Source organism: Giraffa tippelskirchi, chromosome 11, assembly GCF_054371585.1.
Source record: "Giraffa tippelskirchi isolate mGirTip1 chromosome 11, T2T-mGirTip1v1.2.pri, whole genome shotgun sequence".
NCBI lineage: Eukaryota > Metazoa > Chordata > Mammalia > Artiodactyla > Giraffidae > Giraffa > Giraffa tippelskirchi.
The window spans coordinates 9,633,932-9,770,549 of NC_137285.1; the positions used below are offsets into that span (position 1 = coordinate 9,633,932).

The 136,618-nt window shown below is 49.5% G+C and overlaps 4 protein-coding genes, 1 long non-coding RNA gene, 1 other non-coding gene and 1 pseudogene across 15 annotated transcripts; 1 reads left to right on the forward strand and 6 right to left on the reverse strand.

The window, feature by feature from the left end:
- Window positions 1-3,293: 3,293 nt before the first annotated feature.
- Window positions 3,294-20,244, reverse strand: ACADS (acyl-CoA dehydrogenase short chain). Of its 2 annotated transcripts, XM_081546182.1 has the most exons (10): window positions 20,123-20,244; window positions 18,678-18,841; window positions 6,302-6,451; window positions 5,982-6,093; window positions 5,476-5,627; window positions 5,036-5,206; window positions 4,816-4,953; window positions 4,553-4,648; window positions 4,299-4,355; window positions 3,294-4,118 (listed from the first exon to the last, which is right to left on the reverse strand). In XM_081546182.1, the coding sequence occupies exons 1-10, from the start codon at window positions 20,166-20,168 to the stop codon at window positions 3,966-3,968; spliced, it is 1,239 nt and encodes a 412-aa protein (XP_081402308.1). In that variant the 5' UTR covers window positions 20,169-20,244; the 3' UTR covers window positions 3,294-3,965. The 2 variants fall into 2 exon arrangements, with proteins under 2 accessions (XP_081402308.1, XP_081402309.1); XM_081546183.1 differs by lacking the exon at window positions 5,476-5,627.
- Window positions 8,037-8,143, reverse strand: LOC145527995 (U6 spliceosomal RNA). The gene has a single exon (XR_014070075.1). It is a non-coding gene; the product is annotated as a U6 spliceosomal RNA (small nuclear RNA).
- Window positions 20,245-22,381: 2,137 nt separating the features above from the next.
- On the reverse strand, window positions 22,382-36,407 carry UNC119B (unc-119 lipid binding chaperone B). The gene is made up of 5 exons (XM_081546184.1): window positions 36,129-36,407; window positions 31,584-31,697; window positions 28,644-28,764; window positions 28,338-28,510; window positions 22,382-26,030 (listed from the first exon to the last, which is right to left on the reverse strand). The coding sequence occupies exons 1-5, from the start codon at window positions 36,370-36,372 to the stop codon at window positions 25,918-25,920; spliced, it is 765 nt and encodes a 254-aa protein (XP_081402310.1). The 5' UTR covers window positions 36,373-36,407; the 3' UTR covers window positions 22,382-25,917.
- A 7,198-nt stretch (window positions 36,408-43,605) lies between these two features.
- Window positions 43,606-58,858, reverse strand: MLEC (malectin). Of its 2 annotated transcripts, XM_081546185.1 has the most exons (5): window positions 58,506-58,858; window positions 52,130-52,308; window positions 50,885-51,061; window positions 50,711-50,768; window positions 43,606-49,208 (listed from the first exon to the last, which is right to left on the reverse strand). In XM_081546185.1, the coding sequence occupies exons 1-5, from the start codon at window positions 58,711-58,713 to the stop codon at window positions 48,979-48,981; spliced, it is 852 nt and encodes a 283-aa protein (XP_081402311.1). In that variant the 5' UTR covers window positions 58,714-58,858; the 3' UTR covers window positions 43,606-48,978. The 2 variants fall into 2 exon arrangements, with proteins under 2 accessions (XP_081402311.1, XP_081402312.1); XM_081546186.1 differs by lacking the exons at window positions 50,711-50,768; window positions 50,885-51,061.
- Window positions 58,859-72,721: 13,863 nt separating this feature from the next.
- Window positions 72,722-97,752, reverse strand: CABP1 (calcium binding protein 1). 6 transcript variants are annotated; one of them, XM_081546190.1, is made up of 8 exons: window positions 89,192-89,240; window positions 87,113-87,120; window positions 84,449-84,616; window positions 81,255-81,285; window positions 80,872-81,015; window positions 78,868-78,977; window positions 78,490-78,637; window positions 72,722-72,937 (listed from the first exon to the last, which is right to left on the reverse strand). In XM_081546190.1, exons 1-8 carry the CDS (start codon window positions 89,238-89,240, stop codon window positions 72,912-72,914), a joined length of 684 nt encoding a protein of 227 aa, XP_081402316.1. In that variant the 3' UTR covers window positions 72,722-72,911. The 6 variants fall into 6 exon arrangements, with proteins under 6 accessions (XP_081402316.1, XP_081402318.1, XP_081402315.1 ...); XM_081546192.1 differs by lacking the exons at window positions 87,113-87,120; window positions 89,192-89,240 and adding exons at window positions 85,934-86,019; window positions 86,393-86,589 and having other exon boundaries at window positions 84,449-84,625; XM_081546189.1 differs by lacking the exon at window positions 87,113-87,120 and having other exon boundaries at window positions 84,449-84,625; window positions 89,196-89,240.
- A 196-nt stretch (window positions 97,753-97,948) lies between these two features.
- On the forward strand, window positions 97,949-112,087 carry LOC145527868 (uncharacterized). Of its 2 annotated transcripts, XR_014069963.1 has the most exons (4): window positions 97,949-98,391; window positions 104,541-105,676; window positions 107,942-108,497; window positions 111,736-112,087. It is a non-coding gene; the product is annotated as an uncharacterized LOC145527868 (long non-coding RNA). The 2 variants fall into 2 exon arrangements; XR_014069962.1 differs by lacking the exons at window positions 107,942-108,497; window positions 111,736-112,087 and adding an exon at window positions 104,137-104,261 and having other exon boundaries at window positions 104,541-105,482.
- Window positions 112,088-126,127: 14,040 nt separating this feature from the next.
- Window positions 126,128-126,945, reverse strand: LOC145527182 (phosphatidylinositol N-acetylglucosaminyltransferase subunit P pseudogene; annotated as a pseudogene). Its single transcript, XR_014069558.1, has 2 exons — window positions 126,480-126,945; window positions 126,128-126,323 (listed from the first exon to the last, which is right to left on the reverse strand). The product of XR_014069558.1 is annotated as a phosphatidylinositol N-acetylglucosaminyltransferase subunit P pseudogene (transcript).
- Between the last annotated feature and the right edge of the window lie 9,673 nt (window positions 126,946-136,618).

Sequence of the window (136,618 nt, forward strand, 5' to 3'; positions counted from 1 at the left end):
AGTTATGAGCAACCTAGACAGCATATTAAAAAGCACAGACATTACTTTGCCAACAAAGGTCCGTCTAGTCAAAGCCACGGTTTTTCCAGTAGTCATGTATGGATGTGAGAGTTGGACTATAAAGAAAGCTGAGTGCAGAAGAATTGATGCTTTTGAACTGTGGTGTTGGAGAGGACTCTTGAGAGTCCCTTGGACTGCAAGGAGATCCAACCAGTCTATCCTAAAGGAGATCAGTCCTCAGTGTTCATTGGAAGGACTGACGCTGAAGCTGAAACTCCAATATTTTGGCCACCTGATGCAAAGAACTGACTCCTTGGAAAAGACCCTGATGCTGGGAAAGATTGAAGGTGGGAAGAGAAGGGGACGACAGGATGAGGTGGTTGGATGGCATCACCGACTTGATGGACATGAGTTTGAGTAAATTCTGGGAGTTGGTGATGGACAGGGAAGCCTGGCGTGCTGCAGTCCATGGGGTTGCAAAGAGTCGGACACAACTGAGCGACTGAACTGACTTCCACCCCCTCAGCTGGAAAGGGAGACCCGAGACCTCTGAGAGCTTTCAGAAGCCCAGGAGTACATACACTGGACCTTGGCTCAGAGACCCTAGCTTTTCACCAGCGAAATGGAGGGTGGTATGGCTCTATCTGGCCGTGTTGCTGAGGTTCTTCCCAGCCCCATCTGAGAAGAACACTGTCAGCTGGGGCGGCCACTGGGCAAACCAGCATATTTCCAGGGCTGACTCCGCTGGCCCAGCCCTGTGCCCTGCAGGAGCTCTGTGGCTCTGGCTGCCTGGCCCTTCAAAGCCTGGAGACTTTTCAGCAGGTAGGCCAGGCGGGCTTGATGCCAGGCCAGGAGGGGCTGGAGTCCGGGGCAAGAGAAGCAGGTTCTCACCCTGGCATCCTCCCTGGAACCGGGGCTCAGGTTGGGGCCCCTCTGTCCTCCCGTGAACCTCAAAGCCCCCTTGCCCTCCACCACTGCCTGGAGGAAAGGCCCAGAGACAGCCTCAACCTCGTGCCTGTGCCTACACCCTGACCCGGGCCAGGAGCCAGGGCTGCCTCGTTGGAGGCGTCGTGGTGCCATCTGGACTCCTGTGGTGCCCCAGTTGGCGAGGTCACTGAGTCGGGGAGAGACCGTCCTGCCCCTGACTCCCAGGTGGGATGGCTTAACCGTGGCTGCTCCGGGGCAGGAGCCCTGAATCCCAGCCTGCTCCCCCGCACCTTCAATTTGCACCCCAGCCCAGGGCCCCGCAGAGGGTGCCCTGGCCGCTTACCTGGAGTAGGAGGAGGCGCAGCTCTGCAGACGCCGAGGCGGCAGCGAAGCGGTCCGTCCGTGCGCCTGGGCGTCTCGGGATCCCGGGATCTCGCACCTGTTACCACTCACGCCCCGCCCGCCTGCGCAGTGGGGGAAACACGCCGCCGCAGCTGCGCCTCCGGCCCCGCACGGCCAGACTCCTCCATCCAGCGCACCTGGACCAGGTGCCCCGCCCCGCCCCCAAGGAACGTGAGCCCAGAGAGCCGCTCTCTCCCGCAGAAGCCTCGGCTCCGGCGTCAAAAGCAAGGCCTGCCCTGGGCACCCAGGAGACAGCGGGCTGGAGGCTGCCTCCCAAACCTGCACGGAACCCGCGCGCGGCGACGGCCCGTGTGGTTAGGCGCCCACTGTATGGTGCCTCCAAATGGATCGTGTCCCCGTCCCCTCTTCCCTCCAGAGACCTCAAGTCCACGCGTCTCAGCCCTTCCCGCTCGGCGGCGGAAGGCCGTCCCCACCTCCTCTGAAGCTCTCTTTGCAGGCTCTTCTCACTCCCACTCCCACCCCACCCCACTTTTCCCTTTTCCGTCTTCTTCTCCAGCAGCTCCACTCTCTTCTCTGCCTTGGGCCACAGCGGTGATAGTCGCGTGCTCCCCGCCACCCCTCCAGAGGCTCGTCCGTTCCAACGCCAGCCCCGCAGTACCGGGACTGAAAACCCAACCCTCCTAAAACCCGTTTCCTTGCTGAGTTTATGATTAATCTCTCTCTCCAAAACTTTGCGCTTCCCTAGTGGCTCAAGATCCCCTGGAGAAGGAAATGGCAACCCACTCCAGTATTCTTGCCTGGAGAATCCCATGGAGAGAGGAGCCTGGTAGGCTACAGTCCACGGGGTCGCAAAGAGTCGGACACGACTGAGCCACTTCACTTCTCTAGTGGCCCAGACGGTAATGAATCTGCCTGCAATGCAGGAGTCCCTGGTTCGATTCCTGGGTCGGGAAGATCCCCTGGAGAAGGGAAAGGCAACCCACTCCAGTATTCTTGCCTGGAGAATCCCATGGACAGAGGAGCCTGGCTGGCTACAGCCCATGGGATCGCCAAGAGTGGGACAGGACCGAGAGACTAACACTTTCACTTTCCAAAACTTTATCCCCTTTCTGGTCCCTCCTGACCTCAGTCCTCTGCTAACTGAATATTAACCAGTCCAAGTCAGATGGCTACAACTGCTGTTGATATCATCGCTATTGTGCTCAAATTGCTATTAAAGATCCTATCATTATCTTACAAACTCAGGTTGCTTCTCCAGGGCAAGAGGAGCTCACAGACCCCGTCATGGACCACGGGGGCAGAGAATTGTAAATCAGAGACATCCCCAAATCTCAAAATTGCTATTAAGAAAAGTCACAGAAACCATTAATGCCGGCCTCTTTGCTCTTCCCCTTAAAAACCCCCACCTCAAGGACCATGTGGGAGGCAGTGACTTTGGGGTTTGCCTCCCACTCCTTCGCTTGGCACCTGCAATAAACCCTGTATGTCCTTTCACCACAGCCTAGTGTCAGTAGACTGGCTTTGCTGCATGTCAGCTGAGTGGACCTGAGTTTGGCTTGGCACCGGGACCCTCTCCCTACAGGTTCAGTGCGGCCCTCCGTGAACAGACAGAAAGCAAAACGATGCTACGAAAGTTTCCATTTCTTTCTTTGCTCCTTCTGCTCTCCTCTACCCCCAGACCCTCTGGCATACTCTCTCCTCCAGCCCCGAGGCCAGGTCCACCAGGCTAGGTCCACCTGCCTGCCTTTCTGCCTGGCAGTGGTCCTGACCTGGCTGGCCCTCCCTGCCCAGCGGCTAGTCTCCCAGACACCCACGGCCATGGGACTCGGCTCCTTAGTCTCCTGCCTCACACCGGAGCTCTCCCAGGGTGGAGCTGGATCCTGCTGCTGCAGCAGCCAGCCCCTCTCACACAGATACACTCTCACACAGGGTGGGGGTTTGTAGGGAGCAGACTAAAGGACCATCGTTCCTTCCCTAGCAGCACCCAGGCAAGGACACTCGGGTCAGGGGACAGGTATGCTTTATTACTTGGTTCCCACGTATGACTGTCCCAAAGCACAAGTCAGACCCCTCACCTGTACTCATTTATACTTTACAAGGGTTATCGGTGCACAGGAAGGCTTCCATAACGACCCAGCCCCAGGGCGGCGGGGCCTCAGAGAACACAACTTCTGCGTTGAGATGTGGTCGTTCGAGGCCCCACCCCACTCCTCCAGACCCTGATCTCAGAGGAAACAGCAGACGCTGGGTCTCCTGCTGAGCACCAGGACCCACAGGACAGAACAGGGGAGTCCCCGGCGGGATCATTTCCCCCTTCCCACGGCCTAGCCCCCAGATGAAGAAAATAAGGCACGGTCAGCGGTGGAGAGGGAACACAGTCAAGAAACCGAGCTGGAGATGGGCGTCCTCGGGCCAGGTGGCTGCCCCGCCTCCGCTGACACCCAGGAAGCCGGCTCTGGGGTGGAACAGAGGGCGGGCGGCAGGTCCACCCAGGAGGCTGGGCCTGGGGGGTGGGAGGGGTCCTGGCAAGAGGGGGCGTGGCCCCGCTCTTCCTTCCGCCCCGCAGACTAGGGCAGGGGAGTCAGGGAGAAGGCCACGTGACTCCCGCCCGCTCTCCCAGGGTCCTCAGGCCAGCCCCGCTCCCAGGCCCGCACGGTCGGCCCTCCAGAAAGGGCTCAGCTCCGGTAGCTCTTGAGCAGGTGCCCGGCGACCACCAGCCTCTGGATCTCACTGGTGCCTTCATAAATCTCGGTGATGCGGGCGTCGCGGTAGTGCCGCTCGGCCGGCATCTCCGTCACGTAGCCCATGCCGCCCAGGATCTGCATGGCCTGAGGGGGAATGCGGGGTCTCAGGAAGGGAAGACCACCCCCCCCTCACCCTCCCCAACTCATGGGGGAAAGACAGGGCAAGACCATCCACACAGAAGGACCAGCGGGGAGGGAGAGGCAGCCGGCACACTCCCGCTTACCCAACCCTGGGGACCTCACCCAGGCAGTGGGGACGCTCACCTGATGGGTGATGGCAGTTGCGGCCTCCGATGCAGCCAGCTTGGCCATTGCCGCCTCCTAACCACAGAGGACGGTGGTGTCAGAAATTCTTAGCACTTGGCCTGTTCAACAGGGCGGGCCTAGGGAAGCCGCCCCTTGGAGCGATAAACCCACAGGCTCAAGGAACTGGGACCCCGCCCAGACGTCTCCCTCAGTGCCTCTGCCCCCACCGAAGCTCTGGGCTGGGTCCGGGGGGACCCCTGCCCTATTGGCACCTTGGTGAAAGGCTTCTTGTTGTCCTTCAGCATGGCAGCGCGCCAGGTCAGCAGCCGGGCACTCTCCAGGGCCAGGACCATGTCTGCCAACTTGAACTGCAACAATCCAGACCCGCCCCACCGGTCAGTGCTTGCCTGCCCTCCCCTCTCCCTGAGGGGCGGGAGGGAGGAGGGCAGAGGACAGGGCAGCGACTGTCTGGGAGGCAGAGAGGAGAGGCCGAAATCACCTCCCTCTGGCGTCCAGGCAAGGCGGCACCTGTTACCTGGATGCCCTGCAGCTTGGTGAGGGGTGCCCCGAAAGCACTGCGGTTCTCGGCGTAGCTCACAGCACAGTCCAGGGCGGCCTGGGCGATGCCCAGGGCTTGGGAGGCGATGCCGATGCGGCCCATGTCCAGGGATTGCTGTGAGGACCGACCTGTCAGGGGCCGGCCGTTCTCCAGGTCCTCACCCTAGGGACCCCCCGCTCCCTGCTGCCGGGCTCACCATGGCAATCTTGAAGCCCAGCCCCGGCTCCCCCAGCAGGCTGTCCTTGGGGATGCGACATTCCTCGAAGATGAGGTTGGCCGTGGACGTAGCCCGGATGCCCAGCTTGTCTTCCTTCTTCCCCAGCGTGAGCCCGGGTGTGGGCATGGGGACCAGGAAGGCACTGATGCCCTGGAGGCCGGGACACGCCCCTGACTTGCTCGCCGGCCCGAGGCCACGCCCCTCACACGAACCACCCGAGACTCCCACTCAGGTACCCCCCAACAACTTCCACCTCCCGCAGAACCTCGCTGTGACGCCCTCTGCTGGCTCCTCCGAGGACAGAGCCGCCCCGGGGCCGGAAAGGGTCAGCCGGCAAGCGCCCCAGAGCCGGAATGGCCACAGAGACTCGGCTGGAGAAACTCTGAACGGCTCGCCGCCCCTCCCTTGAGGGCCCCCACCTTGTTACGCAAGGATCTGTCGGTGCTGGCGAAAACCACGGCGGCCGAGGCCTCCCAGGAGTTGGTGACCCAGGCCTTGGTGCCACTCAGGACCCACGAGTCACCGTCTGCCCGCGCGGTGGTGGCCGCGGCCCCTGCGTCGCTGCCGTTCCCTGCCCCACACGCAGACTCAGAGTCCACCGCCGCCAGCTCGCCGGGACCCAACCTTACACCTCCCACACCAAGCACCCCCAACCCCGCCAAGCACCCCTCCCATTCGCGCCCCCCCCCCCCGCCCCCAGCTGGTGAGACAGACCCGGGTGCAGGGAATCAGGGTCTGGCTCCTGAAAGAAGGGGCTGGAGGGCCACACCAGCTCCCTCAGCCCTCGGGGTGGGGGGACGTGGCACCTGGCTGTCTCCAAGACTAAGGGACCCTGGGGTCCAAGTCCCTCCTTCCCAGCTCAGTCAAGGTGGACCCCGGGCAGGGTGGGGGTGGGTGTAGGTGAACCACTGTCCCACAGTGGTACCTGGTTCACTGAGGGCAAAGCAGCCAATTTTGTCGCCACTAGTGAAGGGAGTGACCCACCGCTGCTTCTGCTCCTTGGTGCCGAACTTCAGGATGGGCCCCAAGTAGAGGGACTGGGGGGACAGTGGGAGGTGGTCGTCACAGGCCCCAGCACACCTGCATACCCACCCCCCAGGCCTCCTCTCTCCAGAGGCCCCATGCAAAGGATCAGGCCCAGAGGCGGTCAGGGGCGGGGAGCCAAGGGAGGGCTGTGCCCTGGATGTTGGGCCGCCTGGAGCCTCCCCTCTGCCCATGTGTCCGCGGCCCAGGTGGGAGACTCACATTGTTGACACTCATGATGACTCCCGTAGAAGCACAGCCCCGGCTGATCTCCTCCATAGCAATGGAGTAGGCCAGGTAATCGAGGCCGGCTCCGCTGAGCTCCTCCGGCACGTCCATGGCCATGAGCCCCAGCTTGCCCATCTTCTTCACCTGGCCCCAGGAAAGGATGTCATGGCAAAGGCAGCTCCTGGGAGAGGGGGGTGGGGGTGTGGCCAAGGCCCACCTCTCCAACCCCAACCCACCTGCCCCCAGGCTGGTGCCCACAAAACTCAGGTCAGGTGACCCTATCCACCCAGCCCAGAACCCCCAAGGCTGGATCTGTATGACAGCCCTGTTCTCTCAGGCAGTCCTGCCCCCATACTCTGCCCTCACTCATCTCTGTGTTTACAGCCACAATCAGTGAACACGCAGAAGGCACAAGAAGGCTTCAGGGGCCTCCAAGGTGAAGGAGCAGGGCAGCACAGTGCCACACAGACCTTCTTTCAGCCCCTCACGCTCACCACACAGCCCATCCTCCCCACCACAGTGCCTTTGCACATGCTGTTCCTGTCAGTGATGCCTGGTTGTTATCTCCTCCCGCCTGTAGGTCTCAGCTCAGGCATCACTTCTGCTGGGTGGCCATCTCGGACCTCACTGAGTCAAATCCTTTAATCACACACTCGCGCAGCACCTCTAACTTCACACCTCTTCATGTGCTTGTTCTGATTACAGTCTCTCTCCCTGACCACAAGGGCAGAGACGGCGCAGTTTTGCCCACTGCTGTATTCCAGTGCCAATGAAAGATTCGATAAAGGGGAAAAGCTTGGAATGTTTGACTTGGAATCGAGGAGTGGCTGGGGTTAATTATCGAGTGCCTTTTACATGCTCAACGCTGGAAAGTGCTTCATGTGTATTCTCGGTCGAGTCTCTCCAAAGCTCAAAGGTTCACTGAGTCAACCTCATGTCACAGGTGAGGAAGCTGGAGCACTTTGCACAGGGTGGACCTTGTAAATGGTGGGGCTGAGACTGAAACCCAGCACTGACTCCAGGACCACAACCAGCTCAGTCTGCACAAGGTGAGTGATCCCTGAACAGCATTTGAAAAAAAAGTTTTATTGAACGCTAGCTGATCTACAATGTTGTGTGAATTTCTGCTATATAGCAAAGTAACTGTTATACATATTCTTTTTCATATTGTTTTCCATTAGGGTTTATCACAGGATACTGAATATAGTTCCACGTGCTGTACGGTAAGGCCTTGTTGTTTATCCATCCTACATACAATAGTTTGCGTCTGCTAATCCCAAACTCCCAATTCGTCCCTCCCTCACCCCCTTCTCCTTGGCAACTACATGTCTGTTCTCCCTGTCTGTGAGTATGTTTCTGTTCCGTATTAATAGAAAGGTTCAATTTGTGTTGTATTTTAGATAACATATGTAAGTGATATCGTATGGTATTTGTCCTTCTCTTTGATTTACTTCACTTAGTATGATAACCTCTAGGTCCACCACGGTACTGCAAATGACATTCTTTCATTCTTGTTTATGGCTGAGTAATATTCCACTGTATATATGTACCACATGTTCTTTTTTTTTTTTTTTTTTTTTATAAATTTATTTATTTTAGTTGGGGGCCAATCACTTCACAACATTGCAATAGTTTTTGCCATACATTGACATGAATCAGCCATGGGTTTACATGTGTCCCCCTCCTGGACCCCCCACCCACCTCCCTCCCCATCCCATCCTTCTGGATCAAAAATATGGAACGCTTCACGAATTTGCGTGTCATCCTTGCGCAGGGGCCATGCTAATCTTCTCTGTATCGTTCCAATTTTAGTATATGTGCTGCCGAAGCAAGCACATATGTACCACATGTTCTGTATCCATTCATCTGTCCATGGACAGTTAGGTGGTCTCCATGTCTTGCTATTGTGGACAGTGCTGCTATGGACACAGGGGTGCATGTATCTTTTCAAATTACAGCTTTGTCTGGATATATGCCCCGTACTGGGACTGCTGGACCACATGGCAACTCTAATTTCAGTTTTCTGAGGAGCCTCCCTACTGCTATCCACTGCACCAGTTCACATTCCCACCTTTTCTCCACACCCTCTCCAGCATTTATTATTCGGACACTTTTTAATGTTGGCCAGTCTGACCGGTGTGAGGTGGTACCTCTTTGTAGTTTCCATTTGCATTTCTCCAAGAATTAGAACGGCATCATTAAGTGACTGAGAAGTCCTTGACTCGGCAGCGATGTCCGGGAAGAGGGGCCCGGGTGAATCTGCTGAACTTTCACACAGATTTGTGTCCCTCTATGAAACTGGGTGTTTGATTGCACCTTGGGTTGTTCCCATGGGAGATGATTTGCAAGACTCTACGCTTGGGGTGGGCCTGACCCACCTCAGGGTCTCCCCTGTAATACAGGGGAAGAGATGGCCCGTGCCTGGGAGGCAGAATGACAGCCTCACAGAGACAAGCACGCCCTAATCCCCAGGTTCAAAGAGACTGAGTATGTTCAAAGAGACTCTGCCGAGGAGATTAAGCAAAGGACCCTGAGGTGAGGAGGGGCTTCCCTGGATTATCCAGGGAGGCCAGTGTCCTCACAGGGTCCTTATAAGGGAAAGAGGAGAAACTGGAAAAGGCCAGGCAGTGATTCTCCTTGGGGCCCGCCCAAAGGCCTGCCCACACCTTGATCAGAGCCCAGAGAGACCAGCTTTGGATTTCTGCCCTCCAGGCACGGTCAGGTACTAAGTGTGCACTGTTCTAGCCACTGATTCCGGGGCCAGGTGTTGCAACAGCATAGGAAGCTGGTACACAGTGACAAATAGGATTCAGAGCCACCAGGGGTGTGGCATTTCGAGACTCACTAAAAAAAACAAATTCTGTGGTCACCACACACCTGGGGGCAGCAGCGGGGTGGCACTTCAGGAAAGCTGGCGGGAACCCAGGAGTGGGCGAGGGTGGGAGGGTCTGAGTCAATTTCTAAGTAAGTTGATAAGAAGTCAGGGGTCCCCAAGGAGGAAAGAGGGGTCTGAGGCTCTTGAAGAGGAGATAGGGGTCTGGAGTTCTCAAAGAGGAGAAAAGGACAAATTTTTTTCCCCTACATTCCTACATTCTTTGTCACATAAGATGTTTTTTTAAGCCCAGAGCTGATGATTACACAACAAAACAGCTCAGCTTAAACTCTGTACTGAGGATTTTATATATAAAACAACAATGTATCCTGCTTGAGGACATGTTTCTCTTGTCCATGATCTTGTTCTCTTGAACATGATGTTTCTCAGTCGGGTAGGGCTCTTTGTGACCCCATGGACTATATAGTCTATGGAATTCTCCAGGCCAGAATACTGGAGTGGATAGCCTTTCTCTTCTCCAGGGGATCTTCCCAACCCAGGGATAGAACCCAGCAGATTCTTTACCAGCTGAGCCACCAGGGAAACCCAAGAATACTGGAGTGGGTAGCCTATCCCTTCTCTAGTGGATCTTCCCAACCCAGGAATTGAACCGGGATCTCCAGCAATGCAGGTGGATTCTTTACTAACAGAGCTATGAGGGAAGCCTAAGGATATAACAACAATGTATCCTGCTTGAGGACATGTTTCTCTTTCTTGAGAACCTTCTGACTAATCCTGTTATCTTAAAATGTATATTATGGGAGGGGCTCTAGTAAAATCTTTCTATTGTTCTAATTCTGTCATCTTAAAATGTAAATTGTGGCAGTGGGTCTAGTAAGATCTTTACAACCTTGAGACATTCTTTTGATTTATTGTAATAACCAATTTAAAAAGTATATAGCTCCCTTGCTAAGACTAGCACTCCCGGCCCCTTCTGATGTCTATGTCAGAAGCTTTCTCTGTCCCTTCTCACTGTAATAAAACTTCTGCCACACTAGAGCCCTGAGTGGTCAAGCCTGGTTTCTGGTCCTGAAGCTGAATCTTCTTGGGAGATCACTGAATCCGACATGGTTCACTGTAAGCTGTCAGATCAAGGAGTGGGTAAAGGTGGGGAGTAGAGAGCAGTTGAGGCACTCTCTGTCTCTGAGCACGACCTGGGGACTCAGAGCCCGGTGCCAGCCCCGGGGTGGCCTCAGAACAGAGCCCCTTTCGAACCCACGTTTATGGCCTCCGGCAAACCTATTCCAGAGTTAGGTGGTGGTTTACTGGGGAGGCCTGTGCTGGCTCACCAGCTAGGGCTGCATTCTACCAGGAGCCAGAAATACACAGGGTCCCCAAAATTCATGCTCAAGCCCAGGCAGGAACACCACTGGAGGGCTTTCTGTGGCCAAACAGCAAAAAAAAAACTGATGTAGGAAAAAAAAAAGCCCCATTTGTCTCACCCTACATGCACCATCCAGCTTTTCTAGGCATTAAGACACACACCCCCCTCTTCAGCCTCTCTCTCTCTCTGGTCCATGACCATGGGATAAATGACACATCAGCCCATCACACCAAGAAGATTCCATTTCACCCCAGGAGACAGAAGGGGAACCAAAATTCCCAGGTGGAGTACAGGCAGGACAAGGACGACCCCGTTTTCCTGTAATGGGTAGGGGCTCTCGCGCAGATGGTGGCACTCCCGGGGCACTCGGAGTCTGATGAGAAAGCCAGGGCCCCTGGCTCTCTGCCCCTCACCCCTGCCCTCTAGTGCCCTCTGTACTAGAATAGAAAGCTGCCGGAGTCCACAATGACTGCACCCAAGTGGCGGCCTCACCAGCATGCTATTTTCCCCCCAACCTTTCTCATTCCCAAGTGTATCTGGAGATTTCTGGCAATACGCCACGGCCAGCTGCAGGAACATCCTAGGGAACATGTGGAGACAGATAGGCAGTGGAGAGAAGAGACGGCGTGATCAGGAAGAAAGTGAAGACAAGATAAAAAGCAGCGCACACACACACACACAAAGACCGTGTCTCCAGCTGTAGAAATCATTTCTGATCTCAGCATGTTTGATGGTAACTGGCTAACAGCAGCCAGCCTCCCTGATATTTTTGCCAATTTGGAGCGATCTCAAGGGGAACCCCTCAGAGACGCTACCCATGGTGTTATTCTCCATGCCTGTGTCTGTGAACCAGGAGTGTGGACCTGCAACCCTGCCCGGCCCAAGCCTAGTAGTCTCCAAACCCGCAAGAGAGGGACTTCCCTGGCAGTCTAGTGGTTAAGACTCCCCGTCCATCGTGATTATCTGGGTCGTGAAGATCTTTTTTGTACAGTTCTTCTGTGTATTCTTGCCACCTCTTCTTAATATCTTCTGCTTCTGTTAGGTCCATACCATTTCTCTCCTTTATCGAGCCTATCTTTGCATGAAATGTTCCTTTGGTATCTCTAATTTTCTTGAAGAGATCTCTAGTCTTTCCCAATCTGTTGTTTTCCTCTATTTCCTTGCACTGATTGCTGAGGAAGGCTTTCTTATCTCTCCTTGCTATTCTTTGGAACTCTGCATTCAGATGGGAATATCTTTCCTTTTCTCCTTTGCTTTTCGCTTCTCTTCTCTTCCCAGCTATCTGTAAGGCCTCCTCAGACAGCCATTTTGCTTTTTTGCATTTCTTTTCCATGGGGATTTTCTTGATCCCTGTCTCCTGTACAATGTCACGAACCTCTGTCCATAGTTCATCAGGCACTCTGTCTATCAGGTCTAGTCCCTTAAATCTATTTGTCACTTCCACTGTATACTCATAAGGGATTTGATCTAGGTCATACCTGAATGGACTAGTTGTTTTCCCTACTTTCTTCAATTTAAGTCTGAATTTGGCAATAAGCAGTTCATGATCTGAGCCACAGTCTGCTCCCGGTCTTGTTTTTGCTGACTGTATAAAGCTTCTCCATCTTTGGCTGCAAAGAATATAATCAATCTGATTTCGGTGTTGACCATCTGGTGATGTCCACGTGTAGAGTCTTCTCTTGTGTTGTTGGAATAGGGTGTTTGCTATTACCAGTGCGTTCTCGTGGCAAAACTCTATTAGCCTTTGCCCTGCTTCATTCTGTACTCCAAGGCCAAACTTGCCTGTTACGCCAGGTGTTTCTTGACTTCCTACTTTTGCATTCCAGTCCCCTATAATGAAAAGGACATCTTTTTTGGGTGTTAGTTCTAGAAGGTCTTGTAGGTCTTCATAGAACCGTTCAACTTCAGCTTCTTCGGCGTTACTGGTCGGGGCATAGACTTGGATTACTGTGATATTGAATGGTTTGCCTTGGAAACAAACAGAGATCATTCTATCATTTTTGAGATTGCATCCAAGTACTGCATTTTGGACTCTTTTGTTGACCATAATGGCTACTCCATTTCTTCTAAGGGGCTCTTGCCCACAGTAGTAGATATAATGGTCATCTGAGTTAAATTCACCCATTCCAGTCCATCTTAGTTCGCTGATTCCTAGAATGTCAACGTTCACGCTTGCCATCTCCTGTTTGACCACTTCCAATTTGCCTTGATTCATGGACCTAACATTCCAGGTTCCTATGCAATATTGCTCTTTACAGCATCGGACTTTGCATCTATCACCAGTCACATCCACACTTGGGTATCGTTTTTGCTTTGGCTCCATCCCATCATTCTTTCTGGAGTTATTTCTCCACTGATCTCCATTAGCATATTGGGCACCTACTGACCTGGGGAGTTCATCTTTCAGTGTCCTATCTTTTTGCCTTTTCATACTGTTGATGGGGTTTTCAAGGCAAGAATACTGAAGTGGTTTGCCATGCCCTTCTCCAGTGAACCACATTCTGTGAGACCTCTCCACCATGACCCATCCGTCTTGGGTGGCCCCACAAGGCATGGCTTAGTTTCATTGAGATAGACAAGGCTGTGGTCCGTGTGATCAGACTAGCTAGTTTTCTGTAATTTTAGTTTCAGTGTGTCTGCCCTCTGATGCCCTCTCGCAACACTTACCGTGGGTTGCCATTTCCTCCTCCAGGGGATCTTCCCAACCCAGGGATAGAACCCAAGTCTCCTGCATTGCAGGCGGATTCTTTACCACTGAGTCACCTGGGAAGGCCCCACTTGCATGGCCAAAAGTAATAAATAAAGAAATATTTTAAATGCATGAAGTTTGTTTAAAAAAAACCAAAACTCCCAAGAGAACATGTGAGAAAGAGAAAGACCCCTTTCCTAGCAGAGCGAGCCTTCAGCACCTGCTGCCTTCATATGTGGGACCTGTTTCAGAGGATGCTTCATATAAAAAGCAGTGCTTTTAAGTCACTTCTAAAGCTCACATTTCTAAAAAATCAAATTTGTCCTGAGTTTGCCGATGCTCATGCGAGTCCAAACTAATTCCCTTTAGAGAATCACGTCTCCTTACCTGTTGAAGATTTGTTGCTTTATTCATGGGAAAGGGCCACAGGAGCCACCTCCCCAGCTTCTACTCTGTGCCCGGTGTGTGCCGAGTGCTGGGACAGTAAGAACATTCAGGATGACTTGACCATAAAGTTCAAGCCCATAAATTCAGCAAACATCTGCTGAATGCCAAGCACTTACTTGGCAAGGAAGAGTTTTGCTGGGCCAGGAGGTAAGGGTTTGAACAAGCTTGGCCTTCAGGAAGGTAACCTCAGAAAATAACTGGGACATAGTACACACACAATTGTGTGATAAGCACACCCAGAGAACCAGGGATTATGAACACAGAGAAATGAATTCTTGGTGGGAGAGGTGAAAGGTGATGCTATTCAGGGGACACCACCAGGGTGGCATTAACAAGAGTCTGTGCATATGAATAAGAGGAAAAATGGAGTATAGTTCAAGAGGCTTCTATGTGGTGAACTATCATCTGAGATTAGGGCAAGAGGAGGAAAAGCAGATTTTGCACCCAATATATTAAACTTACTCAATAAACATTCACTGAGTGAAGGAAAAGAAACTGGGTTCAGTTTTCTAGATATAAACATGCACATACAGGGACTTCCCTGGCGGTTGCAGGGGTTAGGACGTGGTGCTTCCACTGCAGGGGACTTGGATTCAATCCCTAACTGGGGAACTAAAATCCTGCAAGCCACACAGTGCGGCCAAAAGTAAACAAACAGATAAAAACGCACATTTACATCCCCAGAGTCCAAAGCTGGTTTGGAAACACCATTCTATTTCTAATTTCCCTTTGTTATGTAGTAGCATTGCAGACTCATAACTGTTCCTTTTTTTTTCCCCTGGGAGCTGTGGGGGGTAGGTTAACACACAGACATACCAAAGTTCAACTTAGATTACAAAATCAGCCAAGTGAGCAGAACTAGCCTTCCGGGCCTGTCCACCTTGCAATTCTTCTCCCCTTGACTTCCTCAAGAACCCACTTTTCCTGGGAGAAAAAGTTCTTCAGGAAAAGAAATATTAGAAAACACTAACTAAGCATCTCCTACAGGTTGGGGGAGCACAGAATCTACATCTGGCTCCTCTGATCCCAGCCCCATGGCTTTATTGACCGAGAAATGTAATTCCTGGCTTCTGTTTCCTCACCTGAAAACTGGAGATCAATGAAGAAACTGCCTGAGTGTTTTGTTGATGATTTAAGGGTAAGTACATGAAAATCACCAACTTAATGGACACGAATTTGAGCAAACTCCAGGAGGTAGAGGAGGACACAGGAGCCTGGCAGGCTATAGTCCATGGGGTCGCAGAGTCAGACACAACTGAGCGACTGGACAACAACCTGGAATATGGTAACCCCCAAATGATAGTTACTCCTGTTGTTATTACTATCATCATTTTAAAACACGAGTGGTATTATTTTTAATTTCGCAACCCGTCCTATTACCCTTGTGTCTACTGTTTTGATCCTTCTGCTTGTTTAAGTCCTGGATTTCCTTCTGTAACTATAGCTGAGCACCACCCATAGTAACAGAGACAGTGAGAAAAGCAATGAGCCAATACACTTTGACCCTCAGCGAAGGGACACCCTGGGCAACCGCTGCATCCCATCAGCGACCAAAATGAGAGTGTCCAATTCATGCAAGGCGGTAGCAAGATCAGAGATCAGAAGATTTAGTGCTATTTCTCCCCAAGCCCTACAACCTCAGGCAATTCCTACAACTGTTCCTTTATCCTCTGTTGTTGTTCAGTCACTAAGCCTGTCACCATCTCCCAGAGCTTGCTCAAACTCATGTCCATTCAGTCGGTGATGCTGTCCAAACATATCCTCTGTTGTCCCCTTCTCATCCTGCCCTCAATCTTTCCCAGCATCAGGGTCTTTTCCAGTGAGTCAACTCTTCGCATTGGGTGGCCAAAGTATTAGAGTTTCAGCATTAGTCCTTCCAATGAATATTCGGGGTTGATTTTCTTTAGGATGGACTGGTTTCATCTCCTTGCAGTCTAAGGGACTCCAACAGTCTTCTCCAACACCACACTTCAAAAGCATCAATTCTTTGGCAATCAGTCTTCTTTATGGTATAACCCTCACATCTGTACATGACTACTGGAAAAACCATAGTTTTGACTAGGCGGACCTTTGTAGGCAGTGATGTCTCTGTTTTTTAACACGCTGTCTAGGTTTATCACAGCTTTTCTTCCAAGAAGCAAGCATCTTTTAATTTCATGGCTGCAGTCACTATCCGCAGTGATTTTGGAGCCCAAGAAAATAAAGTCTGTCACTGTTTCCATTGTTTCCCCATCTGTTTACCATGACATGATGGGACCGGATGCCACGATCTTAGTTTTTTCAATGTTGAGTTTTAAGTCAGCTTTTTCACTCTCCTCTTTCACCTTCATCAAGAGGCTCTTTAGTTCCTCTTCACTTTCTGCCATAAGGGTGGTGTCATCTGCATATCTGAGGTTATTGATATTTCTCCCAGCAATCTTGATTCCAGCTTGTGATTCATCCAGCAAGGTATTTCACATGATGTACTCTGCATATAATTTAAATTAGCAGGGTGACAATATACAGCCTTGATGTACTCCTTTCCCAATTCTGAACCAGTCTGTTGTTCCAGTTCTAATTGTTGCTTCTTGACCTCTGTACAGATTTCTCAGGAGGCAGGTCAGGTGGTCTGGTATTCCCATCTCTTGAAGAATTTTCCACAGTTTGTTGTGATCCACACAGTCAAAGGCTTTAGCATGGTTAATGAAGCAGAAGTAGATGTTTTTCTGGAACTCTCTCGCTTTTTCGATGATCCAATGGATGTTGGCAATTTGATCTCTGGTTCCTCTGCCTTTTCTAAATCCAGCTTGCACATTTGGAAGTTCTCGGTTCACGTACTGTTGAAGCCTAGCTTGAAGGGTTTTGAGCATTATCTTGCTCGCAAGTGAAATGAGCGCAATTATGTGGTAGTTTGGACATTCTTTGGCATTGCCCCTCTTTGGGATTGGAATGAAAACTGACTTTTTCCAGTCCTGTGGCCACTGCTGAGTTTGGCAAATTTGCTGGCATACTGAATGTAGCACTTTCACAGCATCACCTTTTAGGATCTGAAATGGCTCAACTAGAATTCTGTCACGTCCACTAGCTTTGTTGGTAGTAATGCTTCCTAAGGCCCACTTGACTTTGCACTCCAGGATGTCTGGTTCTAGGTGAGTGACCATACCATCGTGGTTATCTGGGTCATTAAGACCTTTTTTGTACAGTTCTTTCCTCTAGGCAAAGGAAATAATGGCAGGACTCCTGATAATCTAATAAGATTACAGATATGAAGACACTTATCCAAGATAAAACAAAATAACAAATGACATCACTACTCTAAGCTAGGTAATGCATTTGCCAATCTGGACTGGACAGCCTCTGTGTGCTAGAATGTGCCAAAAGGGAAGGAGGCTGATGCCTTTGGTCTCTTCCTTCCACATCTTTTTCTACCACTATTTAGCAGCAGGGTTAATTTGTAAATTCCCCAGCCCTATAAAGTAAGTAAGAGGTTATAAAGCCAAAGAACTGGTTAAGAGTAGGTTGGTAGAAAGCCTGCTGCTACTGTCAGCTTTCTTGCACAAAGCAAGTCTTATGTCTGTTAACATAATAAGTAATCTGAAGGAATACAGAAAAAAAAAATCTAGTGGTCTGTTGTCATTAGGCAGGAAAAGCTGCGATATATGGCCATGTCATGGACAACGGCCCTGGGGCAGCACCAGAGTGTGTGGCTATGGAGGATAATATTTCCAACCAGAATGGGGCTTCCCAGCTGGGCTTCTGGGACAACCCTGTGGCTAGTGGGTGCAGTAGGGTTTTGGAGCCTACTACACTTGGAGTGTGAATTCTAGCTCCACAGACCGGTAAGCCTTGGAAAATCACTTCCCCTCTCTGTGCTTCAGTTTTCTCAATTGCAATAAAAATAATGATAGTATTAATAGCTTGTTTTTCAGATGCACCATGAACTTGACACACGTGATCGCCTACAATCCTCACAACCGTTCCAGGAAGCCAAATGGAGATTAGATCTGTAGCTGAGGATGCCTTTAGGACTAAATGCAATGATGTGACGACCTCAAGGCTTACCACCTAAAAGTTGCCCAGCTCATTTTGGTGTTCAGAATGCCACCCACCTACCCTACTTGGAGCTCTTTAGATGTTATAGCCACAGTCCAGGCACAGTGCTCAGTACACTGTGAACGCACAACATGCACTAAGCTGGGAAAGGGGCCCCAAGGCTGAAGAAACATGTTAATAGTGACCATAAGTTTTGAATTCCCCAGAGGGGCAGACAGGGCGCGAAGGCCTGACAGAATCAGTTTAACACACAGTATCTCAACAAATATCTACTGTTTATAATCCTGTACCAGACAACTTGTTAAACCTCATGGGAGGGTACAACAGAAGCATCTCAAACTTGTCCTCACCAGGGAGGACGGTACTGACTGGGATCTCAGCGGCTGGCAGAAGACAGACTTGGGTCGGAACCTTAGCTCTGTAACTCATTAGCTCCATGACCTTGGGCACATTATTTAATCCCTTCATCAATCTGAGTTTCATCAACTACACAACAGGATAGTAATAATGGCACCTTTATCTCACTGGACAGTTTTAAGAGACAGATAAGCTAGGCACTTCCCTAGTGGTCCAGTGGTTAAGACTCCAAGCTGCCACTGAAGGGGGTGTGAGTTTGATTCCCAGTCAGGGAATTAAGATCCTGCGTAACACGTGGTGCGGCCAAAAAAAAACAAAAGAAACAGGTGTGCTGACAGTCCATCAGCACTTAGGAGAGTGCCAAGCACACGTCAGCATTTTATAAGTGTTAACTATTATTATCAACACCATGCCTGGAATATAGTAAGCATAGCAACCATCCACCATGACTGTTATCCCAGAAGTTATTATCCCAGCTACAGGCCTCATGCTGGAGAGCGGAAACCTCCAGGGCATTTTCTGGCTCCCAGGGTCACGCCCCCTGAGGGCCCCCTGACTGCAGTGTCCCCGCCTCTGACTGTCACTGTCACCAGCTATCCTGGAGCAGACGGCAGATTCCATCACTGGGTGCTGAGGTTGGAATTCTCACCTGAGCTGCTGGGAAGCGATGCTCCTTGTCCACTTGGGCTGCGATGGGAAAGAGCTCCTTCTCGGCAAAGTCACGGCACGTCTGCCGCAGCATCTGGTGAGTCTCAGGCAGTTCAACAGACTGGTAGACGGTATGTAGGCGACGCCAGCCCCAAGGCCAGGGGGCTGCCAGAGAGAAGAGGAGTCAGTGGAAGGGGAATGCAAGAGGTCTCACGTAGTAATTAAAATAATAACGGTGATCCACTTACTGGGTGGGCTTCCCTGGTGGCTCAGATGGTAAAGAAACTGCCTGCAATGTAGGAGACCCAGGTTCAATCCCTGGGTCGGGAAGATCCCCTGGAGAAGGGAATGACTATCCACTCCAGTATTCTTGCTGGGAGAATTCCACGGACAGAGGAGCCTGGCGGGCTATACAGTCCATGGGGTCACAGAGTTGGACACGACTGAGTGATGAACACTTTCATTTTCACTTTTTTACTTACTGGGTGGCTCTCCACCACAGATGACTTGTGTCCCCCAGGGGACATCTGGCAATGTCTGGAGACATTTTTGGTTGTCTCAACCGAAGAGCGGTAGGGAGTGGGTATAGGCCAGGAATACTGCTAAACATTGTACAGGACAGAACCCACGACAAAGAACTAGGGGCCCAAAATGTCACTAACGCTGCTATTGAGAATAGAATGGAATATTCACCACGCTTGCTGAATACTTTGTACAACAATCCTACTCAGTGGCCAGTATGACACCAGTAACAGTAAGAGCACAGCTCTGTGACCTCAGGCAAGGATCTTAACTTCACTGGTTTCTCTAAATGTAGATAGAGGACAACAGTACTCTGCTCCTGGGCTAGAACCATGAAAACTAACTGTAGCACTTAGCACTTAACCCTAACCCTGCTGAGAGTGGCGACAGCTCTCAAAGAGGGTCCCCTTTATTATTATTCAGGGTAAGTGGGTCTTGATCAGGCAAAGAAGCCCTGGCCACAGGTGCCACTGCTGCTACAGGGTAGAGAAATTAGAAGATGGGAAAGAGGCTACCAGTGAGCTCCTGTAATCTGCCAGGCACCTGTGTTTTAATCCTTGTAACAACTCTGTGAGAACAGCAGTATTACTGTGGTCGTTTCACACAAGGGCCCAAGGTCATAGATGCACAGTCTGGGTTCAACCCCAGGCCTGGCACTCTAGGAATGGCGCACCCTGAACCTCCTCCGAAGGTGCAATAAGTTGGGGGGAGGGGGGGGTGCAGCGTGAGAAACGGGCTGGGACTAGGGGTCGGAGCAGGGGCCGCGGCCACGCAGGCGCGAGGAGCAGCCTAACTGGGTCAAAGGCCTCGGGATCCGGAGTGGGCACCGCCCGGCCGCCCGCCCGGCCGCCCGCCCTGCCGCAGGGGTGACCCGGCTGCCGGGACCCACGCCCGCCCCACCGTACAGGGTCGGAACGCACTCACCTCCGCGGACAAGGCCACAGGTCCGGGCGAGCAGCGTGGCAGCCATGGAGGACAGACACGGTGGGTTGGACGGTACTAGGGTTCTTCCCGGCGACCTCGGGGCCGCAGCATCGGTTCCGGGCGGCGCGGGGAGGGACCCGGGCCAGTCAGGAGCCCGCCCCTCGGGGGCGGGGCCGGCTGCGGGTGCTCCCAAGCCCCGCCTCAGCCCTCCACCCCCACCGCAGAGATAATCCAGCTCTTTAGGGAAAGTCTCTGTTGTTGTTCAGCCCGCTAAATCGCTAAATCGTATCCGACTCTTTGCAACCCCATGAATTGAAGCCCGCCAGGCTTCCTTGTCCTTCACCATCTCCCGGAGTTTGCTCAAATTCATGTCCGTTGAGTCGGTGATGCGGTCCAACCATCTCATCCTGTGTCGTCCCCTTCTCTTCCTGCCTTCAATCGCCTTCAGTCTTTCCCGGCATCAGGCAGGGTCTTTTCCAATGAGTCGGCTCTTCGCATCAGGTGGCCAAAGTATTGGAGCTTCAGCTTCAGTACTTCCGATGAATATTCAGGGTTGATTTCCTGGTTCTAGGCTGATCTTAAAACTCTTCAGGGTGCGAGCCTAGCTCTCTCCTAAAATCCAGTTCCGTGATCTAAAAAACTCCACTTGGCCTTCCCCCGCCCCAAACCCACCCGCCCCCGCTGTCCCTGGTGAAGCCTCCCAGTGCAGCTTTTCTCCAGGATCTCTAGCTGCTGCCTGTCTCAGGACCTTTGCAGTCACCATTCCCTCCGCTGGAAGACTCCTTCCCATCAACACCTCTCTGAGAAGGCCGGTGCTTCCCCTCGAGAACTCTCCATCCCATTGTTTTATTTATTTCTGGTAGGTAGCATCTGAAATCTTATCAAGTCCCCTACTAGCCTGTGAGTGCCCAAGTGGGTCAAGGGTCTTACGCTGCTGCTCATTATCTTGGCCTAAGGAGTTGGGGTGCTAGGAGGTTGTGAAGGTGGGGTGGCACTGCTGCTTCCCTGTCCCTCTGTGGTCCCGCATCTCACTCCCAATTGTGGAGCAGAGCACCCCACCTACCCCTCCAACAGAAGCCTTCAACGCTATGCCCTAATGCCCTGCATTTTGTCCTTAGCTTGTCAGGACCCCTTCACCCTGCCCCCCAAAATTAGTGATTTCTCTTGACAAGCATCTTCCATGGGCCCAGGTGTGAGTCAGACTTCCACAGGCTCCAGGCACCACCCACATGCACCCAGGAACCCAGTCCCTCCAGCTGCCTTTCTTCTCCCATTAACTCAGCCAGGCATCTGTCTCCAGGACAGACGCAGCACAGGCTGAAACCAGAACTTGCTCTGCTTTCTGAAGATCTATTAAAAGATGTGGCAGTCCTTCAAATGTTTTGTTGCTTAAGTCACTAAGTCGTGTCCAATTCTTTGCAACCCCATGGACTGTAGCCCACAAGGCTCCTCTGTCCTCCACTATCTCCCAGAGTTTGCTCAAATTCATGTCCACTGAGTTGGTGCTTCTATATTACCTTGCATTTAAAAGAAATGTATTCAAAACAAAGCCTCTACACCTACAGTACATTTACTGTTGTTGGCAAATGCTCCTCTGAGGCTTCCTCACCTTTGACCACTGCACCTGGGCACCAGCCCTGGGTAGAAGAAAAGGAGGAAGAGAAGGGGAAAATAAATGAGTGTTTGTAGGCAGAAGCCAACAGACCTTCAGGTGCCACAAACTGTCTACACCAGAGTTATTTTTAACTTGCATTGTTTGTGACCTTAAACATGGATGTAAGTTTTATATTAAAAGTATGCATGTTTTTCAAAAAAGAATCAGAAGTTGGTTGCAAGGGGTTGGGTTGAGGGAGGGAACTGGCTGCAGACACCGGGAACTCAAGGAAACTTTCTGAGGTGATGGAAACGTCCTTTATCATGACTGTGATCCGGTATCCATTTATCAAACTCATCAAATCATACTCTTAAATGGGTTGAATTTACTCTTAAATGAGGTATGGTTAAAACACACCTCAATGAACCTAACTTTAAAATATATATGCATTTTAAATTCTCCAAGCATTTCATTAAAATGTAGAGCAAAAACATATGAAACCTAAAGCACAATACTGTGTCCTAATCACTCTAGAAACCAGCGCTACTCATTAAACCAATATTTACAGAAAGGCCACGTAAAGAAACTCAAGAGCCCAACCCCACTCCATTCCTACTCCCCCTGCGAAGCAAGAGGCCCAGTCAGGAGACATGAGAGGGCACATATACTGTGAAAATCTTTCTTTTATTACTGTCTTTTTGTATAAAATAACATTTTATACAAATAAGTCACGCAGTTTACTTTGGACACAAAGACAATACAAACTGGAATGAGGATCTTAGGTGAAGGGGAAAGGCAGGAAGGACAGATTTGGTCATTGACGTTTCTTATATTCTGTGAAAAACAGATTTACAGGGGGAAAAAAATAGACTTTCACAAGTTCAACGACTTTACGTGATCCTTTGTACAACAAGGGGTAAATCCACCTCCATCAGATCCTTCTTGTGCCTAAGATGTTCCGTGACATGGAATGTGAGAAACATGATCGACACTTAGGTTCCTTCACCAGGTAGAGTGGCTCCCTCTGCATCAGGGGTCCTCACCCACAGACACTGAATCTGTGCTGTAATTCTGAGAACGGTCCCCATTCCCCAACCTCACTGATGTCATAGTGACAACAGCCACCAGGAAGAAAGTGACTTTACAGCAAAAAACTAAGAGTACACTGGGAGTACTAAACTAAGAGTATCAAGGGTGGCAAGACACCCAATTGGTACACTGGACACAGCCTATTAAGGCCATTCCAGAAATGAGTCCCGCTTCCACTAAAAAAACAAGTTGAAGATCCCCCCAGCTACTGCCACGTCAAGACTCTCCAGTCTAAGGAGAGCTCCAAGACCCCCAAATCACTGCCCGTATTTGAGAATCGGGTGGCCCACAGACTGTGAGTGCCTTCAGGAAGTCCTGCAAAGCCCTGAAAACTTGCATTCCCTGCAAGACAGCTATGAGCTGACATATGAGGAGAGGATGACCTACTTTATCCCAGAACTACTTTTACTTATTCCCTGTTTACTCTTTAAAACATAGAATAAAATAAACCACGGTCTTCTCTGCAGAAGCTGAAAGGGCATCTCAGCCCAAAGGCGCCACAGGAAAAGAAAGGTGCTCTCCCAGGAGCCTCCAGGGCAGGAGGACAGGAGCAAGACAGGAGCAGGAGGGGTGCAGGCGGCAGGCCCTCTGGCCACAGCTGGGCGAGCCGGTCTGCTGGGATGTGTGCCCCCCAGGAGCTGCCTCACCGGTACCAGCTCTGAACAGAGAGAGGGTGCGTCTCCCTGGGCAGGCAGTCTCTGTCCTGCCGCCCCAGTGCCCACAGGTAACTGCTGCCCACAGTCCAGACTTCTCAACGCCATGGCCTCCTGATTCAGCTTCTGATGAGTTCAGCTACTTTCAGAGAAAGTATAATTTCCAATTCTCTCTCCAGTTCGGGTACAGAAGGGTGAATTTCAGACTTATCCTAGTTAACACCACAGATGCTTCTCAAGGTTTCCTGAGTAGCTGGACACAAGAATCTGGAGTCCCAGGTACAGACACCAGACCTTCAAGTGTGGAAGGGGACCAATCCCTACCCTGCCGAGCACAGAGTGGGCACTCGGCCTCACAGTGGTCTCCAGTGAGACTAAGGCAAGTTCCTGGGAACAGGGTGCAGCACTCCTCAAGCCAACACCGGCCTCCTCCCCGCCCCTGCTCTCCTCCCAGCAACCGCTAACACTGCAGGTGAGGGACAGCCCACGAGCCCGCAAGACGTGGTCTGCCTGGGACACGCTCTCCTGAACAGAGCTCTGGGCAGCTCCAAACCATTTCTGAGATAATAATTAATAGCAGAAACTCTCCTGACGGGGCTTCTGTCACAGAGAGAAGGGGTTACTCCGAAGCCCAATGAACTCAGATCTATTGAAGGCACCCCAGTGAGAGAGAAGGTGAAGAGGCAGTACTAATGTCTGTCCGCCAGGGACGGGACACGGAGCCACGCCTACGGCACCTGGATTTGCAGCCGACTCCAGTTCTGGGGCTCATCGGGTCTGGGGTGAACAGCCTGCCCTTCAGGGAGCCCAGTTTCTTCCTCCCTGGGGGCTGGGTCGAGGGCCGGCACCCAGCATGAACCAGGGTTCTCTCAGTGAGAAAGGTGCCAGCCTCTGGCATAGCCCAGACTCTGCCCTGGCACACAGCACTGGACCAAAGTTTGAGGCCACTCACACTCTAGAAACCAAACAGGGTGCAACACGGGGCAGCGAAACCGAACAGGGTGCAACACGGGGCAGCGAAACCAAACAGGGTGCAACACGGGGCAGCGAAACCAAACAGGGTGCAACACGGGGCAGCGAAACCAAACAGGGTGCAACACGGGGCAGCGAAACCAAACAAGGTGCAACAAGGGGCAGCGAAAGGCCAGGTCCACCTGTGGCACAGCGCTGACCCGCCTCTCCCAGCCCCGCCTGGCCTTTCTCCCCAACACCGGGGAGACAGTGCTCCTGTCAGAAGTACCATGTGCCTGGGCCCTTCCTGCTGCAACCTTCCTATGAATGCTGAGCCCTGGCCATGGCAACAATTTCATCAGAAGGGCAGGAGTTTGGCCTGAGCACCTAAATCTGCCCACACCATTGGTAGGGAGCTGAGGCGGGGAGAGTCTGTCCAATGAGGGCCTGAGGGAAGCGCCAGCAGACACGTTTTGGAGACCACATGTCTCTGCCAGGCCACCTCAGCCCATTTTCCCCTTTCCCAACACCGAGACCATTCCGACTAGCGGTCCACAGGACCAGAATCCGCCTTACTTAGGTGGGACCGGCCAGGATGGTTCCAGAGCAGCTTCAGTACAAAAGCAGAGGGGACAAGAGCCAGAGGAGCTGCGGGAGCCTGATCAGTACTTGGAGAAGTCCAGCCACACATCACGTACGCTGGGAGCACCCCTGACATTTTGTAAAACCTCCCCACAAGAAGCCTAGAAATAAAAAAAAACACAACGAGGCCTATGCTGGCCTCGAGCGACACTACAGTTCCCAGAGCGAAAACGGACACATTCGATTTCAGGAGAAACTCAAAAGGCAGGAGCTGGGAGAAGCAGAGCAAGCTCGTCTTCCACCTGTAAGGAGAACAGGAAGGCACGGCCAGGCTGAAACCTCGGGGGCGCCCCAGGAGGAGCAGCCAAGATCCCGGAAGTCAGACAGTAAGCGGCTCCCTAGGTTGGGCAGCCTTGCCCACCCCCTTGCCTCAACTCCCGCCCGATCCTCCCCTCTGCTCCGTTCCAGGTCCTCTCCGGCAGGTTAAGGCGATGCTGAGGCTGAGGCCAGAGTGTGCTGACGGCGGCCCTGCAGGTGAGGGCGGAATCTCAGCTTCGCAGAGGGCCCCTGAACCTACAGAAGAGCCTTCTCTCCCTGGTACAGCTGTGCCTGCAGGGACCCAGGCTCGTCAGGACATCCTGGAGGAGCCGGGAAAATAAACTTTCTATCTGGATTCCAGGAGTCTTATCCTAAGTTTTACTACCTCTGCGACCTAAGGGGCAGGGGGAAAAGGGAGGAAAAAATACGGGGGGAAAGAGACACATCACTGCTTGGCACCTCTCTTGGAGCACAGGAAACTGCCACCCCAGCCTCATCTTCCTGGGGCCAGGTTCCAGATAAGTGTCGACAGACAGCAGCTTCAACCACCTCCGTGCGCCAGGACCTTGGGCCACAGCAAAGCACCTCCCCGTCTGCTCTGGCCACCACTACTGGCCTCCGTTATAGGCATAGTCGGCCTTGTTGTGCATTATCAGCTTGTTGTCGACGAAGTAAAAGCTGTCAGAACGGGTCTCATAGGGATTTTCAATCATCAGACGAACTGCAAGTTAGGAGAAGGGAAAAAATGCAAAGAGTTATGTGTGAGTCTGCCCTGTGGGCCAGGTGGGAAAAAACTTAGCATACCCTCTAAATTCCCAGGTGGCTCGGTGGTAAAGAACCCGCCCGCCAATGCAGGAGATGCAAGAGACGCAGGTCCGATCCTTGGGTCAGGAAGATCCCCTGGAGGAGGAAATGGCAACCCAGTCCAGTGTTCTTGCCTGGAGAAGCCAATGGACAGAGGAGCTTGGTGGGCTGCAGTCCATGGGGCTGCAAAGAGTCAGACACAACTGAGCACCCACACACAAAAATGCATCAACCAGCCCTTCCTGAATATGTGAGCACGTGCTGTCATCAACCAGCCCTTCCTGAATATGTGAGCACGTGCTGTCAGAATAACAAGGTCAGGGGAGGGAGGTGGGAGGGGGGTTCAGGATGGGGAACACATGTAAACCCATGGCTGACTCATGTCAATGTATGGCAAAAACCACTGCAATATTGTAAAGTAATTAGCCTCCAACTAAAATAAATTAATTAAAAAATAAATTAAATAAAATTATACATAGAAAAAAAAAGAATAATGAGGTCAGAACAGAGGGAGCCAGGCCTGGAAAGCTGGGGAGACCTGGGACCACAGAGGCCCCGAAGGGCGCGTAGAATCCACTTTCACAGCAGGAAGCCACCAGCGCTGGGCCTGGCCCTCCGTGGCCATTGCCAGCCTGGTGCTCAGTCAGAACCCCAGGGAAAGGAGCTCGCCCGTCTGCCAACATGCATCAAAGCAGCTGATTGGTGCTTCTGGCCCCCACCTCCAGACATTCTGGTCCAAATTTAGAAAGCAGTGCCTCATTGGGCCCACCCACAGGCACCCTAACAACAAAGGAATGCTAGGTGTGCACGAGTGCAGGGGGCAAGGCGTCTTCTCTGGAGATGGCGCATGGTGTTAACTTGCCGACGATCCTGCAAAGGCAAGCCTGTCCTGGGACCCAGACTCGAATCCTCTGTGTGTTGAGGCAGCTGCCCCAGGTCTTTAACTATAACTGGAGGGTCAAGGGAGCTGTGAGCCACCACCCCTGGTTGATTCTGAGTCAGTGATCACGTGCTATTCTGAATCCTCTGAAGGAAACGCTGTCGCTGACTACAGTTCTCAAAAGGTGCGTTGACTGCTTCAAGTTCTTTGAACTCACCGAAGTTATTTAGCGCACATCCAGAGGACGGACCCCCATCCTCTTTTAGCTTATCTGGTTTCAAGAAAAGAAAGTTAGATGGCTGGCCTTTGATAGAGAACTTGAAATGCTGTACTTAATCTTCGCTTGCAAGTTTCAACATGTTCCAGCCCACCTTGGGGAGCGGGCTTTAAAAATAGGATCATGATGAGAGCGGATGCAGTTGACACCCTGCCCACTCCTCATCAATCCTCACTTTACCTGCCAACAGCACTGCTGCACAAGCACAGAACACTTGTCAGAAAACAACACTTTCAAGGATCTAGGACTCTGAGAAAACTGGTCAGTGTATGTAGACCCTTGCCCACAATTCAACTAAACTCCACCGCTACTCACAGGATCCCACTGTATCCTCATTGCTCCAGAACAACATCCCCTCATGACTCACAGGCAATGCTAACATGAGAGAGCCAGGCAGAAGCCACAGGACTATACAGCCGGTTCGTCCGCTGTCATCAAGTCCATCTCCTCCCTGGCCTGGCCTTCCCTGCTTGGTGCCTCCCCTAGGTCTTCCTCCCTGCATCTCTTCATAAGACCCTGTTTCCATTCTGTCACTCCTGCTCCCAGACCTTGACCAGCTCGCTATTTTCTGCCTGATCTATTCTGACAGTTTATCTCATGACCCTTCTACTGGCAGAGAATGAGAAAGAGGTGGTCCTCAGATCAAGAATCCTCAGCTCACAGTTTCACACATAGCTCTGATTAAGGAGGAAGCAAAGGGCCAGCCCAGTGCTGAGCAGGAAATGGGGTCCAGAACAGCGAAACTGTGACTGGCTGTGTATGGAATGGGCGCCCTGGGGAGGGTCCGGATCTCCTCTCATCTCCCTCCATCACACCCTTCCCCACAGCAGGCTTCTTAAAGGATGGCCTGTATTAACACCTTCAGAGTCCCACTGCCAGCAGAGCCAGAGTATGAAACATGAGACAGGAGCGAGAGGAAATGAGAAGCCTGAGGTCAAGTGACTCGAGACCCATCGGGTCCCTGTTTCTCTGCCAACGAGGTTGCCAGACCAGATGGATTTCATTTCAAGGTCCACTCCTGCTAAGCTGAAAGATCCAGAATGTTGCACAAGTCGGGGGATACATACTGACATCCTCAGAAAGTTGGGGAAACTCATAGATGTGTTCGCAAGTGTTCCTGCTGCTGGGGATGCAGAAGCCGAAATCAAAGTCAAAATTTTTCAGCAGGCGTTCCCGGAAGTAGTGCCGCTCGATCATCCGAAAGTTTGACACAGGTTTGTCTCCCACCGTGAACTCCACCCTGCGAAACACAATCTCCATGAACCCGGCTTTGTTGCCTCCTCCCTCCACTAGAGCCAACCCCAACCCAACAGAGGACATTCTTCTCTGTGAACCAGAAGAAGGTGCTCCCCTCAGGAGATGCCGGGACTCACGTGGCGCCCACGGTGCGGAGGCGGAGAAACGCTGGTGTGAACTGGTAGCGGACGAAGCGGCCTGCGCTGACGTCCACATCTCCGCCTGCCTCCGCTTCCTCCTCCTCTTCTTCCTCCTGGTCTGAAAGGGCACACGGAACACCGGCTCAGCAAAGAGCACGACCAGTAGGGGTGCCGACACCCACAGCAGGCCGGCCGTGCTCACTGAGCACCTGTGGGATTCCTGGCTCCATCCTGCACACCTCACAGGGTCCCAACAACCCTGGAGGTGTTGTCTTCATTTTATCTCCACTTTACAGGCCCAGATAGGTGAGTTCTCGGGTCCAAAGTCCCCCCCAGTCTTCAATAAAAACCCCAGGGTTCCATCCCTGGTCAGGGAACTAGATCCCACATGCCACAACTAAGACTCAGAGCAGCCAAAGAAGTAAACTGAATAAATAAATATTAAAAAAAAAAAAAAAGAATATAATGCTGCCAGAAATTCCCTGGTGGTCCAGTGGTTAGGACTCTGTGGTTCCACTGTAGGGAGCATGGGTTGGATCCCTGGTCAGGGAACTAAGATCCTGCAGCGCCACGCGACATAGCAAAAAATAAATAATGCTGCTACATACAATAATATGCTACACACATAAACCATAATGGCAAAGAAAATGAAAAAATATATATGTGTAACTATACACCAGAAACTAACACAACACTGTAAATCAACTATACTTTAATAAAAATTTTTTTAATGTTGTTGAAAAAATGGAGCCAACAGACTTACTCAATACAAGGTTGCCATGAACCTTCAATTTGTAAAAAAAAAACACACTATCTGTGAAGTTCAATAAAGCAAAGTGAGCCTATAGTAAATTGAGGGAGCAGGGATATGGATCCAGGCCCATCAGACTCGAGGCCTATTCTTAAACATGAGCTATTTGCCCTTTATATAATCTGAGGCCTTGGGCCATGTCCTAACGCTGAAACCTGAAACACCAGCGGGGTACCAGGCCCCTGAGGTAGTCTGTGCTATACAGACCAGGTCTGCTGTTGACCAAGTTAATGTGCTTGCTGCTAAGCAAAATAACGAGGCTGTAAAAGTTGAAACTATCGAGAAGCCACCTTCAAAGAATGCAGAAATTTCTGACACAGCAAAGACAAATCCCTAGAAATAATTCTGCTATTTAAATGAAAGACAGTGACCTTCAGCCTTGGGGAACTGCACCTCCTTGGACTGCTGCCTATCCCAGGCCATACCAGGCCCAACACTCTGACCATCTGGGAAAGGGTGAAGCATGAAGCAGACGGGCCATGAACCAACATAGGGGACCCAAGAAAGGAGATGTCCACACCAGTAATGATGGGCTCTGGTCTAGCCCATTCCTGAACCCACGAATGAAGGATCTGTAAAAGGAACTGGCAAACATTCTAATGTGAACCAGGAGTTGGCGCCCTCTCTAGTAGCCACCCAGTGTCCAGCAAGAGCATTTTTTCCCAGATCTAAGTTGAACAAAGGTACAATAAAAGAGAAGTCTTTTTTAGCATCAAACATCCCAAGAGCAGTGGACAACCAGACTGAATGGGAGTTCAAAGGTAAAGACTCCAGAGCCCTGGCTCCAACTATGGGATACAGAAAGAAACAGAGAGCAGATCTCGGGGATTCGGGCTCACCAGAAAAGTGCTGCAGGAGGGCTCTGGTTCAGCATGAGCCTTAGTGAATCAAGAACCTTTAAGATGGGACGGGCTGAAAATCAAGGTATTTTTACAGTGTCTGATGCTGACCTTCCTGTGACAGTTCAGTTTTGTACTGAAATGACTACTCTCAGTCCTGTCTCATCCAAATCCATACACTGGAAGTAGCCCTGGTATTCCCTGGGTCCTGGGAACATCTTAACACAACAAGGATAGGAGGCTTAGAGATGCGAATGGTACAGACCCAGGAAACTAGGTGGCCCTGAGCCTCCCAATACAAGATAAGTACCTACAAGCCCAAGCCCTTAGTGCCCTGGTCAGTCAGGGATGACAGCAGCACAAGGAATCTCAAGCGGGGTCAGGAGACGGGTGCTCTAGTCTTGGCTGAGACTTTTTCATGAAAGCCTTTGACTTACTTGGTTACTAACAGCTGTCTTACCAAACTTACAGGCTCTTTCTGAATAGCAAATAGATGTGAAAAGCTTGGCAAAAAGAGTCATTAACACAGACTGGCTGCAACTCTGGACCATCTGGGCTGGTGTTCTAAAAACAAACTCCAGGGGGCGCTCAATCTCCAGTGCATGCTCCCCAGACCTACATGCGGTCCCCCAGTCAGAAATGCAGCGCCCTGGAACTACATCACAACCACAAGCAGTGTTCATTCAAGGCTAACTGAAGGGGTCCCAAGCAAAAGAGTTCACAGGCCTAGGCCTTCTGTTCATCCAGATAATGCTGGAGATTAAAATCCAAACCGGGACTAACTGGGAAATTTGAGACACTTATCAATGGAAAGGGAGTGAGAGGAGAAAGAGACTGCCTCATGATGCAGACTGGAAGCCTCCCTATCGCCCTTCCAGAGGGTCCCCAGGACTCAAGGCTCGGGCAGGCTTTCCTCATTATACTTTCATTTCAAGGATTCCTTCCTAAGTGGAAGTGACACGGTCAGATCAAAGAGCATGGGACCTTAGGAAAGTCACTTGGAAATTCTGGGCCTCAGTTTCCTTATCTGTAAGATAAGGATAATAACCCCTAACAGAGGTGTGAGGATTCCAGAGCTGACATAAACACAATAACCAGTGCAGAGTAGAAACTCAACAAACATTGGCAGCTTCAAGCCCGAAGGCGAAGGCGAGGCTTTAGGAGGAAGCCTGGAGGCAGGCCTTGCTGGCGTCTGTGACACAGGATAGATGGCACGCAAAAACTCAAGCCTCAAAGACTGTGCTCCAACGGTCAACTGACTACTGTTGATACGATACTGAGACCTACCTGAAACACAAGGTTTGGCAATCTCAAAAAGCACTGTCCCTGTCTCCAAATCTCGAATTTTGAAGCGGGTAAAATCAATACTGTAGACGTTGTCTTCGGGTTTACATAAATAATCTGAAAATGAGAGAGAGACCAATGCTGTTAAATAATCCTCCAAAACTACCATTTCTTTCTCAAGTTGTGAAGCAAACTCGGGTTGTTTTTTTTTCTTACATAATTCACTTAAAATATACCCCAAAACTTCCTCTTATGTTATAGGCAAAAGTTGCGTGGAGAGAATTATGAGATCCAAGAAAGGAGAAAAGTGCCTGGACTTGGTTTAGGTGGAAGATTATCTTAATACTTAGAAACAGGGATGGTAGAAGGGAATTTCTTTGGAAACACTTCAAAAATGACCTACAAACCTGTCATCAGAAGTCACAACACGACAGAACTTTTTGAGAAATCCATTTAAAAACATTTATGCTGACCTAAAAGTCAGACGCAACTGAGCAAGCACACGTGCACGCACGCAGTGGTGAACACGGTGCACACTTGCTGGCTGTACCGCAAAGCAGAGAGCAGCCAACGTTCTCTGTGAAGGGTGAGAAAATGAGTAACTTAGTTTTTGAGGCCACAGAGTCACTATCACAACTACTCTGTCACTGTAGCACAAATGCAGTCACACAACTATTCACAGACAAAGAAAATACAAATTTTATATAACCGTGTGTCCCAAGAGATTTTTTTCCCCAACCATCTGAAAAGGTAAAAATCATTCTTGGATTGTGGGCTGCACAAAACCAGGTGGTGGGCCATACCCACCCAGGTGGCTGGACAGATTCGCTGGGGAAGGCGTGAGGCCAAAGGGAAATGGAGCCTCCAATAGCTTCATCTGTTAATCAAGACAGTACTGACCAAAGATGATTTCATTTCTTTCTTTCCACCATGGCTCCTGAGAGCATCTTCTCCACAGTTCACTTTGGTACTTTATCTTATACTGCCTGCTGTGTTCACTGTTTCGTGTTGTACAAGCTGACTCTCCGATAAGATGGCAAAATTAAGAGCTACTGATTATTCCCTTCCAAAGAATAGCAAGGAGAGATAAGAAAGCCTTCCTCAGCGATCAGTGCAAAGAAATAGAGGAAAACGACAGATTGGGAAAGACTAGAGACCTCTTCAAGAAAATTAGAGATACCAAAGGAACATTTCATGCAAAGATAGGCTCGATAAAGGACAGAAATGGTATGGACCTAACAGAAGCAGAAGATATTAAGAAGAGGTGGCAAGAATACACAGAAGAACTGTACAAAAAAGATCTTCACGACCCAGATAATCACGATGGTGTGATCACTCACCTAGAGCCAGACATCCTGGAATGTGAAGTCAAGTGGGCCTTAGAAAGCATCACTACGAACAAAGCTAGTGGAGGTGATGGAATTCCAGTTGAGCTATTTCAAATCCTCAAAGGTGATGCTGTGAAAGTGCTGCACTCGATATGCCAGCAAATTTGGAAAACTCAGCAGTGGCCACAGGACTGGAAGAGGTCAGTTTTCGTTCCAATCCCAAAGAAAGGCAATGCCAAAGAATGCTCAAACTACCGCACAATTGCACTCATCTCACATGCTAGTAAAGTAATGCTCAAAATTCTCCAAGCCAGGCTTCAGCAATACCTGAACCGTGAACTTCCAGATGTTCAAGCTGGTTTTAGAAAAGGCAGAGGAACCAGAGATCAAATTGCCAATATCCGCTGGATCATCGAAAAAGCAAGAGAGTTCCAGAAAAACATCTATTTCTGCTTTATTGACTATGCCAAAGCCTTTGACTGTGTGGATCACAATAAACTGTGGAAAATTCTGAAAGAGATGGGAATACCAGACCATTTGACCTGTCTCTTGAGAAACCTGTATGCAGGTCAGGAAGCAACAGTTAGAACTGGACATGGAACAACAGACTGGTTCCAAATAGGACAAAGAGTACGTCAAGGCTGTATATTGTCACCCTGCTTATTTAACTTATATGCAGAGTACATCATGAGAAACGCTGGGCTGGAAGAAACACAAGCTGGAATAAAATTGCCGGGAGAAATATCAATAACCTCAGATATGCGGATGACACCACCCTTATGGCAAAAAGTGAAGAAGAACTAAAGAGCCTCTTGATGAAGGTGAAGGAGGAGAGTGAAAAAGTTGGCTTAAAGCTCAACGTTCAGAAAACTAAGATCACGGCATCTGGTCCCATCACTCCATGGGAAATAGATGGGGAAACAGTGGAAACAGTGTCAGACTTTACTTTTTTGGGCTCCAGAATCATTGCTGATGGTGACTGCAGCCATGAAATTAAAAGACGCTTACTCCTTGGAAGGAAGGTTATGGCCAACCTAGACAGCATATTTAAAAGCAGAGACATTACTTTGCCAACAAAAGTCCGTCTAGTCAAGGCTATGGTTTTTCCAGTGGTCATGTATGGATGTGAGAGTTGGACAGTGAAGAAAGCTGAGCGCCGCAGAATTGATGCTTTTGAACTGTGGTGTTGGAGAAGACTCGAGAGTCCCTTGGACTGCAAGGAGATCCAATCAATCCATCCTAAAAGAGATCAATCCTGGGTGTTCATTGGAAGGTCTGATGTTGAAGCTGAAACTCCAATACTTTGGCCACCTCATGCGAAGGGTTGACTCATTGGAAGAGACCCTAATGCTGGGTAGGATTGGGGGCGGGAGGAGAAGGGGACGACAGAGGATGAGATGGTTGGATGGCATCACCGACTCGATGAACATGGGTTTGGGTAGACTCCGGGAGTTGGTGATGGACAGAGAGGCCTGGCGTGCTGCAGTTCATGGCGTCGCAAAGAGTCGGACACGACTGAGCGACTGAACTGAACTGATTATTCCGTAACTTCCCAAGGCACTGATATTGGTTCTGCACCTTTACAGGGGCCTCAATAAATACCCTGCTGAATGCAACAGACTTTAAGAAAAGCAACAAAATCCAGAGGTCACCAAGCTGACTTATGACTTTCTCCAAGAGGCTGCGGAGGTGTTCTGAAGCAATGGCACCAAGCTCAAGTTCCTGCACAGGGCCTGAGTGCCCTCTGAGCATGCCACTTAGCGTCAGGCACGAGCGGCTGGATTCACCCTTACTATCAGGAGAAAGCAAGAGGTGAGAAAAGGCGAGGTGGTGAGCATTTCCGTGCTTTCAGAAGCCCTGGTGACAACTGGGTCAGAACAGAAGCAGCTTTTTCACAATGTTTCTGTGGAACAGAATAGCAAGACCTTCTAAAGACACACTCAGGTGTGCAAAGGACAGTCCCAAGCCAAAGAGTGATTGAAAATGGGACACATGAAAATACTCAGAATCAAATTAAAACTGTCTTAGAAGATGGGAATTCCATTTCACACAGGTTGAACCAAGGCCCATCCCCTCAAACTGCTATCCTCACATCCCTGGGGTGGCCTCCAGCTTCCTGAGGGCCACCTGAGCTGCTGACCAAAGCAAGTCAACAGATAAAAGGAGAGCAGCTTTAATCCATCAAGCTGGTGCTGGGGCTTCAAAGTTAGAAGTCTGGAGGATGGGGCTGGTAGGTGGGCTGGGCAAGCAGGATCTAACCTATGGACTGGAAACTCAGGGGGAAACAGCAGCAAGAGAAAAGGGCATCAAGTCAAGAGGATGACCTGGAAGAGAACAGGAAGAGGGAGGAGAACCAGGACAGGGAGCGGGCTATATATTTCTTCTATCAATAAAAGGTGTAAAACCATTGCATTGTATGCAAGAAATGCATCTCTGACATATTCTTCAATCACTAGAACAAGTGTCAAAAGCAGGATTCACATTTTGGTTTTATACGTGGAACTGAAACTTTATTAATATATACACTATATACATATAAATGCGGCAGGAAACGCCGCGGCAATGAACTTAAAGAAGGAAGAGCCCACCTGCACACAACGAGGGCAACGCTTGGGACCCAAAAGGGGCAGGGGGCCGAGGCAGGAGCCCAGGCAGGCTGGAACGGGGAAGGCTGTCGGGGGAGCCGGAGTGGAGGGAAACGCGGAGAAAGCAGGTAGGGGTCTGGGCTGGCAGAGGGCAGCAGCAGCTGGCTCAGGTCGAGGGGGCCAAGCTGAGCAGGAACTTCACTGAAAGCAGGGAGCTGGGAGCTGAGGGAGTTGGGGAGAGGCAGCAGCCCACTTCCCAGGGTCAGGAGGAGCTAGTTAAGAAGCCAAGACGGGGTCCGTCCCCACCCAAAGAGATCCAGCTGAGAAGGAGAGCGGTCGGCCGGGCCTGAGGGCCCAACCGGGATGGGCCACAGGGAAGCCTGGCGTGGCCGGAGTCAGGGGAGGGCAGTCGAGCTCAAGGGGACCCATCCCAACCAGGTGTAGGTGAGGGTGGGGAGCGTCGGCAGGGTGGAGCAGTGGGCAGCGAGGCCTGGCCAGTCGGGGGCGCCTGGGTGGACCCCCCGCGCGCGCCGAGCGACCGGCTCTGCAGAAGGCGACACGGGGCCCCGGAGCCCGGCGCCGAGGGGAGGACGCGGCCGGCGCCGAGGGGAGGACGCGGCCGGCCCCGCACTCACTCTCGGTGACCCGGCTGAGGCGCAGGACGTGCTCGGGTCGGATGGTGTCCAGAGCCAGCAGCTCCTGCTCCGTGACCGCTGCCCCGATGCCGTCGTCTCCCGCGTGGTGGGGCGCCTGCCGCCGCGCCTTGAGCCTGTTCAGGACGCCGCCGCCCGCCTTCTTCTTCTCTTCCTTGCCAGTTACCAGCCCCCCGGGCCCAATCGCCGACCCCACGGCCGCAGCCTTCGAGTTCGACCCGCTCATCGCTCCGCCGCCAAGATGGCCGCCGCCTCCGCAGCGCCGTAACTATGGAGAGAGGGGGCGGGGTCGGGCCGGGACCTGGGGGCGGGGCCGAGGTGGCGGGGCCGAGGTGGCGGGGCCTGCGAGCCGCGTCGCTGGCGCCCCGACCCCCACCCCCAGCCAGGTGGGCGGTCACCTTAGTACTCCGGACTCTCCACTTGGCCCCGGAAGTCACCCCGAACATCTAACATATATATTTCGTAAGGTCAAATGACTTTCTGTCACATAAAATGTAAACAAGGCATCTTGAGAAAATGTGCTTTCATCTGCAGTCTAGAAGGTAAGTTATGACTGTGTTTGCTGTGCAAAATCAGCTTTCCGATTAGATTGCCATTCTTAAACCCTACTGCGTCAGGCTTTGGGCTAGACATTGAAATAGGCTACAAGAAATATAAGAATATGAAAGGGGGCAGGGATTGAGTCTGCTGTATTCACCACTGTATTTGGGCAGCCTATAAAGAAAGCTGAGCACCAAAGAATTGATGCTTTTGAACTGTGGTGTTGGAGAAGACTCTTGAGAGTCCCTTGGAGTGCAAGGAAATCCAACCAGTACATCCTAAAGGAAATCAGTCCTGAATATTCATTGGAAAGACTGATGTTGAAGCTGAAATTCCAATACTTTGGCCACCTGATGCGAAGAACGGACTCTGGAAAAGACCCTGATGCTGGGAAAGATTGAAGGCGGGAGAAGAGGACGACAGAGGATGAGATGGTTGGATGGCATCACCAACTCAATGGACATGTGTCTGAGTAAACTCCAGGAGTTGGTGATGGACAGGGAGGCCTGGTGGCTGAGGTCCATGGGGTCGCAAAGAGTTGAACACGACTGAGCGACTGAACTGAATGCCTGTTGTTCAGTGGCTAAGTCATGTCTCTCTGAGACCCCATGGACTGCAGCACTCCAGGCTTTCCTGTCCTTCACTGCCTCCTGGAGTTTGCTCAAACTCATATCCGTTGAGTTGGTGATGCTATCCAACCATCTCATCCTCTGTCGCCTCCTTTCCCAGCCCTCAATCTTTCCCAGCATCTTTCCCAGGGTCTTTTCCAATGAGTCGACTCTTCGCATCAGGTGGCCAAAGTATTTGAGCTTCAGATTCAGTCTTTCCAACAAATATTCAGGGTTGATTTCCTTTAGGATTGGCCGGTTTCATCTCCTTGCTAAGGGATTCTCGAGTCTTCTCCAGCAGCACAATTTAAAAGCACCAGGTGCTCAATGATGACTGACAATGAATGAATGAGTGAAGGAAGGCCTGCACAGCATGGTGCTATGGAAGAGCTCCCATTTTGTTGGGGAAGACTGTGAGATATATAACTCACTACATGGCCCTTCCTCTTGACCATCCTAGTGTGGATGAACTAGAAGACAAACCAGACTGCTAACTGTGGCAGCAGAAATGCTCCCAGAGTACACAGGTGAGGTCTAGGGGGTGGGAGAGAGGCTTCAGGGGTAACATCTGCACTGAGCCTTGGAAATTCACCGTTATATCAACTGGAGGTGAATGGGAGGGGGGAAGACGCTACCCTCTTACACCCCAAGTGGCTCCTTCGCTGGAGTCAGGATCTACTCTCTTTTGTGTTGGGAGGCCCCCGGCCTCAGTGCTGCAAAATGTGTCTGCTAGGCTGATGTCACCTGTTAGGCTCAGGCCAAAGTGAAACTCTACCCATCTCTCTACGGTTAGCCTCAAAAGACTGGATTTATGCAGGACTTGCTGGGTCCTCTCACCTGATATGAGGGGTTTGGGAGCGGCTGATAAGCCTCATCTGGTTTCTGGATAAAATCCAAACCTGACTCCACCTCAGTTGCCCAGCAGGGTGAAACAGTATGTGGTCAAGTTCCTATCAAAACACTGTCCTGTCTTGGAGAGATTACCACCCCCACCCCCCACCCCCCTCCCGCCACCCCCCCACACCTGCCCCAGCCACGGGTGGGACTTCTCAAACTGTTCAGGGGATTTTAAGATGTGTACAGAGAATTAAGCTCTTTCCCTTTGCAAACAATTCTTTTTAAACTACTCAGCAGTAAGTAGCTACTGAAGAATTTCCAGAACTGTTAATATGCTACCTGATTGTGAATCATTAAGATGGTGATGGATGGGGTGGGGGTGAGCATACAGCCATTTCCCACAATCACTTGCTCCATGAATCTTTGTTCTCGAAGCACCAGAACTCGAGTTACCTGGATCCCAGCTTTTCTCTTTTTAGGGATGATGACAAGCGTGTTGACCCTTTTACTTGCAATTCCACATCCAGGAATTTAGCTGATATGTATTCACAAAGATGCAGGACCATTCTAACACTGAAAAGTTACAGTAAGTTACAGTTGCATCTATTCATGTCATACAGCTGTTAAAAAGAATGAGATCCGTCTCTATGTACTAGTATGGAGAGACCTCAAAGATAGATTAAGTTTGTAGGGGGAGGTAGACAAGGCATATAATCCCATTCACTTAAAATTTAAAAGTACATGAATATTTGTATGTGGCTGAATTGGAAGGGGTTTGGATATAAAGTATTAAGTGAGGTTCCCATTGGGGAGCAGAGTATTAGAAGGCACTGAAGGGGGATATATTCTCTTTCAACACTCTTGAGCTGCTTCTATGCTGTTTTATCACAAGCACATGATCACGGGCTGCTTGTTTACTTTGAAATAAATAAATAACTTTGGATCTGTGTCTGGAAGGTAGATTCTAAGTCAAAGTAGCCTTATTATCTCTTAAAAACTTGAAAGCTACCTCAGACTGGATCACTTTTTTCTGTTCAAAAAGAAATTTAAACAAATACTGCCATATATGGGAGTTGAGGCCTGTTCTCTCTCTGATCACTATCTGTAAACTGTGGTTAAAAAGATTGTCTTTAGGAGAATAGCAAACACACCAAAAAGAAAGAAAAAATATCTGTAATTATTTCTTTTTAAAAAGGAGTTGGAAAAATCAGGGCTATAAACTCCAATCTGCCTCTCCTCACCAAATCTTCCCAAGGTATGTCAAAAGGCTCTTAAATAAAAAGTGTTTTTTGAAAAGTATGTCTTCTCATTCCCTGTTTGGTGGAATAGGCAAATAGAGATTTACTGCAGTAAATAACAGCCCCTGTGTCTGCCTAGGCCAGAACACGGGAAGACAGGAGTGGAGAGGCTGGCCTCTCTTTCCCCCCAACTCAGTCCTCTTCAGGTCCCTCTCCTTCAACTGGTTAGTTTCTTCACTGTAAGAGGTGTGACAGTGGCTCTTTTCCAGGACAGTCTGAGTTGCCAGGCAGTCGGCCTCAAATCAGGCCAGGCAGGTGGGGCCCAGGGCTGGTGCAGCCAAGGTAAGCAGGACATCACAGGGCTTTTTTCTGCTGAGACAGGGAAGTTTAGTCCTCGTTCCTGCAGCCTCCCTGAGGTGGCATCCACTGAATCGGCGGGTCGTGGCTGGGACTGCAGGCGGGCCCTGTGGTCTGGGAAACTGAGAGCTAGTAATTTCCCAAGTCACTTCTCTCCCTGGCTGAGGGCTCTTTTTTTTTTAAAAGCATTCATTTATTACTTTTATCCCACCTGCTTCCAAAAAAGATTCGTGGTATATTCCAAAGTCATACAGCACAAGACTGGTGGGGACATCTGTGTCGTCTTCTTGAGGGCAGAAATTTCAACATTTTAAGTGCATATGTTGATTTTGGTTTTTGTTTTGGCTGTACCACATGGCACACAGGATCTTAGTTTCCCAACCAGGGATCGAACCTGCAGTCCCTGTAGTGGAACTAAGGAGTCTTAACCGTATACTGTTTGCATATACTGTTTTCAGTAATTCCTTAATGGAATTCTAAAGGCACATTTGCACATGTGCAAAATAAATACATATGTATAAATATGTGTATGCACGTGTGCACCTCAGTCGCTTCAGTCGTGTCTGATTTTGTGACTCCATGAACTGTATATGTACATATAAATATATATAAATACACATAAAATGGAAGATATACACCAAACATAATACATTTGTATTATCCTCTAGGGATTAAAGAGGTAGGGCTAAGACAGATGAATCTTTTTCACATCCTGTACCCCATATAAAATTTTTAAATATACTTTTGCATTATGTATCACTAAGCCTTAAAAGGTTATTTTTCTTTTTCAGAGAAAGAATAATATAATAAACCTCTGTGTAACCAACACCCAGCTTCCTCAGTTATCTACCTTCAAAAGGTTCCTTCTTAAAAATAGTACATCATGTTTTATGTCCCTGGATATGTTCCAGTGTATCCTGGTTTATAGTCTATGGGAACTTGAATAGAATTTGTATCCTACTGTTGTGTGAAAACTGTATAAAAATCTAAATTATGTGGAACTGGTTCATAGTGCTTTTCAAGTCTACTATATCCTTCTGCTGCTGCTGCTAAGTCGCTTCAGTCGTGTCCGACTCTGTGCGACCCCATAGACGGCAGCCCACCAGGCTCCCCCGTCCCTGGGATTCCCCAGGCAAGAACACTGGAGTGGGTTGCCATTTCCTTCTCCAGTGCATGAAAGGGAAAAGTGAAAGTGAAGCCGCTCAGTCATGTCCGACTCAGCCACCCCATGGACTGCAGCCCACCAGGCTCCTCCGTCCATGGGATCCTCCAGGCAAGAGTACTGGAGTGGGTTGCCATTGCCCTCTCCGAATAATACACTAGAAGGAATCAACAGCAGAATAACTAAGAGGGAAGAATGGATAGATGACCTGGAGGACAGAATAGTGGAAATCACTGTTGCAGAACAGAATATACAAAAAAGAATGACAAGAAAATGATGACAGCCTAAGAGACCACTGATGCTCAGACGCTCAGCCATGACTGACTCTTTGGGACCCCATGGACCATAGCCTGCCAGGCTCCTCTGTCCATGGAATTTTCCAGGCAAGAATACTGGAGTGGGTTGCCATTTCCTTCTCCACTTCTCTGTATATTCATTCTATTAATTTTTGAGAGTTTGATATTGAAACACCAACTAAAAATCTTAAATTTATCTACTTAAAAAAATAATTGTAATATATAGAACTATATCTAACCTTGTTCTGTATTTTCCAAGTTTCCTGTAAATGTTTTATCATACTCTCATAATTTAAAAAATAAAGAATTTTAATAATAAAACTCCATCTCAAAAAAAAAAAGTAATACATCATGATGTTAAAAGAACGCAGGTTTTGTGGTTAGACAGAATCCGAGTTCCAGTCTTCAGTCTGCCACTTACCAGCTATGTGGCTTCAGGTAGGTCACGTATGCCCTCTGAGCCTTTGTTTTCTTATTTACACGTCAGGCCAGTCACTGGTCTTTCCTGGGGTTGAGAGGAGATGAAAACAGCAACGAAAAGCACTCTGCTGGTGCCAAGGACAGTGTCTCATGAACAGTCGCTGTGGCAATACATTTAAGTGCCCACTCTCTCCACAACCCCTCTGCTGAAGGCAGGCACCCTGGGCAGGGAGAAGCCATGGGGCTGGATGGGAGAATGCAATGCAACGACTGAAAGAACAGTCAAGTCAGCACAGAGAGGAGATGCGCCGGGGACCAACATTTAAGGAAGCAACAGATGGGGTCAAGTAGAAGCCATGAGAAAACCCAAGAGAGGGGCTTCCCTGGTGATCCAGTGGTCAAGACTCTGCACTTCCAAGGCAGGGGGCTCAGGTTCAAACCCTGGTCAGGGAACTAAGATCCCACATGCCACGTGGCCAAAAAAAAAGAAAACCCAGGAGAAGGAGTCTTAAGGCCCAAGCCAAAAAACAAGTGGGTTTGTTTTTCACTAATATAAGTGGTTAACAACAAACAAAACTAAGACTCTTGGGCCAAACAGCCGCGGTGAGGTACCTACCATTTCCGGTTGCTAGAGAGCAGAGAGAGGCCCGCCTGCTCCAGACCTCCATGCTTCGCCTCTGTTCTGCCTTGACCTCTCACCATTGCTATGGCAACAGGCATTCCAGTAAATGTTGGAAAAACGCTTTCTTTCTTCCTCTATGGGGGCGGTGGAGGGGCGTGGGGTACTAAGTATGGAGAAAGGTCCGACACATCGGCTCCAGCCAACCGGGAGCCTGATTTCCTCAGCGAGATTAAGATCTGGACCCAAGAGTGGTTTAAGCCAACACCCGGCACTTGGCCCAAGACCTTCTGTCAGACAGTTTCCCTCCCTGAGAGTCCCTAGAGTAGGGCTTCTTCAGGTCTCTTCCCCATTTGGCAGCTCACGCGAAGCTACTTGAAATAGTAACAGCCAAGTCTAAATTAGTCAAGAACTCTAGTTATGGGTGGGCTCAAGCTAAGAATGAGGCTCTGTGGGCCTCCTGGCTTATTTGAGCCCTGAGAACAGACTCCATCAACAGTGGTTTCATTCTCAGAGCCGAGCACTGAATTCTGCCCTTCAAGGGATAACTGAGGGGAGGCAGGCCACGCTCTCCCTCCCTCTCCCCAAACCAGCAGCCTTGGTTCCTGCTTGGAGAAACACAGAACATGGCATCAGAGGGGTTATGGAAGGTCGGAGTCATGGTCAAGAGCGAGAGTCCTGGTGTAAAACCTCAGCCCTGCCTTTTGCTGGCTTTGTGACCGTCGGCAAGTCACTTCACTTCTTACAGGTGAATACCAATTCGCTGGTTGAAAACTGAACAAATTAACGTCTCTGGAAGTGCTGGGCCTTCTACCAGGCCCATTTCAAAGGCTCAGTCAAAGGTATCTGTAATGATGATTCCTGTAGCCTTAGCAAGATCATGGGCTTTGCAGCCGGACAGACTGGGTTTGAATCCTGGCTTGACCATTTACTGACTAGTCTGGGGTAGACTTCTGAAGTTTTTTGAGCTTTGTGTTTCTGAGCTTGTCAACACTTAACAGCACACCAGAAGAGGAGAAAGCAGAGAAAACCATCTCACGGCTGAGTCTGTCCATGGGTTATTGTGGAAGCTGAGGGGAAAACCGGAGGGGAGGCAGCAACCAGTTCAGTGTGTCTTGGAAGTGAGAGTCCCAGCCTGGTGTTCCAGTGAAAGTGGAAACAAAACAAAATAACTGTTTATTTTTCCTTGAGTGAGCTGCTGCCAGTTGAAAAGGCCCAGCAGCATTTTACAAAACTTCGTTCCCTTAGCCAAACATCCTGGTGAAGAGAAAAGAAAGCTCCCTGATTGATGCATCAAGGGAGAACCCTTTACAGCCGAGAGAACCCCTGGGTCTCCACCTCACTTCTTTGCGATCAAGTTCAAACTCAATCACAACACTGAGTGTCACTGCAAATTGTTTATTAAAACACAAAGCAATGGACAGTGAAAAACATCCTGATTTTTTTTTTTTCACTTTTTGGTGGGAGTTGGGTGGGAGCACAGGAGGGGTAGGGACAGATGGAGACAGCCCGGAAGGAAAGACAGCTCTGTGCACCCCGGCAGCTTTCCCGGGCCAGCCAGGTTCAAAGCCCCTCAGTCACACCCTGCTGTGTCGTGTAAATGCGTGTTGTGGTTACAGGCAGAGAGCAGGTTTGGCCTCCGTAGGGAAAGGATGGGCTTCTAGCATAGGAGCTACGGGGGCTACCATGAACCGGACACTGTGGCTCCAGCAGGTGGTACAGAATCGACTGACCAAGAGGGGCAGGCTGGTGTCCTGACATGCCCAGCTTAGGCCGATGACAGCTAAAGAGGCTGCCCTGAGCTCTGAAGGGACAGCTGGTCCAAGCGTGGGAGAGCTTGGGGGAAGGAAAATCCTCCGAGGGGACTGAACCAGGGTCCAATTTCTTTTCATTCCCCGGATCATGACGCACCAGGGAAGAGAGGAGTCAAGGGTGTTTCACTCCTGGGCCTGTCCTCCCGCCTCGCCCTGCCAACTCCACTCTCTCACCTGGCAACTCAGCCCTCCTTTCCTGACAATTGTCCTCTGAAAGGACGGAAAGCGCACTTCAGATTGTTGTTGTTTTTCCTCGTACTGAAATAAAGGCCCGAAGCTCAAAGTAGAGGTGAGAATGGAGTCCTGCTTTTCCTGGTGCTGCGTGCCCCCGTCTCACAAGACTGCCTGGATGCAAGAGGTGCCAAGGGCCTCTCTGCCAACTCCAACAGGCACTACTGTTTCCCTGGCTGCCAGCATCATCCTGGCTCCTTGTTTTTATACTCCTGGGGGGCGGGGGCAGGAGCGGGGAACCCATCCCAAGAGATCCATCTTGCTCTTTCCCTGCCAACCCAGCCAGGCCCCAAATTGCCTGCCCTTATCCAAATGGTCTGGCAGCTGAAAGCCAGCTAGCCAAAGGCTGCTAGGCAAGGACACACCAGACTGGCAGTGAGCCACCCGCGTAACAGAGAAGAAACCACCCTCACTGGGCAGTGGACCCACTGGTGCCAACCTAGTCTTGTAACAAAACGAGGAAATCTAGCCCTCTTGCCCCCGGAGAGGTCTAAATACAGAAGGAGCCCTAGCTCGGACTGAAAGGGAGAAATGACTCCGATCTCTCTGAAGCTTGAATGTTAAGGCTTCTTTGCAATTTTCTTAGAGCTCTTTCATCCGTAATGGTCTCTTCCCATAGAAGAGGAAGCAGATTCCTCCTCTGGTTTCTGAACGTATCCCAGGCGTCTCTGGTTCTACTTCTGCACCATCCCTGAGGCTCCTTCCCCTGAGGTCACAGCAGGAGGCCCTAAGCTTATCCTCCCTCCCCACCTTGTTTTTGTGACACAGGAGTCTCTCTTTTAGTCTCTCATTCTGGAACGCTCACCTGCTCTTCTTTTTTGGAGAGACGTGGAGGACAGCATTATATGTTGCCACTTGATGCCATGAAGGCTCCCCGAGGCAAGAAGACACCTGGACTAGGTCAGAGCCGGCCAGCAAAGGGGGAAGGAGGGAGGGATGGGGAGGCAGCCCCACAGCGGGAACAGTGAGACCCCCTGCCCAGACCTGAATCTCACGGGAACGCCCATCCTAGCTCAGAGCAGGAGAGGAAAAGGCACTGTGCTGACCGGGTGGGTCCTTCCCCAACCCCCAAGGAGGGTGGAGAACTTGCTGATTCTCCCCCTGGGCTTCCCAAGGTGAGCCCATTTCTAGGGAAAGGAGCGTTAAGTGCTAGGAAAGGGAAAATACTGCTGCTGCTTTCCAAAGTTCAACTCAGATCCTAGAAGCCACGGCCAGGCCTTCCCAGGAGAGGGCAGAAGCAGGATGTGAAGGGCGAGAAATTCCTTAAAACAGAAGCTTCTCCAAAAAGAAAAGAAGTCACAACGCGATTCTAAAACTGGATTAAACAGTCCCCAGGCATGGAAAGGGGGCGTTTAACTTAACTCAAACTTTACCCCATCTCTTCAAAGCCTAAGTGACTTCTAATATGATCCTCCAATTTCAGGCCAGTATCTCTTAGGCAAACGGTGGGAACAGGAAAACAAGATCACACTCTCCAAGCGACAGGTGGGCCTGCAGGACCTGTGGTCCTCCTGCGAGTTTAACATCACTGAAACAAAGAGACCCATCTTTCAAGTCACTGGAACGCAAGGTAAACATTGAGCAGCTTCTTCTCAATCATACAGGGTTTTTTTGTTTTTTTTCCCCCCAGAATAACATATCTGGTTTAGGGTACATGGGTCCCATAGATTGTTTCCTGGCATGATGTTTCAATCAGCATTGAGTGAAGCCCCCAAAAAGTCTGATTGGAGGCCAGCTGGTCCCTGACCCCAATCAGGGCAACACTGCAGACTCAGCCTACCTCCCACGAACATCTGTGCCTGGTCCAACTGGAAACTGGACCTGAGTCACACTTCTGGCACCAGGAGTTTCATCTCGGTTAGCGTCTGCTCTTGGCTTTGGCCAGCTGGGCTGAAGAGGATCTCAGAAGCTCGGACAGAGCGTGGATCCCGTAGAGAAGAGTCGAGGCCTCTCCTTTCCCACCCCTAACGGGCCTGACTTCTCACCTCCCCAACCCCAGCCAGCAACTCCCCTACAGCGCAGACCCTCAGCCCTAGCACCAGCTCAAGACACAGACGCGGGGACAAACAGTGCAAAGAGCAAAGGATAAACAAAAGAGTAATTCTTGACACGCACAATACAAAAAAATAAAAATAGACAGTACCCATTCCCACCCCTTTAACCTAAACTTCATGTACCTATAACATCTTGAAGGAGGAAAAAAAAAAAAGCTTTCAAGTTCAGCATCCCAAGCCAACTGTGACCAGCCCTGGGTGGCTCTGAGAGCTGGGTAGGCTTGGCTCCAGGGGACTCGACCCCAGCCCCCGCCATACTTCTTCCTGTTTCCTCACTTCCCCTTTAGCTTTTATGAGCCACAGAAAGCTGTTCCTTCCTTTCAGACACGACCAAAGAGGAAAGCGCCCATCCCTGTCCCTGAGCTTAGGGAAAGAGTGGGCTGGGAAACAGAGGCAGAAGTGAGGCTGCTTGGCTTACAGTACCATGAGGAAATGGCCCCAGGAGTCAGGGTTTCCTTCTGAGACTCTGAGTCACTGGAGGGAAGGGTTGAGGTGAGGAGGCAGGGAGCTCTCCTTCCTCGGAGAGACCCAGCAAACTAATGGACAAGGAAAGATGGCGGCCGCAAGCCCTCCCGCATCCTGTTTACCCCGTGGGCAGTGGCCTCAGGAGAGCGGCGATGGGATGGGAATCCAAGCCACTGTCAGAAGCCTGAGTGACTGTCAGTATGCCCACTGCCCCAGGCAGGTGGCCCCCAGGACAGAGGCTTCAGGACGTCCCCCTGAAACGTGGGAGGCTTTGTGAAGCCCTCCAAGTGCGCCTTTAGTTACAGTTTCAGGTTGCAGCCACCCGGCTGCCTGACTCTGTGCCTGAGGACAGACGTCTAAGTCACAGCTGAAATGAAGGGCTTTGACTCTCTCGAAGGACTAAAGGAGGACCTGGAGTAACTTCGGTCAGAACCCAAAACCCAGGATGGGAGCCCAGGGGCTACTTCCTTTGTCCCAAAAGGAGCAGTTCAAATACACAGAGCTCTTGGAAACCAGAAACAAAAAGACAAACTCAAAATTCAACAGGTTCTAAAGATGGGCCTGGACTGAGTCTGTGCTGTTCCAGCCCCAGCAGCGGGCTCATCCTGCGGCTCTCCATCCACAAAACTCCTTGTAGCTTGGCTGGGTCCCAGCTCACTGCTCCCCTAACAGGGAAAAGGATGACGGGGATCAGAAAGGAGGGCAACAGGGGAGCCTCACTTCCCGCAGAAAATTTTCGCAGGGAATTCAAGACAGACATATCCGGGGCTGCCAGGACTAGGGCTGCCTGGTAACCTTCCTGCCCCATCACACCAAGAACTTGGCAGCAACCTGGACAGGGAAATGAAAGGTCATAAGGGCGCACTCTTAAGGTCAGTGAGAGGCGTCACTGGGCCAGATACAATCAGTCTAGCTCCTTGGGGCAGCTCTAGCCTTAAACCAGAACTGGCTGAACTGTGACACAGGACGACAAGGGAATCAATGAACGTCGGATACTAGATACTCTCAACAGTGGTCAGTCAATTAGTAGGGCTCAGGTCTCTGAGGTTGCTCTTAAGTTATGCTAACGTAAGCCTCTTCCAATCCAAAGACCAGAAGAGACTTTTAAGGTCAAGTGTTCTGTGGCTGCAGGCTGGAAAGCCTCTCTGTCCCCTGGCAGCAAGCCCCTACACAGGGGCCTGTAAAAGAGCTGCTCGGTCAGGTCCTCCTGGCTGCTGGCTCAGAGATCCAGGGAGGGAGGTACCAGTAAGGTGAGGTGGTGGAGAAGACATTCAAGCAGAGGGAACTCCAGATCCCCAATGTCTCCTTCCCTTCTCGGCAATAACTTAGCAGGATGGTTGAGAGAGAGCGAGAAGAGATTTCCAAAGGAGCCAGGTTCAGAAAAAAAAAGAGAGAGAGAGAGAGGAAACCAAGTCCCCAACAGGCACTGAAATCAAAATGATCTGCTGTGGTAAGAAGTCAGAGGCAACTCAAGGACCTGATAGAAACAAATCGTCTTGGATACCAGACAGTCCTCTAACTGGCACGTGTCAGGGAGACAAGCGGTGACAAAGCTCAAACACTTAAGGTGGAACCGTCACTGGGCTAAAACCAGACAGGCTTCCGTGTAAGGAAGTATCAACTTTCTTCTTTTGAATCCCCCTTCCGTTTTTGTCTTATCATACAAATTATACACCTTCACACACACACACACACACACAGACCACACACCCACTTGGAATCCCAGGACATCTGAAAACTTATCTGGACGTCACTTCAGAACATACCCAACTCCCAGCGCTGGTCTTCTGGAGTAAGAAGATCGTATTTCCCTGCTGTTAATTTCTAACCTAAAAAAAGGAACCAGGTTGGCTCTGAGTTCAGAGTCCCTTCCACTGGACGCAGACCCTTGGCCAGGTGGGATCCAGTTTACCCTACGTACCCTGGAGAGGACAGAGATGGCTGGGGGCTGCCCCAGGGATAGGACGAGGACTAGAGCAGGTCTGGGACCAGGCGGTGGATGAGGACTGCTCTCCAGTCACTCTGCCTCTTTTCATCTCCTTTAATTTTGTGTGTGTGTGCGCGTGTATGTGTGTGTGTGTGTGTTTTCTCATTTGTTTTTGCTAATCACTGTAAAAAATACAGAAACCCAAACCAACACGTTCGGTTTCTTTCCCACACCCCTCCACCTGTTCAGGATGGTGATCGGTTCTCACAACCGGCAGAGGCAGAAGAGGGTTGGAATGAAGACTCCGAAGGCCACCAGGATGGGAAACATGAGGCTGCTGTTGTCCGAGGCATAGGGGTTGGGCGTGCGGGGGCCCGACTGCACTCGGTTCTTATTGGTCTGTCTCTTGAGATTAGACCCTTCATCATATTCTTCTTCCTCCTCCTCCTCTTCTTTCTTTTCCAGTCCTGGATGAGGCTGCAGCTTTGGCACATCTGACACGAGAACAAGAACACCTTTTAAGTAAGACTCACAGCCATTTAAATGAGGCCCTTAAGGGAAGTAAATGAGCCACAAGAAAGAGACCCTATGACCTAAAGCAGGATCCACAGGACTAAGCAGTCACAGTTCCCAGCCTGGAGAAGAGCAGATTGCTGCCAACATGGGTCTTTCTGAGATTTAACTAAAACGGAGTAGAGCTTGCACAAAGAGGCTCCCTATCTCCCTTCCCTGTCCTACTTCTTCAGAGCCTGGAGAGAACCAAACTGAATGAGGACAATCACCCAACACCCCAAGCTTAACCTTTTCAAATCTCTCCTTCTCCCTCCTCCAACCCCACATTCCCTTCTGATGCACACAGCAACTGAGGAAAAGCTGATCCACCAAGTTCTGGGTTCTCCACACACCCTCCCCCTCTGTTCACTGTCCCCTCCCAAGGGATTCTGGTTACCCATTAGTCTGGGAGTAAGACATCCTCTGGGATGTGCCTCCAGATGAGGTGGGAAAAGCCATGGAGGTGGGATAAGGCATGGAGGTGGGATGGGGGAGCAAAGTCACTGAGACAGATGCCTTCCCTGCAAAAACCAGCCTGGGAAAGCTCGCAGACAGGACCTTCAACCCCGAGAGAGAGATGTACTTTTGGGCTGGATCCCAGGAACAAGGAGACATTAATAAGTGAACTTCTGCTCAATGCAGCCCAGCGACACTGTGCTCTTAAAGCACACCCAACACTCAGGGCCCTTCTTCTGCCTTTTTCTTCTTTCTACCTACCTGCCCCGCCCCCCATTCATAGATATCAAAGAAACAGAATAAGGGTGAGGTTTAGGCAATTCCAAATGACTACAAGGGTCAGGGCACACCCAGTCCCAATTTACAGAGCAGTTAAGAGGATTTTTGTCCAAAAATCAATTCATTGATTAAATGGTGACAGGAAGATCTGAACACAGACCCTGCTGCAAAGCTTAGGGATAGCACTGTGCTTGCTACACTTCATCCCCAGTCTCCTGACTCCAGGTTCCGCATATTCTGTCTGTAAGTGTTAGTGTTTTCAAAACAGTGATCAGCTAAATCACCCCCTAGCGGTTCCCTTAATCATATCCTTCAACCCGTGTCAAAAAGCAGATCAGAGGTGCTTCCTGGGTGGCTCAGTGTAGAGAATCTACCTGCCGGTGCAGGAGACATGGGTTCGATCCCTGGTCCGGGAAGATCCCACGTGCTTGGGAGCAGCTTAAGCCCCTGCACCACAACTCCTGAGCCTGTGCCCTAGAGCCCAGGAGCCACAGCTACCGAGCCCACCTGGGCCGCAACTGCTGAAGCCTGAGTACCTGAGACTGTGCTCCATAGAATCGAAGCCACCACAATGAGCAGCCTGCATACCACAACCAGAGAGGAGCCCCCGCTCGCACCAACTAGAGAAAAGCCTGCACAGCAATGAAGAGCCAGCACAGCCAAAAATAAATAATTTTTTTTAAAAAAGTAGACCAGAAACACAACTTACCATCCACTGTCCCAGCCATGATGTAGAGTGCACAGACTTTGGGGTTGTCATAGTATCCCTAAAGTAAGGGAAACAGCGGTCACCCCACAAAGCAGCAAACAGCTCCCGTCTACCCCTGGCACCCGTCCTTTTGAGCTCGTCCTCGGCTGCGAGGGGGCAGACGAGGAGCGTTACCTTGACAAACTCGATGTAGAGTTTGCCTGTGAAGGTGGACACCTCACCCTGGACACTCAGCTTCCCCTTCCGGATGCTCATCGGGATGATCTCATCATGGGCAGTACTGTGCCCAACGCGATCAAAGATATCCAGGTCCTTCACCACCACGTGGCCGTTCAACCGCACGTCAAACACCTGCCAAGACGAGACAAGGAGACAGTGTCAAAACCACCTACTTCAGACGTCCCTGGGGGTCCAGTGGTTAAGGCTCTGTGCTTCTAACGTACGGGTTGCAGGTTCGATCCCTGGTAGGGCAAGTTCTCCATGCCACTCGACACAGCCAAAACAAACAAACAAAAAACCATCTGCGTCACACTCCTTCAAAAGTTGGACATTAGGCACCTGCCTGGGCTTCAAGTTCAAAAGTAATTTAAGGAATGACAGGCAAGGCTGGGTAGACTTCAGGGTGGCTAGAGACCTTCACCTGAGCCAAACCAAAGGCACATTCCTTCACTGTCAAGGTTGCTAACTGGGAACAAAGAGTGCAAACCAAAAACTCAAGGTGGAAGGAAGGAAAGTCAGAACAAGGGACAGGAAAATATCACGGTGAAAAACAAGAAGGCGCGGATGACCAAGAAGGGAGAGGTTATAACCAGGAGGACCTTAAGAAGATTAATTAATTGCTAAGATCTAGGATTCTGGCATTGCCTTCTGTCAGTTCAGTTTAGTTCAGTCACTCAGGTGTGTCTGACTCTGTGCATCCCCATGGACTGCAGCATGCCAGGCTTCCCTGTCCATCACCAACTCCTGGAGTTTGCTCAAACTCACGTCCATTGCGTCGGTGATGCTATCCAACCATCCCATCCTCTGTCATCCCCTTCTCCTCCTGCCTTCAATCTTTCCCAGCATCAGGGTCTTTCTGTCACAGGTACCTTCTGTCACCCCAAGGCAAATGCAGCCTTGTAGTAACGGGACACAGCTGAGCAAGAGGAATCCAGCTTTGGGAGTTCCCTGGTGGCCTAGTGGTTAGGATTCCAGGCTTTCACTGTGGTGGCCTGGGGTTCAGTCCTCGGTCGGGGAACTGAGATCCCACAAGCCATGTGGTGTGACCTTAAAAAAGAACCCCCCCCCCCAAAAAAAAAGAAAACCCAGCTTCTCCTCAAACCTCAACTGCCCCTCCCTCCTGAGCACCTACATTCTCTGGGAGGTTTCTCCCAGAGCAGTGAGGTCCCACTGGTCAAGCGGGGGCCTGAGCCGCCTCACCTTCTGCTGGGACTGCGCAAAGTAGACCTCGGCAAACTTCAGCACCAGTACGTAGTCCCCCTCCTCCTTGATGGGCACTTCGTAGCCAAAGGTCTCCTCATTGTACCGCTCTGTCTGATACAGGATCTGGTCCTCCGGGTTGGAACGCAGGATTGGCAGCTTCATGCCATAGTCAGAGGCTGGGGACAAAAGACACAAGAGACACCACATCAGAGGCCAAACACAAAAGCGGAGGGAGACCCGAGAATGCCAGGGGCGCTTCCCTGGGCAAAGCTAGTGACCCTCCCCCACTGCGCCTGGCTCCAAAGAGACCAGCCACCAAGGCAGGAGTCAGGTAGCTGTTACCAAGGAACAGTTAAATGAAAGAAACCAACAAAGGAATCACCCCAACAAGCTCCCACCGCCCTCACAGCAAAACATTCAAACATGCGTGAAATTGACTTTTCCCTAGCTGCATCCAGAGTGATGGGCAAGGAACAAGTCTAACTCATTATTACAACAAAGCACTGCCCTACAGCTGCCGGGCTTCAGAGAAACCTCATAAAAGCAGGGGGATGGCCAGGAACACTGCAAGATGATTAAGTTCAAAGAATTTTTTTCCCCCTCATTTGGAAGGGCTCAGTCTAAGTAAAAAAAACAGGATATCTGTTAGGAAAGTCATTCTTCATTGTCTTTACTGCAAATAAGAAACCAGCTTTCGTTGCTTTTTACAACGTTTTCATTCAAAAAGTTCCAGGGCTGGTCAAAAGCAACAAGGTCGTTAAAAAAAGGATGTGATGCTCTCTAATTCCTCTGGGTCTAACACTTTACTTCCCACAGACTCACAGAACTCAACCTCACCCGCGGTCTCGAACATTCTTCTAGACAAACTGAAAGAAGAAACAAGACTCCCACTGTATCCCCAGCACCTAATATCGTCCTGGGCACGCTCGTCAGCACGCTCAGTGTGATCCACTGAACAAATGGCAACAAAGGAGGTGCCCACAGCGTAGGGAAGTCACACGCTCCTCTCCCCAGGGCCAGAGCCATCCTAGCAGGGAAGGAAAATGGTCCACGGTCTCGACGCACCTCTGGCCTCCGATGCCCAGGTCCAGAAGGAGCCACCTTCCCCATTTCAGACAGATGAGGAATGCGTGCATGTGGTGCTCAGACACTCAGTCGTGGCTGACTCTTTGCGACCCCACAGACTCGAGCCTGCCAGGCTCCTCTGTCCAGGTAAGAATACTGGAGTGGGTTGCCATTTCCTCCTCCAGAGGATCTTCCCAACCCAGGGATTGAACCTGCTTCTCCTCCATTGGCAGGCTGATTCTTCACCACTGAGCCACCTTTCCCATTTCAAACAGATGAGGAAGAAGGCAGAGTAAAAATAAAGTTTTTACTTGTGGGTGGGTATCAGAAGAGCCAAAAGCCTCTCCTGCCCTCAGCTGCTCTCAGTCTGAGGAGGAGATGATTCTGTGTGTCTTTCTTTCTCCCACACAACAAACTAAACCCGGGTCCTTCCTCAAATATGATTCCATACTCAGGGCCCAGAGGGGAATAGCTATGCCTTCCAGAGCTCTATTCATCTACTTTCCAAACCACCGACTTGGCAGTGATTTTGGTACACGGGCCTAGTCTCTCCTCCACCTGGGAGGAGGAGTCTTGGAGCTAAGATGTCAAAACCACCTTCTAATCTCACAGGGTGACTCTGAAGACATCTGGCACCTGGATCCCCAGGGCAATGTTTGAGAGCGGTCACCCTGGCAGCTTTATCTTCTGAGACTCCAAGAGACAGGATCTTTTATCTCCATGGGAGGTAAAAGAGTAACTAGAAGATCCAGTAGCTGAGGTCAAGCCTTCCAGAAAAATAAACAGAACTGTTAACAGTTCCTGTAAGTGAATAGCAGCCAGATCAGATGGACTGATGAGACAATGAACAGGAAACTTATTGCACTTTTGTCTCCAGACATTTTTCTTCCTATTTCTCCTTGAGAAATCAAAGGGGGTGGGGGGGAATGCTGAGTAGCGCTACAAAGGATGTGCTGCCAACTGCCCCAGATCCATCCCCCAGGATCAGACCACAAACCTATAAAGATTAAAAGATTGCTGGTCCTCTTCCAACTGAGTTCTAAGAATCTCCCTCTTTCATGAGGACCATGATCCTTACAAATTTGGAATAGTCATTCAATTTGCTTTTCGGAGACACAGAAAATGTTATGCCTGTGTGGAGAATCTGTTTTCCCCCCTTCCGGCATGGAAAAGGTGAGAAACGGACGGTAATGTAACCTGTGGCAGTCTCAGTCTCACAGCTAAGAAAACTCAGCCATGCGAGCAAAAAACTACTCAACAACCTTGGAATTACCTTTAAAAGCTTTCCCAAGTGGCTTTCCCACGAAATTTGCCACATGCAAAGCTGAATTTGCCCAAGTCTCAAGAGAGACAATAGCAACTTCCCCTCCAAGCCTTTAGGCCTTCATGGCTACCTTAACAGTGAAGTGGACACGGGGAGCATACAATGGCAGCTGGAATTAAAATTTCAAGTTAGCAGGACAGGTCAGACGGTTAACCAAAGATGGAGGGGGCCAGAGGGTCCACACTCTGTCCACAGCTTCTTAGCTCTAGACAATGGAGTTACCAGGCTACTTGAAAAGCTCAGTCCAGGTTTGAGGGGAAGATGGGCCTAGATTTGAATTCTGGCTCTGCTACCTACTATGTGATGTAGAACAAGTTGTCATCTCTAGGTGTTTTTTCATCAGGAAAATAGGGTATCATTTACCTAAATTCTCTGCCAGTGAACTGCTCCTAGGAGGGCCTGCAAATGAAATTGGCCTCTTATGTAGCAGTATATGAAAGTGTTAGTCACTCAGTCATGTCTGACTCTTTGCGACCCTATAGACTGTAGCCCGCCAGGTTCCTCTGTCCATGGGATTCTCCAGGCAAGAATACTGGAGTGGGTTGCATTCCCTTCTCCAGGGGATCTTCCCAACCCAGGTCTCTGCACTGCAGGCAGATTCTTTACCGTCTGAGCCACCAGGGAAGCAGTATAGGAAGAGAATTTTAAACAAATCCCTTGGCCTTAAGCAAATCAGAAGTAGCAGTGTCTCTCTCACATTATCTTTCAAGCTCTTATCTCTCCAAAGCCAAATCCTTCCCCAGCCAAAAGGGAAGAGTCTTCTTTGTTGTTCTTTAGTGGCTCAGTCCTGTCTGAATCTTTTGCAACCCTTTGGAGTGTAGCCCACCAGGCTCCTCTGTCTATGGGATTTCCCAGGCAAGAATACTGGAGTTGGTTGCCATTTCCTTCTCCAGGGGATCTTCCTGACCCAGTAACCAAACTTGCGTCTCCTGCATTAGCAGGTGGATTCCTTACCACTGCCACCAGGGAAGCCCCTGCAGGGTTTTCCTTAGGTCTAGAGAATTAGTAATCCAATGGGCTCAGGCCCTTGGCCAGCTTTTTCCCCTCCAGAGCACTTGTAATTCCTGGTAAAAGATCTTCGAGCAAAGAAAAAGACAGGCACTTGAACCTGCTCGGGACAGGAGAATTTTCAGACTCATGTCACTGATTCCTAAAGCATGACAAGTTTTATGAAGAAGGAAAACAAGGTTCAGAGAGGGAACGCAAATTCATCAAGGCCATACAATTAACTAGCGGGCATCTTTCTATGAAGAAGAAATAGCCTTTTTCCTAAAACCAAGCCAACCTCTACGCCTTCAGACCAAATAACCAAGTTTTTTCCATCAGAGTCAAGAGGAACCCACAGAGAGCAACTTCCGAAGAACCTGGGATGCAGAGCACACCAGAATCCCCACACAGAGCGCTTCTGAATCATTCTCCATAGTGGTACCTCTGTCTGCTGAAGCACACAGGTTGAAAAAAGCCTTTCCCAGGCTGTCAGCATCTTCTATGAGCACTAGCTATCCTCAAGGCAGAAATGAAATTCAATACACAATGTGAAGTGCCTCTGAAAGTAAAAGCCACTAGGTGCCTTGGGCCACTTACAGTTCCGAGAATGCCAAACTACAAAGACACTATAGAGAGACAGCAAGTTCAAAAGCAGGCCAAACTCTTATCTGGATTAACTTGGCAACAAATACCTGAATTCATTAAACATGAAAATGGACTTTCCTCGGGTGCTGGAAACATCACAGGCATGTGGGAAAGGAATAAAGACGTTCAGCTCTGACCGAAATTAGTGTAAATAGCAGCAGGGGGGTGGGGGGGCAAGGGTGTCCAAATACTTGGCACACTCTTATCCAAACAGAGCCAGCCAAGGGCAGGCAGAGGGAGCAGCTGCACTTCCCTTCGTGGTACTGACTCCCCTGCACAGAAAGAATCTAAAGAGCTGCCTTCTGAGAGAAAGACTAATCACTTCTCAGCCCCAGACCTACAGCCAGCAAAATGCTGCTCTCGGGAGCCCTCCAAGTGCAACGTCGCAACTGGCTGGCCCAAGCTACATCAACCTACAGGCTGACAACCACCCTCCACTCTCATCCAACCCTTAACACTGCTGCAATTCATACCCAAGTGGACTACTAGCGTGGAGCAGGGAACCTCCGTTTAGAGTGCCAGGGTTCCAGCCAGGATTCCAGAACATGTGAGCTTTGGTAATCTGGTAAGTCTCACACTTTTACCTGCTACAATAAACTCTTCCAAAGGCACTGCAACTATGACCCTGTAACCCAAGGACAGACAGCCTGGATGACTGCTATCAGACTCAAAAAAACAAAAACCCAAACCCAGTGGTACCAGCAAATGAAAACCAGGATTTCTGCATAAGGGAAGTAAAGTAGCTGGGGACTAAACCTGTGTGGCTCAGCTCCCTCCTCTGCACTAGGGGCCAAAAAGAATAAGGTCATCTATGAAAAGTCTGGTATTTGTTAATTGAAAAGGAACCATCTGTACATGGCCTCACCACAGTTATCTCTAGAGGCAAAGTCCACAAACGGTCTCTAATTTCCTCAAGGGCTCCTTCCGCCCTGCCCACACCCATGAAGAAAGAGGAAGGGTCCAGGCTTGAGATAACAACCACCTCCTGCTATTAAGTCTGCCTTTGGCTGCTGTGATGGCTGCTAAAGACCAGGGCCCTGACTCAGCTGAACCCAGGCTACTGAGACCTACATGCCAGGGCTAAATAAATTCCAGAGCTAAACTGAAGACAAACGTGGAGCTTTGGAAAACTGCTCTGTGCCCCAACACCCCCATGTCTATGGAAGCAATAAACTCCCCCCATACAACAAATTCCAGGCAGGCCAGGGCAATTAACTTGGTTGGAAGAACCAAGTTAAACCTTTTACGAAAGGCAAGAGCCAAATGTGGGCATCGCGGAAAAAAGAGTGAGAAAGTCTGTTTCCTACTTTTCTGGAGATGGCGTGTTGCCAAGCTGGCAGCCTCTGAACCCAGCCTACAGAATAAATCTCCTTCCAATACATGAAGCGCGGATCTTCCTTCTTAAACCTGTTTTCCAATCCTACGAACAGAAGAAACAGAGTCTAGATTTTCCGGAAGAGTGGTCTGCAGATGACCTACATCAGAAGCCCCAGGGGTGCAGAAACCTGGGTTTAATCTACAGGTCTAAAATTTGTATTTTTAACCAGCTCCCCCAGCAATTCTTACACTGAGAACTGTGCAGCTCTCTCAAAACTACTGTTGCTCAATCAGTTAAGCCAAAAGCAATTTTCCCATAAGCTGGAATCACACCTCTCAGGACCACTGAGGGGTAGGCTCTCCGCACAGGCAGGCAGAATATTCAGACCTTACGCTGCTGACCCAGCTGACACACCACCAGCCCCATGTGCAGTAGGGTTGGCGACATAACCACCCTCTGGGAAGGGCCTTAAAGCTTCTACTTTTAAGCACACATATGCCCCGCTCCAAAGGAGGGGGGGCGGGGGAGGAGGCTACCATCAAACTTTCCTGGCCCATCCTCTTCGAAGATTCCTTTCCATTCTGGCTAAGAATCAAGCCCCGCTCCTGCAGAGAGGGTCAAGAGAGCGGGCGATTTCTGGGTCGGCAGAAATCGACCAGAAACTGACTGGAGAGCAGAACCACCAGGCCAGGAACAGCGAAAACCCAAAAACCCGTGAGGCCTCGAGGTGGCAATAGGCTGCCTCCGACTTTACTTTCCCAGAGCGGTTGGAGGTGAGGGATTAAGAAAATACAAGATGCGAGGTCCAAATATAACTTCTCGCCAACTCTCTGCCTCGATGGCTCTTGGTTGCTTCGAGCCAGTGCCAGTCTCTAGGTTCTGATAGGGTCCCCGAGGAAACTGTAGAGAGAAACTTCGCTCCAGAGACGTGGCCCCGTGGGGGTCGAGGAAGGGGTTCGGGGCCCGCAGCCCTCGGCGCGCTGCGCCCGGCACGGCAGGCCCGGGATCCCGCAGCTCGGCCGAGGGGCTCTCACCTCGGCCCACCCGGCCTTCCAAAGGGTCCTTGCGGAAGTAGATCCCGTGCACGTCCACATGCGCCTCCCCGCCCGCGTTGACGGCCCAAATCACGCTCTCGGGCAGCCCGGCCCCCGCCAGGCGGACCACGCCGAGCGCCGGCAGCAGCAGCAGCAGCAGTCGCAGGAGCGCCACGGCGGCTCCCTCAACCGCCCGAGCGCCTAGCATGGCGGCCTTCGCAGCGGGGGCAGCCTCCGCCGAGTCTTGTCCTCAGCCGGCCGCCAGGTCGCCCTGGACTCAGAAAAACAGCGCCACGGGCCGCTGTGCTTCAGCCGCCGGGGACATGTCGCTCTCAGGCCTCCTTCTCAGCCACGGGTGCCGCCTCCCACCTTAGGAACAACCTACCCCACCGCCCAGCCCCCGACTGACCCTGTAGCCAATCAGCGCCCGGTCCTCATTAATTACCCACCACCCCGCCGAGAGGCACCCGCCCATTGGCTGCCAGGAGCGGGAGAGGGCGTGGCTACTCTCAGGCGCCGGCCCAACCATCAGGCCTGAGAGGGAGCGCGGGCAGAGGCTGGGAGTTCGGTTGAAGCGGCGGTTCAATGCGGAAGTGGCGGGGTGCAGCGCCCAGGCGGCCCCGGAATCCCGCAGCTGAATAGGAAAGGTGGCCTAGCGGGGGAAGGTTTAGAATAGGGCGCACTGACACGTCGCCAGCACTTCCGGTGCTCCAGATTTTGGGGGCCGAATAGGCTCTCGAGCGGGGCGTTACCGACTTTCCCGATCCCAGCTTTCTTTCTCAGGGAGAGGAATGAACATAAGCTCTAGTAGTAGAAGCAATGATCACGCTTCCGACCTGATACCCAGCCTTTTTCCCCACGCAAGGCAAAGAACCCATCCTCCCCTAGAAAGGCCACAGGCACAGGCTTTCAGGGCAAGGGTCCCACGAGGACAAGATCCCGCCCCCACCCCTTAGCGGGCTCTGGGCTGGTGGTAGCGTCCAGATGGCCGTCCAATCAGGAGGCTCCAACGCAGCGGAAACGCGTGGCCTGCCGGGGAGGGGCTCCAGGCTACCCGTATCTCCATGGCGACAGCCTCAGGCTGGCCCCAGCTATGGAGGGGCGGGACTGGGGCTTCCCCGGCCCCGGCAGAAGGACTTGAGAGCGGTACCCAGTCTGGAGGTCCAGACTGCCCCACACAGAGATGACCGATGACCTCCTTTTCTTTGGCCGTTCACACCACGCTCTCCTGCCTTGGCGATCCCTGCGCTGTGGTCGCCGCCCGAATTCCCACCTGTCAGAGAAACAGGCCCAGAGAGGGACCGAGCGTTGCTCAAACGGTCAAACCACAAGTTTAGGGCGGAGCCAAGGCAAAACCTCCTTTATCCATTCGTTCCACAAATATCCAGACCCCTACTCCTAGGGTTGTCAGATTTAGCAGGTAAAATACAGGAAGCACAGTTAAATTTGAATTTCAAATAAATGGAACATACACTAAAAATAATTTATTGCTTGTCTCAAACTGAAATTTAACTGGGCTTTTTGGATTTTTTTCTGACAATGCTGCCTACTACCTGCCAGGCAATGAGTTTTGGGCAGCAGTGAACAAAACTACGCTCGGGATCTCATATGACGATCACAGTCCTTACTCAATTATTTAGTTAGAACAATGATGAGTACTCTAAAGGAACAAAGTGAGGTACCAAGATGAAGTATAGTTGGGGAAATTTTTTTTTTTTTGGCCCGGCGGGTGGAGTGCCTGCTGGGAAACACCGCAGGGTCTTAGTTCCCTGACCAGAGATGGAACCTGTGGCCCCTGCAATGGGAGCACAGAGTCTTAAACACTGGACTGCCAGAGAAGTGCTAGGGAGAAAATTTAAATGCACCTGAATTGCTTCCCCAGCCCCTAAAAGCAGATTCCCACAGAGATCATTTTTGAAGTATCCTCTTCTTAGTCCTACTTTTCCCCCCTTCTTTTGCAAGAATATGAACTTGTTTCCTTCCAGGGACCTGTTTCCCCTCCCAAGGCCTCTGGAGTCCTGCTCTGGAGTTTCTAACCCTACTTTCCTCTGAAAACTGTCAGAGCTTAAAGAGCCCACAGAGCAGGGTGTGTGTGGTGCAAGCGGGGGAACCCAGGCACAGAGAGGTGAGGGGACTTCCTCCCTCCTGGGCAGTTGACCTGTAAAGCCCATGTGCCAGCCATTTACTACACTGCTTCCAGAAACTCGTGTTTATTTCATCCTCAAGGCAGTCTAGTCTAAAAGAAACTATAACAAAAACCATTAAACTTTTTTTTTTAAAAAAACGGTTAAACTTTTGAAGAGGACCCAGGTGGCACAGTGGTAAAGAGTCCGCCTGCCAACACAGGAGACACAAGAGACTGGGGTTCGATCCCTGGGTCGGGAAGATCCTGTGGGGTAGAAAATGGTAACCCGCTCCACTCCATAGCAGCATTATTTGTTATGCTCATTCTTGCCTGGGAAATCTCATGGACAGAGGAGCCTGGTGGGCTACAGTCCATGGGGTTATGAAGAATCAGACATGACTGACCACACACACACACACACACACACACACAAAGAAAGCCTAAATTTAAGCCTTCTCTCAGTACCTTAGATCCTTGGCCACCCCAGGCGATGAACAAGATACCTGATTTTTCTCCATCCCAAACCCCTCCCCAAAACTAGGCTCTTCAGAGTTGATTCCTGGCTGGGCTATCCTGGTACCCAGAGGCCTGGCCCCGTTTTTGAGATTCAGATGCTTGTAGTTGAGGCTACCTCTTAAGTAAAACAGAAGTTCTAAGACCCTGAGGGTGGGATGAGAAGCGTGGGATCTGAGTTAGACTGCCTGAGTTCCAAGTCCTGCTCCACCATTCACTCAGCATGTGGTCTTAGGCAACCCCTCTGAGTTTCAAGTTTCCTCAATTGTGACTTAAAGATAGTTTCGACTTCAAAGGGTAGATGTAGAATTAGAGAAGGTAATGCAGTCATTTCACTTTTCACTTTCACTTTTCACTTTCATGCATTGGAGAAGGAAATGGCAACCCACTCCAGTGTTCTTGCCTGGAGAATCCCAGGGACAGCGGAGCCTGGTGGGCTTCCGTCTATGGGGTCGCACAGAGTCGGACACGACTGAAGCGACGCAGCTGCAATGCAGTCATTTGACTCAGCAATTTCACTCCATTTCACCCAAGAGAAATGAAAACACATGTTCACACCAATGAATGTTCATAGCAGCATTATTCATAATGGCCCCAAACTGGAAGCAACCCAGATGCCCATCAACTAATGAATGGGTTTTAAAAATGGTATATCTGTACAATAGACTATTCGGCCAGAAAAAGTAACAAAGTACAGGTACAGACTACAACATGGATGACCCTTTAAAACACTGTACTGAGAGAAAGAGCCAGAAAAAAGAAAGGCTATAAAGTCTAATACTGCATTTATATAAAATGTCCAGAATAGGCAACTCTATAGTGACAGAAAGTAGATTAGTGGTTGCCTGGGGCTGGGGAAGTAGGGAGATTAGGGCGTGATAACTAAAGGGTATGGGTTATCCTTCTGGGTAACAAAAATATCTAAAATGGATTGTGGTATGGTTGCACAAATTCTGTGAATATACTAAACCACTAATCTGTACATGTCAAACAGATGAATTGTCTTGTATGTGAATTATATTTAAATAAAACTGATACCAAAAAGAAGATGAAGGAAGGAGAGGAGGGGGCAGAGGAGGAAGAGGAGAAGGTGATACACTTTAGAGATTAGAGTAGTGCCTGGCACAAGTCAAGCAATCAGCCAATTGTTATCCTGGAATGAAAGGGTCCCGAGTTCATGCTTTCTGCAATTTGTACCTCCACCTGTCCTGTGAAAGGTTGCCAGAGTTAGGCTTTTTTAGGAATCCCAGGAGTGGTAATTATCATCACTGAGCCTGCAACCGCCTCCAATTCCTTTCTGCTGAAGGACCCTATGCCCCCTGTCTTCTGTAGCTGACATCCCATAACCCTGGGGCTGGTGAAATTTGGTGGTACTATTTAACAGGGGATTTCCTAACAGAAGTATTGAGCCCCTCGACTCACCAAGCTCTTTCTCTTTTCTTATCTAATGAGAGTCTTGTTTAGTCGCTAAGTCATGTCTGACTCTTTTGCTACCCTATGCACTGTAGACTGCCAGGCTCCTCTGTCCATGGGATTCTCCAGGCAAGAATACTGGAGTGGGTTGCCATGTCCTCCTCCACGGGATCTTCCTGACACAGGGATCAAACCTGAGTCTCCTGCATTGGCAGGCTGATTCTTTACCACTGAGTCACCAGGGAAGCCCTGTGAGATTCTTACAGTGTTTAAAAGCCCCATACCTACTCTCCTCATATAACTGAGGAAGCAAGCCTGCAGGGATAGGGGCCAGCAGATTTCAAATGGCAGGCATTGCTTCTGCAAGAAGAAGTTGACACCTATAGAGTGGGTCTCATCTGAGATAGTGTGATTCAGGGGCAGTTTTATGGGAGCAAGTGGTGATAGAGGTTGGGGGAGTTAAGCTTCTAGCAGCTGAAGAGTTATCAGGAGCGGGACTCAGGGCTGGGATGTGGGTGGCACCGAATGAATGCGTTAGTGGCTCATTCATGTCCAACTCTTTGCAACCCCATGTACTGTAGCCTGCCCTGCTCTTCCATCCATGGGATTCTCCAAGCAAGAATACTGGAGTGGGTTGCCACTCCAGGGGATCTTCCCAACCCAGGGATCGAACCCAGGTCTCCTGCATTCCAGGCAGATTCTTTACCATCTAAGCCACAGGGAAGCCCCCTGGGATGAGGGTAGGGGGGGAGAAAAAAGTGTCAGGGTCCCAGCTGCCAAGCCAGACTGGAGGGCCTGACCCCAAGGCAGGATTACATCCAAAGTCGCTGACCTAGGAGTCCCCAAATAGCCCTGGGCCTCCTCTCAAGGCTGGCTGTCCACACGGCAGGGAGTGTGAGCTCTAGGAAAGCAGAGAAGGGTGTCAGTTTCCTGGTGGCACCGGGCCCAGGCATTTCTCTCCAGCTTCCAATGTCTCCTGCCTGCTGTGGAAGGTCAGCCCCATCTCAGAGGACAAGGACTCTCAGAGTGGCTGCATCCCCGCCCCCTTCAGCTGAGGCTGGTTTTCTCCAAAAACTACTTCAGCTCTTCAGAGGAGAAGTGCTCATTCACTGCTGGTGAGAACGGTAAGCCGCTTTGGAAAACAGTTTGGCAGCTTCTTACTAAACTCAGCATGCTCTTACTGTGAGATTCAGCAATCACACTCCTGGGTATTTATCCAAAGGAGGTGACACCCACATCCACCCAAAACCTGCACACAGATGTTGACAGCAGCTTTGTTTATAACTGACAAAACGTGGAGGCAACCAAGATGTCCTTCAGTAGGTGAATGGATAAATAAACTATGGTACTTCCAAACAATGCAATATTCTAATGTTATTCAGTGCTAAAAAAGAAATGAGCTATCAAGCCATGAAAAGATGTGGAAGAACCTTAAATGCATAGTACTAAGTGAAAGAAGCTAAACTGAAAAGACTACACACTGTATGATGCCGAAACTATGGAGACAGTAAAATCTGTGATTGCCCGGGGTTATTGTGGGGAATGGGGGAAAGAAGAAGCAAAGGACAGAGATGCTAAAGGACAAAGCATGCTAAGTTGCTTCAGTCGTGTCACAGCAGCAAAACTACTCCGTATAATATTGTAATGCTGGACACACATCATTATGTGTGTGTGTGTGTTTGCTAAGTCACTTCAGTCCTGTTCAACTCTTTGTGACCCTATGGACCATGGTGCTCCAGACTCTTCTGTCCATGGGATTCTCCAGGCAAGAATACTGGAGTGGGTTGCCTTGCCTTCCTCCAGGGACATGTCATTATACTTTTGTCTAAAGCCATAAAAAATACAGCACTAAAGAGTGAACCTCAGTATAAACTGGACTTTGGGTGATAATGACATGTCAGTGTAGGTTCATCAGTTGTAACGAATGGAGCACTCTGGTGAGAGATGTTGATCGCAGAACAACCGTGTGTGGAGTGAGGATGGGGAGTAATATGGGAACTCTAAGTGCTTTCCATTCGGCTTTGCTGTGAACCTAAAACTGCTCTAAAATATAAAGTCTATCTAAAAAAAAGCACTACTCCAAACCCTCCAGAACCTTCTCAGAATGGAGAATTTGCCCTCCGTGAAGTGATGTGCATGGAGATTTGATGGTCAGACAGAACTGGGTTCACTTTCTTTCTCAGCAGCTTTCCAGCTCTCACTCCTTTTCTTTCTAATCACTTCTCTCCTAAAATGCAAAAAAGATCATCCATTTCACGGCCGTTGTAAGGATTGAATGAGATGGTTTAAAAAAGGACATAGATTATTTTTCTCTGTTCGTGGAAGAGAGATACCCATTTTGTTGGAAAACTCAGAAGAGAATTTCACAAAGACAAAATTTACCACAATTCCATCCAAAACTGGGATAAACTCAGGCCCTGAGGGAAGAGTTCTCAAGAACCACTGTTTCCCAGCCATTTGATTCTCACAACCACCTCAAGAAGTTAGGAAAACAAAGTGTCCCCATTTCGCAGATAAGAAATGAAGTTAGAAAAAATGAAGTTCAGAAGGCTTAAGTGGATTGCCCACACAATGAGGAGCCAAAATCTGTGGGGGTTTTTGGCTTCTAATCTACTACTTTTCCTGAGCCAAGCTACTTACCAGACACAGCTTGGTGCAAATCACAGCTCTACCATTGATTGCTGTGTGACTTTGGGTAAATGAATTTACCTCTCTGAGCCAGTTTCCTCATCTGTGAAATGGTGAGAATAATTATACATGCCTTGTAGGACTGTAAGAAGTAAAAAGAGATGTTTTAAACAAGGAAAATAAGAAGGATATGTTTTAGACCCTTGAGCCCAGAGCTAAGCAGTCAGTAAAATATTAGTCATGGGTGTGTGGAGGCATGGAGCCCAGATTCAAAGCCAAGCTCCACATCTTAGAGTTGTGCAGCCTTGGGAAAGTCATTTTTCCTCTTTGGGCCTGTTTCCTCATCTGTACAACGGAAATAAGATCTACCATGTAAGAGTATTGCTGCTGCTGCTGCTGCTACTAAGTCGCTTCAGTCGTGTCCGACTCTGTGCGACCCCATAGATGGAAGCCCACCAGGCTCCCCTAGGAGCCCTTAACAGAGTAGGTCTTCAATGCATAGTAGCTATTAATCACATGAGAAGAAATAATTATAACATGTAAGGCTGGTGATTTGGTAAATAGAAAAGGCCTTGGTGAAATCCTTAGGCTAATGAGTTGGGAAAAACCTTTCCACCCCAGGGAGGGAAAAGCCAAAGGGTCTCGGAGTTCAAAAGTAGAAAATGGAGCAGCTGTTTGGAAGCCCCCAGGGGTAATTTCACCTTAACCCACAAAACCGAAAAGGGGTGTGTCTTCCTGTACGGATAAGGATCAGAAGAACAAAGCATGCTATTAATTAAGTCTTGCCTATTTTAAGTTTACGGAATATTTTTCCACTTTAAAGATATGCTCACAATAAAAGTTCAAAAGGTAAACACAGAGAGGGGGTGGGGGCCAGCCCTGCCTTCTGCTCAGCCTGCCCTGCCAGCCCTTGGTCTTGGAGGTGGGTGGTCTGGTCCCAAAGCCAAGTTTCCATGCCTAGGGCTTCCAGCAGTTAGACAGCAGGGAGACCAGAGCCACCCAGAGAGGCAGGGAACCAGCCCATGGTGTCTCCTGGTCCTGTCCCAAATAGGCAGCTTGGACCAAGAGAAACCTGGCTGGGTCTCCAACTTCACAGGAGGGAGTATGGACTTGGCTTTTCTTGGCTTCCCCCAGGAGGATATGAGTCACAGGGAAGTTGCCTGGGACAAGGTCAGAAACAACAAGCGTCTTCCCATCTGGGCAGCCATGGGCAAGTCACTTCCTCTCTGCGTTTTTGGTTTCCTCACCTGTAAATGAGGTGGTGAGAACGCTCAGCCGCCAGGGTTGGGATGAGATTTATATAAAGCAAATTTCCAAGAGGGCCTCACACTGCCATCATTAGCACTTCCTACATATTAGCTATTCTTACTATCGCCCAGACTCTTCTTTGTGTTAAGGACACAATTTTTTGGAGTTGGGAACACCAGGAACAGTCTTGACGAGTCATAACCTCTCTTTGAACCTCAGTTTCCTTATCGGTAAAATAGAGTGGTTGTATAGATGGAGTGAAATGAGGAATGAAAAGGACTTAACACACCCAACAACACTGTATAAACAAATGAAGCAGCTGCTGTATCCTTTCCACTCCCTCCCCGTGAGATGGGCAAACTACGGAAGCAAGAAGAAATGTAATAGCCAACGCTTGCATGCCAGTTTACTTGTCAGCTGTCCCTTTAGACTTGAACTTCCCACCATGACGGAAACATGCCGTATCTGCACCATCTAACACAGCGACCACTGGCCACACGTGGCTATTGAACACATGAGATGTGGCTGGTATGACTAGAGAAGTAAATTTTTACTGAGTTTGCTTTCACTTAAATAGCCACACTATACTGGACAATGTTACAGATGAGAAAACTGAAGCTTCAGCAACTGACTCAAAGTCTCAGAGACTGTTAATGATTGATCATCGGAGACTAGAGTCTAGGTCTGCCCAGCTCCCAATCCTCTGTCTGTTTTCCCTATACAGGGCACTGCCTGTCACTTTGAGGGCCCCCCAGCACTAAGAAATTGTCTGCAAAAATCCAGCATTGGAACAGAGTGAGACCTGCGTCGAGAAGCCACCAGGGACAGGGCCTGGAGTGCTTCCTGCACTTGAGAGCTGTGGTCACAGATGACTGCCACCCTCTGCACCCCTGGCTCATGTCCACCTGACAAGTATTTACAGATCATGCAGGGCACAGGGACCAGTGCAAGGGGCTCAGGAGACACAGCAGAGAACAAGTCAGACAAGATCCTTGTGCTTAATGTCCCTCACAAACCGGTCAGAAAAGACAGACTACAGAGAAGCAAATAATGCATATTTATAGATTTGTGGATTTTGTTCATTTTTTTCAGTAAATAATTGCCGGGTACCTACTAGACACTGGAGATACTGCAGTGAACAAGGTAGACGTGGTCCCTGCCAACATGGAGATTCTCAATTCTAGTGAGGGGCAGGGGGTGTCAAAGAATGAAAAGAAGAATATACTGTAATATAATAAAGTATGTCAGGCCAGAAATTTCATATATGCTCTAAAGAATATAAACGAGATGTGGCAGTGGCTTCCTTTCTTACTTCAGAAGGGAAGCCAAGGAACTATTTAAGCCCAACCCCCAGAAATGAGAAAGATCCAGCCACTCAATGAATGCAGGGAAAAGCATTCCAGGCAGAGGGAACAGCACATGTGAAGGCCCTGAGTTAGGCCCTCTATTAAGCATTATGCATGGGGTGTTTCTCCAAACCCACCCCCCCACCTAGGTACACGCACTTATTATCATAACTAATGGATAACAAGGCTCAAAGAGGATTAGGGACTCCCTTAACATCTATATCCCTTAACTTGCTTAAGTGGCAGAGATGGGCTACAAAGCAAGTTCATATTACCATCAAAGCCCATGCCTTGATCATGAACCTCAGCCCCCTTGTCCTCCTTCTAGGAAAGACAGACATCAGCAAGATCATGGGAGCAGGTGGCAGATACCTCCAGAGGGGTGAAGGGATATCCTGGCCCCACAGCCTAAGCCGCAGGCACAGCCAACAGCATCAGGGCCGCTTCGCAGGTCCACACCGTGCAGACTGTCACTGCCTGGTCATAGAGCCAGATCCCAGACTTAAGCTGTGATTATTTTGTCACTGTCAATGAGAGGTTCAGCCATAGCCATTAAGGAATGCCAAGGCTAGTTCTCCATTCCCCTTTCCTTGAGAGGGAATCACGGAGGCATGAAGACACATAGGAGAGAGGGATAGGGGAAAAAGGAATAACAACATAACGGTAACAAAAATAGCAAAAAATTTGTACCAGACTTCCTGTGTGCCAGGCACTGTTCCAAGGGCTTCGAGTAAACTAGCATGTTTTGTCTTCCGAACAACGCTGTAACATCATCCCCATTTTGCAGATGAGGAAACTGTGGCCCAGGGTTCTTTTTTTTTTCAGCCACATCTTGAGGCCTGCGGGATCTTAGTTCCCTCATCAGGGATGGAACCCGTGCCCCCTGCAGTGGAAGTGCAAATTTATTCTTTTTTTAAAAAATTTATTCAGATTCATTCTTAACCACTGGACCACCAGGGAAATCCCCAGAGGATCTTATAACTTACCCAAAATGACACAGCTTGTAAGTGGCAGAGCTGAGATTTGAAACCCGGTGACTGACTCCTGAGCTCATACTTTAAAAAAAACAACAACAAAACTTCTATCGTAAAATAAGACAAACTGAAAAAAACCCTGGAATAAATGTACAACTAAGTGAGAGGCAAACAACCTTGTAACTACCATATGGATCAAGAAATAGAACTTTGTGGGACTTCACTGGTGGTCCATGGCTGAGAATCCTTGTGCCCAATGCATATCCGGGTTCGATCCCTGGTCAGGGAACTAGATCCCTCATGCTACAGCTAAAGATCCAGCATGCTGCAGCTAAGACCCAGGGCAACCAAATAAATAGATATTTTTGAAAAAATAGAAGTTTGTCAGACTCTCCAGAAGCCCCTCTCTGTGCCCTGTCCCAATCACAGTCCCGTCCCTCTCTCTCCCTAAGTGTGTTAGTTGGGCAGTCACGTCTGACTCTTTGCGACCTCATGGACTCTGTTCCGCTAGCACCCCGCTAGGCTCCTCTGCCCATGGAATTTCCCAGGCAAGAATACTGGAGTGGTTTGCCATTTCCTTTTCCGGGAGATCTTCACCACCCAGGGATTGAACCCACATCTCGTGCATTGCAGGCGGATTCTTCACTGAGCCACCACGGAAGCCCAGTCACAGTCCCCTCCCTCTCTCTCTCCCTAAAAGGAACCACTATTCAGACTTTTATAAGAATAATTCTCTTCTGTTTATGGTTTTTTTTTTTCCAACTCAAGTGCACATCTCTAAACACTGTCATTTATGTAGGCCCACTTAAAAACAAACAAAAACTTGATACCTTTTAAGTCTCTTTTCATCTACCAGTCCTCCGTCCATCCCTTTCTTTTTCTTGTCATTTATCCGTCCATCCCTTTCTTTTTCTTGTCATTTATATGTTGATGCTTTTGAGCCCTTTGACCGGTGAAGCTTCCCAGGTCTGAATTTTGCTGATGGAATACTCACGGTATGTCTCAACATATTCTTCCGTACTCTGAATTTCCTGCCACTTGCCCACTGGAGCTAGAGGCACAGTCAGGGCTCCGGTTCTTTCCTCTCAGCAAACCCCCCAAGGGGTGTGTTCTTCTATTAAGGGCACAAGATGTCTGTTTTTCTCCGTCTTTTGGCCAGAACCAGGCTCTCAACCACGTTGCTATAAGGATGCTTCCTGGCAGCCCCTGGCTGCCCCCCAGGTGCCCTGTGAATTTGTTCCATGGTCAGGACCTATCTGTTAAACATGAGCCCTTTCTAAGCACCAGGTATTCTGTTGCCGTGGGCCTGGCTCACACAAGGAAGCTGCCCCTCATAAGTCCCCCCTGAGCCCCGTCCCAATCACGCTCCACCCTCCAAGGTCTGGGTGGGATCAGGCCTTGCCTCTCTGACCAGCATCATCTCTGCTCCTTCCTCCAGCCCTGTACACCAGCCAAGTGGAATTCTGCTTCATTTCCCAAAGAAGCCACACTCTCTTTTATCCCTGGGCCTTTGCTTCTGCTGTTCCCTTAACCAGGAGCACTCCTCACCTCAATCCCTCTGACTTGGCACAGCTGATTCTTCAGGTCCTAGCAAACCTGTCCCTTCTGTCCCACCAGATTGGTGGGTAGATTCTAGTACGCTCACTTCTCCTAGGCTAACCTCATAAGTAACCTGGTAAATAGCACTTCTACCACTACATTAGCCTTGTCTGCCTTCTTATCCGTTCCCCCTACTAGAGTCTGAGCTTGTAGGAGACAGGGACTCAGGCAGAGGACCTGGCGCATACTAGGTGCTCAATAAAAATCAGTTGAATGCATGCTTGAATGAGTGAATGAATTGGACTTTACACGTCCAAGGAGGCAAATCCAGGCTCAGTTTCAGACCTCACAGACAATGAGAGCTCTTTTAAGATGACACACCTGCCTGGGAAGAAGATATAGAAAGAGTTCCTGCCTGGGATAGGGTTCATCTAGGAAAATGAGCCTCAGTTCTTGGAAAGGAAGAGAATCTCTTTTTCAAATGATCTTATTAGGAATGCCTAGATATACAACTTCAAGGGGTTTCAGCATTGGAGGAGGCAGAAGCCCTGCCTCTGGGCTTCCCCTGGTCCTGGGCATGAGGGCTCCTCTGAACAGTGGCCTGACACCTTCTCAAGTCCGTTTATCATAGCCACCGTGTCTGTGACTTTAGCAAACCACAGTACTGAGGACAGTGTCCTCAGTTGACACCCTAACTCTATTTTCTCCCTGTGGTGCCCTCAAGGGCTCATCCCTGTCTACAAGTGGCTCCAGGCCATTGGATTTCTGAAACAGTGTGGATCTGGAGTCTCTGGGCAGAGCTGGGTACAGGAGCAGGCAAGGCTGCAGATCTGCCCACCAAGGCACAGAGCCAAGGGCTTAGTCTCAGAATTGGATTATTCCAGTGAATTTGGAGCTCCCAGCCCCCCTGGCTCTGGGGATCCGGGGATTACCCAAGCCTCTGTGGGGTGGGGCCATGGGGGAGCCCACCATCCTTTCCTAATGGATCTGATAACATGGATCCTCTCTTTGTGGCTACAGAAAGGCAGGGGATTGTCTACTTACCTCCCGCTTCCAGCCTGCAGCCCACAGCCTCCATGAGCTACATCCCAGGTGTCTGGGATGTTCAGCTGTGTTATTCCAATTGAGGTCCTGAGAGCATCAGCATCCCCTGGAGCTTGTGAGGGATGCAAATTCACGAAGTCTGTCCCAAACACTGGATCTGAGTCATTGGGGGTAGGGGTGCCTAATAAACCCTCCAGGTACTCCTGATGAGCGAACTCAAGTTTGAGAACCACTGGCTTGGAGTCCATGGGTCCATCCCACACACCAGTCAGATCATGCCTCAAGCCTGTCAAAGATTCTGGGCAACTTCTGCCCACAAACTTCTCCTTCAGACTCCTTTAAGCCTTCGATTATAGAAATTAATAGCAGTGATTATAATGGATCCTGTTTAATAATGCCACCTTGCACTATTTCGAGGCCTCTGGAGGTGAGCACTGCAATACTCCGAGGTCATTTACAGTGGACTTTATTATCCCCTTACTGCCCATGAGGAGACTGAGGTTCAGAGAGATGTGGCTGGCCCAAAGTCACACAACGAGCATAATAAATCCAGGACCCAACACTATCCTGCTTCTCGCTCGGCAGAGAGAGTGAAGGCTGATTCTACATCTGTCTCCTCACACACTCTGGGATTTCCTCCAGGGCAAAAATCGTGTTATCACTTCCTCAGGAAAGCCTCTCCTGACCTCCTGGGAGAGTAGTCCAGACCTCCTTATTCTACCCCACCGAAGGTCCCCGCATTTTTCCTTAAAAGCAGGATCACAATTCGTAGTCACATATGGATGTGATTATCTCCTGTTGGTCTCCCCAACCAGTGTGAAAGCTCCATGGAGGCGGGAAGTGAGGCAGACCCTGCTCCAGGGCTTGCCCAAGCCCCATCCAGTCTCCTTTCCTTACAGAACTTGACTCTGTTTGGGGCAGCGGCATGTTCAGCTTCATCCGTATATGCCCCAGTCTCCCTTTCAGTTAAAGGTACCGAGTTCTGGCTTCTGAGATGAGTGTAGAAGAGGCTGGGAACCTCATGGAACTCAACACAAGGCGAGTGCAGGCAGGTTTTTCAGCCAGTTCCCTGCGTGCAGCTGGTACTCAGGAAATGCATGTATCATCTAACCCGGTGGGAGAAGCAAAGGACCCCCAGAGCCGCCTTCCTCTTGGAAATATTTTTATTGGTTCTGAGATAACAGGGCTGAGGCGAGCTGGGACGGGCACAGAGCTAAGGAAGGTGGTGAGAGGCTCTGCCCGGGCAGACATGCTTTGTGGGTCCCCCCACCCCAGCCAGCGGCGGCTGGGTCCCTGGCACTCGGCGCCCGGCCTGACCTCTGCCGGCCTGGCATGGTTGCCTCCTCGTTGGCGGGCGCCCCCCCTTTCCAGTTGCAGGAGTCGTGAGTCTTTTTCACAGTGCGGAGGGGTGGGGGTCCGGGGTGGGCACCTCCCCGGGGTGCAGGCAGGCCCCGTCCGCCAGTACATCCTGGGCTCTGGGCGGGCGGCGGGCGGCGGCGGCAGCGGCGACGGGGTGATCAGGCGCTTCTTCTCCCGCCCCGTGGAGCTTGGCGGTCCTGGAGGGGCCCTGGCGGCCTCAGCGGGACATCATCCGGACAAACTCTGCGGTGGGGGTGGGGGCACGGGCGGGGGTGGGGAGAAAGCAACAGTCAGGGTCCAGGACACTGCCCCCACACCTTCTTCAGATCGATGCCTCCCTCCCCCTTCTGTGGCCACTGCCTCTGACCGGTGCTGGTCCCCAATGTCCATCCGGCATGGTTTTTTTTTTTTGGTCTCGCCCACCATGTGGCATGCAGGATCTTAGTTCCCCAACCAGGGATTGAACCCAGGCCCCCTGCAGTGGGAACATGGAATCCTAGCCACCAGACCACCAGGGAAGTCCCCCATCCAGCATTTTCCAATCCCTCTTCTTTGCAGCAGCCAGCAGGATTTTTCTATCTGTATATATGACCCCTTTCAAACCTCTCATGGTCCCCATAGGATAAGGGGCACGACCCCAAGGCCTCCCTGTTCTGGCCCCAGCTGACAGCTCCAGCCTCACCTGTCACTACTCACCCCTCACCACGAAGTTTGACTCCACAGATCCCCGTGTCAGCACCTCAGGTGGAGCTGACACACTCCCCCCTGCCCTCACCTCTCAGCTTTCCTGCAACCTCTCCTGCTCCCTTCTGTTTAACTAGACTTTGTTTTTTAGAGCAGTTTTAGGTTCACAGCAAAATTAAGCAGGAAGTCCAAGTTTTTCCATCTACCCCCTGCCTCTATACATACACACACAGCCTCCTCCATCACCAACATCCCCGAGCAGAGTAGGATGTTGCTTACAGATGAACCTACATTGACTCATCATTTATTACCCCAAGTCCATGGTTACATTAGGGTTCATCCTTGGTGTTGGAGACTCTCTGTGCCTGTGCTAAGTCACTTCAGTCATGTCCAGCTCTGTATGACCCCATGGACTGTAGTCCCCCAAGCTTCTCTGTCCATGAGGATTCTCCAGGCAAGAATACTGGAATGGGTTGCCATGTCCTCCTCCAGGGTATCTTCCCCACCCAGGGACTGAATCCGCGTCTCTGAGTCTCCTGCATTAGCAAGCGGGTTCTTTACCACTAGCACCACCTGGGAAGCCCTGGAGGCTCTATGGGTTTGGACAAATGTATAATGACATGTATCCCTATTATAGTATCACACAGAATAGTTTTACTTGCCTAAAAATCCTCTGTGTTCCCCCTATTCATCCCTCCTGCCACAAACAACTCCTGGTAACCACTGATCTTTTCACTGTCTCTGGTCTCCATAGTTTTGCCTTTTCCTCAATGTCATATCATTGCATCACAGAGTATGCAGCCTTTTCAGATTTTCTTTCGCTTACTGTGCATTTAAGTTTCTTCCATGTCTTTTCATCACTTGATAGCACATTTCGTTTACAATGCTGCATAATATTCCGTTGCCTGGGTATACCATAGTTTTATTTATGTATTCACCCAGTGAAGAGCATATTGGTTGTTTCCAAATTTTGGCAATTGTAAGTAAGGCTGCTATAAACAGTAAATCTGTTTGTAGGTTTTTGTGTAGATATGAGTTTTCAATTCCATAGAGCAAATATCTCTTCCTTCTTTTTCATCTGGTGACTCCTACTTACCTCTTAGGGCTCTGCTTACTTACAGCCTCCTTCAGGAAGCCTTCCCTAATCCTTGCCAGTTTGGCAAAGGTGTCCCCACTGTATGCAACAGCCTGCTGTACTTCCCCCCAAATGACATGGACCATACTGTCAGCTTCTCTTTTCCTTACTGGTCATGGGCTCCTCAAGGTGGGGATCAGGTCTTGGCACACAGCTGGTGTGCAACACATGCTGGTAGAATGAATGGGAGATACTAGGCTTTCAGGGAAGAGCTGTCATCTGTGGGGGTCCCTACCTGGACACGGGGTACCTGAAATGTTCAGCTCTGGCGATAGCCAAGCCTTTGGTAGCCAAGCCTCTCCATTGCCACACTGTCCTTTACCTTGAAGATCAGCTACTGCCCTGAAAAGGCCTCCGAGCCTTTGTGTTCTGGACATATTCACAGTCTAGCTCATGTTTATCTTGCCTTTCTGCTCAGCACGCAAGTTTATGGAGTGTAGAAGCAGTGTTTTGCTATGGTTTTTTCCCCCTGTATCCCATGGTGCCTCGGATAGTGTCATGAACAGTGTAATGTATGGAATGGCTGAGATTCCAGGCCTGAGTTTATGACCCAGCTCTGCTTTTCTGTAAGAGAAGCAAGTTATATTACTTCTCTGAGGCTCAGTTTACTCAGTTGTAACATGAGGTAATAATAGTGCAGTCCCTGAAGTCATTGTAAAAATTAAATGGGATAATACATGTAAAGTTACTTAGTACAGTGACTGGTATATAATAAACGTTCAGTTCAGTCGCTCAGTCATGTCCGACTCTGCGACTGCATGGACTGCAGCACACCAGGCTTCCCCGTCCTTCACCAACTCCGGGAGCTTGCTCAAACTCATGTCCATTGAGTCGGTGATGCCATCCAACCATCTCATCCTCTGTCATCCCCTTCTCCTTCTGCCTTCAATCTTTCCCAGCATCAGGGTCTTTTTCCAATGAGTCAGTTCTTCGCATAAGGTGGCCAAAGTATTGGAGTTTCAGCTTCAGCATCGATACTTCCAATGAATATTCAGGACTGATTTCCTTTAGAATTGACTGGTTTGATTTCCTTGCAGTCCAAGGGACTCTCAAGAGTCTTTTCCAACACCATAGTTCAAAAGCATCAGTTCTTTGGCACTCAGCTTTCTTTATGATACAACTCTCACATCTGTACATGACTACTGGAAAAGCCATAGCTTTGAATTGATGGACCTTTGGAGGCAAAGTAATGTCTCTGCTTTTTAATATACTGTCTAGGTTGGTCATAGATTTTCTTCCAAGGAGCAAGTGTCTTTTAATTTCATGGCTGCAGTCACCATCTGAAGTGATTTTGGGGCCCAAGAAAAGAAAGTCTGTCGCTGTTTCCATTGTTTCCGCATCTATTTGCCATGAAGTGATGGGACCAGATGCCATGATCTTCGTTTTTTGAACGTTGAGTTTTAAGCCAGCTTTTCACTTTCCTCTTTCACTTTCATCAAGAGGCTCTTTAGTTTCTGCCATAAGGATGGAGTCATCTGTGTATCTGACGTTGTTGATATTTCTCCCTGCAATCTTGATTCCAGCTTGAACTTTATCCAGCCTGGCATTTTGCATAATGTACTCTGCTTAGAAGTTAAATAAACAGGGTGACAATATACAGCCTTGACGTACTCTTTTCCCAATTTGGAACCAGTCTGTTGTTCCATGTCTGGCTCTAACTGTTGCTTCTTGACCTGCATACAGATTTCTCAGGAGGCAGGTAAGGTGGTCTGGTATTCCCATCTCTTGAAGAATTTTTCAGTTTGTTGTAATCCACACAGTCAAAGGCTTTGGCATAGTCAATAAAGCAGAAGCAGATGTTTTTCTGGAACTCTGTTGCTTTTTCAATCATCCAACAGATGTTGGCAATTTGATCTCTGGTTCTTCTGCCTTTTCTAAATCCAGCTTGAACATCTGGAAGTTCACAGTTCATGTACTGTTGAAGCCTGGCTTGGAGAATTTTGAGCATTACTTTGCTAGTGTGTGAGATAAGTGCAATTGTGTGGTAGTTTGAGCATTCTTTGGCATTGCCTTTCTTTGGGATTGGAATGAAAGCTGACCTTTTCCAGTCCTGTGGCCACTGATGAGTTTTCCAGATTTGCTGGCATATTGAGTGCAGCACTTTCACAGCATCATCTTTTAGGATTTGCAATAGCTCAGCTGGAATTCCATCACCTCCACTAGCTTTGTTCATAGTGATGCTTCCTAAGGTCCACTTGACTTCACACATCAGGATGTCTGGCTCTAAGTGAGTGATCACACCATCGTGGTTATCTGGGTCATAGAGACCTTTTTTGTATAGTTCTTCTGTGTATTCGTGCCACCTCTTCTTAATATCTCCTGCTTCTGTTAGGTCCATACCATTTCTGTCCTTTATTGTGCCCATCTTTGCATGAAATGTTACCTTGGTATCTCTAATTTTCTTTAAGAGATCTCTAGTGTTTCCCATTCTATTATTTTCCTCTATTTCTTTGCACTGATCACTGAGAAAAGCTTTCTTATCTCTCCTTGCTATTCTTCAGAACTCTGCATTCAAATGGGTATATCTTTCCTTTTCTCCTTTGCCTTTTGCTTCTCTTCTTTTCTCAGCTATTTGTAAGGCCTCCTCAGACAACCATTTTGCTTTTTTGCATTTCTTTTTCTTGAGGATGGTCTTGATCACTACCTCCTGTACAATGTCACGAACCTCTGTCCATAATTCTTCAGGCACTCTGTCTATCTGATCTAATCCCTTGAATCTACTTGTCACCTCCACTATATAATCGTAAAGAATCTGATTTACATCATACCTGAATGGTGTAGTGGTTTTCCCTACTTTCTTCAATGTAAGTCTGAATGTTGCAATAAGGAGTTCATGATCTGAGCCACAGTCAGCTCCCAGTCTTGTTTTTGCTGACTGTATAGAGCATGTACAATTAGAGATGATCACTAATTATGATTATTGCTATTTTAAAAACACTTTTACTGAGCATTCACTATGTGTCAGGTACTGAGTTCTGTGGGAATCTCAGAGATAAAGAAAGTAGGGTTCCTCTTTTCTCCAAAAGTTCAGAATTGAGTGGAGATATAACCAGCACTTAGGGGCCAGTGTGAAGAACGAGGGTAAGCCTGAGGTGCTGTGAAAGCCCAGAAAAGAGGAAGCTCAGCCTGGGGACCGAGGGAAGTGGCTCCACTGCTGGGTCTTAAAGATGGAGTAGACTTTAGTCCCAGTGAAGAATAGAACACAAGGCATCCTGACAAAAAGAATAGTGTAATCAAATGAGAGCTTGGCAGGCTTTTGGATCACCTATGGTTTTCAGGTGGAGTGTGAGTGAAGGAATGGAGAAAGCTGTGGCCAGAGAGGTGAGTTGTGGATAGATCTTAAGGGGTCTGAGTGTCAGGTTGAGGAATGTGGTGTTTAGAAAATACCTCCATGGACGGATGCAGGAGAAGGTGGACCAACAGACACGGAAAGAGACGGGTAAGGGCAGAGGGACACAGGAGTGGATAGATGGATGAGTAGATGGAAACAGATGGGGAAAGGATTGTACAGACGACTGACAGATCAATGGAAATATGGGTGGAGATATAGGCGGATGGGTAGAGAATAAATGTATGAATGAATGTTGAGAGTTACAGATGCATGGATAGATGGGAGGAGGTATACGGGTAGATGGAGGCATGGGTGAATGTACAGAAGAATGAATAGATGCCTAGATGGGTAGGTAAGGCCATAGGTAAATGATTCTATGGATAATTATTTGGAGATCTGTTAGTGGATAAATAGGCACTTGGACAGAAAAAGAGACAGATGGATGAACAGATGGAAAGAGAGATCTGGAAAGATGGATGGGTGTAGGAACAGATGATGGATTAGAGGGGTGGAAGGATGGGAGGGTAAGGGGATGGAAAGTTGGGGTGGATTGATGACTGCATGATGTACACACATTTGGAGGGATACACTCTGTGGATGCCCACTCCTGTCTTGGTTCTTCTTCCACTCTCAAGACCCGCCTACCTTCAAAGTCCACTCTTCCATCCCCATTGAGGTCCACATCCCGGATAATCTCTTCTATGTCTCGGTGTCCCACCTGATGACCCAGGAGTTTCCTCATGGCCTCTCGTAACTCACTGGTGCTTATCTCCCCATCACCATTGGTGTCAAACTAGAGAGGGCACAAAGGAGGGAAGAGTAGCTACAACAGAGAGACTGTCAGAAGCAGATCCCAAGGTTGAACCCCTCCTCCAGCATCATTGTCCCCTGCTACCCCTTCCCCAGAGCGCTTCTCTGTCCAAGCTTCTTCCCCTGGTGTGGGATCCAGAGGTCCAGTTTCCTTTCAGGTTGGGAATTCTAACTAGTCCCCCCACCCCTGCCTGTACACTGTCCACCACTTACCTCTCGGAAGGCATCTCGCAGTTCCTTTACTCCAATCATATCTGCCGTCTCCGCCAAGAGTTTAGGTCCCATTAGCTCCACAAAGTCATCAAAATCCACGTGGCCACCCACTGGGGACAGAGGAACAGACTGGGTCATCCATCTAACCACCGCCCACCTCCAACTAGACAACCGGGGAGCTGTCAGCCCTCCCTGACCTGCCCAGCGCCAGGCCCAGGGTAAAAGCAGAGGCCGAATGAGGACAGAGACGTGACCATGGACAGGGAGGTTATCACAGAACAGCTCAGAGGAGCGGCCGGGGGCTGACTAAGGGAACAAGTCAGAAACTGGACAAGGGTACAGAGGGGAGAAAGGTCACAGAGATAGGCGAAGAATTTCAGAGCAGGAGAGAGACAGAGAAAAACATGCAGAAAGAGAGAGGGAAGCAGGAATCCTGAGTGCCTGGCCCACTGGCCCACTTGCCCCCCCTGTCCCTCACCGTGCAAGTGGAACTCACCTCCCAACCAGCCTTCAGAGGCTAGAAATACAGGAGACCTGCCCCCGGGGCCTGCCCCCAACACTTTCAGCCTGTAGAGACCGCCCCATGGTGGGCCTTCGACACCAACACCCTGAGCTCCATCGCCCACGGTGGCAGCTGTCTCCACCCGCCCACCTCCCTACTCTCTACCGACTCTGTCCTGCCCCTACTACCTCAACTCCACGCTCAAACCCTCGTCCCCTGGTCTCCTGGGAGAACCCAAAGGGAGACAGAGAAAAACATAATAATGACAGCCTCCTCTGCTCAGCTCTCACTGTGTGCCAGGTATTGATTACTGGGCTGTTTAGAATATCCTCTAGGGACTTCTGTCTTTGTGGTCCAGTGGTTGGGAGTCCCGCCGGCCAATACAGCAGACACGATCCCTGGTCTGGGAAGGTCCCAGCTGCCACGGGGCAGCTGAGCCCATGCACCACAACTCCTAAAGCTCGCACTCCAGAGCCCGTGCTCTGCAACAAGAGAGGCCACCGCAGTGAGAAGCCCACACACCGCAACCAGAAAGTAGCCCCTGCTCAACGCAACTAGAGAAAGTCCGCACGTAGCAGCGAAGACCCAACACAGCCAAAATAAATAATTAAAAAAAATAATAAAATCTGTCCCCTAAAGAAAAACAGGCTCCCAGATACAGAAAACTAACCAGCAGTCACTAGTGAGGAGAAGGGGGTTTGGGGGAGGGGCAACATAGAGGCTGGGGATTAAGAGATGTCAACTACTCTGTGTAAAATAAAAAAGCCACAGGGATATATTGTACAGCACAGGGAATAGAGCCAATATTTTACAATAACTTTAAATACAGTATAGTCTATAAAAATTTTGAATCCCTATGTTGTACACCTGAAACGAATATAGTATTGTAAATCAACCATACTTCAATTAAAAAAAAACAAATGTCTAGAATAGGCAAACCTGCTTAGACAGAATGTAGATTAGTGGTTGCCTAGGGCTGGGGAGGGACTTGGGGGTGATGGTAAAGTGGTATAGGACTTCTTTGGTGGGGGGGCATGAAAATATTTTAAAGTTGATTGGGGTGATGGTTGCATAACTCTGAATATACTAAAAGCCACTGAAATGTATACTTGAATTCCCCAACCAGGGATCAAACCCGTGCCGCCTGCAGTGAGAACAAGGAGTCCTAACCACTGGACCACCGCAGAAGTCCCTGAAGGGAATGCTTTAAGTGAGTCAACTGTATGGTTTATCAACTATATCTCAATAAAGCTGTTTCCCCAAAAAATAAATGAATAAATAAACCAAGAAAAAACAAACCATAAATAAATATACCCCCAGTTGACTCCCCATTCCTCCTCTCATTCTACAGGTGAACAAACTGAGGCACAGGGAGGGTAAGTAGTTTGCCCGCAGGTCACAGAGCTAGGAAGAAGGGGGAGCAAGCTCAGAACTTGAACCCAGGCAGAGGACAGTAAGGGTGAGGCTGGGGAGGGTAGGGGGTGCCTGGCGGAGGGACTCACGGTTCATGTTGATCTGCTGAGACAGCTCGATGAGCTCCATCTCGGTGGGCATGTAGCCCATGGTGCGCATACAGTTACCCAGGTCCCGGCAGTTGATGTAGCCATCCTTGTCCTTGTCAAATTCTCTGAAGGCCTCCCTGAGCTCTGGGGAAGAGAAGGAAGATGGATGTGGTGACCCGCAGAGCCTCTGGGGCAGAGGCGGCCCCAAGGGGCCCATCGACTCATGCATTCCTCCAACATCCGGCTCCCCGGAGGATGCCTGGCCCTGCACCAGGCCTTGTTCACAGGAAGCTGAGATGTCTCTGCCCTCTTCCCACCCACCTCCCTCCCCTCATCTTCCTGGATGGGTAAGCAACACCCTCCTCTACGAGGCCAGATCTCACCTTCAATCTCCTCTGGCCGCAGAGATCTGTCCTGAAAGAAAAGAACATGTGCCATGAGCAGCCAGGAGGGGCCAGGAAGTCATCCAATGCCCAGCTGAGGGCCATCCCAGCGGCAGCAGGCACTGGCTGGGAGGTGATGGGGCGGCTGTGGAGGTGTGCCTGGACCATGTCCTGGAGGGGAAAAGGTGCAGCCCCACCTGTCCCACACACATAAGAGAGGCCCAGGGAGCCAGAAGCCCCATCCAGCCTGGGCCCAGAATCTCTGCACCCCTAACCCCTTATTCCAGACACAAGCATGTGGTCAGCAGGGAACAGAGCTGATCTAGAGGCCAAAACCTGTAAATAAAATAGGGTTACTGGGAGGATCCCAACAGGCAGAAGAGGGCTCTACCCAATAAAACCAAGGGCTTCTCCGGTGGCTCAGCTGGTAAAGAACCCGCCCACCAGTGCAGGGACACAAGAGATGCTGGTTCGATCCTTGGGTTGGGAAGATCCCCTGAAGAAGGAAATGGCAACCCACTCCAATATTCTTGCCTGGAAAATTCTATGGTCAGAGGAGCCAGGAGGGCTACAGTCCGTGGGGTCGCAAAGAGTCAGACACGACTGAGCACACACACACACACACACACACACACACACCAATAAAACCAGGAAGAGTGGGGGAGAAGAGGAGCTGAGGGGGGCAATGGGAGAAGCAAGAGGCTGGAGGAGAGGAAGTGGGGTCCAGACCAGCACACGAGAGGGAGGAAGAGAAAGAGCAGAGGGAGTGGAGGCAGGATTAGGGCTGCGCCCTGCTTCCTGGGCACTGCCCCACCTTCTCCAGTTGGGCCCCCATCGCAGACCTCGCCCAGTCACAGGACACAGCATAGGACCCTGGGGGCTGCCAGTGCCTCTGACGGCCGCCAGGGTCCAAAGCACAAGTCTCCAGCCTCAAGCAGTGCCCAGGTCTCCTTGGGGAGTCAAGGGAGCCCCCGGGTGAGGCATCCGAACAGATGGCAAAGAAGTCTCCAAAGAGCGGGCCCGGAGGAAGCAGGGGGCAGGCTCCGGCTGGTGACGTGCCAGCTGCCCCAGGCCTGCCCAGGAGGGAGACAGACTGGCATGAAATGGATGCGGTGCCCAGCTGGACATGCTTAGCAGGCTCCAAAACTGGTCCACGGGGCTCATCCTGCCCATATGTCACGGCTCCCTGCCCAAAGGGGCAGGGTGTGCCTGCCCTGAGGAAGCACACACCAGGTGTGTGTAAGCCAGTCAGGGACACAGACATGCGGGCGTGCCATAGCTGTGCACCCGGGCTGTTGTAGCCCACTGGGCCAGGGCAAGTGAGAGGCTGCTGCCCACCTGCTCCAAACTGGTCCCAGGGCAAGGGATCCCAGTGCCAGAAAACCCAGAAATCTTCCAGAAAGGTGCTGTTGAGCAACATTTTGCAGGACCACCAGCTGCACAGGAAGGACTCGGCTCTCGGAAGGGGCCATACATGGCAGGACCATGCCGAGAGTGTACGTGAGCTGCAGGCTCCCAGGTCCTGCCTGCAGCATTTCTAGCTGAAGCTGTCTGTCTCTGTGAGATGATTGGAAGGACTTCCTCTTAAAAAGCCTGTCACCATGCACAAGGAGGGGTTGTCACTCCCTCTAACCTACCTCTATCACCCACTAGCTGTTCTTAGTCAGAATGGGGTCTTGAGTGACCACAAAGGGTGCTTTTCACAATGCCTGGTACCCCCGGTAAGTGAAAGCATCAGGGAGAATATGCATGTACACACACATGCAGGGTATGCTCACTGGGACAGGCGACAAGTCCCTTCCCACCCTGCAGCCTCTCACATCTCCAGAATCAGCTCTGCAGCCCCCTCCCCGCTTCTTGTAAACCCAGAACCAGGGTGCAGAAAAGCCAGTACCCCTTGGGCATGAGCCTGTGGCCAGAGCTGGTCTGGCTGAGTCCTGGTGGCTGGTCCCTGAGTAACACGCTCCCCAGGGCAGAGTGGCGGGGGATGTGGAACAGAGCCAGGGATGCTCACTGACATGACAGGGAAACCGTGAACACCGATTCGGGGGTCAGGTGGGAACAGAGCCCACCACAGCCCTCACTCCCCAACTTCTCCAGTTGAGGGATGAGTTTGACCTCTAAAGTCAGATGGACTCAAGGACAAAGCCCGGGTCTGCTGCTTCCTAGATGTAGGACCTTGGACAGGTCACTTCCACTGTATGAGCCACAGATTCCTCATCTGTAAAGTGGGTTAATACCAGAAACCACCTTACAGGGTCTTTGTGAGCATCTGTGAGGCAAGATACGTCAAGTGTTAAGCAAGTGGCATTCAGTAAACCCCGGAGAAGGAAATGACAACCCACTCCAGTATTCTTGCCTGGGAAATCCCATGGACAGAGGAGCCTGGTGGGCTACAGTCCACCGGGTCGCAAGAGTCGGACACATCTTAGCAACTCAACCACCACCATTCAATAAACCTACCGATGTTTGAATCTCTTTGAATCATCAATACCCTCCTCTCTGTAACTGTTCAGATACGTACGAGAGGCCCTCCAAAGCAGTGGCCACATGTGACTATTTAAATTGGAATTGGAATCAAAGAAAATTAATAATCTACTTCCTCAGTTGCACTAGCCACATTTCAAGGGCTAGTGGCTACTGTAGAGGGCCGTGCTGATTGGAGAAATGTTTCTATCATCGTAGAAAGTTCTAGTGGTTGGTGCCGTGTATTCAGTACTGTTGTTCAGAACACAGGGGGTCCTTGAGTCAGGCTTCCTGAGTCTGAATCCTACCACTAATGCCCACCAGCTGTTACAGTGAGCATGTTACACTCTCCAACTCAATTTCTTCATCTGCAGATGGGGAGGATAATAGTACCTACCTCTTGGGGTTGCTCTGAGGCTTAAGCACCAAAGCACTGAGCACAATGTCTGGCATATATTAAGTGCTCAAAAAAAAAAAAAAAAAAAAACCCAAACCCCAAACAATACTATAGATGCTATTATTTTTTTGCTGGTGGATGTGGACTCACCAGGGCTCTGCAGCCATGAGTGGGAAACTCTGGGGGTCAGGTTCACAAGTTGAGGGTGTAAGGTGTGTCCGCCGAGGGATACACACCACTGTGTACAGAGCCCCTCTTCTTCCCAGCACCTCCTTCCTCACGCCCCGTGAAGCCAAGTCGAAGGTGGCTCCACTGGGGCCAACTTACGTACAGGCTGCCTGTTCTCCGCGAAGCCCTTACGCAGGAAGATGCAGGCCGGGCCCAGCAGGTTGTGCATGACCGCGCAGTTCTGAGCCAGCATCAGGAGCGGTCCAGGGAGCTCACCGCTGGCCGCCAGCCCCTCCTCACTCGTCTGCACCACCGTGTAGCTGGTCTCCTCCTGGCGCATCTTCAGCCAGCACCAAGCAAATACAAAACAGAGGCAAGGTGTCACCTCTCTGGCCTAGCTGGGTCCTCCAGGCCCCAGCCTGGCTCCCGGTCCTAGAAGGGGCCCTTCTCAAGAGAAGACCTTGAGAGGCAAACACCAGGGTGCAGAGAGCCCTCAGGATGCACAGGGAGGCAGGCAGCAAACTGGTCCAATGGATGGAGTCCTGGATCTTTGGCCGAAACGGATGCTCCAGGGAGAGCTGGGTGTGATACCCACTGTGTGGCACAACTGCAGACACACACACATACACACACACATGCACAGAAACACACCCTCATGTGCAGACAGAAGCTCAGAGAGAGGAGCAGGCAGAGGGAGGCTTCTGTTCATTCAGGGAATAATGTCCTTTCCTAAGATGCTCCCAACATCCCAGCAAAATCCTCAGGGCTAAGCTCCCCAATGGACCTCTGACCCTACCCCTGCTAGAACCCACTGGAGGGTAATGAGGATCATCAGAACTGGTGGTAGAGAGTGGGCTCAGCTAGTCTGTGAGACTGGAGGTTGCCGACACAGGGGCCATGGCAAACAAAAATAAAGCAGGCAGGTGTGAGAGGCAGGGCCTGGGGTAAGATGGATGCTCTGGGTGCCCTCTGAAGGGACAGCATGACGTAACTCCAGCCCAGTTTTGCCAGACCTTCCGATTTAAAGCACTGGGTGGGCTAAACAAAGCACTTCTGTCGGTCAGCTTCCACTCAGCTTGTGGCCTCAAGACTAGACGCTGTCTCCCATCAGCAATCCTCCTCGTCCCTCCCGCCTTCACTGGCTCCGTGCCTGGTCCAGGGACCTCTGGAGGCTGAGGCAGGGGCCCTCTGTGCTGACCAAATATAGCTGTGCTCCCTGGCCCGGCCAATTCATCCTCCTCCCTAATGGTTCCCATGCAGCTATAAAAAGTCAGCACTGCCCACAGACCGTCCCCTTAGGACAACCTCAGCGTCCAGACACAACATTCTCTCCCAGCCCAACCTCCCCGCCAGGATGCCCAGCATCCCCCCAAGTCAAGGTGATCTGCCTTCAGCCCCCAAGTTGGATGCCTCCACCCCCAGAGTGAGGAGCTGGAGCCAAACCTTCCAAGGAAAGAGCAGTGAAAACTTAGAGGGCTGCCTCTGTCAAGGACCCCAGAGTTGCATGTCCCACCCATCCATTCTGCTGTACCCTCTTCCTGCCAGTTTCCTCCAACTCCAAGAAGGTCATGCTCAGGAGAAGATGCTAAGACCTAAGGGGTAGCCTGTCCTCCCAGGTGGACAAGCAGAGCAATCTCCCCCATCTCACCCTGTCCTCATGCTCCTTCTCCTCGAAGCCCCACAGTGTGAGGCTGCAGTCTAGACTCTTGTCCAACTTCTAAGCTTCTTCTAGGCCTAGAGAAGAAGGAGCAATATTCTGGTTCCTCTAAGGGCAAGCAGCCACACAGACCCAAGGTACGGGACCTCAGTGCAAGGCCTGAGTCCAGGGAGTGCAATAAGGGTCACCCTGGGTAGTCTTAGAACTTCAGGGGTGATCAGGATTCATTCTGGTTTGATGACCAAAAGAGGTTCAGAGCCTTGGCCACACTCACACAGGCTACAGGGACCTGGCTAGAGCGAGGGCAGGACCAGAGAGACCTTCTGGACAGAGGGAGCCGGGGAGTCAACTGTGGTTAAGCCCCAGGAAACAAAACTCAGGAGATATTTGCAGAGAATCAGCCTTTTTGTTTCTGGCTGACTCTCACTCACTTGGCTCAGATGAGCATACCCAGGAGGAGGAGGCAGCAGGCAGTAGGAAATTCAGAGAGAGCTTGAGGATAACCGGCTCTGGACTCAGAAAGTCTTGGGGACAAATTCTGGCTCTGCCGTTCGCTCGCTGTGTGACCTTGGGCAGGTCACTTCACCTCTCTGGGCTCTGGTTTCCTTCTCTGTCCAGCAGGGGATGATCAGGGCCACTCACAGGATTCTGTGAGAGGCAAATGAGCCGTTGTGCAGTGCCTAGAGCATGGCAAGAGCCGAATATGTGGAGTTGCCATGGTGATGACAATGATGATGACAATGATGATGACGATGATGATGATGATGCAACTTGAGAGATGCTGGGCGCCAGAAGGCATTTACTTCTGGCTGCAGAAGAAGTGGGAGAATATTTGCCAATCAGGAAAGAAGTGAGGAGGACAGAGAAAAATTTGCTCCCACGAAGGAAGAACCCAATGATGGCTGGGGAATTTCCACTGCATCTCTTGATCTTAACCCAGTCTGGCACTCAGTTGCCCCAGGAGGCTGCTGTTCTTCCCTGGCCAGTGATGGTACCTGACAGCCCGGTCCTGCCCAGCTCAGAGCCTGGAGGAGGCCGCCTCTCTCCATCACCAATTCCTGGTCACCACACAGGAAGCCAAGTGGGCAGCAGCCCATGGACTGACAATGTTTCCTGGCACCAAGGGGACATCTCCTGAGTGTGGCAGGGCAACAGGAGGAACCGGCACGCCTCCTGGCCTAACAGCTTTCTAACAAGACAAGCCAGCCAAGACTGTGCTCCCTCTCATCGAAGGTATTCACGGAAGGAGGAGTTGAGTGAGGAAGCGCTTGATGTGGTGGGAGACAGCATTGCCCAGTAAGTGGGAATTTGAACTAAGATGACCTGTAAGGTCAGGTTCACGAATCTATGAATAACATCTCTGACAGCAGGAGAAAGAGACAGAGGCAAAATTAAAAACAAAACCCCAGCTCTGGATTCACACAGACCAGGGTTTACATCTCAGCCCTGCTCCCAGTCAGCTGTGGCGTCTTAGGAACACTCTTACCTTTGAGTCTCGTTCCTTTCTCTAGAAAATAGCCAAGAGAACCACTCGGTGAAAAAGAGCAAATGAGATAACAGATGTTGGAAATCTTGTAGATATTCAGGGAAAAGCAATGGTTACTATCATTTTTTTAAAAAATGAAACTGAATGCAATACCTTTTATGATCTTTTGCCTTATTCCATGGACTCAAAGCCTCTCCTATTTCCTTTTCCTCATCCCCCTTCTCAGAAAACCCAGAATGGAAAAATTATGATTATAATGCTATTAACACTAGCTAACATATACTGAGTACTGCATCCCAGGCAGTGATCCCAGCTCTTTCTCTAGGCCCCACAATCACCTTAGGAGGTAGATGTTAGTATTTCCACTTGATAGACAAGGGAACTGAGACCCAGCAGGGGTCAAATAACTTATCCAAGGTCACATGGCTAGAAAGAAGAGACCTAAGAAGTCTGAGTCACGGGCAGGGTAGGACAGAAGGACAACTCTTGTTCTTGAATTCACCTCTTGAAGGTCTGGACAGAACTCAGGGAAAGGGCACTTGCCCGATGGTCCTCTAGACTAATTCAGATCCATTTCTACTTCTCTGCAACAGTGTGGAGGCCACGTCTGATGCAAAGAACTCTCCTTTAAGATGACAGATGACTGGGGGTGGGGGATGTACACAGAAGAAATAGTCAACCCTCGGAAAGATCCAAGGAACAGAGAAGATTAAAAGGAATTTGATGTGAGCAGCTTATCTAAATGAGGAAGAAGATGAGCAGAAAAGCCTGAAATGTCCTAAATTGAGAGGCTGTTAAACTAACAGACAGGGTAGGAAGGGGTTGGGGGTGGAGGAGCCATTAGCTAACCTGAGACCTTGGATAAGTCACTTAACCTGAGTGGCAATCAAGTTCCTTCTCTGGAAAACGAAAGAATTGGAGGAAACCATTCCTCACATTCCTTCTTCCTTTATGAAATATCTACGAATTTATTCTATGGCCTGACTACAGAGGGCCAGAAATACAGGCAGAGCCCACCTAAAGCAAGATCCTACAGACGTAAGCCCAGACTTGCAGGAAAGATGCTTTGAAGGTGATTATTTGCTTTCCAAAAGGGATTCTTGCAAAAGAATATTATCTCGGTATATAAGCAATGCATCCACTCCAGAATGAAATTGACAGACACCTTTGCTGTATACTCCATTTCTCGATGGAAACAACCCTGGGGCCCTGAGCCAGACTGGTCCTATTTGTGAGTCTCTGACCTGACTCAAGAATTCTCAAGGGTAGAAGGGGATGTCTGGCTTGTTTCCTCTCAGTAACAATGGGATCTACTTCAAACCCCACAACTCTGAAGACCTTAGAGGCCACCAGAGAGGGTCAGAGTCCCTCAGAGGAGATGAACGCACCCCTCCTCTACCGCTGGGAAAGAACCTCCAGCAGCAGGGTCAAAGTCCAGCTTAACCCTCTTCTCATACTGCTTATCCCGAGGCAGTCTGTCCATGCACATTCTAAGGACCCTACGTGGTTTCTTTCCTAAATTTTATGCAAATTTCCAAATACCGGCCCCCATGCAGCTCTAAGTCCCAACTTCAGCTTAGAGCCCCGGGACACAGACAACTGTGATAGGAGGGAATGCAGAGGCAGGAACAGGGAAGCGGCCCTAGACAGAACCCACAGGAAGGGAAACGAGCTTCAAACGTCCACCCTCTCCACCCCCAACCTCTGGGACAGATGGCAGGATGCCCCAATCTCCCACCAGGGGTCTTAAGAACTCCAGAAACATACCTTCCTTGAGAGATTTCTCAGTGGAGACTTGACACAGTTGCCCATCCTAAGCTGAGGCAGCCCCTTTCAGGATCCCTGGGTCCATGAAGGAGGCTCCTGGGGGCTAAGAGACCTGAGTCCCGGTCCCGCCAACCCCAGACTCCCTCTGCCTGCGCCGTGCTTCCTCCAAGACCGACTGAGCCCTCTCTCCTGTGCGCGTGCTCTCTTACTCGTCTGCCTGTTCCTGCTCCCTGATTTTTTTTTTTTTTTTTTTTTTGGTGGATTGTGTGTGTGTTCGTGTGTGTGGGTTTAACTTTCTGGACACTTTCTTAAGGAGATGAAGGCAGGAGGGGAGAGTGCAGGCACAGAGAAAATCGCCTGGAGAGCTGATGGCAGAGGGCAGCCGAGCTGGAGAAGGCTGCAGGATCAGCGACATGAGATTACAGCCGAGTCCTCTCCCAGTTCACTCCCCTTCCCTCGGCCCCTCCCCTCCCGCTGTCAAATCTGCAGGGAGATTGCCTCGGGGAGGGGAGCCCAGAATGGCTGCTGCAGCTGGGAATTAGGCCAGCAGACCCAGAAGGGGAAGCAGGCTAGTTTGGGCCCCCAAATCCACGGGGCCTCGCAGCTCCCAACCTTGTGTGTGCATTCTCTCTCTCTCTCTCTCCCTCTCTCTCTCTCTCACACACACACCCAGGGACGAACAGGCATCTTAATCTCCCCCGGCCATCGCAGCTAGATCGAGAGATGGCGGCTCCAGTCGAGGCCTGGAGATCTTGTGACGACTCTCCATCACGCTCCATTTTTCACACTTGCCTCCTCACTGAAATGGGGTGAGGCTCCGGGGCTGCAAGCACAGCTGAGCCAACAGCAGCTCCTTCCGCTGGCTCCCTTCACCGTGTGCGGTCTCTCCGACCCAGGAGAAATCAAGAGCTGGCCCTGAGGGGGTCCTGACGGAGGCAGTGCTGGCCCAGCAGGCCTGAGCGAGCGAGGGCGGCGAATCTTCTCCCAAACCCTCTGCCTGACCCTGATAGAGCATCTTTCACCGGCTTCCTCGGGGCGCAGAGCAGAGAGGCCGCCCTTTCCAAAGGGGTCGTCACGGTCCCATGAATGGAACTTTTTAGGTAGCCGGCACGTCCTCGGCTCTCCGGGTTCCAGTTTTGATGTGAATTCATCTCAAGCCTCAGATGTCATCATCGAGACCTACAGCCCGGAGCCAGATGACCCAGGAGAGTCTGTATCCACTTTTCCTGCACCCCTGCTATTCCCAGCAGGGGGCACCAGAGACAGGCTGGGACGCCAAGCTCCTTCCGAGCCCTGATGCAAAAACCCTTCCGCGCACCGCTCTAAGAGTTTCAGTCCAGAGAGGGTCCTCTCGCAGGAATTTTTTTTTTTTTTTGGTCCAGTTTTGGGTGGCTGATCAGAGCTCCCGTTAGGGATAGATGGGTGGGGATGCTGACCAGAAGGTGCCACAGGCCGGCTCCAAGGGAACTGGGAAGGCAGGTCCCTGGGTGGCTGTTGACAACCGTGCAGTGACGGCAATGGAATGGCTTAATCAGGAGAGTCATTCAGCAGCCTGGTTTGGCCTCCGGAGGGGGATATGGAGGAGGAGGGGCACCCCCTGAGGACACAAGGAGAAGCCTGGGGTGGAGGAGAGGTTGTTGACATCTAAAGGGCAAGAAAGGGGAGTGAAGACACTTGGGGGGGTGGCGCAGAGCTGGTATGGGAAGAGCCAACCAAAATGCCTTCTTCAAAGACCTGTTTCTTGGAAACAAAGCGTGAAGGCAGGGTCGTGAGAAGAGCAATGAACTCAGATGAAATGGAAGGGTCTGGAGGCCTGGCGTGAGTCCTGGTTCTGCTGGCTTCTGAACACTCACTCACCTGGCAGGGCTCACCTGGTTATAAGATGTACGTGACACAGAACAGGTACTGGAATGAGGAATTATTAACATGGAAGGAGGAAGTATCATTTGTCCCATGTGCTTGGCTCTGGGAATGTTGTAGGAACAAGATACATACAGTCCCTGCTTTTAGATTTGACCCCTGGGTCAGGAAGGTCCCCTGGAGAAGGGAATGGCAACTCACTCCAGTATTCTCACCTGGAGAATTCCATGGTCAGAGCAGCCTGGAGAGTTACAGTCCGTGGGGTCACAAAGAGTTGGACACGACTGAGCAACTAACACTTTCACTTTCACTGCTTGCAGGGAGCTTACATTCTAGCAGGGGGGCAGGAGATACTAAAGAGCTATCAACGTACTGAATCACGGTTCAGGTCAATGCCATGAAGGGGAAACACAAACACTCTGAGAATGTGAGCCAGAGGGATCTGACTTAGTGTAGGGGGATCAGGAAAGACTTGCACACAAAATCTAGAGTCTTGCAGACTCTTTTGAAAAGCTAGGGCTTACCATGGAGCCCAGAGGGGAGATGAGTTAGGCTCCAGGTAAGGTACAAACCCAATTCATATGAGCTAAATGGGTGGATATATGAAAAGATTGGACAGGGTGAAGCAGGCGCGTTCTCAATGCTGGCTGCAGACTAGAATCACCGGGGAACTTCCCCAAAGATGCTGATGGAATAGGTGTAGGTGAGCCCTGGGCACCAGTGTTGTTTAATACTCCAGGTAATTCTAACCTCCAGCCAGTGTTGAGAACCACTGATCTAGAGGTAAAGAGTTCAGTATGCGGAGTCAGACAGACCTGAGTTCAAATCTTGCCCTGCTGCCTACAACCCATGTAACCTTGAGGACTTGTTCATCTTTCTGAGCCTCGGTTTCTTTATTTACAAAATGGGTACTCTAATAACACTTCCCGCATAGGACTTATGAGGAGTTAATGAGATCATGCCTGCAAAGGGCTTGGCACAGTGCCAAGCACCTGGAAGGTGTCCCCTCCCCTGCCCAGCAGCCTTGTTCTAGCACGGCCCCCACTAGGTCAGACCTGGTGAGTCCTTCCCCCTGCAGGCCAGTCCAGAGCACAGCACCCACTTGTCAACCTTGGGATATGCCTCTGTCCTTGGAGACAGGAGACAGGACCTTCCCCCTATGGAAAAGTCCACCTACTTTGAAGAAATCCCATCCTTCTTTAGCAGAGAGAGTGCCGACACTAGCTTGGGGCCTTAACGGAAGCAAGGGATTCAGGATTCAAACCCAGAGCTCGCTTAAGCTATTTTAGGTTGGACAGATGGGGTGGTGGTGGTTCTGCATGACAAGAGTAGCTGCTGATCTTGATGAGGAAGATGGCTTGACCTTCAGCAGAAAGTTTTATAAAGGGCTGAATGGTGGAGGCTTCCTTAAGGAGCAAAGCACATCGCATGGCCCCCACCTTCCGATCCCTATGCACTATGGCAGCAGGCCTGGGCCTTCGGAAGCCACACTTAGAGTTCTGGAATGGGATAATAGGATCAGAGGGATGAGAAGGATAAACCCGTTGCTGCTTATTCCTGATTAGGAGGGAGGCTGGCTTTGGGCCCTGAGCAGTCCTAACGCCAGCATTTGAACTTGGATGGCAGCCCAGTGTTAAGACACTTGGGGAAAGCTGGGTCGTAACCTGAGAGGTGCTTTGTGGATGCTTCTGACAAATAGGAAACACACTTCTGTGACTTTCTACCAGCTGGTATGATGTGGAACTGGCAGACTGTTTGGAGAGAGACACAGCACATCACAGTCCTGCCTTTTACTTACTCTGGGACCTTTGGTCAAGCTACTTCCCCTCTCTTGAGCCTGTCTCTTCATCTCTAAAATGGGGGGAGATGATGCTACATTTCACAGTTTGCTATGAAGGTAAGATAATGAGAAGATGCTTTGTCCATTGTTTACCTAGCTCTAGACAGAGATCTAAAGTGCCAATGTTGCTTCTGCAAAACCTACGAACTGACACCAAGACACTCCTATCATCTATAATCTATGTCAACCACAAATGGGCCTTCTCTTCCCCTTTCCCAGGCCCCAGAGAAAGGCCACAGGGGTTCCCAGCCCTCTAAGAGAGCAGTAGGAAGCGACCTGACCAGGAAGGAGTAGGCAATACACCCAAGCCATCATCCTAGGCACACAGGCCTAGTGCACTTGAATCTGTTAGGACCCAAATTGTCATCGTCTGTCTCCCTCATCTTAACTATGGGAACTAAGAAACTCTAAAGTCCAGAGGCTGGAGATACCCGTCATTCATTCATTCATACATTAAATATCTTTGATCCTGTTATGCACAAAGCAGTTTAGGAATTGGGCTGGCCTACTCAAATCAGAAGAGATGTTCCTCTAGTTAGAAAAAGGGGAACGATGGGACGGATCTACGGGTTTTATTCATATTTGCCTCCTCTAAAGAGGTGTTTATTCCCAAACTTAGAACAAGGCACAAAAAGACTATTCTTTGAGTAGTTTTTGGACTTCCCTGATGGTTCAGTGGTTAAGACTGTGTGCTTCCCATTACAGGGGGCGCAGGTTCAATCCCTGGTGAGGGAACTAAAATCTCACATGCTGCATGGCCGAAAAAAATTTTTAATTAATTTTCCAAGACCCAATGCCAAGAGTTTCTGGTTTTGAGTTACTTTCTGATACCACATCTTCTCTCTAGGCAGTTGGGGGGTATGTCGTTAGCTGGCCACAAAGAGGATACCAGGGAAGGTCCTTGGTCGTTCAGCTCCTTCCTTTAGGGGCCTTCCTCACTTGGCTCAGAGACAGCTTTCAGACTACCTTACACAGGCCCTCATTTTGACAATCACTCTATTAATAATAATAATAATAATAACATGAATGAAGCCTGAGCCAGGGAAGGTCCTTGGTCGTTCAGCTCCTTCCTTTAGGGGCCTTCCTCACTTGGCTCAGAGACAGCTTTCAGACTACCTTACACAGGCCCTCATTTTGACAATCACTCTATTAATAATAATAATAATAATAACATGAATGAAGCCTGAGCCCTTTTCCAGCACCCACTCTGAGCCAGGCCGTTTGGCATCCTTAACCCTGTATAACCCTCATAAGATTTCTGCAAGGTAGTTTTTTGTTGTTGTTATTGTTAGTCTCATTTCTGGATGAAGAAACCCAGACCAGAGAGAGAAAATAACAGGCCCAAGGTCACAGCAATGGGAAGTGACATTGCTGGAGTAGGAATCTGCAGCTGTCTCCCAACCCATCATCCATGCTTTAGCCTCAAAACCACATGCTCTCCCTTCAGGCAGTAAGGACGCTCTGTGAGGTCACTGGGAGAAAACCCTAATGCCGGTTCCCCCTAGTAGGGGAGTCTGTCTTGATACCCTCAGTGTCACTTTGGCCCCTGGCCCTCCCTGACTCTGTTACAAATGGAAACAAGTTCTGACACAGCCCTTGGTAGTGAATCAATAACAACAACAATAATAGTAACATCCATAGACCCTTGCTCTAGGCCAAGCTCTGTGTATATCTTCATATCCCCTTTAATTACCCCCCAAACCCATTGAGATAATATGTGTGTGTGTGTGTGCGCTCAGTCGTGTCTGACTCTTTGGGACCCTATGGATTGTAATCTGCCAGACTCCTCTGTTCATGGAATTTTCCAGGCAAGAATACTAGAGTAGGTTGCCATTTCCTTCTCCAGGGGATCTTCCCGACCCAGAGATTGAACCCGAGGCTCCTGCATTGGCAGGCAGGTTCTTTACCACTGCACCACCTGAGATACTATGATTATCCCAAATATGCAGATAAGGATTTAGGTTTACTGAGGTTAAGCGATTCACCAAAGGTTAAAAAAAAAAAAAAAGAACTTGGGAGACATGAAAAATATATTTCCCCAGGACTATATTTTGCCCAAAGCAGATCCTATCTGAAAGTTTCTATATTCAGAACCTCATTTCCCTTCTCTTGGTTCTAACCCTGTCTCTAAGGACAGAAATCTCCATGCAGAGATAACGGACAGAAAGACTAATTCTTGCAGGAGACTGGAGACTCTGACACAAAGTCCCAGGCAGGGTTTTGTTGTTGTCGCTGTCATTGGAGCAGATGTCTTAGAGCCATCAGCAGGAAGCCCAGACTGGATGTGCCCAGCTTTAAAGAGAAAGTCGGCAGCTCCAGAGGCAAGAGCTTCCAGGGGGAGGTAGTAAATATTTGATGGGACCTTCCAGCTCCTCCTGACTCAGGTGACCCTGGTGACATTTCAGAACACTGGACTGGAGAACAGCCTTCATTTCATGACTGAGAAAGTAGAAGAAAGAAAAGCACATGAGCGGAAATGCTCTGTGCTCACAAAGGGCCCAGGCAGGCAAATTATGCAAGGCTGGAAAGAAAGGGCTCCTTTTCTAGGAACGAAGTCAGATCACTGGCAAAGTAACTAATCAGAAAGTGTGTGATCCTCAGTGACCTGCCCTTCCAAACTTCTAGACTGCTTTATCTCCAAAACAGTCAGGACCCCGCTATCCCCTCTACTTTCATCTCCATAGTGCCCAGCAAACGCTTGGACAAAGCAGGCAATCAAAAAATATTTGATAAATGCAACCGATAGTTGTCACCGATTCAACTGGCACGGTATGCCTTTCGCAAGCCAGCCTACTCCTGCCCTAACACCTGACACCCCCTCAGTCATACAGAAGCCACCGCAGTCAACACAGCGCTGCACTGTCACAGCTCTGCATCCACATCTCTACTCTGGAGAAACTGTTTCCAGCTGCCTCAACTAACGAGGGCTCCCGGCAGGAACAAAGCCAGACTGCTGCCCTATCACACCACCACCGCAGCCCCACGCAACCCGAGCCTACGTGCAGCCGCCTTCATGTCAGACCTCCACCGGCATCAGCCGCAGCTGAGTAGTATTTTGAAAAGGAACTGTGCACATCTGAAGCAAAACACACACGGCCTCCTTGGAGTTCTGATCCAGCCCGGCAAGCCAGGAGCTTGAAACGGCTTCTTTACGCTACATCCCAGCACAGAAAGGCACAGGCCCGCCCCCACCGTCCATCCCCCACACACCATGCAAACACTCTGATCACATCTATGCATTTCGCCCCTCCTGGGCTGCCGCAGAACAGTGTCCACGCTGTGCCAACAAGTTCGACTTAATTATGGACTTGGAACTAGACAAAATCCTGGCTTCGCTCGGGAGTTCACAGGTCCCTTTCTGCTGAGCCCCTCTCCCCAGCACCACGGCCTCAAACTGTAGATCTGTGTTATGACTACGGGGCCATTTCTAAAGGGCAGGTGCCCAGCTGCTTGGGGCTCTTGAGAGAAAAGAAACAAAACGTGCCACTCGTGACCCCTTAGCGACCTTTCTGACTCTAGAATGCACACTAACTCTGACTAGGGATCTCTGGGTGTTCTTCCACATCCCACAACTTGACAACTGCGCACTGCCATCCTTGTGGCATTCCTAGATGACAACCTCCTTGAAATACCCTCAAAGTTCCAGTTTGAGCCATAGTTCTTACAGCCCTCCATGTCTACCCACACACTTCTCTTTTCTCATATTTTTAGCTCTCCTAACTTTTCCCAGGTCTTTGGGGCCACCACAGGCAATGGCTAGGGTCCCTCATTGCCTGACAAGGCTGTGTACCCCAAAGTCCCCTCTCTTGACCCCCAGACTCCACGCTCATTCATTGGTCTTCTCGGTCAGAGGCCGAAAGAGTGGGCTTGGCGCCACCTGCTCGGAGCACCCCTCCTTGACCCCTGCAAATTTCCAGGCGGTTTGTGGAGGTCGCTCCCTTCCAAGACTGGCCCGTACTGGCAGGTGGAGGGAGTCTAAGCGGTGGTGCCTGGCCCGGAAGAGGCCGGGAGCGTGGACAGCGCACAGGGTGCTGAATCAGGCGCGGGGGAGGAGGAGGCGCGCGGACTAGGGCGCCAGGCGACGGGAGGACCAAAGGAGCGCGACCTGGGGGGCCGCGGGCAGCGGGGGAGGGCTATGGGCGCGCAGCCGCGGCAGGGTCCCGAGCGCCTCTCCAGGGAGCGGGTGGGAGGCGCGGCCCTTACCTGGCCGAAGGCGGAGCTGAGCATGGGGCGCAGCTGGTGGAGGAACGGGTCTGCCTCGGACGCGGCGGCTGGAGCGGAGTCCCCGCGACCCGGGGCTCGCTGTGAGCCCCGGAGACCGAGCGCCGGGGACAGACCCCGTTCCTCCCCATCCCGCCCGCGGGCCGGCGGCAGCGGCGACGGCGGCGAAGGTCTGGACGCCGCGGTCGGCGGCGCCTCCCGGGGCCTGCGGTGCGCCTGGGGGAGCCCGCGCCGGCTCCCCCGCGCGCCCTCCTCTCGCGGCGCCGGCCGGCACAGGGGCCTCCGCGAACTGGGGTCCCCGGACGGTGACGGCGTGCCAGGGCAGGGGCCGGGCAGCCGGCGACTGGGCAGCACTGGCTCCCGGGCAGGGCCGTGGCGGGGAGCCCGGCTGCCCCCGCTCGCCGCCGCCGCCGCCGCCTTCAGCAGAGACGTCTTGGACTCGCTTTTGGCGATGTGCGAGCTCATCGCGGCGGGGCCCGCGCTCGCATGGCCCGGCGGGGGCGGCGCGGTGCGACGCGGCGCTGGGCCCCCGGCGGGCAGAGAGCGGGGCGCCCGGCGGGAGCCGAGCCCGAGGACGCGCTGGAGGCGGGCGCCGTCCCCCGGCCGCTTAAATGCGGCCCCGTCGCCGCCGCCCATGTGACAGCGCAGCCTCTACGCCCGGAGCCCCGAGCTCCCCGGCGGCTGGCGGTGCGAATCTGGGGGGGCCGCCGGCTGTCCCCGAAGAGTCCACCCCCGGCTCCCCGGCGGCCCAGGTACCGCCGCGCCCCGCCCCTTGCCCCGCCCCGCGCTCGAGGAGCCCCGCTTCCGGGCGGCCCCTGGCGGTGGAGGGGGCGCTGCGGCGCGGAGCCGCGAGCGCGAGGGAAGGGGCTCGGCGAAGGGCCCCAAAGACGCCCAGACCTTGGTGGCGCCGGCAGTGCCCGGGAGCACGCCCGGAGGTTCCCAAATGACCCACAACCGCCGGAACCTCCAGAAATGCTGGCGGGGTGCACTGTCCAGGGGGTACAACTTTCGAAAAGATGACGAGAGAAGTGAAGGAAGTAAACTCGAGACGCAAGGAGGGTGAAGGCAGGCTGTGTATGATACCGCCACCACGAACCCCGTAGCCAGAATGGCGTGGAAGGACACTGCTGGGAGGAACGGCTCCCCTGTATGGGGGCTTCACCATTCCCAGTACCCTGGAATGGGACCAGGAAGACAGTTCTCAGAACAGAAGAGAAGCCAGGTGGCACCCGCATAACCTGGGCTTTGCAGGGTCTGGTGATGCTCAAGTCTCAGGTAGGACCCATTTGCTGCCCCTCCAGTTCTTGTCCCCCTCCCGCCCTCTTGCCCTTCTAGATGGTAAAGAAATTTCTGCTCTTGGTAGGCAGGCAGAAGTCCCGTAGGCCTGGTATGAATTTCAGACCCCAGCTCTGCCACTTACCATCTGGGTATCTTGGGCAAGTGTCATCAGCCTCTCTGAACCTTGTTTTCCTGTTCTGTAAAATGCCGATAATAGTCATAACTAACTTCTTGGTAACATCTGATGACACTAGCACATAAAAGGCCTAGCCCAGTGTTCACAGCAGGGCCAAGTGCAGTTCAGGAAGTTCCCTTCCCTCTGCACCTTATCAGCCCCATCCCCCACTCTTGTTTAGTAATGGGGTACCAGGGACTTGAAAGGATGGGGTGTGAACCTCCCAGGCTCTCCCTGTTCTGGTCTCTCCAAATCACATGGATGATGCCATCCATGCAGGAAAGTGTGCAAGTCACTCAGTCGTGTCCAACTCTTTGCAACCCCATGGACTATACAGTCCATGACATTCTCTAGGCCAAAATATTTGAGTGGGTAGCCTTTCCCTTCTCCAGGGGATCTTCCCAACCCAGGGATCAAACCCAGGACTCCCGCATTACAGACGGATTCTTTACCAGCTGAGCCAACAGGGAAAGCCATCCAGGCAGGAGAACAGGGCAAGTCTGATCACAGCTTTGACTCCACAGAAGGATAGATGGACAGATTGCCAATAAGCTACACTTCACTCCTGCCGAGGGTTCACCCCTCTCTGTACTGTCTGCCTATGCAGACATCTCATTCCATGTGCAAGGATTTAAGAAAAACAGGATGGGAAAAACAGCTGCCTGGAGGCCAAAGTGAACAAGGGAAATTCCTCTTCTCCAGCAAATTGTTCCCCGCAGCAAATCCCACTGACAGAGGAACCTGGCAGGCCACAGTCCATGGGGTCGCAAAGAGTCGGATGTGACTGAGCGACTAACACTTTCACCTTTCACTTTCACCTACTCTGAGGGCCTGAATTGCCACAGCAAAGCCACTCGGGTTCCTAGAGCACAAACGCTGAGGCAGGCTGGGGTGCCTCATTAACATGTCCACTCTCTCGGAGTCCGAGGTCAGTCGGTGTCTTACCTGTTCCAGCCCTCAGAGTAATCAGTGTCAGGCAGGATTAACAACCAACGTCCATTCTGGATAAATCACAGGAGATAAAGTACCTTATCCGAATCCCTCCGGAGCTTCTGAAAGCAGTGGGCTGAAGGGTATTCTAAATCCCCACTGTACCCCCTCTTGATGAGCTTTCTGAAATTCCCTCAATATTCTTGGGCAAGACATCTGTCAGCGACCAGTTTCTGAAAAAGTGAAGAATCTGGTTACATCACTTATGATCTTAAATAAAACAAATCAAAATTATGTTCACGGGACAAGTGGATGAAACACTTGCCCTCAGATCCTAGATTGTCCTGGATATAGGCCAAGATGCCATTTCATTTATAAAATTCGTTAATTTGGACATTCACTTGACAAATCCTTCTAGAACCAGGCGCTGTGTTAGTCACCTGGGATATAAAGATTCATCCACTCATTCCACAAACACTTGAGTGCCTGCTGTTTGCCAGGCACCATGTTAGGTACCAGGAACATAATGATAAACAAAAACTCTGTATCCCTAGCAACAGATGGACAACTGGAGATGCACAGATAATTAATGGTGACCAACTAGTGGCATTTAGTGCAGTGAAGAGATATAAAGCAGGTAGGAGAGGAAGACTTAATGGAGGGTGTCACCTTAGACTGTAGTTAGGAAAGCCCTTTCTAAGGAGGGGATGTTTGAGCAGAGATCGCAAAGAAGTAAGGGAGCACCCAGGCATATATCCAGAGCCGGCACTTTTCTGGCAGAGAGGAGACAGGTCAAAAGTCCCAAGAAGGCGGACTTCCGGTCCAGTGGTTAAGATTCAGGCTTCCGATGCAGGGTCGAGGGTTCAATCCCTAGTCAGAGAACTAAGATCTTACATGCCTCGTGATGTGGCCAAAAAGTAAAAAAAGAAAGAAAGAAAGAAAGAAAGTCCCAAAGAGGGAATGACTTGGCACATTCCCGGAGAAGCAGAGATAAGTGGGGCTGGGGTGGGCAAGCGGCAGAGCGATAGAGATGAACCTGGAGAGGAAGGCAGGGGCCAGAGAGTCCAGGGCTTTCGGAGTTTTTTAAGTATCAAGGGAAACCACTAGCAGGTTTGAGGACGAGATGAGGCACCTGGTTGTTTACATCGTTCGAGGAGCATTGGTGGCTTCGCAGCAAGTCCGTTGCCCGGATGGAACGCGGCAGCGTGAGACGGCCAGGTGCTGTTGTGTGGAGCAGGTGAGGGGGGATGGTGGCTTGGACTAGGCCGAAAATGGGGGAGGCAGGAAGGGGCGGTCAGAGTCAGGAGATTCGTAAAGAATCACAGTAAGCTTCAGTTCCTGCTCTCCAGGAATTTGCACACACAAAAAAGCAAAAACAAGAAAGAAGATAAACCCTGCTATGATATCATGGGAAACGTGCAATAAGGGCAGGACAGCTAGGTTATGTGGGAGCACCAAGCAGAACCCTTAAGGGAGCTGGAGAAGCATCAGAGAAGGTGCCATTTGAGCTGCGTTTTGAAGAAGTGAAATTCCACCAGGTGAACAGGAAGGTAAAAGGAAGGTCATTCCAAGGAAGGAGGACAGCTTCTGTGAAGGCTTGGGAGCGTGAACCTGCAGAGGGAACGTGGCAACTATTTATGGTTTGTGGGGAGGAGGGGTAAGGGCTGGAAGATAGGCCTGGAAAGGTGATTGGACCAAACAGTGAAGGCTCTGGAATGTGATATAGTCAAGAATCTGTCCTTTATTCTACAGACAAGACAGATCTTGATGGTTTTATGCGTGCATATAGGAGATAAGCAGAACTGTGTTTTTGAAGAAAATGATGATGCATTGTGGAATGGACTAAAAGGACACTGAAGGCAGGACCAACCAGGAAATTAGGTCCACTTCTTTAACATAAATGCTCAAGTCCCCACCATGTGCTAGGCATTGGAAACAGAGCAGTAATTAAGGGAACACCGTGCCTTTCTTTCTGGATTGTAAGTCTGATGGGGAGGTAATAAGGACTGAAAGTAGACTCTGGGTCAGATTCGGGAAATATTTCAGAAATGTCACTGTTAAGACATGGGAAGTTATGCATGTAGAAAATAAGAATGGCTTGCCTCTCTGTTTTTTTTTGCCATTAATGGGAGTATAGTTACTGCAAAGTATCCTGCCATGTAGAAATAATTTTTTAACTAATCCTTTTGGATTATATCTTTAGAAGCATTGTCACATAAAGCCTCTCACTTGCCTTTAAATGTTACACAAATTGCAATTATTAACTAATTATATGTTGTTGTGTTATTTGACTGCATAACCCATGATGAAAGTTATACAAAAGAAGAGCTGTTGTGGAGTGCTGGAAAGACAAAAGGACAGTTAAAAAGAGAAGCTGGGTCTGGGACCACATTAGTCTAGAGAGAACAGTGTTTAGCTGTCTTAGTGTCTCATTTCTAACAGCATGCAGTCAGAGGAGAAAGGTAGTTTTTTAAAATGTACACGGATCTCTCATTTAAAATGTCTCAGTCTGATGATGTCATGTCCCTGGAGCAAACTCCTTTAAAAACTGTTCCGTCCTGACCAGAACTTATGTCATGTTCAGAGTCATGAAAAAGGTGGACAGCGGTGCTCGGATTAATTCTCGTGACGTTTCCTGTCGAGCTGGCTCCTTTCTGCCACTGTCAGAATCAAATTTTGTACTTAATCTCTCCCTTGTTTTCAGATGACAAAATCTCTCTGTTAGGTTTCAGAAAGCTGGGATTACAAAATGTTCTTATGGCTTTAAGTCCTCTGTGGTGATTGGGGAACTCGAGAAAGGATTAGATGAGAATTTTTTTTCAAGGGGTCAGAGGGGAGGGGACAGTCAGTGAAATGAATAGGGGATTCCTTTTCGGATATCTGCCAAATGTTCATCACTTAAGAGGATTCCAAGATTTTTAAAATAAAATGAAAAGGGATGTGGATTATAAGAATATATATGCGGATGTCAACACTGAACTTAACGTTTGAAACTAAACCTCCTGCTGCGTATAAATTATAACTCAATACAAAGAAAAATCAAGCAAGCAGGACAGACAGAGCAAAAATAATTAAGACTGACAAGTAGAACCAACTACCAGACTGTCTTAGGGACATGAATTATGATTTTCAAAATAGTGGGGACTGAATTCTATTGGAAGAGGCTCTGACAGTGAGGCCAAGGTTTTCACCAACTGATTCCTATGTAGGCCATTAGCCATCCATGGTTTTGGGGGTGCAGTTTGCTTGTACCCCTCCTCCTAGCTAGCAAATTCTGTGTTTACTTGTTCCCTGGTTTCAAGGGCAAAGGAGATAAAAAGCATAGACGAGGGAAATTCATGGGGTCGCAAAGAGTCAGACACGACTGAGCGACTGAACTGAACTGAACCGAACAGATGACTGATTGGTCAGAAGTTACCATTTTCTTTTAAGGACAGCCTATCTGATCTCCAAATATTAAATATATCATCACCATCATTCTCATTCAGAGCATTCCTCTTTGTCTTCCCCTAACCCAAAGCAATTCCCAGCCTCTCTGAGATCTTGACTGGATACAGGAAGTGATCTCACCCCCCACCCTCACCCTGCCATGTGTTATTCCTTTAATACGATTGCCACACACCCCTGGCACACCCCTACGCTGCTGTCTACTCTAGCAGCGTAGACACGTATACTCCATATACAACATACCGGAAGTCACCATTACATCCATACAGTTTCCATCAGCTGAAATGCAACCCATGTTGAGATGACCTAAGGACATTCCAACTGTGCTGGCTTCCTTTATTATCTATCTCCCCCAATAGACTGTGTGTTCCATGAAAGCAGAGACAGGGTTTTATTCACTACTGGATATCCAGCATCTAGCAAGATGACAGACATATAATAGCACAGTAGGTGCTCACTACATTGAGTGAACGAGTCACAAATTGAAAGCAGCAAAACATTTGTTGTTTTTATAGAAATTAGTTCCCTCTGTTTGGACTCAGTGGTGGGGAAATGGAACTGAAGGAGATTCCACATGGTTTGCTTTGTTTTCCTCCATCAGACAGATCGTTTCTGTCGTCTGTATGTGCAGCCTGAATCCTGAGTGACCAGCCAGCGTAAAGGTACATGTGACCTTTGAAGGACCAGGCATGTTTTTGCCACAGGCAGGAGGGTTCTATGCTTTAATTGCCTGAAGGTTCCATCCAAAATTCGAGTCAGCCAACAGTGCGGTCTGTGAGCAGGGCGGTTACATCTGCGGCACTTGGAGTTGAGCCTGGCTCGACACCCGAGCAGACCTCCTTGTTCTGCACGGTTGAAAACAAAGTAGCAATGGCCACTCACAGCGCTGCATGGAAAGGTAGAGCTTGCTCTTGCAATCACCTAAAATAAGAGCCTCTCAACAGATTTAAAAATTAGCAGAAGGATGGGAGGCACTTGGGAGCGCAAAGGGAGAACTATTTACCAACTGATATGAATGTATTTCAATATTTTCACAACTGGAGCATGTTAGCTCATTTCTGGTCCTAAGTATTAATGTCAGTAGAACTGTACCCACCACAGGATGCTCGAGAAGCCTTTGTTTCCTTTTAGATGAGCTACATAGGCAGCATCTTTGCCTGGATATCTAAACATTGTGGTTTCACTGACAGGGCCTTGCTGGGAAGCTCCTTCTCTTACAGAGTGATGAGATAATTTTCCTTAAGCAAAGATGACATCACTGACCTGAAGGTGGATCCAGGCAACTGCCCTATCTGGGGAACAATCATTCCTGCAGGTATGTGACTCACACAAGCAAGAGAAAGAGAGAAAGAAATTCAGAGACCTTATCAAGCAGATCTCTGCTCTCCCCACTCTGACACAGCCAGCCCCATCCCCAGGCTATGTGTAACCCGGCAACAAGGATGGACCCAGGGACCAGGCTGGGTGAGGAAGGTCTGGAGCTAAAACTGCCAAAGATGCTTCAGACTTTAATGGAGGAGGGCGTTTAGAAGAGATGCGGCAAATTCTCTGCCCTGGCAACTTCACTTTCTGTTCTCTTTTTATCTGCTTTCAGTATTCCCAATTAATCTTGGAATGAGAGCCCCAGGCAAGAAGCCAGCGGTGCCTGAGGAATGCTAAAGAGCAGACTGAGCCAGGGAAACCAGTGCCAGCGAGAGACCCCACAGCAAAGAGACAGACACCGTGAGCAGCTCTCCCGTTACCACGAGGCTCGCGAGGCGTGTGTGCGGGTCTCCGCTTTGGCACCATCTGCCAGTTCCTCAGGAGGACAGAACAAACCAGCGAGGCATGAAGACTAGATTATGTAATGCTCGAGGATTGCTGTTTTCAAAGAGGAAACAAATGGAACGAATTGATTTGCTTGTCAGAGTCATGTCAGTAAAGGAGACCCATTCCCTCCTCTTCCAAGAGGACTTCATTAAACAGGGGGATGGTTTCACAGATTCAGAAAATGTGAGACCACGATGGACTCCATTCACAAGACCAAGTTCAATTTCCGGAACTGCACTGACAAACCCGCTTCTGGTCCCCTGGCCTGAAAAATGACTATTCAGCCACTACCTAAAAGGTACCAACATGCAAGGAACGTAATTGCCAGTTGCCAGCCACAAGATTCAGAACCTGGGCGCTTTGCCTGAGCTGAACTCGCTTGCTTCTGGGGAGGGAAGCATCGTCTAATTTTGAGTCCAGTAGGGTCATAGGTATATTCCGAGCTCTAAACAAGTGCTTCTTTGATAGGGTGGGGAGGTGCTCTGAAAAATACGTGCATCAGGAAGGAGAATTCCTTGCATTTCTGGGATTCTTTTGTCAAAGCTGGGCTTCTCTCAAAATGTCCAGGTTAATACTTTTTATAGAATGTTCAGTTGGTCCAAAGAATGAACACATGATAACCTTGAACCTACTGCCACGGGGCCATCCCTAAAGCTTTCATTGTCTAAGACCTCAAGATTTAAATGTCAGGTATTTATTCAGCTTGGAAATGAAGCCTGCTGTACCAGATATTTTTCCATTTGCCCTTCGTGATCTACTGTCTGACCTGGGATGCTCCCCCGTACAGACTCCATGGACTTGACACTCTAGCTTCCATTTGGGTGCAGCCAGTGGGAGGTGGCAGCAGCAGACTGGAGGGCAGAAGGACACTGAGGGTGATGTATTTATTTCCCTGGTTCCCTCCCTGCCAGATGGCCTCAGGTTGGTTATGTCTTTTGATAAAAGGTCACTGCTCCCTCTCAAGGCAACCCTTTCCACACAGCTCTCTTTCTGGGTTCTGGAATTTCTCCCTCCCTTTCAACTTTTAGCTCTAGGAATGGTTAAAGACCCCAGTTATTCCTAGCCCCCTGGATACTGCACTCAATTCAGTACTGTCGGACTCTTTGAGACCCCATGGACTGCAGCATGCCAGGCTTCCCTGTCCATCACCAACTCCCAGAGCTTGCTCAAACTCATGTCAATTGAGTCGGTGATGCCATCCAACCATCTCATCCTCTGTCGTCTCCTTCTCCTCCCGCCTTCTACCTTTCCCAGCATCAGGGTCTTTTCTAAGGAGTCAGTTCTTCGCATCAGGTGGCCAAAGGATTGGAGTTTCAGCTTCAGCATCAGTCCTTCCAATGAACATTCAGGACTGATCTCCTTTAGGATGGACTGGTTGGATCTCCTTGCAGTCCAAGGGACTCTCAAGAGTCTTCTCCAACACCACAGTTCAAAAGGATCAGATTTTTGGTGCTCAGCTTTATGGACACTCCACTACCCCTATGATTTCCCTACACTTCACCCAAACCTTTGTAAATAGTCCCTTTATAAAATCCCCCTCTAATTATCTAATTTGAACATACCATCTGCTCCTTATACAGAACCTGACTGATACACCTACCACAGGTGTCAGTCTGTTCCAGGCCCTGCACCACAGTTTTTTTTTTTTAAAGAGTAGCAAATGAATAATACAATATGCTACTACTTTATAGTTATTCTCAATGTTCACCTTTTCACAACGCTATAATAACAACTTAAAGATAAAACCTAATTCCTCCTTACAACATAATTGTGCAGTAGCGTTTGTATGAGCTAAATATAAATCGAGAACAAGCATTTTCATGCCATCAAAATTCATGTGAACAACTATAAAGAGAGAGCTACAGAACTGATGCCCCCGACTTGAGATTTAGCAGAAGATTTATTCCAGCATTTAAATCAACCACACAAGTACTCAAATGTCTACTACATGGCCAGAAAGATGGAACTCTCACAGTGAGGAATAACATCGCCATGGGCACTGACATGGTGAAATGTGGTCTTGTTTTATGCAACAAAAGTGTTCCTAAAAAGTTGAATAGGGACCGTATTTCCATAAATCAAGTAATAAGTTGGATCAGGGGGGCCTCACTATTTGAATAATAATTTCGTAAAATAATCACCCTTTGATCTTATGAACCAATCCCACTTTTTTCATCCATCCAGAGTACTTCAAATGAAATTTATCTTTAGTCTGTAGGGAGACTTGGTCTCCTTCCGTGCTCTCGGAATAGCAGAATTTGTGAAATGGAATTCAGAGGAAAGATAAGGGAACTACCATTTATAGACCACACATAGAATGCTAGGCAATTTGCATCTGTTAGCACATTTAATCCTGGAGGTAAATGCATATTCTATCATTCCCTTATTTTCTCCTTCTGAAAAAAAAAATTATTTTGGCAGGTATGGAATTGAAAAATCCACTTTTTTAAAAAAAAATTAGAAAACAAGGCAAAAATATTGTTCAGTGCAGGGCCATAAACACTGTGTTATTCCCAACCTCAATGGCTTCCCACTGCTCTTAGGATCAAGTCCAAAATTCTTCAGAGTGCCACCGTTCCACCTCAGTTCTCTCGACCATCCTGGCTTCTCCCCACTCGAAGGCCCTTGTGCTCTGTTCCCAGATCTGTCAACAGCCTCCCTCTCCCCTCTTCTGCAGACTGAGACGCATCCGTCCAGTTTCCACTTGGCTGACACTTGCCAGGGAATGTATGTCTCCCCAGCTGGGGGTGTCACTGCACCCCCAGATCGGAACACCAGTAAAGAGCTGAATGCTCAGTTGTTGCCTAACTGAACCCAGGAGGACTGCCCTGCCTGATGATGGCCATTTCTCTACCAATTCTTTGGACCCAGGTTTCCTTTGGTCCCTGGGGCCCAGCGAAGCATCCTTTAATAATGAAAAAGGTCAAAAGAACTTCTGAGGTTCAAGGTGTTTGCTTTCTCTCTTCCCCTCAAGTGTATACCCTGGCACTCCCAAGATCTGAGATGAGGGGAGAATCCCAAGATCTGAGATGAGGGACAACATGACAGTACTCAGTGTCCCAGTGGGAGCATAACGTTCCTCCTGCTTCACGCCTTGGACTTGTCTGGCTTCCTGCCCCATGGCTTGTGGACGCTGCTTGTGTGCGACAGGATTATTTATTGTGTTATCTCCTCACCCTCACCCAGATGTTGCAGCTGTGCATTTCATCCTGGTCCGACTGAAAGCAGGATGCAGTGTTGGAATGGGAGAGAGATTCAGAAGGTCACTGAGGCAGTCAGGGTGCGCTTGGGATGTAGTGGGCATCACCCAGTGGCAGACATTGGACTAAATGACCCCAAGGACTTTGTGTAGTAGGGACCAATGTGTCTGTTTTACAGATAGACAAAATGAGGCTCCTGTGGCTTGGGGGACTTGACCACAGCCACAGGTAATGACAGTCCTGGGATTTGAACCCAAGTTTCTCTAGTTCCCCAACACCCAAGCTTTCTTAGGCCCTTGCTCCTCCTTCAAAAGTAAAGTTTGTTTTCCTGAAGTGTGATCATCACTGGGAAGGAGTTCCTGCTCTCCTTCCCTAGTAACTCAGAGCCACCTGCCTGCCTGGGTTCATGTCTTACCTGTATGACTTTGAACTGTCATATCACCACTGAACCTCATCATTGTTATAAAATGAGACTCCTGCCTGCCTTCCACTACTCAGAAAAATGAATTCTTCTACCCACCAGATGCCAGGTACTGTGCTAGGTAAGTTCGGGGTGTGCAAAAACAGAAGCGATTGTGTGAGTAAATGAGATAGTGTATGAATAGGCTAATAAACTCCAAAGCCCTTTAGTAATATATGTAGTGGGCTCTGGGACTTCCTTGGCAGTCTAGTGATCATGACTCTGTGCTTCCATGGCAGGGAATGCAGGTTTTATCCCTAGTTGGGAAACAGAGATTCCTAATATCCCGTGGTGTAATATTCATTGGAAGGACTGATGCTGAAGCTAAAACTGCAATACTTTGGCCACCGTTGCAAAGAACTGACTCCTTAGAAAAGACCTTGATGCTGGGAAAGATTGAAGGTGGGAGGAGAAGGGGACGATAGAGGATGAGATGGTTGGATGGCATCACCAACATGATGGACATGACCTTGAGTAGGCTCAGGGGTTGGTGATGGACAGGGAAGCCTGGCATGCTGCAGTCCATGGGGTTGCAACGAGTTGGACACAGCTGAGTGACTGAACTGAACTGTAGCCAAAAAAAGAGGGGCTTTTCTGTTGGATAAAGAATCCACCTGCCAATGCAGGAGACACAGGTTTGATCCCTGATCTGGGAAGATCCCACGTGCCACAGAGCAACTAAGCCCATGCACACAATTACTACTGAGCCAGTGCTCTAGAACCCAAGAGCCACAACTACTGAAGCCTGCGCCCTAGAGTCTGAGCTCCACACCAAGAGAAGCCACCGCAATGAGAAGCCTGCGCACCACAACTAGAGAGTAGCCCCCGCTCGCTGCAACTAGAGCAAAAGCCCGTGCAACAGTGGAGACCCAGCACAACCAAAAATAGATTTTTTTTAAAAAGGGTTCTGCCGGTATATGTAGTGGGTTAGATGATAGCAAGTACCATGCAGAAAAATGAAGCAAGGAGAGGGAATAAGGAGTGTGTTGCATGGGTACGATTTTAAGTAGAAGGGTCAGGGCTAGGTCTCTCCTGAGACATCAGGATTTGAGAAAAAAAAAAAACCTGAGGAGATGAAGGAAGAAACCTGGGAAAGTTTGGATCCATTTCCCCTTAAGAACAGATGAGATCTAAACGGGGCCTGGCATCCCCATGAAGCCCGCTGTGCACCACGGGCCTCCCTCATCCAACAGTGGGCAGCGCTGCGGTGGGTTCCTCTTGGCTGGCTCCTGAGGAAGTACCAGCAGCCTGTTAAAGGTATGAGGATTCACAGCCAACAAGCTCTTCCCTTGCATCTCCAGAGAAGTGGGTGTTCCCATCAGTGAATTGCAGAGGGGTCTGCCATGCCCTTGACAATGTCTGATTTTTGCTCCATTGAAAACAAAAAGAAGCAGGAAGATGGAATTGGGGCCTGTACTGACATTTTGCTGCCATGTCCCATCTCGGCCAGGTTCCCGAACACACATAGAGGCTCACTCACACAGATGCATCTGCTCAAAGTCCCCAATGTAGGTACAAGAGTGCTGGTATATGCCTGCTTCCAGGCCCCAGAGCTCTGCAGAGAGAAGCCCAGTCTGGGAGAAAAATACCAAGCCAGGCCTTGGCCAGCTCTCCTTTCAGTACACATGTTTTTTTAAAAAAGTATATCATAGGAACCAGGATGATGGGATAGAGCCCAATGACTATCCAAACTGGGAGGCCACTGACTGAGGCCCAGAGGGGTGAAGTTAGCTGTCCAAGGTCATACAGCAAGTCTGTGAAAAATCCCAGTGAATTCATATTGCCAACGAATACTCTTTGAGTGCCATATATGTGCCGGGCACTAGGATTACGGCAGTAATCAAAATGGACAAAAATTTCTGTTACCCTGAAGCTGATGTTCTAATGGGAGGAAACAGACAATAAAATGATAAATTAGTAATGTAGGTAATGTGTTAGATGATGGCAACCACCACGGAGAGAAATGAAGCAGGAGAGGGGATCAGGAGTATTCTGTGTAGATGCAGTTTTAAGTTGAAGGGTCAAGGAAAGCATCACTAAGAAGCTGGCACTGAAGCAAAGACCTGAAGGAGGTGAGGGAAGAAGACAGGCAGGGATCTAGGCAAGAGAGTCCCAGGAGGAGGAAGCAGGGCGAGACCCCAAGGCAGGGACATTCCACTCGTGCTCCCAGGAGAAGTAAAGGAGCCATGTCAGGTAGGAGCTTTGTAGGCCGCTGGTAAGGACTGTGGCTTTTACTCCAGATGAGATGGAAAACCACTGGAGAGTCTAGGGCAGAGAAGTGACATCATCTGACCCAAGAAAAAAGTCTGAAGTGATGATCGTTCATTCGTTAATTCATTCATTCAAGCCTCTTAGGTACCAGGCACTCTGCTGATGACAAGCCAGACACCCCCAGAGTGAGCCATAGGGCACCTGAGGGTGTATTTTGTGCTGACTGGAGAGTCCAAAGCAAAGAGAAGGGAGGCCGGGCCATGGCCTTCCCCGACCACTTGTCTCCCCTCTCTGCCCTGCAGGCCAGGGCCAAGGGCCCCAGGTAGCTGCAGGGCTCCGTGATCCGGAGGCTGCTAGAACCTGCAGGTTATAAATAGTATCTCCTGTGGCTGGGAGTCAAGCTGCTCAGTCTGAATGAGTCAGAGGCTCAGAGCCACAGCCCCCCAAACTGCAGCATCACTCCTGAATCCCACCATTCCATCCCAGGCTCCTTCGCTGACCTCCTAATCAAGGCCTGGCCTCTGCTTTTTACCATGACCCTCTCTGACCCTGTCACTCTCCCCTGACCCCAGGCTCAACCCCCTGGAGCACCAGAAGGCCCACTAGTTCACTAGTTCTGGGAGGCAGGATTGTATAATATTTAAAAGCCCAAGATCTGCACTTGGGCTTACCTGGATTTCAGGCCCAACTCAGCTACTTCCTGGCTGTGTGACCTTTGGCAAGTCACTTCACTCTGGGAGCCCCATATTCCTCATTCAATAATGAGGAATAATAACAATAATAGTATTATGGTAATAATACTGCTGTGATATTATGATGACAATAACTGCACCTACTTCATGGAACTGATATGGGGAATTCAACAAGATACTCCACATAGAATGCTTAGCCCAGAGCCTGGCATATAGTGGCCATCAATTAACGGAGTGACTGTCGCTGTGCTCAATTAGATTCTAATCTGGAGAAGGGTAATAATAAATTAGAAAATGACAGCTTTCATCTAGTCCACAGAACATCTACCATGTGTTTGTAGTATGGGTTCCTGACATATAATGCCATATCTCTCATCTTCATAACCAAGCAAATTTCACCATCTCTGTGTTACACAGGAAAAAACTGAGACTCAGAGAGAGCTGGATGACTTGTCCAAGCCCCACGGGACCTGGTGAGGCAGCATCTGACGTCAGCAGAAAGGCTTAACCAGCCCCCTCTGACTCCGGGGACATGTGCAGACACTTTCTCCTAGCCCACCCCACACGTGATGTGCCAATGAACAGAAGTGGAGGGGTCGAGGGAAAGAAGGGGAACAGGTGGGCAGGGGTGCAAGATATCACTGCTTCCTCTGACCATCCCTCCCACCTCCTGAGATGAGAAACTCTCTCTGTGCCACTTCCCCAAAGCCCGGACTAGCTCTCCTTTGGGTGATACTGAATAAAACTCTCTGCCTAACGGCTGCCAAAAGATTGTCTGCTTAATAATTTTTATATGTTACGCACATTACAAGGATGAAAGTGATGGTGACATTCTGACTTCCCTGACACCACCCCCCAACTTTGATCCTCCAGGGTTTTGTCTGGTCATCCTCCAAAACCTCTGGGTTCCAGAAAAATCTCCTTAAGTCCCTGTTCCCCCACCCCCACCATGCTAGAAGCCTTATAAAATAGTAGAAAGTGCACGCATTTGGCGGTGAGGTAAATCTGGGCTCCCTCCTGTCTCTGTCACTTCCTAGCTGTGTGACCTTGGGCAAGTCACTTCACCTCTCTGAGCCTCAATCATTTAGCTAATGCATATTTAGCAACGTGGTCAGACAGGAAGCGACATTTATTCTGAGACCCGAATGATGAGAAGACCTAGAGACCTGGCTGGCTGAGAGACCTAGAGGCAAGGAAAGAGCAGGCAGGGAGACCTCGAGAAGGGAATAAGCTTGCTGTGTGGAGCTTGTGTGGTGGGACTGGAGTGAGCCAGGGTGGGGAGAGAGGGAGGTGAGGTCAGAGAGGTAGGCAGGGGCTAGTTCGCAGAGCTCCCAGTGACGAGGATCCCTACTCCTCACGCTTGTCTGCATTTGGGGAGATGATGCATAGATCTAGCACAGGGCCTGGCATACAGTGGGCGCTCAATACGCAGTCACTATCACGATGATGAGTGTTCCTCGCCCTCCTCCTCCTCCTCCTCCTAGGGACCCTCGTGTCCCTCCCCTGCATCTTACCCACCTCTGCCCCACCGTTTCTCCCTGGTCCCGGGAAAAGGACTGGGAGTCGGCAAGTGTCACAGCAGGAAGGAGGAAGCATTCCCGTTCTCTTTCTCAATCCCCCCCCCCAAAAAAAATCCTTCCCATCGCAGCCCAGTGATTTTCCTGCCTCTCACAAGGCGATTTTATTAAACATCTCGAAAAAATATTCTCTCACTCCCTCTCTCTTTATTTATAAAAATCAACTTAACACCCTGCTCCTTTGTTCTATTTGGAAACTGGAACAGCCTGATTTATATTTAGCTGAAATCCTGCTCCTTTCCCCACAGATTCCGGCACAGCCTGATGAGCTAGAGGGGCTAAGGAAGGAGGAGGGGGACAGGGGTTGGGGAGGAAAGAGCCATGGGAGGGACAGACAGTGCCGTCTCCCAGGGACCCGGGTCTCCACCAAGTCAGGAGGACCCGGAAGGGTAGGAGCTGAACTCTTCCCAGGACTTGGGGTGATCCAAGTCCAGGCTTTGCCCATCATCCTCTTACTCTCTAGTCCCATCCAGGTATCCCCAGAAGAAAAGACAAGGGGACGGAATATGGAAAAGAAAGACCCCAGCCTTAATCTGGAACCAGGCTTGGAAAGACCGTGTAAGGCACTTATTAAGAGTGGGGGTCTGGGTTCACATCCAGTCTCTCCTCTGCCCCTCAGGAGCTGGCTGCCCCCCAGGAAGCTGATGTGCTCGTTACCATGCCTGGCACACAAATAGTGGCTGTCATTATCAGTCACTGTGGGCTGAAGGAAACCTCTCAACTCCTCAAACTTTAAGACTCCCTGCAAAAGCTGCTTCCTCCATGAAGCCTTCCCAGGTTAAAACTTGTCTTTTCAGGTGACAGCACTGGGTTAGACACTGGGGCTATGGAGACAAATGAGCAAGAACACTTGGGGCCCCCAGTGTGATCAAAGACGGACACACATAATTGCCACAGAGAGGACTAAGTTCCAGAAGATTTTTTTTTTTTAATTCCAAAAAATTCTTAAGCTCCCTTTGGGCAAAGCTAGTTTTCCTTTGTTTCCCACTATATCTGTAGAGCTAAAGACCACCTGGCACATCGCGAGATAGCATAGAATAGTGGTTAAGGATCTACCTGGGAGGAGCTTCCCTGATGGTCCAGTGGTTAAGAATTCACCCTGCAATGCAGGGGACATGGGTTCGATCCCTGGTCAGAGATCTAAGATCCAACATGCCACAAAGCAACAAAGCCTTGTGCACCATAACTAGAGAGTCTATGCACCACAATGAAAGACCCCTCATGATCCAGCGAAGATCCTGATTGCTGCAACTAAGACTCAATGCAGCCAAATAAATAATACATAAAATTTTTTAAAAAGAATCTATCTAGGTAGGCACGCGACCCTAAGTTTACAGAAACACTATTCACAATAGCCAAGACATATAAACAACTTAAATGTCCATTGACAGGTGAATGGGTAAAGAAGGTGTAGTGCGTATATACAGTGGAATACTACTCAGCCATAAAAAGAACAAAATAATACCATTTGCAGCAACAAGGATGGACCCAGAGATTATCATACTAAGTGAAATGAGTCGGAAAGAAAAAGACAAATATCATATGATATCACATATATGTGGAATCTAAATATGACACAAATGAACCTGTCTATGAAACAGGAACAGAACCATGGACATAGAGAACAGACTGGTAGTTGCCAAGGGGGAAGGTACTGGGGGAGGGCTGGAGTGGGAAGCTGGGGTTAGCAGGTGTAAGCTTTTATATATAGAATGGATAAACAACAAGACCCTACTCTAGAGCCCAGGAAACTATATTCAATATCCTATGATAAACCTTAATGGAAGGAATATAAAAAAGAATATATATATAACTCAGTCACTTTGCTATACAGAAGCAATTAACACAGCATTATAAATCAACTATACTTCAATTAAAAAAAATGTGGTGTGGCCATATAATGAAATATTATTCATCCATGAAAAGGAATGAAGTACTGATCATGCTACAATGTGGATAGACCTCAAAAATATATTAAGTGAAAGAAGCCAGACACGAAAGGTCAAATATTCCATTTATATGAAGTTCCAGAGTAGGCAAACCCATAGAGGCAGAATGCAAATTGATGGTTACCAAGTCCTTGGGGAGAGACAGTGGGACATAATAACCACTTACTGGGTGCAGGGTTTGTAGTGACTTTTGTAGTGACTAAAGATATTTTGTCTTTATAGACTGGAGAGAGATGGTGGTCATGCAATGCCACTGAATTGTTTGCTTTAAAATTATTAATTGTATGGGACTTCCCTGGCAGTCTAGTGGTTAGGACTCCATGCTTCCACTGCAGGGGCCACAGGTTTGATCCCTGGTTGGGGAACAAAGATCTGGCATGCTGTGTGGTGCGGCCAAAAAAATAAATAAAAGATTAATTGTGTGTTAATCTTATGTTCATCTCAATTTACATATATATATATACACACACACACACACATAAGGGTTGACTACATGGTACTGATATGAAAAAACATTTGATAAAAGTTAACGCCTAGTCATTATTTAAAAACAAAAACAAACGAGCAGTGTCAGAATAGACGAGAACTTCCTTAACCTGTTGCAAAATACCTCACGTATATAATGCTGAAAATCTACACACTTTCCTCCCTGAGTGCTTCCCTGGTGGCTCAGCTGGTAAAGAATACACCTGCAATGCGGGAAACCTGGGTTCGATCCCTGGATTGGGAAGATCCCCTGGAAAAGGGAAAGGCTACCCACTCCAGTATTCTGGCCTGGAGAATTCAATGGACCATATAGTCCATGAGGTCACAAAGAGTTGGACACCACTGAGCAACTTTCACTTTCATTTTTCCTCCCTGAGATTGGGAACAAGGCAAGAATATCTGCTCTCACCACTTCATGCAACACTGGGAGGTCCTAGCCAAGACAATAAGACAAGAAAAAAAAGGGGAAAAGGGCAAAGTTAAATGATCTTTATTTGCAGATGACATGATGATGTGTGTAGAAAACCCTAAAGAATTTACAAAACAAAACTAGACTTAATCATTTTATTTAACAAGATCAAAGGATATAAGGTAACTATATAAAAATGTAATTCTCTATATAGTCATCCCTTGGTATCCATGGGGGACTGGTTCTGGGAACCACCTGCCCATGGATACTGAAATCCACAGATGCTCAAGTCCCTTATACAAAAATGGGATAATACAGCCAGCTCTCCCTATCTGCAGCTGTAGAACATGTGGGTACAGGAGGGCAGACTATACTGGTAATGAACAATTGAGAAGTTAAATATATAAAAACATTTCCAATAGCATGAAAAAATATAGAATATTTAAGGATACATTTAACATAATATGTAAGATCTGCAGTCTGAAAACTATGAAACCTTCCTGAGAGAAATTAAAGAACTAAATAAATGGAGAGATATACCACGTTCATGTGTAATATGTCATTCTCCCCATATTGATCTATAAATTCAATACAATACTGATCAAAATTCCAGCAGAGTTTTTTTTTTTGTAGAAATTATCAAGTAGATTATAAAATACATATGAAAATAAAGAGTAGCCAAGACAATTTTTGAAAATAGGAATGAATTTGCAGCACTTAATGCTACTTGATTTTGAGAATTACTATGAATCTGTAGTAATAAAGAGAATGTAGTATTAACATAAGAATACACATATAGATCAACAAAACAGAATAAAGTCCAAAAGTAAATCCACATACATACAATCAATTGATTATTTACTGAAATGCCATGATGATTCAGTGGAAAAAGGAAGCTAGTACTGAAATATATCAATGCAGAAGGAAAAAAAGAGCTATGACCCCTGCATCATACCATACATAAAAAGTTTTAGGAGAAAACATAAGAAAAAACTTGTGAGTTAGGGGTAGGCAAAAATTGCTTAGGATACAAAAAAGAGTAAACAATAAAAGTAATTGATTGATAAGTAGAACTTTATCAAAATTTCAAACTTCTGTTCTTTAAAAAAAGTATTAAAAAACGAAACTGTAAGCCACAGACTAAGCAAAAATATTCATTATGTGTGTGTCTCTCACAAAGCACTTCTCTATCCAGAATATATAAAAAATTCTTACAACTAAATAACGAGACAACAAATAACCCAGTAAAACACAGGCAAAAGAATTAAACAACTATTTTCTGAAAGAAGACAAACAAAGGACCAATATGCATGTGAAAAGATGCTCAGTGGTTGACAGGGAAGTACAAACTTAAACCACAATAAGATACCACTACTCACAGATGGAAGGGCTAAAATTAACATGACTGATGATACAAAATGTTGGTGAGAATATGGAGTAACTGGAACTCACATATACTTCTGGTGGGAGTATAAGATGATAGAATTACATTGGAAAAGTTGGGCAGCTTCTTATGACATTAAATATAAACTTACCATATGGTTTGGCTATTCTACTCCTACCTATTTACCTGAAATAAACAAAAAACATATGTCCATACAAAGACATTTACATGAACTTCATAGGGTCTTTATTCATAATAGCCCCAAACTGGAAACAACCCGAATGCCAATGAACAGGAGAATTGGATAAAAGATTTACGTCATATCTATGCAATGGAATACTACTCAGCAATTTAAAAAAGAATCACCAATACATGTAACAACGTGGTAGATGGATCTCATAAACATTTTAGTTCAACAAAAGAAGCAAGTTGGACTTCCCTTGTTGTCCAGCGGTTAATAATCCACCTGCCAACGCAGGGGACACTGGTTCCATCCCTAGTCTGGGAAGATTTCACATGCCGCAGAGCAACTAAGCCTGTGTGCCCTAGAGAGCCTGTGCTCTTCAGCAAGAGAAACCACTGCAATGAGAAGCCTGCCCATCACAATGAAGAGTAGTAGACCTTGGCTTGCTGCAACCAGAGAAAGCCCGCGTGCAGCAACAAAGACCCAGGGCAGCCAAAAGTAAAAGTAAACAAAAAAGAGGCAAGTTACAAAAAGGACATACTGTATGGTTTCATTTATATGAAGTCCTAGAACGGACAAAGCAAAAATCTATAGTCACAGAAAGCAGATCATAGATTGCCTGGAGCAGGGCCCAGGAGGATTAATTGCAAAGGGCGTGCGGAAAAATTCGGGGGAACAAAAAATGGTTATATCTATATTGTAGTGTTTTTATTGTAGCCCAATAATCATTGGAAGGCCTGATGCTGAAGCTGAAGCTCCAATACTTCGGCCACCTGATGCAAAGAGCTGACTCATTGGAAAAGACCCTGATGCTGGGAAAGATTGAAGGCAGAAGGAGAAGGGGACGACAGAGGATGAGATGGTTGGATGGCATCACCGACTTGATGGACACGAGTTTGAGCAAGCTTCGGGAGTTGGTGATGGACAGGGAAGCCTGGCCTGCCACAGTCCACGGGGTCACAAAGAATCGGACACGACTGAGCGACTAAACTGAACTGAACAAAATTGACTGAAAAAAATACTCCATGTGGGTTCAATTTCTGGCTTTGCCATTTAGCTGTATAATTCTGGACAAGTTATTTCACTTTTCTGTGTTTTCTCAACAGAAAAGTGACAATAATAATAATACTCAGAGGGTTTCTGTTTCATTTTCTTTAGATAACCTCCTAGAACTTTCGTTGTTGTTGTTCAGCGGCTCAGTTGTGTCCAGCCTTTGCGACCCCATGGACTATACGCTTCCCTGTCCTTCACCATCTCCTGGAGCTTGCTCAAACTCATGACTGTCGAGTCAGTGATGCCATCCGTCCTCTGTTGTCCCCTTTTCCTCCTGCCTTCTATCTTTCCCAGCATTAGGGTCTTTTCCAATGAGTCGGCTCTTCAAATCAGGGATTGGAAGGGATTAAATGAGTGACTGTATTGGGAACTGTGGTGGCCAACCTCCAAGAAGGCTTCCAATGATTCCTGCCTCCTGGCATTCCTTCCCCCTTGCCCCTCCCTGGCGCCCCACCCCTGTCCTTACTGAATAGGCTGACCTGTAAAACCTACAGGGTATTGTTGAAATGATGGTCTGTAGATTTCCAGACGAGGTCAGAAAACATCTTGAGGATTCTGCTCTTGGCTCATTCTTTCTGAGGGAAGCAAGCCACCCACCACACCATGAGGCCTCTCAAGCAGCCCTGTGGAGAAATCTGGATGGCAGAGAACTTGAAGCCTCCTGCCAGCAGCCAGCACCGCCTCACCAGCCTCAGGAGCGAACTGCTTGAGATGAGTGGCCAACGACTTGGCTATAACCTCAGGAGAGACGGAGTCAGGACCATCCAGCAAAGCTGCCCCCAGCTGACCCACAGGAACTGTATGAGGTAATATGTATTTGTTTTAAACCACTAAGTTTTTTCAGTAATTTGGAGGTTTGTTTGTTTGGGGCAAAAATTCACATGTATAAATTATCAGACAACGGGACAACAGTTTGGGGTTTTTTTTTTTTGGCCACGCCGTGCAGCTTATAGGATCTTAGTTCCCTGATCAGGGATCGAACCTAGGCCCTCAGCAGTGGAAATCGCAGAGTGCTAACCACTGGACCACCAGGGAGTCCCCTGGGGTAACTTGTTACACAACAGTAAATAACTAAATAGGAGCACTAATAATAGTAGCTGACATTAATTGAGCATGTGTCATAAGACCTACTATGACTTCTATTGTTTACTACCAGATGGTGATCAAGTTGATAATCCGCCATTCTTCCGTCCATCCAGGAGCAGGCTCCACTTTCCCCCACCCTGCTTTGTGCCCAGGGAGACCGACCACTTCAGACTCAACAATATCCCATGTCCTTTGGCTTCTAATCAGGTTTGGCCAACGGGGAGCCCTCAGGAGGAGGTGGAGACGGAAAGGGAAAAGGAAGTCAGGATGCTTATTCCTTTGCACCCTCAACCCCCTCTCAACTGCAGGGCACCTCAGGCCGGCTGCTCCCCCAACAGCTCACAGCTTCTCTGAAAGGTGGCCCTCTGCACACAACTCCTTCTGGGAAGGAGAACTGCTCCCTGGGCCCAGCCTGCTCCTAGCAAGATGGCAGCAATTTCCCTACCCTCTGCTCACACCTAAACTGTCCTTTATTCAGTCTTTCTCAAGTTGCCCAATTTTGAGCACGCCATCTGTTTCCTTGTGGGACTGACTGGCCACCCTAATTAAGATCCCCTACTTTAGAGAAGGAAGTGGGAATTCAAAGAGAAGCAAAGACAAAGGAGGGAAGACCGGAGGCCACCCAGAGGTGAGTTCTGCTGCCAGCAGGCACTAATGATGCTTGTTGAACGAATGAATGAATGGCCTGGTGGGCACCAGGGAGGACCCTGCTTCCTTGAAGGTAACAGGTGCTAGACCCAGGTGCCGGCTTCTGAACTACTTCAGACAGACCACCGAAGACTTTCCCCCCCACCGGCCCAACCTGAGTTGGCTTCAAGAAGTCTTGCCTTGAAAGGATTAACTCACAGCCTAGGACGCCAAGGAAGCAGCCCCTCCCCACCTCCGGAGGAGACTCCGGAGTTATTTTTGAAAAGCAGCCAAGGCCTGCGGGCGGCCCTGGCAGAGCTCAGAGCTGGAAAGGAGAGCCAGGAGCAGAGAGAACAGACAGCGAGAGCAGAACCCACACCACGTCCCTGTGACGTCGACCCCATACTCTGTGACATAACATGGGCAACCCCCTCCCCCCATCCTGTGTCCCTTTGGGGACTTTTTTTTAATTGTGGTAAAATATACATACCATAAAATATAGCCTTGGAAATTTCTGAGCTATTCCCACCACATGCTGAAAGACAATGGGGACTCAATTCCAAAAGGAACAGGGAGAAAATATTTGCATCCAAATGGTGCATGAGGTTTGGCTGGAAAAATCCTGAAATTGGAGAGAGGGTCATCGCTCTGAGGCAAAGTCCTGGGGGGCCAAGGATTAGGAGAGAGTTGACGTTCCACCACCCCTACCAAATCGTGGGGAAGCAGAAGTGGCTGTGGGGCGGGAGAGGGGAGCAGAGAGCAGGTGTTGGGCTAGAGTCTGAGCCGCAGGGGCAGAAAGTGAGCGGCGGGGAGGCAGCTAATGAACCCTAAACAAACTGACAGAGGTGTTTGCAACTGTGGGGGGGGGGCGGTGAGGGGAGGTCAGAGGCAACCAGAGGGAGCCATCAAGTCCCCAAAATAACTTGTGCCTCTGCCAGGAGACTCTGGAATTAATCAAGGCAGGGATAATCCGAAAATCCCATCAGAGAGGTTAAGAGAGCCCTCCAAGTGGGGATTGGAGGGGAGAAAATGAGGGAAAGATGTGGTTTGCAGTGCTCTTGTTCTCAAAGATGGTGCCAACCTGCAAATGAGGTATTCCTAGGAGCTCAATCAGGGGGTGCCTACCATCTGCCTAGGATGGAGTGCCCAGCTGAGAACGGGAGCTCTGTAGTCAGCCTGCTGGATTCGAATCCCTGCGCTCTTTCTTGCTGGCTCTGGGATCTTGGACAAGTCATTTTGCCCCCATTCTGAGCCTCAGTTTCCTTATCCGGAAGCTGGGCATAAAATTCATTCCTGCCCCATGGAGTAGTTGCAAATATGTGCTGGATGCATGAGGGCTTTTAATGCAAATCTTCCTAGCGACCCCAGAGGGTGAGTTTCCATCTCCTTATCTTCCAGGGGTGTAAACTGAGGCTCAGAGAGTCCAAGGCCACAAGATTACGAAGTAGAAGAGTCAGAAGCATGTCCCTTCACTAGGCCCAGCTGCCCTGGCCCCTCCTCCTGGGGGCAGAGGGCAGTAGCCAAAGCCCCTCACTTGCCACCTGTCTCAGGCCCCATGCGGGGAGGCGGGACCAGCACGGACACTGGAAGGGGCCTCCAGGTGACTTACCTGGGCATCCAATGGTGAGAATGTTGCCCTCAACTGGCCCAGTCCTTCCTTCTCTCTGGGCCAGTTTCCCCAGTTCCAGAGCAAGAGGGGAGTAACAGGTGATTCTAGTTCCAGAGAGTCTAGATTCTCACTCCCTGCTCTCTTGTGGGTGCCTCGTGCAGAAGGTGGTGGAGGAAGTGGTAAGAGAGAGACCTGGACGGCTGCAAGGCAGTCTTTCTTCATTGCTCCCCTCCCTTCCTCTGGGGGATGGCTCCAGGCAGAGGGAACAGCAAACACAAAGGTCAAGTAATGAGAGGGAGCATGGCATGTTCAGGGAGCTGCAAGCAAAATCATCTAGCAGCCTGGCTTATTTGTCCATTCAGTTTATTCGACCCACATGCATTACTGTGGGCCAGGCCCTTACTGGGTGCAGAGCAGTGAACCAACATTGACGGATCCAACATGCAGGGCTCACATTCTTTTTCTTACAGTTTTAAAAATTTTTATTTAATTTATTTATTTTTGGCTGGGCTGGATCGTCACGTTGCTGCACACCGGCTTTCTCCGGTTGTGGCGAACGAGGCTACTCTCTAGTTGAGGTGCGTGGGCTTCTCATTGCGGTGGCTTCTCTTGTTGCGGAGTGTGGGCTCTAGGGTGCAAGGGCTCAGTAGTTGTGGCGCACAGGCCCAGTTGCCCTGCGGCATGTGGAATCTTCTCAGACCAGGGCTCAAACCCGTTGGCAGGCAGACTCCCAACTATTGGACCACCAGGGAAGTCTGGAGCTCACATTCTAATCGGGGTAACAAGTAAATCAGTAATAGGGATAATTTCAGAATGGGATGAGTGCTCTGTGAATAACAGCACATTTTTAGAAAGCATCATCCTTACTACAACTCTATGAGCTAGGCACTATTATCATCAGCCCCATTTATAGCTGAGGAAACTGGCACAGAAAGGTTAAGTAACTTGCCCAGTGCGATCCAGCTAATAAGCAGCAGAGCTGAGATTCAAACCCAGGCCATCTGGCTCCTTTGTGCTGGCTAGTGGGAAGGGCATTAAGTAGGGCAACTTGTGCAGGAAGGATCACTCTGATGATGTGACATTTGAGTAGAGACGCATGATAAGATGCCAGCCCTAGGAAGTCCAGGAGGCAGAAGGATCCAGATGGAGGGAACATTGAGTACAAAGGCCCTGAGGCGGGAAGGAGCTTGACAGGTTGGAAAGAAAGCAAGGAGGTCAGTTTTAGCTGAAGCAGAGGGACAGGAGAGGAGGTCGGGGTGGGGTGCAGGGCAGACACGTGGAGGTGGGAAGAGATGCCAAGAACATTCCTGGGGTCCTTCCAGCTGCTCCAGGGTTGCTGAGGAAATGGTCCAGAGCCCCTTCCTCCCCTCACTTCGGGCCAATCAGTTGCAGACAGAGCTGAGATTTTTCCCCTGGGGCCTATTGCTGGGCAAGGGCCCCAGCTGGACTCCTGCCCACTGTTCATCCTCTGTGACTGATGGGGACAGGGCACAAGGAAGAGCTCATTGCATTCCTCTCTCCTCATCCTAAATCCGCCTCCTCCTTGGCCCCACAAAGCCACAAATGAGGGCCTCCCATCCTTCAGCAGAGGCCAGCTCCTGCCCTCAGGAACCAACCCTCTACCAGGTCTGAGTCCAGTCCCAGCCCCATGAGGGGTGAGGTGGTCCTCAACATAGCCTCAGAAGGCCTGAGAGTCTGGGCTTTGGCCTTCAGGAGAAATCTCGGGGTGGAGGGGAGGTAGAAAAGACTTTAAGCTCCTAGTCCTATAGGTCTGAGTTAGAATCCATATTCTACCACCTCTCCCCCCATGGTGGGGGGGAGGGTCATGGGCATGTGGTCTTACCTTTCTAAGCCTCAGTTTCCTCATCTGAAGAGTGGGGATAATAATAATACCTACCTCCTAGTGTTACCGTAGGAATTAAATATGCCTGAGAAGGAGCTTTCTAGGGGGTTGGAAATGTTCTACGTCTGTACCTGGGAAGTGGCATATACAAAATTTAATGAACAAACTCAAGATTTGTTCAGTTCACTGTATGTACCTTATAGCTCAATTTTTTTTAATTTTATTTATTTATTTATTTTTGGTTGCACCGGGTCTTCACTGCTGCATGCAGGCTTTCTGTTGTTGCAGCAAGTGGGGGCTATTCTCTTGCTGTGGAGCACAGGCTCTAGGGTACTTGGGCTTCAGTAGTTTCAGCGCTCAGGCTCAGTAGTTGTGGTGCACAGGCTTAGTTGTCACGTGATATGTGGGATCTTTCCAGACCAGGGATTGAACCTGAGTCCCCTGCATTGGCAGGTGGATTCTCAACCACTGGACCACTCGCGGTGCTTCCCTAGTGGCTCAGATGGTAAAGCATCTGCCTGCAATTCAGGATACAAGGGTTTGATCCCTGGGTTGGGAAGATCCCCTGGAGAAGGAAATGGCAACCCTCTTCAGCATTCCTGCCTGGAGAATTCCACGGAAAGAGGAGCCTGGTGGGCTACAGTCTAAGGGGTTGCAAAGAGTCGGATACAACCAAAGGATTAACACAGGGAAGGCCTACAGCTCAATTTTCTGAAATGTGAGAAAGCTCAGATCTTACAGACAGAAGGTCTGCAATTAAATTCTGGCTCTGCTGCTAACTTGCTATGCAACTTTGGACAAGTTAAGGAGCCAAACTGAGCTTCAGTTTTCTCACATGAAAAATGGAGCTAGGAATATCCATCACTCTGAATTTTGTAAGAATTTTAGATAATGTTTGTAAAGTACCAGGCAATGAGCACACAGTAAATGTTAAAAAAAAAAAAAAAAGTGCTATGTGCCTGGCCCATGGTTGGCACCACATAAATGTTACCTGGTATTAGTATTAGGTGTCCCATAGCAATTCGTTGAGTGAACGAGAACCTTAGCATCCTTCTATGTTTCCTTTATCATTTGGTGCCTGGATGACTCAGGGGGCTCAAACTCAACATGTCCAGGACTGAGTTCTTTCCTTCGCCCATATCTCTCTCCTCCCTCAGGCTTCCCCATCTGCCCAATGACAGTAACTCAGTCCAGAAATATGGATGTCATCCTGCCTGCCTTCTCCTCACTCTTCCCTCCCCAAGCCTTCATGACCAGCTCATCACCAAGACCTGCTGGGTTGGATTGTCTCCAAAGATGGCTCCTAACTATACCTCCCCTTCCAGTAAGGGCATGCTGACTATTGGTCAAGGGATAGAGCTTAACCACATGCCAAAGAAGGAATCTAGACCCCTACTTCACTCCATATACACAGCCTCCTGGATTTCCCATGACTGATGTCTATGTGCCTCCACTCAACCATCACATGTTTAGAGTATTCTTCCCTGAACAAATTGCCCTATTTAATGCTCTCCCCACGAGTCAGCACAATGAAGCCTGACGGCCTGGGTTTGAGTCTCAGCTCTGCTGCTTATTAGCTAGGTGGCATTGGGTAAGTTACTTAACCTCTCTGTGCCTCAAAATTAACACAAACTGGATCAATGACCTAAAGAGCTAAAAGTATAAAACAATTAGAAGAATATATAGGGGTGAATCTTCATGACTTTGGATTTGGCCATGAATTCTTAGATTTGACACCGAAAACATGAGAAAGAAAATAAAAAATAAACGGGACTTCATGAAAAGTAAAAACTTTTGTGCACCAAAGGACGAAGAAAGTGAGAAGGTTACCTATAGGATGGGAGAAATATTCATAAATCAGATAAAGGTCTAGTATTCAGAATATGCAAAGAACTCTTAAACTCAGCAACAAAAAAGACAAACAACCCAACTGAAAAATGAACAAAGTGTATTTCTCCAAAGAAGATAAACAAATGGTCAAAAAGCACATGAAGAGATGTTGAAGATCACTGGTCATTGAGTAAATACAAATCAAAACCACAATGACATTATCACCTCACACCCACTAGGATTGCTTTAATTTAAAAAAAAATGTTAGCAAGTATCTGGAGAAACAGTAATTCCCATTGCTTATGGGAATATACAATGGTACAGCTGCTGTGAAAAAAAGTTTGTTGGGGCCTCAAAAAGTTAAGCATGGAATTACCATATGACCCAGCTCCCAGGTAAAGTACTGAAAACAGGTATTCAGACAAAAACTTATACACAAATGATCATTTGTATATTCACAATTCACAATCACCGAAAGATGGAAACAACCCAAATGTCCATCAGATGAATGGATTAGCAAATTGCATTATGTCCATACAGTGGAATACAATTAAGCCATAAAAAAAAAAAAAAAATGAAGCGCTGATACTTGCTGCACGTAGATGAACTTCAAAAACATTAGGCTAAAGAAATCAGACACAAAAGGTCACATTTTGTGATTCCTTTTATATGAAACATGTAGAATGGGCAAATCCATAGAGACAGAAAACAGACTAGTGATTGCTGGAAAGAGGGAGAATGGAGAACAATGGCATAATGGGTATAGGATGTTCTTTTTTTTTTTTTTTTTTTTTTTTTGCCACATGGTAATGCAGTATTTATTGTCCATTAGTAACTACTATTTGGTAACATTTATAATATTACTAGAACTTAATATAAAAGAAGTTCAACCTACTTTCTTTTCTTTTTTTTACATTTCAATACCGGATATTAATCAGAAAGACAGTCTAAACTAGTATGGTTGAAACCTTTATGTCAAAAATTTATAATAGGGGGAGGGAGGTGGGTGGGGGCTTCGGGAAGGGGAACACATGCAAACCCATGGCTGATTCCTGTCAACGCATGGCAAAAACTACCACAATATTGTAAAGTAACCAGCCCCCAAGTAAAATAAACAAATTTACAAAAAAAAAAAAAAAAAAAAAATTTATAATAAATGTTTGGTATTAGTCCACATACAATTAAGTTTTTGGTGTAAAGTTATTTGGCTGCAAGAAAGAACATTTGGTTTACTTCACTAATAGGAATATCTCTTAGTGCTGGGATGGCCTCTTCTTGGTCTTTCTTGTGCTGTTGATTTTTGGCATAGTTATCTGTGATATTGTGAATGGAGTCGAGTGGAGAGGTACTCATCATGTTTATTCCAAACAAGAGGACATAACCGATGACTACGGTAATGAGGACATACACAGGCAGCGCAACGGCCCAATACTGAAGCCAAATTGGGAGCTTAAGAAAAGAACAAAGCCATAAATCGCTCTTTCTGGCAATGGCGACGGTGAATTTTCCACCATTTTCCCCGTGGCTTTAGATATTCTTGGGTCCTCCAAGCGCCGACTCCCCCGCGGCCCGTTCGGCCACTTCAGGGCCGAGGCCAGGATGTTCTTATGAGATGATGAAAGTTAAAATTAGGGAGAAGTGCTGGTTGCACAACATTGTGAGTGCACTAAATGCCACTAAATTGCACTAATTGCACTAAATTGTGCAATAATAAAGAGATAGTGCTTACTTCCTCACCCCTTGAATGAGGCTGGTCTTAGGGCTGATCATTATGATGCACCAGAAGTGATGTTCTGGAACTTCAGAGCCAGGCCTTACAGAGCACGGCAACTTCCACTTCTTGGAAGCCAGCTGCTATGCTGTAAGAAGCCCAAGCCACATGGAGAGGCCACATGGAGATGAATTGAGACCCCCCCAGCACCGAGGCTTATGTGAGTGAGGGCACTTCAGAAACTTCCAGCTATCCCAGTGCCCCAGCCACACAAAGAAGAACTGTATTGTCATAGAATCATGAAAAATAATAGCTTGCTGTTTTATAATAAATTGCTATTTTAAGTGAAAAGACCCTGGTGACTAGGAGGGGCCTGGAGAAGAAAGAAGTCAGGGAGAGGCTGCTGGGGGCAGGGGTGATAAGCTAAAGGCTGGCAGAGTGCAGCCCTCCTCCATGCACCCAAAGCTTCCTACCCAGGTGGTCCTGGTGGTCCAGAGGTTAAAGATGCTGCTCCTACTTCAAGAGAAGCAGGTTCAACCCCTGGTCGGGGAGCTAAGATCCCACATGGCCGTGAGGTGTAGGCAAAAACAAAAAACACCTTGTACCCAATCTCTGGACTGTACCTACTGAACGACTTTGTCCATCTCCCCAGTAAAGAGACAGTGTTATGCATTGGTTTGCATGAGCTCTGCAGGCAGGCAGTCCAGATTTCAAATCCTAACTCTGCAACCTCCTGGCAATGTGACCCTGGAGAAGTGACTTCACCTCTCTGAGCCTCACTCCCTTCACGCATAAAATAGGGCATGACAATGGCTCCTCTTCTGTTGCCATGAGGAATAAATGAGGTGCTATAGGTAAAAAATACTTTGTATAGTAGCTGGCACCTGGCAGGTTCCCTGAAATATCAACCAATCTCCTCTCGCCACACCGTAAGCTACACTGATCTAGGCTTAGAACGGTGCCTGGCACAGGGCAGGTATTCAACCAATGCCTTAGGGATGAACAAGGGAGGAATCTGATGAGAAAACACCAACAGTCATAATAGCCACAAGTATGAATTCATTCAATCCTCCAGAATCACTAAAGAAGATGGGAACTATTATCATGCCCATTTTACAGGCAATGGAATTGAGGTCCAAGAGAATGTATACAGGTCATAAATAGTGGAGGCTGGATCTGAACCCAGATAGTCTGAGCCCTTTAACCTTTTAATCACCATGCTAGAAAGCCTCTCAAAGCCCCAGGGTCTGCCTCTTCTGTCATCTTTGGTTTCTAACCAGTGTTGTAATCTCAAGCACATGAACTTCTCTCCCGGCCTCAGTTTCCCTACTTGTCAAGAGACGACTGCAGGAGTCAATATTGAAGGGCACTTCCTATTGGTCTAAGAGTCCAGGCCACGGCCAGTATCTAGCCAGTGCTGGTGACCTGTTTGACCCCCCAGCCCAGCTGGGGCGACACCTTGCAGGGGCTGGACTGTCATGGGGGGGAGGTCACTGCATATTGACAGCTGCACTATCCACCTCCCCACCCTGGGGGGAGTCTGGCCTCTGCCTATTCCTGGTCCCCTAGGGCTCCTGAGGGAAGCTGAGGCGGCCACCCCCAGATGTCTATTCCTGTCCCTGGCCTAGCGCCGTGCTGGGGAAGCAACAGCTATTTTGAGACCCTTCTCCCTCCAAGCATGAGCGGTGGGAAGGCGCTGGGAACATCCCGAACTGGGAGGCCGCCCGTCTCAGCCTCACCCTGGATCTGGGCCACACCAGCCCTGCAGCTCTGCCCCTTTTTCCAGCTCTGGTGATGTGATCGATTCTGATCACACCACACCACAGTGGGATAACCCAGGAGAACCAATCCTGAAGGACTTCTGCTGGAGACTGGGGTGCAGGGGGGGTTGGGCCTTTCCCTTCAGGGAGGGGGCTGGAGCAGCCATAGCTGGACCCACCAGCTGGGAGACAGGACTGCTCTGAGCTTGAAACTAGGGAAGACAGCATTCAGGACAATATGTAAAAATACTCAACATTTCTTGAGTGTCCACAACTAGATAGGCTCTAAGTACTTGACAAGGAAGTGTTTGTGTGTGAAAGACTCTTTGAGACCCCATGGACTGTAGCCCGCCAGGCTTCTCTGTCCATAGGATTCTCCAGGCAAGAAGACTGGAGTGGGTTGCCATTCCCTTCTCCAGGGGATCTTCCTGACTCTTAAACCTGGGTCTCCTGCATTGCAGGCAGATTCTTTACCGTCTGAGCCATCAGGGAAGCCCTAACATGGAGGTAAGTCATTTAATTCTCACAGAAAGGAAACTGAGGTTCAGAGAGGAGAAGTGACTTGCCCAAGGGCACACAGCTGGTGAGTGGCTGAGTCAGGACTTGAACTCCACAGGCTCTAGGGTCTGTTTTTAACTACTTTTCTGCCCTCTGGACCTTCCCTTCCCTCTTTGCCAAGAGGCTAATAAAAATTAGAGGAATGAGCACTGGCTTGAGGATCAGTCCTTCTTTGCCATTCCCAGACGTGTCACTGAGCAAAAACCACGCTGGTGAACTTAGCTTCCTCACCTGCAAAACGAGGATCATGACAGAACCCACAATCAGAGTTGAAGGAAGGATTAATAATAACACACTGTGGCAACTGGGGCTCAATAACTGCTCTACATTATGAAACTAACATATGCTCATGGTAAAATAATATGGTCCAAAGCAGGACGCAGTAAAAAAGTGATTTTCCCCTTCTATTTCACACCTATAATTCTACTCCCCAGAGGTAACCACTATTAAAGCTTTTGTGTCACCTTCTGGAAAGTTTTCAAGCACATAAAGACAGAGAAGCCGACTAGGACAGTGGTTAAGGACAAGAACTGCCTGGGTCAAAGCCTGGCCCTGCTGCTTACCAGCTAGCTGTATGTTCTCGCAGGAGACAATGACCACATGTCCTTCTACTCTGCCGTCTTCAGCCAACCTTCCTTACCAGCTATGTGAAGCTGCAGCAAGTTCCTAGCTCTCCCTGAGCCTTGGTGTCCTCATCTGTCATAAAGGGTTAATAAAACTAAGTCCCGGGCTTCCCTGGTGGCTCAGTGGTAAAGAATCTGCCTGTCAGTGCAGGAAACACAGCTTCAATCCCTGATCTGGGAAGATTCCACATGCCACGGAGCCACTAAGCCCGTGCACCACAACTCTGAGACTGTGCTTTAGAGCCCTAGAGCCTCGGGAGCCACAGCTACTGCGCCCATGTGCCACAACTGCTGAAGCCCTCACACCCTAGAGCCATGCTCTGCAACCAGAGAAGACATCATATGAAAAGCCCATGCACCACAACTAGAGGGTAGCCCCTGCCTGCCACAACTAGAGAAAAGCCCAAGCAGCAACAAAGACCCAGCACAGCCAGAAATGAATAAATAAAATGAAAAAAAAGAAAAAAACTAAGTCCCTGACATACAGGGTAGCTGTGAGGATTAAGTGAGTCAATCTATGTGAAGCATATGACCAAGCTATGACCAACCTAGACAGCATATTAAACAGCAGGGATATTACTTTGCCGACAAAGGCCCATCTAGTCAAAGCCATGGTTTTTCCAGTAGTCATGTATGGATATGACAGTTGGACCATAAAAGAAGGCTGAGTGCCAAAGAATTGATGCTTTTGAACTCTGGTGTTGGAGGAGACCCTTTTTTTCATGTTTTTTTAAAAAAAATTTATTTTTTATTTTTTATGGTTTTTATTTTTATTTACTTTTTTTTTAGAAGACTTGAGAGTCCCTTGAACAGCAAGATTAAACCAGTCAATCCTAGAGGAAATCAGTCCTGAATATTCACTGGAAGAACTGATGCTGAAGCTGAAACTCCAATACTTTGGCCACTTGATGCGAAGAACTGACTCCTTGGAAAAGACCCCAATGCTGGAAAAAATTGAAGGCAGAGAGAGAAGGGGATGACAGAGGATGAGATGATTGGATGGCGTCACCAACTCAATGGGCATGAGTTTGAGCAAGCTCCAGGAGTTAGTGATGGACAGGGAAGCCTGGCGTGCTGCAGTCCATGGGGTCGCAACAAGTTGGACATAACTGAGCAACTGAACTGAACTGACGTGAAGCATTTAGCAAATTCTCTGGTACATTGTTGTCCAATAAATGTACACATACAGTGGATCCTTTCTGGTGGACAATAAGGTAGCCTTTTACTATCACAAACAATGATTCAAGACACACCCTGGTCCACTTGTCATTGGGTACAAGCCCAAGAATCTCAATGGGATAAATTGCTGGTGGAGAAATTGCTCAGTCAAACAGTAGTGCCCTTGTAATTTCAATTAATTTGGGGATAAGTGAATCCTCATGGCAGGCAGGGCAAAGGAAAGGAGGTCCACAAGGCAGGGAGGATGAGCGAGAAGCAGAATGTTTTGTCTCTGAGGCTCAGGGAGGGCTGTGCCTGCTCCAGCAACCCAGAGTATGCAGCAGCCCCCCCAGGCCCCTGGCCAAGCAGATGGAAGCTGTAATTTTATCCAGATTGTCCCCATGAAGGTTTTATAGGGTACTGGTTGATTGGATTAGAGGAGCAGGAGCCCCTAATGAGCAGTGGCTGCTTAACAAGATGCTGACGCTAAACCATTTTTCTTTGCCACCATCCACTGTGGCAGCATGCAGGCTCCAATCAGGATGGATGCCAAAGATGCTTCAGAATGGCACCCCAACTGCATATACCTCCTTTGAACATCCATCTAGGTCCCAGACATCCCAGAAGAGGTAGAGACAAAGAGGTCAAGAGCACAGGTTTGAGGGGTAAGACAAAAGGTCTCTGCTGAAATTGTTACAGAAACACAAGTCCATGTACCCAATGCACAGTGAGGCCAAATGATACAATACCAAAATGTCAGAGTTTGGAACAGAGAAAGGTTTGGTGCAGGGCCCTAAAGGAGACCATTGGCTTGTGCTTTTAAAACCCCAAACTCCCAGAAAGCTCTCAGCAAAGCCCTTTTCTAGGAAAGGTGAGGGAGGGGCATGGTGAGTTGCAAACATCTTGGTGTCAGATTCTTTGCTCCTGAGGTCAGGTCTCGATCAGGTAACAACATTCCTATAAATCTCCACCAAACAAATGTCATTCTCTGTTCTGAGGAGAAAGGGCAAGGTCCCAAAGGCACACCTGTCAACCTTCAAGGTCCAGGTCTTGGTTGAGAAGGGTGTCCCTGCAGGAGCTGTCACCCTGTCCCGAAGCCTTCGTCCAGCACCCAGTCTGGGTCCTCCCGCCAGTGCTCAGGCCCTGCTGAGGAGGCAGGTCTCGGCTGGCGGCACCCTCAGGGCCAGGTCCCCAGGCCCTGCCCAGTCATCATCGCTGAGGGAGCCAGGCACCTGGAACCAGCCAGCCCTCAAGCTCCTCAGTTCAGCTCAGTTCAATCCATCAGTCATGTCCGACTTTTTGCGACCCCATGGACTGCAGCACGCCAGGCCCCTCTGTCCATCACCAACTCCCAGAATTCACTCAAACTCATGTCCATTGAGTCAGTGATGCCATCCAACCATCTCATCCTCTTTCGTCCCCTTCTCCTCCAGCCTTCAATCTTTCCCAGCATCAGGGTCTTTTCAAATGAGTCAGCTCTTCACATCAGGTGGCCAAAGTATTGGAGTTTCAGCTTCAGCATCAGTCCTTCCAATGAACATTCAGGACTGATCTCCCTTAGGATGGACTGGTTGGATCTCCTTGCAGTCCAGGGACTCTCAAGAGTCTTCTGCAACACCACAGTTCAAAAGCATCAACCCAGCCAGCCCTCAGGCTTCTCAGGCCATCCAAATGGCCAGGGCCAGGTCCCGCAGATGGTATCCCACACAGCCGGCCACCGCCAGTAGGTTGCAGCATAGAGGCGGGGAAGCGGGAGAGGGTCCCCGCTGCCTTAAGGCCTGGGGCCGGCCATGGGCAGCCATGGTGAGGGCTCTGGAGCCCTGCAGGACACAGCCTGTTCCCTGGGTCCCCTGTTCGCTGGCCCGAAGCCAGGTGAGCTGGAGGGCCCCGGAGAGCAGGTGGTGATCGGTCTCTTACCTCACTCTCCTCCTGACAGACCACCACTCCAACGACTGTTGGCTGAATAGCCCACGAAGGGTCACTCGGTGACAGTTGCTCACTTGGAAGAGGGGCCTGCTGTGGCACCGCCTGGTGGCTGATGGGACTTCTAACCGCCGCTCTAACTGGTCCACGTTAGTGGTCTCGCGATAACCACTGCCTGCAAGGGCCGCCACTGCCTGCTCGAATACATAATTACTGTGTGACCTCAGGCAAGTCACTTTCCTCCCTGAGCCTCAGAGAATAATGGGGCCTATGTTCCTGGGGTTGTTGTGAGGACTAAAGGAAGTCAAGCCCACAAAGTGCTCAGAACAGTGTCTGGCTCATGCTACTGCTAAGTCACTTAAGTCGTGTCCAACTCTGTGCGACCCCATAGACGGCAGCCCACCAGGCTCCGCCGTCCCTAGGATTCTCCAGGCAAGAATACTGGAGTGGGTTGCCATTTCCTTCTCCAGTGCATGAAAGGGAAAAGTGAAAGTGAAGTCGCTCAATAAGTGGTAGCCCAGAACATAAGGATGAAGAATAGAGGCAGCTAGGGACTTCCTGGGTGGTCCAGTGGTTAAGAATCTGCTTCCGATTCAAGGAATGCAGGTTCCATCCCTGGTCAGGGAACTAAGATTTCACATGCCATGGGGCAACTAAACCCTCAGGACACAACTAGAGAGAAGCCTGGGCAGTGCAACTAAGACCTGATGCAGTCAAAAAAATAAATATTTAAAAAACAAAAAAGAAGAAGGAAAACAGCTACTCTGGATCCCATCCCAGAAGAGAACAAGAAACACAGGTGTAGCTTCCTACCCTCTTGTTGAACCTCTGAACTATGTGCTCAGTTGTGTTGGACTCTTTGTGACCCCATGGACTGTAGCCGGCCAGGCTCCTCTGTCCATGGGATTTTTCAGGCAAGAATACTGGAATGGGTTGCCATTTCCTCCTTCAGGGGATGTTACTCACCCAGGGATCCTGCATTGCGGACAGATTCTTTAGGCTGAGCCATCCTGGAAGCCCACCTTGATGTTATGGGAGCTTTTTCTTTCCCCCTAGCCATCCCACATGGCTTGCAGGATATTAGTTCCCCGACCAGGGGCTGAACCTGGGCAGTCAGCAGTAAAAGCAACGAGTCCTAACCACTGGATCCCCAGAGAATTCACGGTGCTAGGCGTTTGCCCATGGTATCTCATTTAAATCTCACATGCACCCACATGCATCACTATGGGAGCATTTTAGCAGTAGCCCCAACCACCTACTAGGAAATGCGCCAAGTTTCCCAGTCTGTGAAATGGGTTGTGTGATTTATGTTTCCAAGTAAACTTTAAAGGCCTTACTGGTGCTGATACTCGGTTTTGTGTCTGATCCAAAAGGGCAAATTGATGGTGAGAACCTTCAAATGGAAAGGAGGGAAAGAGCTCAAAGGAAGTCCCCCTCTACGTCCGCACCCTCGCCCCACGCCGCCTCTTTTATCTGATCTGGGACGTACGCTTCCGAAAGTCCCAGGAGTCACAACAGCAAGTACCCCATTGATCCAGGCCGTACCGTGTTAAGAGCACTGGATTAGACTATTCCAGCGTGAGTTTTGCGCCTGAGTTCGCTTTTCCGAGCCTCAGCCTCCTTCCTCATCTGTAAAGTGGGATGATAATGATTCCAAAGACTGACTGAGCCAGGCGCACATTGCGGGTCAGACGCCACCGGGGCGCACCCCCGCCGCCGCCCAGCGGATCTCGCGCTCCCAGGCTGCAGCCGCCGTCCACGCCCCCGCGGGCGAATTCCCCCGCGGCCTCCCGCGCCGCGCGGCGGGGACCCGAGTGATTGCAAACAGCCGCCGGCCTCATTAGGAGACGTGTAATTAGCGGCTTGCAGGGCGGGAGCCGACACCGGCTAATTACAGCCGGGAGTGGCCTTCGCCGCCGACGCCTCCCCTCCCCGCAGCCCGGGCCGCGGGTGTCGGGACCCTGGTAGGTCGAGGACGCAGGGCGCCGGGCAGGATCCGAGGAGAGGAGGCCCAGGACGGAACCGGTGTACTTCCCCCGGGGCTGTGCCTGCGAGTGGCAGTAAATCATTCGCTCATAATTGCGTTTACAGTGCACTCAAGGTGCTAGCTAGGCGTTTGCCCGTGGTATCTCGTTTAAAATCTCATATGTGCCACGCACGAGGGAGGAACCATTATTATCCCATCGCACAGATGAGGAAACTGAGATCTGGAGACATGAATTAATCGCCCTGACAGCACGTGTCTGGTAAACGACGGAGAGGAGATTCTTACATCTATAGTCTCTCCAACGTATATACAAAGTGGACGGCGAAACCGCTCACAGGAAGACTTCAGCGATGTAGACCAGAGCCAGGACCCCGAAGTCGGATGACCTGGAGTTGGAATTCTGATCTTGCTCCTTATTGAACGTGTGACTTTGGTTAGAGCCCCAGCTGCATCTATGAAATGGCGCAATTTGGGGATTAAATGAGTTGAAGGCTGGAGTTAGGGGAGTTATTTTAAGGATGGAAGGGGAGGTGGGAAGCGCAGAGGCCGAGACTTTCTCCACACATTACGAGCATCTGCCGCCCCCTGCTGGCCAAAGGAGGACGCTGGCGGGGACCGTTTTTAGATAATGAGGTGGTTTTGGGGTGCCGAGAAAAGAGCCTTCGGCAGGGCCGCAGCTGTTCCCCCTTTAAGGTGATTTAGAGTGAGAGATGGAAAAATTGAGAACTCATTCCAAATATTGCAAACAGTCACTTGTGAAATCCGACTCGCTTCATGGTCTTCACAGGGCCTGCCAGGTCCCTGACAGGTCTACAAATAAATAGTCAAGGATGGCTACAAAGAGCTAGATATAAGGCTGAGCATCAAAGCACTGGGAATAACAAGAAATTCTGGAACAAATTTAAATGTCCATCATGGAAATATAGACCTATTTAGCAGTGGTACATCTAAACAATGCCGTCTGGGGCAGCTGAAAAATAACCTTGAAGAATTGTTTTTGTGGCTCAGTCACTAAATTGTAGTTGACATGAAAATATAGTCAAATGACAGAATGAATCTAAAGACAATATGTTGAGAGAAAGGAGCCATACACACAGGCACACACAAACACGCTGTTGGAGATCTATATTCATATAAAGTTCAAGGACATGGGAAAATTGTAGTTCAAAGTGGTAAAGAATCTGCCTACAATGCCAGAGACCTGGGTTCGATCCCTGGGTCAGGAAGATCCCTGGAGAAGGGCATAGCAACCCACTCCAGTATTCTTGCCTGGAGAATCCCATGGACAGAGGAGCCTGGCGGGCTACAGTCCATGGGGTCACAAAGAGTCAGACATTACTGAGCAACTAACGCATACACAGACACAAAGTTCAAGAACAGGCAAAGCTTATCAATCATGATAGAAATCAGAATAGAGGTCACTTCTGGGAAGGTTTTTGGCTGAGAAGAGGGCACAGGAATCTTCTTGGGCACTGGAAATGTTCTCTCTCTTTATCTGGGCAAGAGTTGCAAAAGTCTATACATATGTAAAAATTCACTTAAT

Excerpts from the sequence above, each read along its gene's own strand:
- CABP1 (XM_081546187.1), bottom strand. The coding sequence starts at position 97,752 with ATGGGCGGCGGCGACGGGGCCGCATTTAAGCGGCCGGGGGACGGCGCC. Across the intron at positions 81,016-81,254 it reads GCGGCCAGAGGAGATTGAAG|AGCTCAGGGAGGCCTTCAGA; the intron begins GTGAGATCTGGC and ends TCTCTTCCCCAG. Across the intron at positions 78,978-80,871 it reads TCAGCAGATCAACATGAACC|TGGGTGGCCACGTGGATTTT; the intron begins GTGAGTCCCTCC and ends CTCTGTCCCCAG.
- MLEC (XM_081546185.1), bottom strand. The coding sequence starts at position 58,713 with ATGCTAGGCGCTCGGGCGGTTGAGGGAGCCGCCGTGGCGCTCCTGCGA. Across the intron at positions 51,062-52,129 it reads TTGCGCAGTCCCAGCAGAAG|GTGTTTGACGTGCGGTTGAA; the intron begins GTGAGGCGGCTC and ends TCGTCTTGGCAG. Across the intron at positions 49,209-50,710 it reads CATGGCTGGGACAGTGGATG|ATGTGCCAAAGCTGCAGCCT; the intron begins GTAAGTTGTGTT and ends TTCTCGTGTCAG.
- UNC119B (XM_081546184.1), bottom strand. The coding sequence starts at position 36,372 with ATGAGCGGGTCGAACTCGAAGGCTGCGGCCGTGGGGTCGGCGATTGGG. Across the intron at positions 31,698-36,128 it reads CCTCAGCCGGGTCACCGAGA|ATTATTTATGTAAACCCGAA; the intron begins GTGAGTGCGGGG and ends TCTCATTTTCAG. Across the intron at positions 28,765-31,583 it reads TGCCAAACCTTGTGTTTCAG|ACCAGGAGGAAGAAGAGGAG; the intron begins GTAGGTCTCAGT and ends GTGCCCTTTCAG.
- ACADS (XM_081546182.1), bottom strand. The coding sequence starts at position 20,168 with ATGGCTGCCACGCTGCTCGCCCGGACCTGTGGCCTTGTCCGCGGAG. Across the intron at positions 6,094-6,301 it reads TCATCATGAGTGTCAACAAT|TCCCTCTACTTGGGGCCCAT; the intron begins GTGAGTCTCCCA and ends CTGTCCCCCCAG. Across the intron at positions 4,954-5,035 it reads TGGGCTTCAAGATTGCCATG|CAATCCCTGGACATGGGCCG; the intron begins GTGAGCCCGGCA and ends CGGTCCTCACAG.